The sequence below is a fragment of the Petaurus breviceps genome, unplaced genomic scaffold, assembly GCF_028583685.1.
Source record: "Petaurus breviceps papuanus isolate PSGF00001 unplaced genomic scaffold, PetGlider_PUasm1.0 207, whole genome shotgun sequence".
Lineage (NCBI taxonomy): Eukaryota > Metazoa > Chordata > Mammalia > Diprotodontia > Petauridae > Petaurus > Petaurus breviceps.
Genome location: NW_027185850.1, coordinates 28,057,010 through 28,166,449, shown reverse-complemented (window position 1 = coordinate 28,166,449; position 109,440 = coordinate 28,057,010). Strand labels below are relative to the sequence as shown.

General features: G+C 45.5%; 1 protein-coding gene across 1 annotated transcript; it reads right to left on the bottom strand.

Moving 5' to 3' along the window:
* Positions 1 to 31,521: 31,521 nt before the first annotated feature.
* Positions 31,522 to 81,030, bottom strand: LOC138165002 (SCL-interrupting locus protein-like). Its single transcript, XM_069093048.1, is given in 18 exon segments — positions 31,522 to 33,032; positions 39,014 to 39,267; positions 40,022 to 40,244; positions 47,536 to 47,767; positions 50,142 to 50,304; positions 53,031 to 53,741; positions 53,743 to 54,018; positions 54,674 to 54,788; positions 55,844 to 55,953; positions 60,048 to 60,198; positions 62,486 to 62,572; positions 64,854 to 64,937; positions 67,927 to 68,174; positions 69,962 to 70,149; positions 72,801 to 72,913; positions 74,514 to 74,621; positions 78,568 to 78,625; positions 80,782 to 81,030. Coding segments are annotated over 17 exon segments (3,918 nt in total). The 5' UTR covers positions 78,612 to 78,625; positions 80,782 to 81,030; the 3' UTR covers positions 31,522 to 32,221.
* Between the last annotated feature and the right edge of the window lie 28,410 nt (positions 81,031 to 109,440).

The window sequence follows — 109,440 nt, the reverse complement described above, 5'->3', positions numbered from 1 at the left end:
AGAGAGAGAGAGAGAGAGAGAGAGAGAGAGAGAGAGAGAGAGAGAGAGGAGAGAGAGATATCAGTCTCTGCCGGTTATCCACGTGTCCCCCTCCAAGCCCCAGGGATCTGGACGGATATAGAAAACACGCCCCATTGAGCAAACTCCCGCTTCCAGGGCTAGTGTATATGGGAGGGGGTCCTTTGGGGTTACTAGGCACACGGACCCCACAAAAGTTTCTAGCCCTCACCAATCAGAAACAGAAGTACCTCCCACCCTAGCGACTCCCCAACCTGGATCGACGCAGGCTAGGAGTCCCAGTGCACTCGGAGGCCCAGGTGGCCGCGGGCCTAGCTAGGTCTGACCAGTGCCCTGTGCTGCCCTGGCCCAGCCCGCCTCCCGAGGGGCGGATCCTTCTTTGTGTGTCCGGCTTCGAAAGCTGTCTGCCCAGTCTCAGGCTGTCCAGGGGGTACCAGTTAAGAGGAGGCCCAGGGAACCCCTGCGGTAGTCCCTGAAGTATGGAAGATTGGGGAAGAATTTAGGGACCCCGGGGCAGATAGGAAAAACGAGATCCCCCATACTGGGAAAGGGGGTCGGGGTGTGGGGGGATCTTGCTAGAGGTCCGTGGCAGAGCCGGCACTGGAGGAGAGGTTGGGCTCCTCTCTGCCAGCCTTGTAAGGAGGATGCAAAAGGATCCCCAGAGTAGTGCCCATTTAAAGAAACTAGGGGTGGGTTAGCATGGTTTTGGGGTGGGGTGGGGGACGAGAAACAGTCAGCCCTCCGCAGATTCACTGAAGTGAGGCACCAGCCTAGCATTGGGGCTGGTCTTCTCCCGAAATCAGGCCAACCGGATTTGGGCTCCAAGAGACCCGAGGAAGGCTCCCTTGCCTAGTAGGGCAACCGCTGAGGGAGAGTGGGTCTGAAAATCATTATTGTAATTTATCTTGTCCGCAGTTCCTAGGTGATGGCTTAGGCAGGAATAATAACTCCCTTTTATGGAGTGCCTTTAGATTTGCAAAGCACTTTCCTCACAAAAATAAGGTCAATTCCCCGATATGTCCCTTCTCCCTCCCTCGCTCCTCCACTTCCCCAGTTAGGAAAATTCCCAAACGAAAAAGAAAAGAATCCCCCGAATCTGGCCGCGGAGAACCCCGCTCGGAGACTAGGGCGTCTTCTCCTACAGTGAGAAGCGGAGGGTTGGGCTGGTGGAAGCCATTGTCCGCATTATCTCGGGCAAAAAGGGCGGGGGGGGGGGGGGAGCCTAGCCTTCGGCGGAGAGACAAGAGGGTCTTTTATTTTATAGGAGGCCTAAAGATGGCATTTCTATGAATCAGAATCTTGGGATAATAAAGAGGATCTCCTTCCCTACACCTGTGTATATCTAAATAATTCTTCCGGGGTTTTCCCAAGGACTTTATTCTCTCTGGCTCTGGATTCACACGAAATGCGGCGTAAGCTAGGGAAGAAAGCTCTGCTTTCTCCTTCTGGCCCTCTGACCGCCTCAGGCTCTCTCGGAATCGCCTCCAAACTCCACCACAGACCTCTCTCTAGGCTTGGTGTTGGTCCCGGCTCCAGCCAAAGCCGGCGGCCCTAGAGGAAGAGGAGCCTCCCTTCACTGCGGAAAAGGAATCCGGAGAACGGTCTCGCCTCACAAAGCGCTTTGTTCTTGTCCAGACAGGGGCCCGGGACCCACTTCCCTGCACGCCCCACGAGAGGATTGATAAGGGGAGGGTGGAAACCAAGGCATTCCCAAGCTTTCGTTTTCTTCTATAAATGAAAATCTTCGCCGAAGTGCAGGCAACCTAGACGCCGCTATCTCCTGACAGCCCTTCGAGACATATGCGGATATTTCGAACGCGAGGCTCAGGCTACCCGGGACGCCAAGCTTGGGGCGGTATGGGGTGAGGGTGAGTGGGCAGGAGCGGAGAAAGACACTCTGGCCTAGGGAGCTGGTGCACTGCACTGGACCAGAGATACCCCAAGTCGGAGCTCCAGTCCCTCAGGCAAAAAAGACCAGAAATGGAAAAGCTCTGAAATTGACTAGGCAGAGTAGACTGGCTAGAGCCCAGGAGAGTGGAAGGGTAGACCAGGCCCCACCAGGTCAAGACGGGCGGGGGTACTGCTGGTCTAGGGAAGATTTGCTGTGAAGCTTCTGCCAGGCTCCGAGAATAGAGGGGACGGCAGGAGAGGGAAGAGAAGCAATCCTACCTGGCCCTGGTCCCCTTCTGTCAAATCTGCCCCGCCCCAGACCGAAGCCCAGAGCCCCCACCATTCCCTCCGGAAAAGGACGAATACCAAGGTACTGCCCATCCACTGGGCGTCCGACACTCCGAGCTGCCATCGGTCCCCCAGGAAACCATGGTCGGGAATAAACCAGGAAGCCCCGAGAGGTGCCCTGGACCTCCCTGGCCTGGGCACACTAACGCGCGCGCGCACCACACACACACACACACACACACACACACACACAGAGCACACTGACAGACTGGCTACCTAATTAGGAGAGAACACCCCAGGTTCTAGCCTGGTCAAAACCCCGCACCCACGGTCTCCTTCCAATACCCCAGACCCGCGTCTGAGAATGCACATAGCCCACGCTCACTGCACAGCCACACACGGCCCCACAACCCGATGGTTCAACTACCCCGGCCACAGTACAAGCCCAGGTGGTCACACGCACACACAACCCGGCCTTATGGCGGTGGTTACGAGAGGGCCTGGCCCGGCTGATAACCCGCACACACAATCCCCGAACAGACCCACACTGCCACAATCTGGACGCACGCACACAACTAAGAAGACGAAATAAACACCAACCACCGCCTTGCGCATTTCTGTATATTGCGTAAGAAAAAAAAGGGAAGGAAGGAAGAGGGTCTGGGAGGCGGGAGCCCGGTGGATGGGGGGCGGGGTGGGGGTGAGGGACGCGGCGGTTAAAACACACACTCACACTATAGAAAGGAAGCTGGGAAATTAGCCCGGGTGCAGATTGAGGAAGAGAAGGGGGGGGGGGGGGGGCGGGGGGGGGGTGGGTGGTCGGGACCCCTCATAGGAATAAAGGCACGGGTGGGCTACTCACCGTTCTGCGCGGCGGAGCCATTTTCCGGCCTATTCGAGGGTGCGCCCCCCTCCCTCGCCCGGCCTCCCTCCCTGGCCGCCCCCCCCCCTCCCGCCCCCGCCCCCGCGCGCCGCGGCGCTGGTGGCTTTGCCACATCCACATTCGCTCTAATCCCACCTCACGTCCCCTTCCTACTTAGCATGGCGGGCGGAGCGGGCGGGCGGGCGGCCCATGTGCGCGGCCGAGATAAGGCGCCGCCGCGGGCCCGCCGGCCCCTGATAAGCGCCGCGGCCCATTACGGGGCGAATGATTCATTAGACTTTGGCAATTTCATCCAAGGGGAGCGGAAAATTATTGCAGGGCGGTGTGCGGGGTGGAGGAAAGACTGGGGAGGGGGACCCGTCCTTTCCAGAGGCACCCGCGGCCGGCACTCACTGGACCCCACAGCCCAGGACTTCGTCCTCGACTCCCGCCGTGCTCTGCGTCCGGTGGTGCCCAGGGACCTGGGCCGCCACTAGCAACACCAACTCCCGTAGCCACCCCCGTTATGAGTAAACACAGACCCGTTACGGAGTCCCTGGGCCCCAGTAAATCCCCTGGGACAGGGAGAAGGAGGAGCAGTCAATGGATGGAAGGCTCTCAGGGCTCAGCCGTGCAGTCCCTGGGCTCACTTCCCCTTCTCTGAATGTCAGACCCTGGGCAGGATGTGGCGGGCATCCTGGGTCTAAACCACAACCCAGGAGCCCCAGGGCTTGGGGTAGCCAGGAGGTGCCGAAGCCCTGGCAGCTCAGACACACACGAGACACCGCGACAGACACAAGGGTGCCAGCCGGAGTCGTCTGCAAAGCCTGGGTAGTCAGGGGGAAATGGCGATTCAGGAAGAGACAAGCCCTCTAAGTCCACTCTCCCCAAAAATTCTCGAGACGGTGCCTCTTGTTTTTGCTTGAAGAGGGACCGTTGGAGATGTAGGCCTCCAGGGAGGGGCAAGCTGAGCCCAGGGACAGAATCCTGGGACCTACAGGCAGACTGTCTCAGCCTGACAGGGCTCTCTACAAAAGGCAGATGGTTCAGCACCAGTAGACTTAGGGGAAGCTAGAGTCCACAAGGCTTCGTGTTGTTGTCACTGTTGATCTCTGGATGGATGACTGATTGTCAGATTGATGGGTAGGTGAGTTAGTAGATTGGCGGACTGGTTTATTTTTGCCACAGAAGTACTTGTCTACTGAGTCAAGGTGGGCCTGAATTCTGCACTGGTCCTGAGAGAGCCCACACAGACCAAAGTAGGGTTCCTTGAAGGCCTGAGACACTGAATTAACCTAAGCAATCCATCAGGCTGCATTTGCCCACAAATGCAGTTATAGCGGCTGAGCAGAGCAATCAGACTGGTCAATCCAGTCCAGTCCATTTCAAACTTCATAAAGCCCATTTGGGGTTTTCTTGGCAAATGATTCTCAGATCTATTGTCCTTCCTTGACTTCTCTTCTGACCTCCAATCTCACCCATATGAACTGTGTATTGGACATCTCAAATTCAACATGCCCCAAACAAAACTCATCCACCCCCCCAAAAAATATCTCCCCCTTTTCGGATTTCCCTATGGGTGGTACCATTATCTCCCAGCCATCCAACCTCATGCCCCAAATAGAATCTTTTGCTAAGTCTTATCATTTCTACCTTCACGACAGCTCTTGTATATGTCCCCTTCTCCCCACTTATGGCTGCCAGCCTAGTGCCATGCAGACCCTGACATGCCCTGAGCATATTTCACCTGGATCACTGCAATAACCTACTGGCTGGTCTCCCCACCTCAAGTCTCCCCATTCTAGATCATCCTCCAATCAGCTGTCAAAGTGATCTTACTAAAGAGGTTTGACTGTATCCCTCTCCTACCCAGGGAACTCCAGTTTGAAAAAAGCTATTACCTGGAGGTGCAAATGTAAATTCCTCTAGCTTTCTTTTGAAGTCCTTCATGACAGAAGGGAGGGCAGATTGGGGAAGAGGGTAATTAGAAGTAAACACTTTTGAAAAGGGACAGTGTCAAAGGAGAAAATAGAATAAATGGGGGTCAGAATAGGATGGAGGGAAATATAGTAAGTCTTTCACAACATGACTGCTATGAAAATGTTGTGCATAACTACACATGTATAACCTATATTGAATTGCTTGTCTTCTCAATGGGGGTGGGGGTCGGTGAGGAGGGAAGAAGGGAAAGAATCTGGACCTCAAAGTTTTAAAAAAAGAAATGTTTAATAATTGTTTTGCATGCAACCTGGAAATAAGATATACAGGTAATCGGGTATAGAAGTCCATCTTGCCCTACAAGAAAGTAAGGGGGGAATAAGAGAGGGCAAATTGGGGGGAAGGGGTATTCAGTATGCTTGCCATATTGAGGTGGTAGGAGAGAGAAGGGGAGAAAATTTGTAGCTCAAAATCTTGTGGAAATGAATGTTGAAAACTAAAATTAATTAATTAACTAGAAATAAAAAATAAATTAATAAAAGACGCTAGCATATTTTTTGTATCTCAAAAAAAAAGTCCTTCACAATTTCTCCTATTCTTAACTTTTCAGTCTTCTTACCTTTTATTTTTCTTCATATACTCCTTGTTCCAGCAACACTGGTTTTCTTGTTATTCCTCAAATAATAGTTACATATATACATGTATATGCACACATAGCATAATATCTAGTATACTATAGTATATATGTATATGTGCATATATGTATATGTACATACATATATATATAGTTTTTAAGGTTTGCAAAGCACTCTAAAATGTAATCTCATTTAAGATTCAACAGTCTTGGGAGGTGAGTGCTATTACTATCTCCAATTTATTGTGGAACACACTGAGACAAAATGAGGTTAAGTGACTTGCACAGGGCCACACAGCTAGAAAGTATCTGAGGCAGGATTTATACTCAGGTCTTCCTGACTCCAGGCCTAGTGCTACCTTGATCCCAGCTTCAATCATCTCCATTTTCATTGACAGTATTCCATGGGCCAGATTGCAGGAACAGCATGAATTTAGCAGCTTTGTAAGTCTTGTAAGTTCATGTAAGTCTTTCCAGGTTTTTCTGAAATATTCTTGCTCATCATTTTTGTATAGAACAATAGTATTCCATTACATTCATATACCACAACTTGTTCAACCATTTGCAATTGATGGGCAGCCCCTCAGTTTCCAGTATTTTGCAATCACAAAAAAACTGCTATAAATATTTTTGCACATGTTGGTCTTTTCTCTTTTTTGTGAACTTGTTGGGATACAGACATAATAGTGGTATTTCTGGATCAAAGGATATGCACAGTTTGGTTGCCTTTGGGCATAGTTCCAACATTGGTGTCCCAATTTTCCCACATCCTTTCCAACATTTATTTTCCTTTTTTTTTCTGGTGAGGTGGTACCTCAGAGTTGTTTTTATTTGCGTTTCTCCAATGAAAAGTAATTTAGAGTACTTCTTCATATGGCTATAGATACCTTTGATTTCTCCATCTGAAAACTGCTAGTTCATATCATCTGACCATTTATCAGTTGAGGAATGGCTTGTATTCTTATAAATTTGACTCAGTTCTCTATGTATCTAAGAAATGAGGTCTTTATCAGAGACACTTGCTGCAAAGATTGTTTCCCAGGAAAGTCAAGAATTCTTGATGGATGACCTGGAAAACAGGGAGCACTGTCAGCTTTTTTAAGTGGGGGAGGGAAGAAATTTAGGGTAGGGTTGGTGTAGTCACTGTGGGGCATGAAACAAATAGTCATCAGACAGTATGTAATGAGTGAATCCCATATAAATGGAACAATCAGGACAGTTAAAATTCGGAGAATAGAGGCAACCTGCTGACTTAGTGTGGTCTGAAGAGACTTCCTAAAGGAAACACTTTGATCTGTGCCTTTTGGCACTGGAAAAAAAAAACGTGGCACCTGGTATGGTGGCACACATTCGTAATCTGAGCAAACATGGAGGTTAAGGTTAATGGATTTCATGAGCTGGTGAGTTCTGAGTTGCAATGTCACAATTGAGTGTCTGAAAATTAGAATGAACCAAATAGAAGTCAATGATTCCAAGAGATATCAAGAAATACCAAAACAAAATGAAAAGACTGAAAAAAAAACACAAGAAAATGTAAGGTATTTCACCACAAAAAATGGCTGATATGGAAAATAGATCAAGCAGAGAATATTTAAGGATCATTGGACTACCTGAAAGTCATGACCAAAAAAAAAAATCTAGATACCATATTTCAAGAAATAACAAAACTGTCCATATCACTTAGAACCAGAAGTTAAAGTGGAAATAGAAAAAACCCATTGGTCACTTCTTGAAATAAACCCCCCAAATTAAAACTCTGGGGAATATTATAGCAAAACTACAGAGCCTCAAGATCAAAGAAAAACTGCTACAAGCAAAATAAAAGAAAAATATTGAGGAACCACAATCAAGATCACACACAATTTAGCAGCCACCACTAAAAAGAAATGGCAAGTTTGGAATACAATATTTTAAAAGGCAAAGGATAAAGGCTAGGAACAAAAAATAACTTACCCAGGAAAACTGAGTATAAAGGTACAGGTAAAAAGTGACCCTTTAATAAAATAGAGGACTTCTAAGCATTCCTGATTTAAAAAAAAAAAAAAGGAAAAAAAGACCAAAGCTTCATAGAAATTTTGAAGCACAAACACAGGACTCAAGAGAAACATAAAAAGGTGAAGATAAGAATGATCATAAGAGACTAAACAAGGATAAATTGCTCACATTCTAAGGAGGAGAGATATACATGTGTCTGCTCTGAGGATAGAGAGGGAATCTAATTAGGCAGAAGACCTGGGAGTGGTTCTATTAAGTCTTAATGATCTTAAAACAAAAATGGAAGGCAGAGGAATGTGAAAGAAAATTATCTCACATTTCCAGGATGTACAAATAGAAATCTAAACAAATAAGGATGAGGGGGAGTGGATGATACTTGAACCTCATTCTCATCTAAACTGGTTCAAAGGAGGGAAGAATACACACAGAGCTAAGTACAAGAGGAGAAGAGGGAATTAGAGGGAAAGTAGATTAAAGGAGGGATAACTCCCAAACAAAACAAACCCCATCTAAGGACTTACAAAAACATTTATAGCTCTTTTGCATTGGCAAACAATTGGAAACTGAGGAAGTGCTTATCAGTTGGGGAACGATTAAACAAGTTGCGGTATATAAATTTGATGGAATACTATGGTGTTCTAAGAAATGATGGGAAGTGCTTCAGAGAAACCTTGGACTTTTTAAAGTGATTCAGAATGAAGTGAGCAGAACCAGGAAAACAGTTTAGACAAATACGGCAATATTGTAAAGTAAAACTACTTTGAAAGACTTGGGAACTCTTCTAGTGTAATGACCAGCCATGATTCCAGAGGAATAATGATGAAACATGCTACCCATTGCCTGATAAAGATGAAAGACTCAGTATAGAAAGAGATTTTTTTTACATGATCAAAGTGAAAATTGGTTTTGCTTAAATATATGTGTGTGTATGTATGTATGTATGTATTTCTGCATATTCTGGGTTTTTTTTTCCCTTCTCAAATGGTGAGGGGTTGGAAGAGAAATGAGGCAGTGGAAAAAAGTACTTAAAAAAAGTATGTCTAACCATACTATTCTCTGGATCAAGAACATTCATTCTATGGTTCTCTATTATAGAAATTTTCCTTCCTAAAAGTTAATTAACTCTGGCAGACTATTTGACATCCACTGATAATCATGGAGAAGAGAGAAGAACTCTGGTGGGAGCTGATGAGCTATCAATCACATTAGAAAGACACTTCTCAAATTTAAAAAAGGTGGGGGGCGGGAAGGACTTATTTGAACAAAAATATTATAGCAGCTCTTTTTTGTGATGGCTAAGAATTGGATATCAAGGGGATGCCCATCAATTGGGGAATGGCTGAACAAGTTGTGGTATATGAATGTAGTGGGATACTATTGTTCTATTAAAAAAAATGAGGAGCAGGCAGATTTCAGAAAAACCTGGAAAGACTTACATGAACTGATGCTGAGTGAAGTGAGCAGAATCAAGAGCACATTGAACACAGTAACAGCAACGTTGTGCTATGACCAGCTTTGATAGACTTAGCTCTTTCAGCAGTACAATGATCCAAGATAATTCCCAAAGACTCATGATGGAAAATACTATCCACAACCAGAGAAAGAACTGTGGTGTCTAAATGTAGATCAAAGCAGACTATTTTCTCTCCTTTTTTTGTTTTTTTTTCTTTCTCGTGGTTTTTCCCTTTTGCTCTGATTCTTCTTTCACAACGTGACTAATGTTTCCACATATGTTAAATATGATTGTACATGTATAGCCTATGTCAGATTGCATGCCATCTGGGAGAGGGAGAGGGAGAAAATTTGGAACTTTTTACCTTATAAAAGTGAATGTTGAAAACCAAAAATAAATACATATTTTAAAAAATAAAGTCTAGATCTAATCTCTTCAGAGCTGTTGAACAAAAATTCCCTCACTTATTCTTTGACCAAGGTAAACTGGCCTATTTATTCCTTTCTTACTACCTACCTCTCTACCACCTACAAACACGCCTATGTTCCTCTCTCCTTAAAAAAAAAACCTTCACTTCATTCACCCTTCCCTGCTGCCTATAATTCTGTATCTTTGCTGTCTTTCATGGCCAAACTCCTTAAGAAGACCATCTATTTGCTTTTCTTTCACTCTCTTCTTAGCTCTCTGCATTTTTGCTTTGTCACTCTTTAAAGTTACCAATCATCTATTAACTGCCAAATCTAGTGATCTTTTTTCAATCCTCATTCTTCTTGACCTCTCTGGAAACTTTGATTTCACCTCCTTCTTGTGACACAGCTCTTTCCTTGTTCTCTTCCTACCTGTCTGGCTGCTCTTTCTCAGTCTCCTTTATCAGATATTCATTCAGATCACACCTGCTAATTAAGGCTGTCTTTGGCCAGTTTCTCTTCTCCCTCTATACTATCTCCCTTGTTGGTATCATCAGCTCTTATGAATTCAATTAGCATCTCTTTGCAGATGATTCTCAGATCTAATTATCCAGCCCTACCTTCTCTCCTGCGTTCCATTCTCACATCTCCAACTGCCTATTGGACATCTTAAATTGGATGTCCCAAAGACATTTAAAATTCAACATGTCTAAAAACAAATTTGTGCCTTTTCCTCCAACCCCTTCCTTCTTCCTAACCTCCCATGTAGACCATGTCACTATCCTCTCAGTGACCAGGCTCACACCCTACATATCATTCTCACCCCATCCCATATCCAATCTGTTGCCAAGTTCTGTCATTTCTACCTTTGCAATATCTTCACTTCTTTCCCTCAGTACTGCCCCCAACCTCACACCGGCCCTCATCACCTTATGCCTGGACTATTGCAATAACCTTCTGGTTGGTCATCTCTCTCTTTATTTCATCCTCTCCTCCACTTAGCTGTTAGATCATGTCATCACTCCCTAGTGATAAAACTCCAGTGGCTCCCTATTACCTCAGGGATCAAATATAAATCTTTCTTTTTTGCTTTTAAATCTCCTCCTAATCTGATCCCCTTCTGTATTTCCAGTCTTCTTACACCTTGCTCTCCTCTCCCTTGTGCTCTGATTAAGTGACACTAGCCTCCAAACCCTTCCTCACACAAGACACCGAGTCTCCCATCTCTGTACATTTTCAGAGGCTGTCTCCCAAGCCTGGAATTCTCTCCCTCCTTATCTGTGCTATCCTGGCTTCCCTCAAGTTTCTGCCAAAATCCTGCCTTTTGCACAAAGCCTTTCCCAAACCCTCCCTTAATACTGGGATAATCTCCATTGATTATTTCCAATTTATCCTGTCTATGGGGGTTTTTCTGGAGGGTAATTGGAGTTAAGTGACTTGCCCAAGGTCACACAACTAGTTTTTGTGTTAAGACTTGAACTCAGGTCCTCCTGACTCAGGGCAAGTTCTCTATTCACTGCACCACCTAGCCGCCCCCCTGTTTATGGGTTTTTGTACATAATTGTTTGCATGTTGTGCCTGCCATTAAACTGTGAGCTCCTTCACATCTGGCATTGTTTTTGTCTTTCTTTGTATCTCCATCAGTTAGTACGGTGTTTGGTTAATAGTAGGCACTAAAGGCTCATTGACTTACTGGCTTGACTGTTCCCCTCCCATCTCCATACCTTAGCACAGTCTATTCCCCTTGCCTGTCATGGACTCCCTCCTCCCCTCCAACTCACTGAACCTCTAGTTGATTCTTCAAAGATCAGTTCATGTGTCACCTCCTACGACCATCTTTCCATATCCCCACCACCCTTCTACATATTTATCCATTTCATTCTATATCCTCAGCCCCCAGAGGACTATAATATGTTCCTTGAAGGTAAGGACAGTTTTTCTTTTCATCCTTGTATTCCAAGAGCCTACCTACCGCAGTGCCTGGCACACAGCAACTTTTGCTTAATAAATCTCTGCAGACTTATTTTAAGACAGCCTCTGGCAGTCACCCCCTCTTTCTCCTGTATCTCCAACCTGTCCCTCTGGGCTAGATACCTCCTGTCTGTTTACAAACATTCCCTAGTTTTCCAATTCCTTAAAAACTGGTCCTTTCACCCTTGTAGATTGACAGAATCTTCTCCCATATCTCCTTCCATTAAACTTCTTGGAAAGTTGATAACTCCCAATGTCTCTGCTTCCTCACCACCAACCCCTTTGCAGTCCAGATTCTGACCCCACCACTTCACTGAAATTCCTTTTTCAAAAGTCCCCAGTGACCTCTTGATAGCCTTTTAAAGCCTATTCTCAAGTCTCAGCCTCCTTGATTTCTCTGCAGTAGCTGACAAGGGTTAACCATGCCTGCCTACCAGATATAATCAGTCAGGCAATGAAAATTTATTTTTAAATTTTATTTTGTTAAATATTTCCCAAGTGTATGCAAAAATATTTTAACATTCATTTTTTAAAATCTTGAACTCCAAATTTTCTCCCTTCCTCCTCTCCCCCACCCATTGAGAAGGCAAGCAATATGATATCAATTACATATGTAAGATTGAGCAAAACACTTCTGGATTAGCCACAACAAAGCATTTATTATTCACCTGCTCTGCATCAGGCACTGTGTTAAAAGCTAAGGATATGAAGAAAGGGGTAAAATAGCTTTCAAAGAAGCCTAATATCTAATGGGGGAGACAACATGAAAACTAACAATCATACCCTCAAAATACAGACAGAATAAACAGGAGGTGATCTCAGAGGGAAGGCACTAAGATGAGAGAGAATTTTGCTTCTCTTCCTTAGATTCATTCAATGTTTCCTTATCTCCTTAATAAAGTGGACACTCCTTAAGGATCTGTTCTCATCTCTAGACTAGGCAGTATGCCTAATGAACTGAGTGCTAGATTAGGCATCTTGAAGACCTGAGTTCAAATTCTACCTCAGAAATTTACTAGTAGATGACCCATTTAACACATTAATGCTGTGAGTCTCAGTTTCCTTTTACAAAAACAGACATAATAATACATGTGCGAAACATCCTAATATAGTGGAAAGAGAGCTGCCCTCTTAGTCAGGTGATCCTGGGTTCAAGTCCTAACTCTGATATACACTGTGGGACCCAGGGAATGTGACACTTTAACTTTTCACGGCTCCCAGGCAATTCCTTAAGACTATAATTGGCAGAGCCAGTGCCCATCAGTATTGGTATGGGGAGAGAGAGAGAGAGAGAGAGAGAGAGAGAGAGAGAGAGAGAGAGATGGGAGGAGAGGAGAGGAGATAGGGGAGAAAAGTGGGAGAGAGATAGAGAGAAACAGAGAGAGATGGGGGAGAGAAGGAGGAGAGAGATAGGGATAGGGAGAGGAGGAGAGAAGGGGAAAGGAAAGAGAAGGGAGAGAGACAGGGGAAAAACAGTGGGGAGAAGGGGTAGGAGAAGAGAGAGAGTGACAAAGAGAGAGGGATGGGGAGGGAGAGAAACAGGGAAAGACAGAGTAAATAAACACTTTGCAAACTATGAAGTGCTATATGAATGTCAGTAGTTTTTGTTGTTAATTATACTCCCTCCCATTAGCTGGCATCAAAGAACATGGATTTAAATCCTTTTTACAATTCTTTGTAAACTGTGTGATCTTGAGCAAGACACTTGACTTCCCCAGGCTTCAGTTTTAGCCTTTATAAAATGAGGTAATTGGATCAGATGGATCTGATCTGAAGTCATTCCCAGGTACAGATACATGAAATTCATGTTCACCCTCTGCTTCAAGGAAGCCAAATTTTATGCAAATAGCTATGTGCAGACCAATGTCTCTTCTGAGCTCCAGGTGTGACCCTCCCCACATCTCTAGCTGCCTACCTCAAATGGCCCCTCTACCACCCGTCAAACCACCCACCCTAACCTGAACTTCCTGACTTTCCACAACATTCCACTTCTGACTCCTCATTTTTTGTCTGTGGCCCCATTCAGCTGGTCTCCAATGTCCAGGACCTTGCTCTTATCTTTCACTCTTCCTGTGCCCTCACTTCTCATCTCCCCTCAGTTATATATAGGCTCCTCTACCCATTCCCTCTCACTACTTTGGCACCTGCTGTCCCCTCTCTTAATTACTATCACCATCGCCTAATACAAACCCTCAAACCCTCATTGCCACCTCCCTAGACTCCTCCACTACAATTCAATCTTCACACATGTAGTCCCAGTAATTATATATATATAGTTGTCATGCCCCTACTTAGCTACAAACCTTTCTTCAGCTCCCTCTTTCATTCTGAATAAAGTTCAAGGTCATTAGCATAGCTTTTAAGGCTCTAGAGAATCTGGCACCCTCCTATCTTCTCAGGTTTATCTCCCACCCCTGTGCTCCAGGCACACTGCAGCTTGTCAGACCAGACAAGTCTCGGACCTCAGCAGTGATCCTGCATTCTCTTGCCCCATCCCCAAACTGTTGAATTCCTACTGGCTCCCAGTCCTTAAAATCTAACTGCAGTGGTCACTCATAGTGAAATCTCCCCACAGTTGGTAAGAATCTTTCCCCTCAGATATTGATCAACACCACATTTGGCCCCTTCACGGGTTCAAATCACTTACAATTGTGGATTAAAGCTACTTGAGGCTTTGCCCTATTCACCCCCACCCCACCCCCACTCACTGCCATGGTTTACGATAGGACCAAGCAAGAGGCCAGGGGAAACACTGAAGCTGAGAGGTTAGGCAAGGATCCATCGGGCTACCTCCTCCCTCTGCCTCTGCCCAAGGTCCTCTCAAGGCCCTACACATAGGACATGCCAATGAACGTCTGTAATAATGGCTATTTTGATAACGAAGTCCTCTCTCTATGGCCTTTCATCTTCACAGCGGTTAGAGGGGTGAAGAGTTGGCAGGAATAGGGGGAAAGGCAGGGCTGTGCCCAGTCTAGCACTGCTGGGCTCCTTTGTGGGTTATAAAGTCCTTCCTCGCGAATGATGCTCACTGGCTCTTCCGAGCTTCTCCCCGCACCTCACCACCCCCTCTTCCCCATCCAGTCCTGCCGGTGGCGCCACGGTCTGGACGGCTAAGTTTCTGTCCATCTCTCTCCCTCCCCCATCAGTCATTTCCGGGGCCCGTGACGACACCTAACTCCCTCCTCACTTTCCATCGCCGGTGGAAAAAAGGAAACACCGGCAGATCCCTTGCAGAACAGCTAAAAATAACCTCCGGGAGGCGGGGGGTGGGCCGGGACGTGAGACCCAGGGCACACCAGGAAACGCGGCCCCCTCTCCCTTCTTCGCAGGACCATGGACAGAGGCGAGGGCTGGTGGGGGGGAGTGGGGAGACAAAGGGTGATCGACCTTCTCCCATTCCCCCACCCAAACGTCTCACAGCCACTGTCAAGTCTGGGTCACGGGGCCCCGCCTACCAACACCCTTCAGCTCCTTTAGGCACCCAGAGACGGCTGTCACCAGCCCAGTCCCTCTCCCAGGTGGGCCACAGGAAGACAGACAGAACAGAAACAGACGGAAAGAACGGATGGACCAGTGGGCAGCTTGACCCCGGATGTGACCCAGCAGACGGAAGAGAGTACAAGAAGGGGGGAGGACCAGAGCCCCAATTCTCCCCTATCCTCCTCCCCCCTTCTCCCCTTTATCTTTCAGGCCAGCCGGAAGCTGGAGCTGTTTAGAGAGGGTCAGGGCCCCATCCTGTCAAACCTCCCACACCCAGTGCCCCTCTACACCTCTCCAGCAGCTGTTTTCTTTTCCTAGGAGCTGTTCTCCCAAGGCCAGGACACCCAGGATCTCTACAGGACCACCCCCACCTACCCACCCTCAGTGCAGGATGACCCAGAGCAAGGCAATTGGCCTCTCAGGCCTCAGGCAAAGGCCCTGTGCACAGAGGGTCATCAAACACTTATCATGATCCTGCTCTGTGCCAGACACTGGCATGTCTAGTGAGCGCCTGGGCATTCAGACCAAAACCAGGCAGGCAGTCCTAGCCTTCAATGTTTCTGACTTCCAACAGTCTCCTTAGACTGGCGTCAGTCTCATGGGAGACCCTTTCAGTCTCTGGGCTTCCCATTCTCTGTCTCACGTTCCCCTCTCTCCAGCTGCAACACCCATACCAGCATCAGCCCCTCACAAGAGGGGGTGGAGCTTTCACCCTCACAAAGGGGTGGAATAAGCCTTTATATTGCACCTACTATGGGTCAGGCACTGTGCCAAATGCTTTTGTACAAATACCACTTCATCTGAACCTTACAACAACCCAGCCCAAAGCTGATAACAATCTTTCCCCTCAGATCTTAGAATCATGGAATTTTAAGGTCATAGTGCCTCTCTCTAGAATCAACTTTCAGCAGGTCAAGGACTTGGGATTTCATTGGTGCCAGAACTTTTTTTGGCAAAGATACTGGAGTGGCTTGCCATTTCCTTCTCCAGCTCATTTGACAGATGAGTAAACTGAGACCAACAGGGTTATATAACTTGCCCTGGGACCCCTTAGCTAAGTAAGTGTCTGAGGCCAAATTTGAACTCAGGTCCTCCTGACTTCAGGCCTGGTGCTCTACTCACTGCACCGCCTAGCTGCCTTTCTATATCACTGTAATATCCCCCAGTATTCCCCTTCTCCCTCCCTAAGAGCCATCCCATATAAGAAATAGCATTTTTTTTTAAGGACGGAAAAAAAGGGGAAAGAACAGGAAAAAAAAAAACAGTTAAACTGATCTAAAACAAGATTTAAACTGATCTTGAAAAAAGTCTGAAGATATGTGCAAAATGTAATACTTGTGGACCTCCCGGCTCTGCAAAGGAATAGTCCACCAATATCTCTCTAAGTCCCTATTTTGCGCAGAGCTCTCTAGTGGCAGAAGCAGAAGATGCAAAGTTTAGATATAACTGGGTCCCACCCTCCTCAATCCTTTGCCAATAGAAAACCGAAACATGAAACAAACTGCAGAAGAAGCACAACAGAGCACAAATAAAGTGTCCTTTGAGGTCTTTGGGGCAAAGGGATCAAGGCAGCCTTCCTGGAGGAGGTGGCTTAAATATATGGGTAGGAATGCCACAGGCAAAGAAAGCAGAGAATGGGATCCCAGTCCTAGGACATAGTGTGAGGAGGGGCAAAGAGGAAGGAAAGAAAGAAGGAAAGAAGTAGTTATTAAATATCTAACATGTGCCAGGCACTTTACAAATAGCATAAAAACCCTGGGGGGTAGGTGCTGTTTGTCATCTGCATTTTATAGTTGAGGTAACTAAGGCAGGCAGAGGTTAAGTGACTTACCCAGGGTGACACAGCTAATAAAGGTCAAGCTGAATCTGAACTCAGGACTTCTTGACTCCAGACTCAGCTCTATCCACTGCAACACCTACCTGCCTTGGGAGGGCCCTTGGCATGTTCAGGGCTCTAGTTTGGCTAGAAAATGTAGTGAACAATAGGTAATACCTCCATCTTATCTGGACAGGCAGGCTGATGACCTGTTGGGAAAGACTAGAATGCCAGATGAGGAAGTTTTCAGTTCTCTAGAGAGGCAATGGAAAGTCTTAGCAGAGAAGTGACATGACCAGATCCATAGGTATGAAAGGCCTGGATTGGGGGGAAGGAGAGAATAGAGGCAGGAAGAGCCTCAAGGAAGCCATTGTCATCGTCCAGGCAGATAGTTAGAAGGGGAGGAGCCTTGGGGATGGAGGTCAGGAGGGTGATCTGCCCAGAAGCAGCTCGATTCATCTCTATGGACATTCAGGTTATACTTGTATAGACTCGACAAGCAGTCGGAGAAGGGTAGAGGGGAGCCCAAACCAGCCCAAACCGGCAAGGCCTTGTGCCACAGCTGCATAGATAGGCATGTACTCTGTGCTGTCCTGTCCTGGGTGCCAGAAGAAGAAGGTAGATGATAAGGGTGGTGAGATGCTGGCTTGTCACTGCAAAGCAACAATGGATCTCACTTCCTCTCTCCATAAATTAAAGCTTTTCAGTAGAGTCACTTGGAATACACTTTGACATATTTGGAAAAACATGGGATGTGCTGTCAGAGGTCTAAGTCAAAATCCTAACTTACCACCTACTCTACTTTGGACAAGTCCCTTTTCATTTTTTCCTTTGTTAAATGGAAAATTGAAAAGGATGACCTTTAAAGTCCCTTCTAGCTGTATTCCTGTGACTCTTCAAATGTCTCTTAATAAAGGGAAGGGACCTTTTTTCTACAAAAATATTTACAGCAGCTCTTTTTTTGTGAGGCAAAGAATTGGAAATTGAGGGGATGCCCATCAGCTGGGGAATGGCTGAACAAGTTGTGGTATATGAACATAATGGAATACTATTATGCTATAAAAATGATGGGCAGACAGATTTCAGAAAAACCTGGGAAGACTTACATGAACTAATGCAAAGTGAAATGAGCGGAACCAAGAGAACACTGTATATACAGTAACAGTAACACTGTATGATGATCAATTGTAAATGATTTAGCTATTCTCAGCAATACAATGATCCAAGCCAATCCCAAGGGACTCATGATGAAATGTACTGCCCACCTCCAGAGAAAGAATTGATAGAGTCTGAATGTAGATCAAAGCAGACTATTTTTACTTTATTTTCTGTAGAGGATTTTTTTTTTTTTTGGTTTGTGTCTTCTTTCACAACACGATTAATATGGCAATATGTTTTGGCATGATTGAACATTTATAACTTATATCATTGCTTACTAACTCAGGGAGGGGGAAGGTATAGAGAAAATTTGGAACACAAAAAAGTTAAATGAAAGTTAAAAATAGTTTTTTTGAAACTGGGGGGAAATAAACTATTATTTAAAAAAATAAAATCAAAATTCACTTAACAGTCTGCTCAGCTCCAAGCAGGAGCTATTCCAACATCGATGGAATAAGAAGCCTGGAATGGTATGGGTTACCTTAGACAAATCTTTCCTCCTCAGCTCCTTCATCCGTAAAATAATGGGGTTCAGTCTCTAAAGTCCCTCTCAGGTCTGATGGTCTCTGTCCTAAGTTCTAAGCTCCTTCCGCTTTATACATTTTCTTTTTTCAAAGGCCCTTCCTAGCTCTCACACTGAATATTCTATAATTTTCTAAGTTAATTTTGGGAGACTGATACTTAGAGAAGCCAAGAGATGGAAAAACACCTTGGTGAGAAAATTAAGGCAAAACATTCTTGTCATTTATCTGACTCCATCTCTTTGTGTCTTCCCTGGTTTTCCTGTTTCCATTTCCTGTCTCCAGTTTTTGTCTCCATTTCTTCGTCTTTCTCTCTTTGCCGGGTTTCTGAATGTTTCTCAGTTCCTGTCTGTCTTCACCTCCCTCCACGGTTTTGTCTTTGTGGCCTTCAGTCTCTCCATATCTATGCTTGTTACCTCTCTCCACTTTTCACCTCCAGCTTGTCTCTTTCACTCTGTCTCTCTATGTAGCCCTGTTTCCTATCTCCAGGTTCAGTCTCCGTAAGTCATGTCTTCTCATCTCTCTACCTTTCCTGTCTCTCTCTCTTTCCCTATCTCTTATCTCTTGTCTCTGACTCCATCTCGATTACTTTTTCTCTCCTTGTCTGTCTCTATCTTCCTGATGTCACTTCCTCTCTCTCTCTCTCTCTCTCTCTCTCTCTCTCTCTCTCTCTCTCTCTCTCTCTCTCTCTCTCTCTCTCTCTCTCTCTCCCTCATCTGTTTCCTTGTTCTCTTCCTATCTCAGTCCTGCATTTATTTTTCCTTGTGTTCTTCATTCCTCCAGTCAGTTTAGAAGAACTATGGACACTTCATGAGTGCTGGCAATATTTGCCTTGAAATTATGGGAGGGATTGTTTATGTCATCCATGCACAGTCATGGGGTGGGGGTGGGGGATGCACAGGTACCCTGTGACTAAAGGGATGAAGTTGGGGCCACAGGCCACTTTATGGGTAAGCCTTATACACTCATAGACATTCACACATGTGTGTGATTGTCCCTTCTCCCCTGCACACTCATACAAAGACTGAATGAAAAAGAAATACACATTCAGACACAAAGAAAGTCAGAAAGAGATAGACACACACAAAAGGGAGAAGGGAAAGGGAATAAGCATCTGTGTTGTGTCTCCCATGTATCAGGCACTGTGTTAAGCATGTTTTATAAATATTCCCTAATTTAACCCAAAATGGGAAACAGAGAAGCAGACAAAAACTGAGGGGGAAATGAAAAGATCAGTAGAAGGAGCTAGGGATATGTGGCCTGAAGAAGAGAAAACTAGGAAGGGACATGAGGGTGATTTTTAGGCATTTGAAGGGCTGCGATATAGAGGACAGATTAGCTTTGTTTTGTCCAGCTTCAGGGGGCAGAATCAAGAATGATGTGGAGACATTGCAGAGAGGCAGTGAGGAAGGCCTGAAGTCAGGAGGAAAGAATGCCTCACAATGAGAGCTTTTCAAAAATGAAATGGACTACTTCAGCAAGGAGTGAATTCTCTATCACTGGTGGTCTTCAAGTAGCAGCCTACATGTTGAGACTGCTGAAGAGAGGCTCTAAGCTTAGCTACATGTTAGACTAAATTCCCTCTGAGGTCCCTTCCATCTCTCAGAATGAGTGACTCTGAAAGACACTGCAAGTCAGAGTGAAACAGACAGGTATAGAAGACAGAGATAGAGAGAGAAAAATAAAGACAGAGAAGGGGGAAAAGGAGAGAGACAGAGACAAAGAGAAAGAAAGAAGCAGAGACAGATGAGAGTGAAACGGACAGAAACAAAGAGAGGCAAAGAAGGAAGAGAAAGAAAGGAGAGACAGAAAAAAGGAGACAGAGAAAGGATGGAGAATGAGACAGAGAAGAAGAAAACCAGAGAGGATCGTGCAATATGAGGTTAGAGGAGACCCCCCCTTCCCTCTAAGGCAAGTCTATATAGATGGTGGAGGGCTTTCTTCGAGGCTTTGCTGAAGGGCCGATAAGGGTTTCTTGCACAAGCTGATTACACAACCTTGGAGTCTCTGCAATTTCCTTCAGTAGCCCAGACATTGTACTAGCCAGGTGCTGGGCCAGCCTCCCTCTGGGTTCGTGTCCTGGGGTGGTTGGGGTAGGGAGAGAAGGGAGAGGGATCAGTATTCCAGAAAGAAGCAGCTGAGGCTCCAGGAGTGTTAGCCCTGAAGTGGTGGGATAGAGTCAGTCAACAAACATTTATTAAGCATCTAGATGGGCTCAGACATTGTGCTGAGGACTGGTGGAGGGGGCCTTACGTTGCATGAGCTCACTGCCCTCACTTTCTGCCTAAACCACAGCCATCCAAAGCTCCAACTTCACCACCTCCAGGAAGGCCTCCAGGGTAAGACTGGCCCAGCTATCCTGATCTGGTGGCCCATTCCTCGACCATGCTCTGTGTCCAGCAGCTCTTCCTGCTCTGACATGACCATGACCATAATCACAGTTAGCTCTTACATCGACTTTAAGGTTTGCAAAGCAATTTACAAATATTATCTCATCGGATCCTCCCAACAGCCCTGTGAGGCAGATGCCATTGTTATCCCCATTTTACAGATGCAGAAACAGAGGCTGAGAGAGATTCCAGTGACTTGATTAAGGCCACACAGCTAAATATCTGAGGCAGAATTTGAATTCAGGTCTTCTTGACCCCAAGGCCAGTGGTTCTAACAACCTCCCTCCACCCTCCCCAGTTTTAACATTTCAGGTCCCTAGCATCATCATGCCCTTTGTTTCTCCAATATCCTCCCCCACCTTCCAGAACTTCACCCTCCTGACAAGCTGGGGTGGGGTGGGGGAGGGGATCTAAAACATATTTCTCTTACTTCTAATCCTACCCTCCTACTGTTCTGTTCCTGTCTTCATTTTGGCAGACTTTCCCCCTGGACAGGAAATGGGAAAACAGGATTTCCTCCTCCTCCTCCTTTCACCCTCTTTTTCCTTTCCCTTGGAAGTGGGAGCTCCAGGCTCCTCTGGTGGAGACAGTGGGGGAGGGGCAGGGATGTAGGAACACCACAGAGCCATCATTCTAAGCCAGGAGCCCAGGGTGCCAGGAAATGGGAGTCACATCAGCAGTGACTTTCATCAGTGCCAGGCTGCTCCCTAAAAGCACCCTCCCCTCTTGGCTTATCCAAATGCCACCCATTCTCCTAACCTATTTCTGGTCCTGGTTCCTCCAAGAAGGTCTATAATTTATCTTCCTTAGAGCTCCCAGAGCACTAAATATGGATATATATATTAGGATATTGGTATAGATATGTATATTAGTATACATACTAATATAGTATATTAGTATATATAGTATATTCATATATAGTATATTATTATATAAGGTATATAATATATTCATACATAGGAAATAATACACTAATATACCATATTAGAGTATATATATATATATATATTAGTGTGTATATGTGTGTGCATATATGTGCTTATATATATGTGTGTATATGTGTGTGTATGTATATACTAAGATATATATACACTAGGCTCAGAGATGACTAGAGCTATCTAAAAGGACCCTTGGAGACCATGTTGTCCAATCCCTCAGTCCCCATCTTAAGAAGAAGAAAACAGGGGCAGCTAAGTGGCACCGTGAGTAGAGTACCAGCCCTGGAGTCAGGAGGACCTGAGTTCAAGTCCGGCCTCAGACACTTAGCACACTTACTAGCTCTGTGACCTTGGGCGAATCACTTAACCCCGATTGCCCTACCTTCCCTTCTCCAAAAAGTAAAAAAGAAAGAAAGAAAGAAAAAGAAAACAGAATTAATTTAATCTTTGACTGCCTTCTTTCCATATTACCCCCAGAACACTTCTGAGATCTCTCTCATCCCTGTACTTACCATGAACCCATTTTGGTAAAATCATTTCACCTTTGTCTGCCTCAGTTTCCCCATCTGAAAAATGGGGATAATAATAGCACCTACTTCCCAGGGTTCTTGGGAGGATCAAATGAGATCATATTTGTAAAGTGCCTCACAAACCTTAAAGTACTATAGAAATTATTGTTCGCTCATTTTTAGTCCTTTCCAACTCTCCATGACCCATTTGGGGCTTTTTTAGCAAAGATATGGGAGTGGTTCGTAATTTCCTTCTCCAGCTCATTTTACACATGAGGAAACTGAGGCAAACAGGGCTAAGTGACTTGCCCAGGGTCACACAGTTAGTAAGCATCTGAGGTTAGATTTGAACTCAGGTCTTCCAGACTCCAGGCCCAGCACTGTGCCACCTAGTTGCCCCAGCTATAGAAAGAGTAGCTCTTATGACCATTGCTACTACTGCAATGGGCAGAGAACATACACTCAACATGTGAGAGCTTGCCAAAAGATCTAGGAGCCAAGAGACTTGGGGTCCAGTCACAACCCTAATACCTTCTAGTGCTTTGACAAGGGACAAATCACTTCAGCTCCCTTCATCTCCCTCATCTGTAAAACTGGAAAATAATGTTGAAACAATCTACTTGAATGAATGGTTAGGGATAATTTTGCTAACTAAAAAGCACCACAGAAATGTGTGGCTATGACTATTTGTACAATTAACCTTCAGAACAAAACATTTAAACGTCCATAGCCTTTGGCCCAGAGATCTTGCTGCCAGTATATACCCCAAAGAGGTCAAAGAGAAAGACAAAATATCCAATTTTAAATGTCTAATAGGCGACTGATGATGCCAGGCTAGACCTCAAAACAAAGGCTAGGGCTGGGTATATGGATCTGACATTGAAGAGGTGATCACAGAGTCCATGGAAAACAACAAAGTCAGTAAGAAAGAGTGCATAAAAGGAGAAGAGAAGAGGGTCCAGGCTAGAGGCTTGGGACACCTCCACAGTTAGGAAGCAAGACATGGATCCACTGAAATGCAGAAGAAACTGAGATGTCAGAGCAATCGATCAGAAATCAACAAGCATGAGTGAAGTGAGTGGAACCAGGAGAATACTGTCCATAGTAACAGCAACATTGTGCAATGACCACCTCTGATAGACTTAACTCTTCACAGCACTGCAATGATCCAAGGCAATTCCAAAAGTCTCATGATGGAAAATGCCATCCAATTCCAGGGGAAAACTATGAAATCTGAATGCAGATTGAAGCAGACCATTTTCTTTTTTTTGTTGTTCTTTCTCGTGGTTTTCCCCTTTTGTTCTGAATCTTCCATCACAACATGACTAATGTGAAAATATGTTTAAGATGATTGAACAGGTATAACCCATATAAGATTGCATGCTGTCTTGGGGAGGGGAGAAATTTTAGAACTCAAAATCCTATAAAAGTGAACGTCAAAAACTAAAAATAAATAAATATTTTTTAAAAAAATCAACAAGCATTTAGTAAGCTCTAACAGTGTATCAGCTAATATGAGGAGAACCCACAAAGCTGGCAAAGATGACAAAAGAGATGAATCCTTGTTATTGAAGAGATTGTGGAAGGACAGGCACACGAATCCATTGTGGCTAGAACTGTGAATTGGGGAATGACTAAACAAATTGTAGTCTATGAATGGAATGAAGTATTACTGCCCTGTAAGAAATGATGAATGTGGGGTGGCTAGGTGGCGCAGTGGATAGAGCACTGGCCCTGGAGTCAGGAGGATCTGAATTCAAATCTGACCTCAGACACTTAACACACACACACAAAACTAGCCGTGTGACCTTGGGCAATTAACCCCAATTGCCCTACCTTCCCCCCTCCAAAAATGCAAAAAAAAAAAAAGTAGCAAAATAAACCAAATTATTATTCTTTCAGGGAAGCTAGGTGGCACAGTGAATAGAGCACCAGCCCTGAGTTCAAATCCGCCCTCAGACACTTAACACAAAACTAGCATGTAACCTTGGGCAGGTCACTTAACCCCAAATGCCCTCCAAAAAGCAAAAAAAAAAGGAAATGATGAATGTGAAGAACATAGAGAAGTAGGGGAAGACTTACATGAACTGATACTGAGCGAAGTAAGCAGAACCAGGGAAAATATATACAGCATAAATTTTGAGGCTGAATGCCATAAAATTATCATGACCAGACTTGGCCCCAAAGATGTGAGACTCTACCTCCCTCCCTTCTTTACAGAGGCAAAGAATATGAGTTTGTATCACTGCGCATAAATTCAGACTTGGTCAGTTCTGCTGGATAATTTTTTTCTCTTTTCTATTCTTTGCTACAAGGGATGACTCTCTAGGAAAGGAGAAAGGAGGGATATATTGGGAAGTGAAGGAAAGATATCATAGGGCAACTTTTCATCTTTTAAAGAGATGGTTAAGGCACTAAGAGCTTAAGGGACTGGCTGACAATCACACAGATGGCACCTATCCAAGACAGGACTTGAACCAAGGTCTTCTGGCCCCAAGCTTAGCCTTTTATTCATCACACTATGGGTTTTCATAATGACAAATATAAAAGCCTTACAGCTGGGTTCTAAAAGTCACTATCACAAGTACAAGATGGGAGAGGTTCTTGTTCAATCATTTCAGTCACGTATGACTCTTTGTAACCCCATTTGGGGTTTTTTTCTTTGCAGAGATACTGGGGTGGTTTCCTATTTTTTTCCCCCAGTTTATTTTACAGATGGGGAAACTGAGGCAAATAGGGTGGAGTGACATGCCCAGGGTCACACAGCTAGGAAGTACCTGAGGCCACATTTGAACTCAAATGAGTCTTCCTGACTCCAGGCCCAGAGCTCTGTGCACTATGGCGCCACCTAGCTTCCCCAACATGATCTTAGGTTACATTAAGAGCTACAGTTTTTTAGGAATAAGGTGCTTTAGTCTGCCCTGGCCAGGTCACATCTGAATGACTGACACACTTCAAATTTGAGCACCACAGTTTAGGAGTTTTTTCTCCTTTCTTTTCATCCTGCATAGGCCCCAGACTAATCTTCCTGAAACCCTCCTTCTATATCACTCCAGATCAAGTCCCAAAGTTAGGGTCCAAAGGAGGGTGACCAGTTTGGTAAAGGGCCTTGCGTTCATCTCATACAAGAATAAGTGGAAGGGACTAGAGATGTTCTATGTGGAGAAGACTGGGGAGATGTGATTTCTGCCTTCAACTATCAATTCTGCCTGACATAAAGAAAAATTGAAAAATCAGAGGGGCTCCAAAGTAGAATGGGCTGCTTCAGGAAGTGAGGGGAGGCATCACTGAAAGTCTTCAAGCACAGGCTGCCTGGTCACTTGTAGGCTATGCTGCCAAAGCACTCCAGATCATGGGGAAAGAGCTGGACTCGGAATCAGGAGGACTTGGGTTTGGAACCTGCGTTGGAGACTAATAAGCAGAATGACCCTGAACAAGTCACTTTATCCATTTGAGCTTTGATTTCATCATCTACAAAATGGATATAACACCCATCCCCACCAGGTTTGTTGGGAAACTCAGACAAGATGATTGCAAAGTATTTGGCAAACCTTGAAATGCCACAAACATGAGAGCTGTTATTGGTATTTCAGGGGATTCTCACTCAGGTCTAAGCTGGACACGGTGGCTGAGTTCCTTTCCAGCTCAGATCCTCTTTGGAAGTGCCACGTCCTTAGAAGGCCTTCCCCATTTCCCCTAGCTCTTTGCTAGGTTCTTTTCCTTTTCATCTAATCATCTTGGGAAACACACTTAATAGTGGTGTTGCTGGGTCAAAGGTGGTTCTATAACACTTTGGGCATAATTCAAGATTGCTCTCCAAAATGGTTGAATCAGTTCCACCAACAGTGACTTGTCCAGGGACTTACTTCTAATATTTATCAGAAATAGGACTCAGACCCAGCTCTTCTCTCTGAGGCTGCCTCTCCTGAAGCAATTTTCTCAAAGTAGTTTTGTCCATGTGTCACACTGCCCTAGTAGAGCAAGCACACTATTAAGACAGCTAGTGGGCAGGATGGAAAGAGTGCTGGACTAGAATTCATGTCCTGCTTGGAATACTTTCTAGTTGTGTGTCACTCAAACTCTTTAAGCCTTCTCATCTGCAAATTGGGTTTAATAATAAACATTATAGACAATATAATCCCACCAGGGTTGTTGTAAGGATACAACGAGTTAACATAGACCAGTGCTTTGCAAACTTTAAAGTATTCTAAGTACAGGAAATGCTAGGCATCTAAATTCCCCTTCTCCTGAAGTCTTCTGCGCCCAGCAGGTTCTTAATGTTGGTTGGAATGCTGAATAGGGAAGAGGGAGCCCCTGGCACCATGGAGTTCAGAATCTTTGGGGAGAGATGATTGGCATCCCTGGAAGCAAGTACACGGTCTGAATAAGTTCGAAAGGAGTACAAACAGAATAGAATGATGTGCTCAATGATAATTAAGTACCCAAAGACATGGTACAGAGAGGTCACGAAAGGGGAAAGCTAGCTGACTGTGAGCTGAGGTGGTCAGCCAAGACTTCCTGGACTTGAGGTAAGGATTTGGATGGGGAAGATTAGGTGGAAGGGAAATTCCAAAGAATATTGAAAATTGGGAATGAGTGTGTGTGTGTGTGTGTGTGTGTGTGTGTGTGTTGGTGGGAACCACCAAGGAGGAAATCAGCCTAGGTAGAGGGTCTCTATGTAGGAGAACAATGAGATAAGGTTTGATAAACCAAAACCATAAAGGACTTTGAAAGTCAGAGTGAGGCATTTGGACTTGATTTGGAGTGATACAGCAGGAGGGCTCTAGGAAAATTAGTCTGGGGCCTATGCAGAAGGAAAAAAAGGAGGCTAGGGGACTTGCTGGAGTATCATTGTAATCCAGGCACCAGGTGATAGGTTATGGGAATGGAGAGAAAGAGGTAAGGCATCAATGGAACTGGGAGACAATGTATATGTCAGCAAGATGGCAAGGTGAGCCAAGTGCTGCACTTCGGCATAGGAAGAACAGAATTCTAATCCCATCTCAGCCAACAGCTGTGTGGCCCTGGGGAAGATATCACATCAGCCTCAGTTTCCTCATCTGTAAAATGGGGATAATGACTGCATGACCCCTCCCAGAGTTGTGAGGATCAAATAAGACATTTGCAAAGTACTTTTCCAGCCAGAAAATGCTATGTAAGTGGTAGTTATTTTGTTACAGATGAAGTTAGGGAGGTTTAGAAGATAACACCAAGCTTTCAAGTCTCTGGGAATAAACCTGGTGGTGCCACCAAAAGAGATAGGGAAATCAGAAAGGCAGGGCTTCCCAGGAAGGAAGAGGAGTTTGATTTTAGATACATTGTGTTTGAACTGATAATGGGATATGCAAGTGGAGATATTCTGTAAGTAGTTAAGAGATGGAAGTATCAGATGAGGAAGGCTCACTACTTAAAGGAAAATTGTAGCAGACCCTTTCATAAAGTGAGAAATTGACTACAATGAAATGTTCAGGAATTAATGTAAAGTCTTACACTTAGGTTAAAAAAGTCAATTTCCCAAGTATTCCAAATACAAGGTGGGGGACGTATGCTAGACAGCAGTTCATCTGGAAAAAAAAAAAAGATTGGGTGGGGGGGCTGGAGAAAAGACTAGTGAATGAAAAGACCAAAGTTTCAATATTTTGATACATGGTAGCAAAAAAATAAATACAATCTAATGCAATTTTAGCCTTTGGCGTCTAGTGAACTTTAAGGTCTATAAGTTAATAGTGGAATACAGCAGTGCCCTCCACCCCCCCCAAAAAAAACTAATGTAATTTTAGCCATTAGAAATATATAGTACCCAGTACTGGAGGGCGATAATCTTACTGCCCTAATTTGACCATGTGTTGTTTCATTTTGGGTGCCACATTTTAGGAAGGACAGTGACACACTAAAGAACATGAAGAGAAATATAATCTAGAGTGAATAGGTTGGTGATCGAAAGAGCTAGGGCTGTTTGACCTGGAAAAGCCCTGAGAGACATGAGGGCTGTCTACAAGTATTGCAAGAAACATCAGACTCGCTCTGCCTGTTCATAGGCAGAGCTAAGAAATACAGTACGGCCAATGAAAAGAAACAGGTTTGGTTTGATACAAGGGAACATTTTCTTAACAATTAGCTGCCTCAAAGTGATGTGTGCTATTTGGGAAAAGAATGGGTTCCCCGTTGTAGAAGGTCTCTCAGCAAAAGCTCAGCGACCACTAGGCGGGGCAGTCAATAAACAATTATTAAGCACCTAGCCAGGCACTGTGCTAAGTACTACCGTAGGTATACTGAAGAGTCTAATTCAGGTGCAGATTGGCCTGCATAGCCACCAGGTCCTTTCCAATTCAGATTCTATGAATCATTCATTTACCTGTGTGCACTGTTTTAAGTATTGGATTTTCTTAAATAGCACCTTGGTGGGTTTGCATGACTCTCACCCAGGCTACTTAAATAGGCTGTAGACCATGGTGTCTCCTCGGCCATGGATGTCTGTGCACAGCACCCGTGATGTATCGTGAATTCATCTTAAGAATGCTTTTTAATTCAATGGAGTGAGGAAGGGAGTTAGCAAAGAGCTAAGGAGGAAGGGAACACATCACAATGTTGGACCTGGAGTCAGGAAGACTTAGATTCAGATCTTGCCTCTGACTTAGAACACAGGCAAATACTGTCTCTGAGGCTGTTTTCTCATCTATAAAATGGCCATCACCCCTGGAATATCTACCATGTAGGTTTGTTGTGAGGCTCTAATGAGGTCAAATGTAAAGTGCCTTATGAATCTGAAGTGCTGTATAGACAGATGTCAGCTATTATTAAGAAAGCAATGAAGGAGACAGTTGTGGTCTTTTTTCCTGACTATTTACAAGTATCTGCTAAGGTGTGGGGGGGGGGGGGGAGGGGAGGGATTTGCACTGATGAAGAAGTGCCCACAGTGATGAAACCACATTGAAATACAAACAGAGGTAGAGCTCCATTCACTTTAAGGAAGAAGTTTATGCTGAGTTGTCCAAAAATAGAATGGGATGCCTTGGAAGTGAGTTCCCCCATCGCTGAGTGAGGCCAAGCAGGCAGAATGACTGCCTGTGGGGGAGGGATACTAGAGAAGGAATCCCTGTTTGGATCAGCAGATCTCGTATTTCCCTAAGGTTCCCCCATGCTTAGCCTCTCCTCTCTTCAGCCCATTCTCTGCAGTTTTCTCTGCTCAAGAATCTTCTGTAGCTCACTAGTGCTTCTAGAATGAAACACAAAGTCTCTGGCCTAGCACGGTGATACCACACTCATCTCCACGTACTCCAGGTTCTGGTTGCGCTTTCTCTCCTATCGTCCTGCCCAGAATGGATTCCCCCTCCTCAGCTCTGCTTCTTAGAATTCTTCTGTGCTTGTGTGGCTCAGGAGAGGGGCCACCTCCCCAGGAAGACTGTCAGTTTGGGGTGTTGGCTCCACCCTCAAGATTCTGTACTTTACATCTGTGTAAATGTTAGTCTGCATGCAGGTATTAAGCATCCATAATTAGGCACTGGGAATAAAAAGCAAGGCAAAAAGTAATAATTTCTGTCTTCTGGGAGCTCATAGTCTAATGGGCAAGACAATATAGAATTACATACAAGTTATATGCAGAGTAAAGGGAAGGTGAGACCAGAGGGAAGGCTCTGATGGGCAGACTTGGGAAGGACTCCAGAGGAAGGGCAGGGGGATGAGGGGCTTGTACCTCCCCTCCCCTTAGTATGATACAAGCTCCCTGAGTGCCTTGTCCTTGTGTCTTTGTACAAAGAAGGCACTTAATAAGTGCTTATTGTTTTCATTGACAAGGGCTGGCTATTTAGGGACAATTTAAACCTGGGAAAGTTCCACAACTGAGAATGCACCCAACATCTTGCCACCTCCTCCATGAAGCCTTCCCTGATGTTTCCAGTTGAAGTAATATCTCCCTTTGTTGCCAAAACCTGGCACACAGGGAGCAGGGGGCCCGGCCAGCAGAGGAAAGGTCAGGGAGGACTTCGGAGGTGGCACCTGGGCTGGCCCTTGAAGTAAGGAAAGGACACATTGGTGGGGAAGTTTAAATGCATTTGCTATCTGTGTCAGGTTAGCCTAGTCAAGAAAAAGGCCCATTCCATCTGGCCAGGGCAGCTGCTGGATACAGCTGCTCCCCAGAGGGGGCGGTGGTGCCTCAGAGGGAGCATTTTAACTTCATCCTTTGCCAGTCCCAAAGTGCTCTACCAGGATTCCTCTGAAGGGGCTGAGAAGGAATGGGCGGTGGTGACCCCTCACAAACTGACTTAACGAGTCATTTCCTACAGCACAAACACTCTGATCTAAGACGTAACACACAAGTCCTACTTTCCTGCATGATACCCAGTCAGGGTAGGGCTTTGGGGGACATGCTGATATTTAGGACCCTAAATCTCTTGGACCTGACAGTCACAGGCCAGTGGATGGAGCTGGCCTTGGAACGTCTCTAAGGTTCTTCTGTTTTCACTGGTCAATCTCAGCACAAAAGGACTGCTGGATTGTTTGTTCACCCACTTCTTCTATGGCCTTTTCCAATCCTGCACAGCACACATGGAGCCCACCCTCATGAAACAGGAAACAGGGTTGTTTCAGAGAGTAAGCAGAACATGCTTCAAGAAGCATTCCATTCAAGTATAGAGGGAGATTCCCAGCAACCCTCCTCATGGAGATTTCTAAGTGAACACAGACAAAAGCACTGAGGACACTCGGCTTTAATCAGCCTATGTCTACCTACCTGGACCATGTTCCTTGGAAAGGAGTCTTTACCATGGATTTAATCAACTGAAATCCTACATTGTCAGATCATTGCCAAAACACAGTCCACAAACTGGTAGCTTATGGGGACCCATCACTTAGGCTGTTTACATTTGTTTGTTAATTTATTCATTTTAAGGGGTGAGGAGGTGAGAACTATTCCCTCCAGGACACACTGGTAACCAAACTTCATGAAGACACAGTGACGGTTTCTTTTCCTTTTTTTTTTGGAGGGCAATTGGGGTTAAGTGACTTGCCCAAGGTCACATGGCTAATTTTTGTGTTAAGTGTCTGAGGCTGGATTTGAACTCAGGTACTCCTGACTCCAGGGCCGGTGATCTATTCACTGCACCACCTAGCTGCCCCCTGTGACGGTTTCTTTTTAACTCAAGGGCAGAAAACATCTCACGAGAAAATGGGCTTATTCCACACACCAACTCAAAAATGCCGAATGTTCCATAAACTAATTTGAAGTATGTTATTTACCAACAAAGAGATTTATAAGGTTGTTCTAGCAGGTGATTAAGGCAGACAGCCTGCAGATTTTTATTAAATTCAAACACTTGATAAACTCACTCCCAAGTTTCCAAAGCACACGCACCATAAATGAATTGCTCTGGAATATCAGAGCAACATACTGAAGTGACAACATCACATAAGCCTCAAGCACACACAATCCCAATAGTTTAATTGTCTCAAGATTTTAACAAATAAGCATCTTGATTAAGAGGAAAGACAGAATGAAGGGCATTAAATAAAATGTATTTTCAGAAGAAAAAAGAAGAGGTGGAGTTACTTTTATTTCATGATGCTTTCAAAGTAACTCAGGGCATATGCAGACATGGGAGCCAGTGGAGATGGAATCAACTTTAACACAAGTTGACAGTAAAAAACCTTTACCAGGATATTGGATAAAATTATTTCATCTGATAAAAGAACAAGCCAGGCTGCCCAGACCTCCAGCGGTAAAGATGCACTGTTCTGTTGACTGCAGAGGGGTCCCCCTGGAGAGCCCAGGCTCTGTCCCATATAGCTGGCCACCTCCTGGGCAGTGAGGCCACTGGCTCAGCCCTTGACCACCACAGAGATGTATTTGAGGAGGTTCTGAAATGACCTCAGCTACCTGACTCAGTGGTCTACCTCAATCTCTCCAAGGACCAAGCCTTCGCTCAGCCCTCTGCCCCAGTCCAGGAAAGTTTAAATGCCTAAAATAATTTGGGCAGCTGCCTGAGACGCCTGACATCTAAGAACGTACCCACTGAATTCATGCTATTCATCCCTTGGAGAGTGTCAGAAGGCTGCAAACTTTCAGGAAACACCTGAATGTCCCTTTGATTTTCCTTCTCAGGGTGCTGAGTAAACTCAGCCCTGCCGGGCAGTAACCTGACCATGGGATTTTTCTTCAAGTCTTTCAGGATGAAGGCTGAGGACTCATCCTCAGGCGATGATGCAGCTCTTGGCGGAGCCATCTCATCCGTGATGTCTCTCAGCACAGGCAGCCTAAGCTTTGGCAGCCCGCGTGCACCCCCCAGCTCCGGGCTGTCGCGTTTCAAATCTGTCATTTCACAGCCTCTTCTTGGGTCATCCTTCTGACAGTGAAACTGCTCGGGGCCAGAAGCCATGGCCTGACCCAGGGAATGTTCACTCTCAGTGGCTTCTGTCCTATTCAGAATCTCTTCCTCGTCCTCACTACTGTCACTGCTTGGCATCAGCCCATACCTCTTCATGTATTTTCTCGTTGCAAATGACATGTTTGGTGAGATCAGACTAAGCCCCACCATGTTTTTGTCGGTGTTGATATGGAGAAGGCTGAAGGATGAATCAGGGAGATTTTGGTTTGCTCGACTGAAGGAAAGCTGTGACAGCTGATTTTCATTTAAATACTTGAGAGCGATGGCATTGGCCTCCATGCTCAGATCCACACCGCTGGGGCTTAAGCCACTCATGCCGACATTAGTAAAGGACATATAGTTTAATCCAGAGATGACCGCTTCAGGACTGATGCATGCCAATACACTGAAAGACACACAAAAACAAGCTATTAGTTTGTGCCTCACACCTAACAGTAATGAGAAAAGGGAAGCGCATCACGCCCTCACTCAGTGCAGTGGGCAGGCTGAAATGTCCAGATATTCAACATCTCCTAGACAGACAGGTAGAGTCTCACTCACTTTCTCAGAGATGAGGTCAGATCTCCATTCTGGGGTACAGTTGGAGACTACAGGTTTGGGAACGGATCAGACCCACCATTGGCTCCAGGTAAACTCTCCCCAACTTACTGAGGAAGTTTCTCTCTCCCTGCTAACAGACATCAGCCCAAAGGTAGCAGGGTGGTGGCCAGCCTCATTCTGTCAACAGCAGCCATCTTCTCTCTTCCTTAAAGTCTCCAAGGTAAAGTTGCTTCCACCAGGGGGAGGGGTGATGGACTTTCAAAGCAGCCTCACCTGTACTGCCCACTGGCCAAAGTGCCACCTGAGCTCTGGCCTGGGTCTACACCCCACAACACCTCATTCTTCCTCTTCTATTGACAGTCACTTAGATTATTCAGTGAGGACAGGAAATAAATTTTATGTTAACTGTGTGTGAATTACACAATTCAGGAATCCATGATTTCAACAGGACAGGGACAGCTTCTATCTGACAGTGACCTAACAGACTAGATTTGTGGGCCAAGGGAGGGGAGCTCAGGGTCCAGTATGACATTCAGGCTGCAAACCCGAGTGACTGGATGGTGATACCCTCAACAGAACAGAGTGGTTAGAAAGAGGGAGACCTTGGGACTAAGAAAGGGAGGAGAGGAAGAAGGCTATGATGAGAGGGCAAGCCAGGCAACACCTCGGTCCTGCAGATGAACTACAGTCACCTGGCCTGGAATCTGATCTTTGGTGCAGGGGTGATTGGTAAAAATTATTTTTTTAATAAAAAAACTATTTTTAAAATTAGATTTTTATAACCAAGCACTTTTTCTACAGGGCAGCCAGGAGGCGCAATAGAGAGAGTGCTGGGCTCGGAATCAAGAAGACTCCTCTTCCTGAGTTCAAATCTGGCCTGATACACTTACTGCTTGCCTCAGTTTCCTCATCTGTCACATGAGCTGGAGTAGGAAACCCCTCCAGTATCTTTGCCAAGAAAACCCCAAACGGGGTCACGGAGAGTCAGACACGACCGGAGAGTGGCCTTTGCCTATGTCTGGTTAGGCAGCCTTTTCTCTTGTTAAATTTTTAGTGATGTCTTTATTTCTTCATTTCGGTTCCCAACATGGCCTCTTGCCACCCAATCCAGGAGTGCTGTTTTCAAAAACCCATGATGAAATCCCCACTCCCCATCCTGTGAACTTGATGAAAAAATGCTATCCACCTATGGACAGAACTGCTGGGCTCAAGACTGCAGCCTAAGTGCAAAACCTTGTATTTACTCTGATTAAACTTAATCACTGCATTACTTGAGAGGCCCAGAGTACAGGAAACAGGAAGAATGTTGTTCACTTGCATCTGACTCTCTGTGACCCCATTTGGGGTTTTCTTGGCAGACACTGAAGGGGTTTGCCATTTCTTTCTCCAGTTCATTGTACAGATGAGGAAACTGAGACAAACAGGGTGACGTGATTTGATTTGCCAGGGGTCACACAGGTAGGAAGTGTCTGAGACCACATTTGGACTCAGGACTCCCACCACCACGTTGCTTGCCCCCATAGGAGGCATAAGGCACTCCTTTTAGGATAATCTCAGACTCGCACTGTTTCTTTCTTTTTTTTTTTTTATTAATTTGTTTGTTTCCTTTTAGTTTACAGGATTCAATTCCTTGAGTTTCACATTTTGTCCCCCTCCCTCCCCTCCCCCCCATGGCGGCTTATAGTCAAGTATAGGATCTGTAAATACTTTCACATTATACATTAGTCAGGTTATAAGGACGGATTGTACCAACTGGAATGAAAAATGGTAAAGAGGACATAAAACCAAATAAGAGAAGGAAAAAGTTCAGGTATTTTGCTTCCACCTGGATATAAACTTAGTTCTTTCTAGGTCTTTCTCTGGATGCACATAAATAGCTGCCACAAGAATGAAATAAAAAGATCTCCACACATGACATGTGAGGACAAGTGAAAGGAACTGGGGAAAGAAACTGAAGGAGCCTAAAGGAGGCTGAACGGGGTTCCAAGGACCAAGGGCTGTCCTTAAGTATCTGAGGGACTGAGCGTGGCTGGAGCTCAGGACCTGCCTGTTCCCCCTCACTGAAAAGCTTCCCAAAAGGCTGCTTAAGGACTTGGGGGCCACCGGGGCTTGGATCAAGCAGCCTCTTCTAAGGTGCCCAAGTCCAGAACCCTGCCCCATCACACTACCTTGTCATGAGCCTGGACACTGCAAAAGCGATTGCCAAGAGGGCCGGTTACAGAGCAAACTAATGCATGAAATGGAGGGCAGTGACTCCTAGGGATCCTTCCTCCTCTAATACTCTAAGATAGTCGAGTACATGGAGAAGGTTCTCTCAGCCAAGGCATCTACCCTTTCATACATCATCATGAACGTATGTGCACATGCATGCACGTGACGTGTGTGTGTGTGTGTGTGTGAATAAAAATCTATAAAAGAGGCCTAGACTTCTGTAGCTCTGGTCTCCATCACACCAACTTGGCCTTTCCCTTCTTGTCAACCATCTGCAATTCTTGGCTCCCAAGTGAAAAAAATATTAGCCTATTTCAACATGACACAATAGAGATGGTTCAATGTGTTTTTGGGGGATGTCTCCTTAGTAAGAAGTCCTGGAGATTTATCACCCTTTTCTGTTCTTAAGACTGGATAAAGTAATTGAAAAAAAAAAAAAAACACAGACACACTAAGTCAGCAAATTATCTTGACTATTTCTGCAGATACAGCCATGTTGCCTGTCTCATAGAGATATTCACTTTTAAACACATTTTGCCTGTTTCCTGGTTGACAGTCATGCATACAATCAAAACTTCTAACTCAAAATGTTACAGGAAGAAAACTGAGATTTGAATATTCTAAGTGCTTCCTGTTATGGAATTGTTAAGGGGGGGCCTAAATTAAATTCCAGATCTATATAAAGCTATGAAGGAGTCAATATCACTTTGAAACATTCAACAAGCTTCCCTGTAAACACAGAGTTGTTTTCTGTTGAAGGGGGGAGGGGGGTCATTACTCAGAACACCAAACAAATCAATCCTACTCCTCATCAAAGACGGAGAAAGCCAGGACAATTTCAATGTAAAGCAGTGCCGGAGACCCTCCTCATCTCTCCCTGGAAGCCATGAGCAGATGAATGTGCTAGAACCACCATGTATGTGTGTGCGCACATGTGTGTACACTGTGTGTGAAAGTGTGTATGTGTGTATGCATGTGAGTGTGTTGAGTGTGCGCATGCACACACATACACACATGCACATGTGTGTGCACACACATGCACACGCACACACACAAGCTCTGGATCTCCAGACCATGGAAACCCAAAGGGAGGGGAAGGGCCTTAAGAATAAGAGGCAGCACCTGATGATCAGAGGAAGATGCTCCAGAACAGCTCCCCCACAAGGCAATGATGGAAATGGGCCTTCTCTCACTGGCCATGCCTGACTGGCCCTTGTGGCTATTTGCTGTTCACCTTAACTAGCTACTCTGCCCCTCTTTTTACCAAGTGAGAAGCCTCATAGTAACTAAAGCAAGGCAGAAGCTAAAAGGCACATTTACAAAAAAAAAAAAATTCATATTATGTGTGTACACACACACACACATACATGTACATGCATATGTGCACACACATGCATGCATGCACACATTGGACAGGACTCATGAGGGCTCTGGTTCAACCAGTACTGGACCAAGAACCTCCCTGCAGCTTCCCTGACAAGTGGTCAACAAGCCTGCAGCTAAAGCCCTACAGGGATGGAAATCCTTCTGGGGCAGCCTGCTCCATTCCTGGACAATTCTCCTAGCTAGAAAGCTTTACAACAGGCTGTGTCAGTGTCACAGAGGAGTGCATCCCTGCATGCCTCCGATACGAAATCTGAAAAGAGTTTTCTTCCAAAACGCCCTCTGTGGCTAGTCTCTCAGGCAGCGCTAGAACTAGAGTTCACGGATGTTTTCTTCACCTCCCTCCTTCCCTCTACCCCCTGGACCTCTCCCTTGAAGATGCAGCCCAGGTACCACTGTGTGCACTGAGCCTTTCCCAATCCTCCCTAACTGCTCTGTTTGGCTACTTTGTAGAGATCTGTACTTACTCACTTTAGGTTTATGACAAAGAGATTATTTCATTCTTTATACTTGTATCTCCAGTGGGAGATCCCACACAGTGGGAGCTTAATAAATGCTTACTGATGCATCAATTGGTCAACTGGATTAAAACATTTTAAAAAACATTTGTGAAGCACCTATAATGTAGTAAATTCTAGGAACATAAGACACAAAGACAAAAAAAATCTCAAAATAAGAAAAACCAGACCCTTTCTCCTCTTAATGAAGCTGGAGGGAAGTGGGGAGATGTGGGAATACATCAAATCTGCACTGTTTTTTTTGTTTGTTTGTTTTTTTAAGCAATTGGGGTTAAGTAACTTGCTCAAGGTTACATGGTCAGTTATTTCTGTGTGTGGTGCTAAGTGTCTGAGCCCAGATTTGATCCCCAGGTCATCCCGACACTGGTGCCAGTGCTCTTACTCGCTGAGCCACCTGGCCGCCCCTAAATCTGCACTGTTTTGATAGGGAAGGATGTTCTGAACTACAGAAGGAGATCTGGCATCAGAACTGGCAGGGCTTCAGTAATCACCTAGTCCAGGCCCTTTGACAGGGAAGGAAATGAAAGCCGAGAAAGAGAAAATGATTTGCCAAAGGTAAAAGAGAAGACCCACACAAACCAGCCTGTGGAACAAAGTCTTTCTAAGTTAGGGACAAGTCAAAGTCACAGTTGTTGCTGTGTGCCACACAGTGTTAAGTCTCAGGGATCTGAAGAAAGGCAAACACACACACACAAAACCCCAAAGTCCCTGATCCAGCCCCTGCCCTCAAGGGTCTCCCGTTCTGATGGGAGAAGATGACACACATCACATACAGACAAGGAGAGGGAAGATCTCTGGGAGGAGGTGGGAGCTGAGGGAGGACAGTGCTCCAGGCCCTGAGGGCCAAAGAAAGCTCAAGAGGGAAGGGCTGACTATGCTCTCAAGGCCACTGGGGAAGTTGTCTGGGGGGTGAGGGGCCAGAGCTGAGCCTTGAAGGGAGGAGGGCGTCGCAGAGGATCATGCTGAGAGTACAGACAATTGTAACCAAATGAAAATGGAAGTACTTCCTTAAAAGTAAGATTCTCCTACACTTAAAATCCACTGAATTATTTCTCACCAAGGCTGTTGAAACCACTCTTACACCCAGCTTACCATCTTTCACATATGCTGTGAACTGCCTGCCAGCCTCTATCCCATCACAGGATAATTTACTATCACAAGGTGGAAAATTTCACTTCAAAATACAGGAAACCACACCCTGAGTGTATTCTAACCTCCATTTTCACTTCCTTGAGAAAATAATTAAAGTCATTTTTGATGATACTGAAAGGTTCTCTAGGAATTTCCATCTCTATTTCCTGTTCTGCATTTAGCTCAGAATAAAATGGAAGCAATGAAGAAATGGGATTCTTTTGCCAAGGCATCTGCACCCCAAAAGGCAAGACCACGCCTTCAGGAAATAGAAGGGTGTTAGAAATATTGGTTCATTGCCTATAAATGAAGGGCACGTTCTATTCTGTGTGTCTTATCACAGAACAGTGAATAAGTCAGTCTACAAGATGTTGCTGCTTGGTCTCACAGTCTTCCTTTCCCCAGGTGTGACCAGGCCTGAAAAGAATCAGGCCCACTTCAGTCCTTGGTCAGGGCCCTTGGCTATAAAGTTCTAAAATGATCATTGTATCATGATATCCCCAATAAAAAAGAGGTTGGTTATTTTGTCACAAGATCGTCATACCATAAATACTTATTTATCTCAGAGACACAAAAAGATTACCTGGCTTGGTCCACTTTATGTGAATTTTTCTTCATTTTACTTGGGGAGTCGATTTTTACCCCAAGGTTTCTCAGCTGTTTAACAGTGGCGTGAAGGACGCTGTCCTTGTCCACCTGGCTGGGGTCAGGTCTCTTGGTTTTTCCACCATCCCCATTCTGGGTCCCAGCGCTGCCACGGTTGGGAATCACTGCTACTCTTGTGGATGTGGGCTCACTGTCTTTGGAAGAAGTATTTAATACGTGGTTTACCTGACCCTAATGAAAACAAAAAGATTCAAAGCTCAAAAAAACTAAACTCAAAAGTGTTGTCAGAAAAAAAAACAATGGTGTTCACCCTCTTGCTCACTCACCTGCCCAGGCTGAGAGAACAAGGCAGGGACCCCAAAAAGCTGTAGGGAAGAAGCCCTGAGCAGCCCCCAGTCAGGAGCCAAAGCCTGCACCCTCTCTGCCCATGACGCACAGCACACCCAAACAGCATTTGATGAGTGTGACATGGTAACTGGCCCAGCATTTATCTTCCTCCACTGACAAAGCAAAGGCAACAAATGCATCCTTAGTTTCCAGGAAAGCCAAAACTGTCCATCCCATTTCACGGTTGGAGAAGTAGAGTCACAGAGAGCAGCAAGTTATGGGTGTGTGAGTTCTCCCTGGATCTGAATTTTGTTTAATTGGGTTCAGACTTATAAAAGCCAAACTCACATTTTGGAGACAAGCCTGTGTTTCCAAGTGATGTGTTTATGGGGAAAAAGTCACCAAGACTGGCTGCCAGGTGCATATTTTAGGCAAAGTGTAAATGGCATCTGTGACCCTCATCACCCCCATATGGCCAGAGAAAGGCAGGATGCTGGTGCCAGACAAGCCTCTGAACTGTTGTGATATCCAACATGCAGCCAAAAATCTCAGAAGGCCTCGAGGCCACATGTGGTCCTCTAGGTCCTCAAGTGTGGCCCTCTGACTTCAAACAAGTGCCTTACATCCCAAACAGGACGGCACTCGAGACTGTTCTTACCAATAAGTCCTGGTAAAACTTCTGATCGTCCAGTGGAGAACGTGGCAAGGGCTCCCTCACTTGGGTTGGCTCAGCTTGGGCTTCACCCACTGCTGCCGCTGAGGAGTGGCTGTCGGCCCCCTCTGTGGGTCCTGGAGGCAAGCTCCCACTAACGCCTTCTCCCAACGTGGGATTTGGAAGAAACACTGCAACATCTGGCTGCTTCTTTACTGCTGGGGAAACACTTTGAAAAGAGAGGCACGAGGCATGTAAGTGAGTCAGTGGTCTCCACCCCCTTGAACACAGCCTCAAGTCACATCCCCAGGGAGGCAGGTCTGGAGCTGAAGCTGCTCCCAGTCACGCACAGGGAGGATTCTGAGGGGCTACCTGGCCTGTTACCTTGTTTTGTAGGGATTTGCAAGGAGTCTTTATCTGCTGAGGGCATATGTGCCCCTAGTAAATACTGGACAAAGTCATTAACTGAGGAACATGATTGGAAAAAACACCCCAGGCCATCTAATTGAAGGGAGGTACCCTGTGATAAAAGGTCTTATAAACCTGGACCTAATTCTGCCACCACCTGACCTGACGAAGATTTCCAGAAGGCACCAAGCTTTTTTTTTCCCCACCCCTTACCTAGGAGTCAAAGTCTGCCTGCGTGCTTAGCCAAGAGCTCTGTCCCTCACAATAACATCCATTACTTATAGTGTCCCAGAACCGAAAAAGCACAATGCAGAACTCGGCTCTACCCCAAGTTCTTCAAAACAAAACGGAGCCTGACCATTGCTAAGACTCTGGGATGAATGAATGATGAAGTGGACAAAAGGCAACCATCACAGTCCCAGTTTTCTGTGGGATTTGAAATAGGACAGGGAGGAATCACCAGATGTCAACAGTGTTTGAAGAAAGCCCACTAGACTGGAGATAAGGCCACAAGTTCTGTGAGAAACCTTAGGCAGCTCAATGGTACAGGAGATAAAAGGACAGACTTGGAGTCAGGAAGCCCTGAATTCAAAGTCTGCCTCAGACACTTATTGGCTGAGTGACCCTGGGCAAGTCCCTTCACCTTCAGTTTTCTCACCTGTAAAATGAGGATAACAGTAGTGCCCGCCTTAAAGGATGGCTGTGAGGATCAGATGAGATCATCTATGTAGAGTTCTCCACAAACTAAAGTGCTCCAAGTGCTGCCTCTTCATGACTAGTTGCTGTATTTATTATTACTCGTGATATTATTAGAGTTACTCAGATTACTCTCCCATCTCTGGGCCTCAGTTCACATCTGTAACATACAGATGCTGGCGCAGATGATCAGGACTCCCTAAACATGTCATTTATCTCTAAAAGGCAGAATGTCATGGGGTCAGAATTTTAGGACAGGGGAGGTCTTCAGGAGTCATTTCATTGGGACCTACATGCAGAAAAATACTTAATTTTTTTTTTAAAGCAATTGGGTTTAAGTAACTTGCTCAAGGTTACACGGCCAGTTATTTCTGGGTGTGGTGCTGAGTGTCTGAGCCCGGATTCGATCCCCAGGTCATCCCGACACTGGGGCCAGTGCTCTTACTCGCTGAGCCACCTGGCTGCCCCTAAGCAATTGGGGTTAAGTAACTTGCTCAAGGTTACATGGCCAGGTGTTTCTGGGTGGGTGCTAAGTGTCTGAGCCCGGATTCGGTCCCCAGGTCATCCTGACCCTGGGGCCGGTGCTCTTACTCACTGTGCTACCTGGCCACCCCAATACTTATAGCAGCTCTTTTTCGTGGTGGCAAAAAACTGAAAATTGAGGCGATGCCCATTAATTGGGAAATGGCTGACAAGCTGTAGGATATGAATGTAATGGAATACTACTGTACTATGAGAAATGATGAGCAGGCAGCCTTCAGGAAAACCTGGAAAGACTTACATCAACTGATGCTGAGGGAAGTGAGCAGAACCAGGAGAACACTGTGCCATGACCAACTGTGAAGGCCTTAACTCCTCTCACTAATACGAGGATTCAAGACAAGTCCAGAGGACTCAGGATGGGACCTGCTACACACATCCAGAGAAAGGGCTGAGGGAGTCGGAACGCAGATAGAAGCTGACTCTTCTCACTGTGGTTTTTTGTGTTTTTAGTTTTGCTTGCTCTTTTGGTTTGTTTCTTCTTTCACAACTGACTTAATATGGAAATATGTTTTACATTGATTGCACATATATAGCCCATATCAAAATGCTTACTGTTTTAGGAAAAGGGGAGGGGAGAGAGGAAAGGAGAAAAATCTGGAACTCAAAATCTTGTAACAGCGAATGTTAGAAATGATCTTTACACTTGGCTCTTCTCAGCAATGCAAGGTTCTAGGACAACTCCAAGGGGCTCATCATGGAAAGTGCTATCCACATCCAGAGAAAGAATTACCAAGTCTGAATGCAGATTGAAGCATACGATTTTCTTTCTTTCTTGTTGTTTTGTTTTGTTTCTTCTTTCTCATGGTTCATTCCATTGGTTATAATTCTTCTACACAACATGACTAATGTGAAAATAAGTTTAATATGAATGTATATGTAGAGTCTAAATGTATTAGATTGCACACCACCTTGGAGAGGAGGGAGGAAAGAGAAGGGGAGAAAATTTAAAACTCAAAAGCTTGTGGAACTGAATGTTGTAAACCAAAAATAAATAAATTAATGAATAAATTGTATTTATATATAATTGGAAAAAATAAAATACTATTTAAAAAACAAGAAGTTGTTTTGTAGACTGAGAACTGGGCAGCGAGGTGGCACAGGGGACAGAGCCCTGCCTCAGGCCTGGATTCAAGAAGATTCATCAAATCCAGCCTCAGACACTTACTAGCTGTGTGACCCTGGGGCAGTCACTTAACTGACATCCACATCAGATTCCTCAACTGTACAACGGGGATAATAACAGCACCTCCTTCTCAGGGTGGTCATGAGGGTCAAATGAGGCCTTTATAAAGTGTTTAGCATGGTGCCTGGAACATAGCAGGTACTTCAAACATGTTTGTTCCTTTCTCCTTCCCCCTTGGCATACAGAAGGCACTTAATAACAAACGCTTTTCATTTATTCTTCCATTATCCTAGCCTCTTCTGCCTCTAGCCATTCAATCAAGCCACCCCTTGATTCCTGGAAGAACTCCCCGGACATTTCCACCTACTAAAACCTCAGCTCAGCTGTCGCATATATAGTGAGCCTCCGTCCTCACTGTGGCAGGGCTTCTGGTTCCTGCTTGAGCTCCGGCCGCATGTACAGCAAGGCCTTCTCAGAGCCCTCCCCCAAATGAGCCTCCGTCCTCACTGTGGCAGGGACCTTGGTTCCTGCCTGAGCTCTGGCCATTACGGCCCCCCTTAACCATGAGCTCTCAGAAAGGGCTGTGGTTTCTCATCTCTGTACCTCCAGTGTGGAGCCTGGTGCATGCCCTGGCCTAGGAACTGGGGTGCTGAATTGGCCCAAAGGACCAGGGTGACAGTGAACCACTATGTACAGCAGTAGTTCAAAGAGACTCCAGGGGCTGAAAATGAAAAGAAGGCTCATGAAGGGTTATGCTAAAGTAAGGCTTCACAGACTCTAGAAGGGCAAAGAAAAGGGGAAGTGGCCCTACCCAACAGCCCTGGTGTTGTCTAGCACACTCCCCCTCCCGCAACGGTCAGGCCGCTCAGCAGGCTGGCTGGACACCGGTCGGCCTGAAGTCTCATTATCAAAGGGAGGCAGGCTCAGCACAAGTCACACTTTCCCCACAAGGTGGCAGTGCAGCACAGCAGACACTGGCAGATGTGGAGTTAGACAATGTTGGGTTCAAACCCTGGCTCAGTCAATAAACTTCTTTATAAGGCACCTACTATGTGCGGGCTCCTGCCGCCCCGGAGCTCCCAGCCAGTGCACAACACTAACCAAGGAGCTCCAGACAGGACCGAGGAGGACCTGATGGCTGGAGGACGCCAGGAGGTGGGGATGGGGAGAGAACAGCCAGGACACCCTGTATGTGCTGGAGGGTCAACTGTGAGGAGAGAGGGTGGGTCACAACGGGCTGTGAAGGCCAGCCAGGGCACGTTGTCTGCTCCTGTCATATGGCTTTGGACAAGGCACTTCGCTTCTGAGCCTCAGTTTCCCCATCTGTAAAGTGATGGGATTAGACTAAATGATCATGGTCCTTGCCAGGTCTACCCAGGTCTCCTGTCTACTATCCTCTCATTTACATACTTAGTTTTCCCATAATTCTGTCCTGTGATACAAGTTTCCAACCTGGAGCCATAAGTGCAGAGGAACATGAGGAAATGATAAGCTGGGCAGAGAATATAGCAAGAGAAAAGAGACACAACTTTATACAATAATCAGAGGCACAATTCTCACCAGCAAATCAAAATGCAAGATCCAATAACCCAGATATCAAAGGGGAAGCTCATCTTCACGATCGCTGAAGGCAGTCCCAGGGATACTCCCTGAAGACACTGCTGTCTTTCAATACATGCTAACCTGGAGAGGCTGACTGGGAGCCATGGACCGATGACTGTCACTACGGGCTCTGCCATCAACTTACTACCCCCCTCAAAGTTGTTTTCAGGACAGCAAATGAAGTGAGGGGCAGAAAGGAGCAATCTTGTTGTGCCCCAGCAGACAGTGCAGCTCTAGCTGGGAATTACTTTGGCTGAACAGGCAAGACTCCCTGAGATCTTCAAATTGGGTGGAAAAGGAGGTAACAGTGACAATATCTGAACCCTCAAACAGTCCTGGACACAAGCCCGACCTGAGGACCGGCAGACCCCAGGTGCTTTAATCAGGCACAGGGCACCTAACGCCTCCAAACAGCATAGTAAGGAAACTGCCCCTAGGACCCATCACTTCATCACTGAACACAGGCTGTGCAGGAGAGCATAAGGAATGGGGAGTGGGAAGCTAAGGTGCCACAGCAGTCAGGAACCATGGAGTGTCAGAGGGGCATTTCTGGCTTGTCACCCATACAGACAAGCATATCTGTACACTGTCCAATGGCTTCTCAGAGTGTGGTAACAGAATGCCCTCAACACATACAAAAGGCACGTTTTGCTGCATGCCTTGGCAAGCAAAAGCTGGAGTTTCACAAGAAAGGACGAAAGAGTCAGAAAATGAAAATATTTGAAGCCTCAAGAGAACTTAAGATGAAAAAATTCCAAAGGTGATTCCAGCTACGGCAAACATCAGTCCGCTTGTCAAAGCAAGGCTTCTAAAGGAAAACGAGAGAGTCTATGCAGCAGGCACACTTCTCCACGGGGACCAGGCACGTCTGGAGGCGCTGGGATGGAGAAATTTCTGCTACAGAGTCTGCCTTCACCTGGGGAAGGCAGAGATGGCGCAGTGAGCCAATCGCGGGTCACCACCATCAATGTACACATAGCAGGGACCCCCAAAACAGGTGCGGGCAACACTGGGCACACGGCAAGGACCCCATCAGTGCCCTGATATCAAGTGCACTCCTAGAAATCAATACAGGTGATTAATTGCTACTAAGAAGTAATTAAGTATGTTCTATTAATGAGACTACAGAACAGATTTCTAAAGTTACAAAACACACATATATATAATCCAAATTGAAGAGAGTATGAGTTGACTTAGCTCCTTTTGGAAAAAGGTCCACAGCTTATAGGATCAAATTAGGTAAGATAAATAAGGCCAATGTGAACTCTTTCCTGTCCCTCCACACATACATTATGCCAAGTAAGAAGGCCCCAGGATCTGCCTGAAATTGCCCCTGCCTCTCAGCAGAGGTCCATGACATGATTAAGCTGCATTCCCCAGTTACCCAACGTGATATGTTCATCTAATTGCTACAAGCAAGTATTCTCTAAAAAAGTGGTTTACTTATCTGTAGGGAGTCTATTACAGGGTCATGTGAAAAGAACAAAAGCCCCCAACCCCCATCTCTCAGCCCTGCTCCTGGGTCCCTGTGGGCTGTAGGCTGATGGATGAGGGTGGTGGTGGGAAACAGGGCAGAGGCCCAGGCTTCTGGTCCTGGAGGCTACTGCTGGGTCTCAGTTTTACCATTTGTAAAATGAGGTGGCTGGCCTCTAAGCCTCAGAGTAAGGCAGACCAGCAGAGTTCCTGCCCTTCAGCCGGGCACTAGTTTGAGGGAAGACATGTAAATCTTTTCTTCTGGGTAACCCACCCTATTATCCCATACAAAGACTAAGCCTTGACATAAGAGACAAATGCCAGTGTTTTTGACCTGGAGTCAGAGGGAACTAATGGGGCCTCAGTAGGTTTCCCCTCCCCTTCAGAGTACCACCTTTCACCTCACCTCACCCTCTCTGAGTTTTTAAAACCATCTTGGTTTTTTTCACACAAATACAGTTCCTCCACTAACACTCTCCAAGGCTGTGACTTCAGAACATAAGCCCTTGGGGCAGCCAGGTAGCACAGCGAGTAAGCACCGGCCCCAGTGTTGAGAAGACCTGGAGATCGAATCCCGGGCTCAGACACTTAGCACCCACCCAGAAACACCTGGCCATGTAACTTTGAGCAAGTTACTTAACCCCAATTGCTTAGGGGCAGCCAGGTGGCTCAGCAAGTAAGAGCACTGGTTCCAGTGTGGGGATAACCTAGGGATCAAATCCAGGCTCAGATATTTATCACCACACCCAGAAATAACTGGCTGTGTAACCTTGAGCAAGTTACTTAACCCCGAGTGCTTTAAAAAAAAAAAAAAAGAACATAAGCCCTGGCACATTCCCCTCAACAGGAAAGGCTACAGGCTTCTCAGTGGGGCCTGAGCACCGACGGAACACTCAGAAGAATCTGTGGGAAAAGACCCAATAAGAACCTCACTAGGCAAGAAGCTGTGCTGGAAGTCAAGGCCTCTGTAGGGAGATGGGGCAAAGGTCCTCCAGCACAGGAATTCCTCTTTCCATGAAGCCCACCCCCACCAAAGTGAAGGCTTCCTCCCCATGTGTTGGGCTGGCTGTCCCCATGCACAGCAGTGCAGTGGACAGAGCCTTGGGCTCCAAGTCACAAAGTCCTGGATTGAAATCCTGCCCCCAGGATGTTACTAACCACATGGCCACGGACAACCCAGCTAACCTCATGAGTCTGTTTCTTCATCTACAAAATGGGGATAACAGCTATGGAACCTATCTCACAGAGTGGTTGGATCACGTGAGATGATGCTTGTACAGAGCTCTGCCAACTTTAAAATGCCATCTAAATATTACCATCCCTATACATCTCTGTATCCATCCTACCTCCCCAAGGGCCAAAGATGATTTTGTTTCTCATATTTGTTTTAACAATTCACATTTGGGTCAAGTTATGAGTTTCCTCACAACAATGCTATGAGGCTATCTCACAGATGAGGAAACTGAGGCCCTCAATAGCAAAGTACAGTAACTCAGTCATGGTCATGCGGTGAGTGCCTCTATGGGCTCCTTTCTGCTCCCTCCCCAGACCTCTACCTCGAGGGTCCACCTTGGGATGGCACGGACCGCAGAAGTGTTCTCAGACACCAACCAGTGGCTTAGAAACAGAGGGGTCAAGTAGGAAGGCAAAGGAACATGCTTCATCACAGCCTCACCTGGACAAAGCTGAGGAGGGGCTCGCTTCTTGTCCAACAACATGGCTACTCTCGTCAAAACTCGGAATATCGACTGCTTTCAATGACGATGCCATGCCTGTGGGATCCGTCACCTCATTACCGATATCCACCGACAAATGGATGTCTCCACTTGAAAGCTTGGAGTCGTCCTGTTTCAGCGAAGCCAAAGGCTCTCGATTCTCACCTGGCGAGTCCCAAAACAAGCTGGCCCCTGGGATAAAAAGACATGACTGGCCCTGAGAACCTTCCCTTGGAGCATCATCTTCATAATGCAATTACACCGAGTCCACAGAATGTTTGCCAGGACAAAGTGATACCTTCAACAGTCCACCTGTGGTCGTGAAAGCTAAAGCTTACAAACGGCTGATGTGTTTTAACTTTCTGAACTCATCTACTACTTTGTATTTCTTTTTAACAAATTCTGAACAACTTTCAGAAAAATTCATAGTAATAACTACTCACAAACCTGGGAGGTGGGTGCTATTATCATTTCCATTTTACAGTTGAGGAAATTGAGGCAGACAGACTTGCCCAGTGTCACACAGCCAGTTAGCGTCTGAGGCTGGATTTGAACTCAGGTCTTCCTGGGCTAAGTCCAGGGAGCTCTGTCCACCATGGTGCCTCTAAGTTATCCTTCTAAAGGTATTATTATGGAGGGACAATATCCATGTGCCACCCCAGGTCCTAGGATGTTGAATAAGTAAGTGTGAGGCCCATCGCCAACAGCCCATTTGGCTTAGGACTACATGCCCCCTGGCAGGACAGCCCGGGCCCCTGGGCCTCTCACCAGATCCAGGAAGGAAGGATGGGAAGAAGCCCTATGAGGTCCCCTGCTACTGTGCCCCCCCCCCACCAAGCCTCGGCTATAAAATTCTTCTGGTCCACATGCCACCTTCAGTCACCATATCCACCATGCCAGCTGCTCAGACCGAGTTTCAGCCAGGACCAGAAAAACTTGCCACAAACTAAGCCTGAGCCCTGAGGCCCTCAACCTGCCATACCCATTGTCGAGCCAGACCCTCCTGAGCTGACCAGGAACCAAGAACATAGTCTCCATGGCCCCTGGAGCACACGTGTGCATGTGCATAAGGTCAGGAGGCTGGGCCATCATGGAGTCCTGCTGCAGCCCTGGACAGATCAGCCAACATGAAACAGGCCTTGCCCAACCTCCACTCCTGGGTGTCTATGAGAAGACAGCAACAGTTCCCCCTTCCATCCATCATTTCCGCTGCCCATTAACACTAAGACCTGCTCCCCTCCTCTCTGTGATTTCTCTACTACTGCCTGGGAGCACAGAAGAGCTAGGCGATGAAGCCAGACAGGTGGGAACATGGTCATCTAGTGCAGCCACCTCATTTTATAAGGCCTGAAGAATAGGACTTGCCCAAGGTCACATGTGCAGGAAAGGGCAGATCAGGAAATACAGTTCTGAATCTGAAGACATCATTCTCTCCACTGCCCTTTGGCTTCAGACTGGCAGCCCCAGACGGCAGAAGGCTCAGGATGCCAGGCGGGAGTTGGGCCTCTTATTTGGGAGGCAGAAGGCAAGCCCCTGACCAAGTGGTGTGGCCAGCTCCAGAGGACAGTAAAAACCAGCTCAAGGATGACGAAGACGGAGGACAGGGAAGAAGCCCTGCCGAGGAGACCCCCAGCCTCTCCCAAGCCTCCCAGCTTCTAGTGCCCTCTCCCCCCAAAGTCCCCTCAGTTGGTTTGTCCTGTTTCTTGGAAACTCGACCACACTGTCTCCCTGTGGGAAGGTGAGCTCCTGGAGGACGGGAATTGTTTTGGGGGGTTATTTTTTGTCTCTGACTTAAAGGAGGTACTTGAGGGAGTTCAGCTGACCCAGGCCTGTCTAGGGCAAGGGCACAGAGAGGAGTCTCACATGAGAACAGAGAAGGGGAGAGAAGTGAGGGATGTTGCAGAGGAATCACCAAGCCTCCCTGACTGTCTGACTGGTATGAGAGGGAAGAAGGGAGATCCAAACTGAGCCCAAGGTCCTGGGGGGCTGGGGAGCCCCAAAGAAAAATAAGGAAAAATAAGAAGGAAAGCCACCATCCCTAAAGCATGGCCTCAAATCTAGGAAGTGTGAGATGCCCAGGGGTCAACTAAGCCAAGGAGGAGTTGGAGGCTGCACAGAAGTGGCAGAGTCTGAGCCAGGGCAGAGAAAGAGGGAAAGTGGAATGGAGAGGACCAGCGACAAACCCTTGGAGAACATTCCCATGATGGGGCTAAGAAGAGGATGGTTAACAAATGTTTAATGACTGAGTGACTTGCTGGGGATGTTGGAAGAGGAGATTCTCATAGAGATAGAAGTTGGACATGAGATATTTCTTCTAATGCTGAAATTCTATAATTCCGAGTGAGGGGAGAAGAAGGCATCATCACCAGCCCCTGGGGCTTGGAGTGAGGATAACCCAGGCAGATTCAAGCCAGCTTGCAGTGCTCAGAAGGTTTGCAGCCCTGGATACAAATCCTGACCCTGGCTCTTTCTCATCCTGTTTTTACTCCATACCTGGAAATCTCGGCATGATACATTGTACAGACAACTCAGAATGACTCTTCCAAGCCACAAAATGAGGAGTTACCTGTGCTCACAGCGATGCTCACACTCTTCCTCAGGTGCAGGCCAGAAGGGGCCTGGGCTTCCATGGAAACAAATTCTACCTGCTGCTCGGCCTGCACGGTGCCATCAGCACAGGCTTCCTTGGGGCCGGGCTGAGGAGACTTCGCTTCTAACAAACGCTGAATCTACCAGGTGAAAAGCAGACCAATTAGCCAGGAAGGCGAGCTGAGTCTGAGGGCTGAAAAAGCTGAGGCTCTGAGCACTTCTCAGAGGCGGGCCCAACCAGGAAACACATTCATTCTCCACCAGTTGCTTCTACTCCAGTGAGCTGCCTTTCAGCTTAACACAGCGCCATGAATTTATCCTTATTTTGACTATGACCCCAACTCTTTCCCCCCGGAATAAATTTCAATAACTAGAGAATATAATCATGTTGGGCTTCTACAGAGAGGCTGGAATGACAAAGAATTTAATATCTGTCCTTATTTTACCCGAAAGGGCTGAGTGGAAAGAATCTGCCTCAGAGGCAGGAAGACCCAGGTCACAGTCCTATGTCTGCACCATGCTGACTCTCAGGACCTGGCCTAGTCCCCTAGCTTCTCAATACCACAGCCAATCCAAGTTGGCGAGAAGACGCCCATCTACAATGGAGCAAGTCCTAATGGACAGGTCCCTGATCCTAGGATGGTCCAGGAAAAAAAAAAGATTCACCCACAAAGAAACGTCTCCGATTCCTTGATACCATGAGCCTGTATCCAAACACGCTTACATAGGTGACAGGTTTTAGAGCTAGAAGGAGTCTTAGAGTTTGTTTAGACCAATGCTTGTATTCTAGAGGCAGAAATGGATTGAGAAGCAGCTTGATGAGGATCATCCCCACAAGGAGTTGGGATTAGAACCTGGGGCAACCAGCTCCAAGTCCAATATTCTGTCTCCTACACATATGAATTCAGTTTAACAAACATGTAAGTGCCTACTTATGCTAAGTCATTGTACTCGTGCTAGGAAAACAAATAGGGGCCTGCCCTCAAGGAGCTTACGTTCTGCTGGAGGACTAAGACCACATATACAAATAAATACAAAGTCACTTCACGACAGTGAGTGCTAATAACTGGGGGATCACAGAATTCAGAGACTCAGCAGCCCCACAACATGTCTGACAAATGGTTACCTGGCCCCCCTTTCTCACTCCCTCTTCCCTTGCCCCAGCTGCCTGGCTGCCTCAGCACTGGCTCTCATCTTGATATCTGGCCCAGGTTCCTCTGTGCAATGTCAAGGAAAGCCTGAGGAGGCCGTGGTCCCTGAGCTGTGCTTTCAGCCCAGTTAGGGATCCTACGGGGGCAAGTGAGGACAGAGCACACCCCAGACCTGGGGGGCCCCTTGGGCAAAGAGCTAGAGGCAGAAGGAGGAAGGGCTGGCAGCACCAACACATGCCAAGTCAAGAACATTTCTGTACCAATGAGTATGGTTAATAATACCATCATGAATTTGGTTGCAGAATGAAGACTATCTCATATTAAAGCTTTTTAGATTTGGTAAGACTTTTGCTTTGTTTTAATGACTTTAATGGATTGTGTCAATAATGATGACTCAGCCTATTAAATTTTTTTTTTAAGTTATCACCAGATTTCTCTTCCCCAAGGTCCATTATCACTGTGCACCTTTCTAATATGAGCTGGCACAGGTCAATCTTTAAATTAGCTTTCTTTTATCATTTCTTTCCTCTGGACTCCCACCAAAACCTACCCCAGGAGGAAAATACTATGTGTTTGCTGTAGCAAAATCAAGGAAGCGCAGACTCTCCAGTTTGGGGGAGACTCCACAGGCCATCAAAGCTACCACACCCCTCTCCAAGCAGACTGTCAAGGGGCAATCCAGGAGCTTCTCACCAGAAGGACACAAGCGCCCCATGGCAGAGGGGTCCGGGAGCATTCTACTATCATCGTAAGCAAGATTTTCAGGACGTCAAGCCACATCTACCACTTTGTCAATTCCCATTGAAATGACGTATTCGCAAAGTGCTTAGCACAGCCCCTGGTACAGAGGAGGCCCTTAATAAATGCTTATCCCTTCCTTTCCATCCATTACTCTTGGTGGTGTCCTCAGGGACCAGCAGACCTAACCTAATTCCTCTTCCATATGGCAGCCCTTCAACTGTTAGCCAGGAAAAATACCTTGACATATTCCTTTGCCACTGCCCGACTCCCTACCTGGGTGACCCTCAAGACCTGGACCTTCAGAAATCCTGCCTGCCCATCCCAGGAAACTCAATCCACTCACCAACAGGACCTACCATGGTGCAGAACTGCCCAACCTGGGCTCACCTGAGTGAACTCTGCCTTCTCTCTAGGCAGCCCTAGACCAGGCTCCGATCCATCCAGCTATCCCCCACAAGGGCAGGGCTTGCCCAGCTTGGGAAAAAGACTTGAGCCAAAGCTCCCTTGGATGGCCACCATCCCTCAAGGTGCTTGGTCACCTTAAGGAAATGTAAGCTGCTACAGGGCAGGAACTTGGGCATTTATAGCCCCAGCACCCAATATGGAGCCATTTTAAAAAGGCTGAAATACTTAAAGATAAGTATCACATCTCCAGAGGTCTTCTTTCTCCCTAGGAAACAGTCCCAGTTCTTTCAACCCATCCCCATAAAACATGAGCTCAAGAACCTTGACCACCTCAGCTGACCTCCATGGAATACTCTGCATAACACATGGTACCCAGAATAGGGAGGATATGTGTTTAGTCAGAATATTCAAAATTTGAAACAAATCTTAAACATTTTTCCTTCAGGTCCCCAACTCTTCTAAGTGAAGCCAAAGACATTGGTATCCCTTAAAAACAAAAACACAAGGCCCAAAGGACAACATGCATTCATTTTCTAGAGAAGTTGATTATAAAATAACACCAAACCAACCTGAGCCTGAACTAACTTCAATTGTCGGTCTTGCTCTTTAAGGAACCTGTAGGCATCCGGAGATAATCCCATCATTCCATCATCAGCTTGCATCTTGGGTGTGGACATGCATGTTGGGCAAGGCTGTAGATTACTGGAGTAGGAGGCAAGTCTCCCCACAGGTGATAAGTCTAAAGTGCTACAATTTCCCACGCTCCCTTGCTGTCTCTGCATCATATGGCTGCCTGAAGAATTTACTGGATTATGGCACAGAGCTGGACAGGCATTTGGATGAAATGGATAGGCACCATCCTGAAAAGCATTAGCCTGGCTTTCCTGAAAGGGCCCAGGTTTATGTATCCCTGACCAAACGTTTATGCCACCACACTGCAGATGTCCATGATGTTGACAGCAGCTGCAAACATTAGTGGGGCAGTAAGATGGTGCTGGGGGAGCAGGCCCCTGAAGTTCTGTGGGCCTGCCAAGATTCTGTGGTGAAAGAGCAAAGCCGTGGGGGAGCCACTGTGGTGAAGGAGAAACCTGCCTGGAATGCAGCATGGAGCATGGTACAGGAAGGGCCCTTTGCCATGTGTCCGTATCTGAGTAAGCGTTACAGTTTTCAGAAGACTGTTTTGGTTTCTGCACTGATGCCTCAGGAGACAACAGCTTGGGGAGCCCTGAGGGAGATGGTGGAGATGAGCAAAGTGGCCCTGAAGGACTCCTGGTCGGGGGGGCCAGCTCGGCCTTGGGGAGGAGACTGCTTTTCTCTGGGAGATATAGAAGGGGCTCCTGGGAGCCGCCCCAAACGAGGCTCCTCAGCGTCATGAATGGGGCTCTGTTTCTCATCACAATGCTGAGGAAATGAGCTCATCTGTCCTGGATACCGCAGCAGCGAAGGGGTGGTTTTGCAATCAGCCCTTTTCTTATCACTGGGTGGCAGGCTTGAGTCTATGAAACTACCTTCCAAAACCAGAGAGAGCTCAGGAACTGAAGGATGGATGGTAGATACCTGGAAATAAAAATGGGCAAGGGGGGTGAGTGGAGATAGAACTGATCGTTTTTTTAAGGACAGTCAGTCACTAAGCACAAAACCCCAGCTAGTACATCCTTAAGGGACTAGAGGTTGGCATGGTCTAAGTGAAGGGCCCTCCCTCAGGACGGGGTCACTGGACACCAGGCCTGCCTTCATCAAGGCCAAGAAGTGGCCACCAGAGTGATGCTGCTGAGAAGGTAAAACAGAATCCATTTCTCCCTGGGATAATTTAATCTAAACCTCACGCCAGTGTTGAGGCCCACACCCATTGCATTCTCTAGAGAAAACCTATGCCCCTTCCTTCCATCTCTCTCTGCCTCAGCTTCCATCTTTGTAGCTCTTTTAAGGGTTTTCCTCAAGGAACCACATGACATCGATATTGCCAGTATTACCATTCCCATTTTATAGATGAGGAAACTGAGGACCACGGAGGTGAAATGACCTGTCCAAGGTCACAAAAACCAGAAGCCCTGCTTCCACGGGAGCGGTAGCAATGATGAGATAAGGATGTGGAAGGGACACACCGTGCTTAAAGCTTCTGCCCTTACAAAGCCCTGGACTCTTCTTTATTGCTCTCTGGGCCCTAGCTTTCCAGCTAGGAGGGCTCCAGCCCCACATCCTGCCAGAATACCTTCTGACTCACTGGGTGAGGATTAGGAACTGGTCTTGGGGACAAATCTTCATCTTCCACTCCGGAGTCATGGTCACTTACAGAGAGCTGCTGCCCCGGGGACTTCTGGGAAGCCCTGATGTTGGAAGGAGATTAAAAAGAGCGATCAGCCACACATGGGCATGTTCTGGTCTCCAGAGGCAAGACCAGCAAACAAGCAGCAAGAAATCCTCTCCCACGACCATGCACTGTAAATAGTAGGATTAGTACTAAGAGGCCTAAGGACCAGGTGCAGGTTATAGTCAAAGAACCGGGAAAGAGGCCTTACTAGACCTTCCGGAACCTGCTAAAGAAGGCAAGTCAGCAAGCATTTATTAAGCATCTACTGTGTGCCAAGGACTGCTAAGGACACAACAAGGTAAAAGGCAGTCCCGTAATTTCCTAATCAAACTGAAAGAGTATATTTAACACCAAAAAAAAAAAATGTAGTGGAAAGGGCGGCTAGGTGGCGCAGTGAGCAAAGCGCCCGGCCCCAGAATCAGGAGGACCCGAATTCGGTTCCGGCCTCAGACACTGAACACACACACAAAAAAAAACTAGCCGCATAACCTTGGGCAAGTTACTTAACCCCAACTGCCCTCCAAAAAGGCAAAAAAAAAAAAAACATAGTGGAAAGAACCTGGAACTTAAATTGAGACTGAGATGAGCCTGGGTTTGAATTCCAGCTCTAACTCATACTGACTACATGACCCTGGGCAAGTCGTGTAAACTGTGTGCATGTCTGTAAAAGAGAGGTATGAATTAATACACCCAAGTCTGTGGTGAGGAAAGTGCTTTGTAAACTTAGATGCTAAAGACTTAAGCAAGAACTATCCATCCATGCCTATTCTGATCAGCAAGGCACATTCCAAAGCCTTTTTCTCAGTCAATCCATGCATCTTTCACTGAGCATTTGCTAAGTCTCTGTGGGCCAGGGGTTAAGGACCGGACACAAGTGCCTGCCCTCTAGGAGCTTACACTCTGTCAAGAGAAATCTCCATACAGACAAAGGTATAGAGATGAAATATTCATAAAACAGCTACAAGGGGGGTATTTTCCCCAGAAATATTTATAGGAAAGATGAGAAATTTGAGGTTTTAACTTTTCAATATGAAATCTTAATATCATGGTAACTAAAAAAGCATCCTTTACCTCTTCATAGCATGATTCCTGGAGACTTGGTTAAAGAATATTGCTTCTGCACTTGGGTTTTCTGGGCTCAGTTCAAACTGGAGAGAGCTCTTCTGGGAAGGCTCAACATTCTGAAACGGACAAGTCAGAGGTGTTAGGGGAACAGAAGCGCCATCAGGTCCACATCTCCTGGAATTATCGATTTTCTGGCTGGCATCCAAATGACCAATGGAGTGCCCCCTCCCACAAAAAGGTTACAAGGAGACAAGCATTCCTGCTTCACTGTCACCCTTGAGCCCCAGCCTTGATCTGGCTCTGAGAAATCAAAGCAGTCATGTACCTACCTGCCACCCAGAAATAAGAGAAGAGAGACAGAGACAGAGAGCCAGAGAGAGAGAGAGAGAGAGAGAGAGAGAGCAGAGAGAGAGAGATAGAAAGACAGAGACGGAAAGACACAGACACACAGAGAGAAAAAGAGACAGAGAGAGAGCAGGAGACACAGAGACACTGACAGAGGGAGAAAGAGAGGAGACAGAGAGAAGACAGAGCAAAGGAGGAAAAAGAGGAAGGGGAAGGAACTGACCCGATTTGAGTAAACACAACTATTTTTTCTTGATCCATTTGTTCCAAGAAGGAACACCCCCCCAATATATAATACAATGAATTAAAATGACAATTGATCTGCATAATTCTAAAGCTACATGTCAGCAAGCATGGGGTTAAGCAAAATACATGGAAATGACAAATGGCTTCAAAGTAGAAACAAGTCACTTAAAATGTGACTCAAAATCATTCCCCGTAACTTGACCAACAAGGAACTTCCAAATTTCTTTCTACAAGGTCTATGAGGTGACCCCAGGGATCCCCATAGACAAGTGTCTTCATAGAGATCTCCAGATACTGTGTCAGGCACTAGAGATTCCAGATAAAAAGAGACCCCTGTGCTCTTGGGGAGACAACTATGTAAACAAGTCCATAAAGAGTCATTTCTGGGAGGAGGTTCCACCAGCTTTGGGGCACATGAGGCATCTCCATAGAGAGGGCGGTGCCTGAGATGAGCTCTGCCAGAGACAAGAGATGACTTGTAGGAGGTGAGGAGCGAACACCTTCCAGGCATGGGGGAGGCCAGCCTGGGCAAAGGGCAGGAGAGGCGATGGAAGGGGGCCATTTTGGCAAGATCATAGGGTGCATGTACAGTGTTGGGCCAGAAATAACGTACAAAGGCTGGAAGAGTGAGTGGCAGGGAGCCGGGTTGTGAAGGGCTTTAAATGCTTGGTGAAAAGTTTGCATCTGATCCTAGAGGTAACAGGAGGTCACTGAGGTTCACTAAGTAAGGCAGTGACATGGTCTGACCTGTACTTTGGCAAATGTAGGGAAGACTGGAGATAAGAAGACTAACTGGGAGGTACGTACAAAAGGACAGGCAAGAACACAAGGATCTGAACTTGGATGGAAGCTATCAATATGGGGGGGGGGGGTGTGAGTGTGAGTGTGTGTGTGCGCGTATGTGTGTGAGTGTGTGTGTGAATGCATGTGTGTGCGTGCGTGAGTGCGAGTGTGTGTGTGTGTGCGCGTGTGAGTGTGTGTGAATGCGTGTGTGTGCGTGCGTGAGTGCGAGTGTGTGTGTGAATGCGTGTGTGTGCGTGCGTGCGAGTGTGTGTGTGTGTGTGTGTGAGTGTGTGTGTGTGTGTGTGCACATGCGCGTGTGCGAAGGAGGGGACAGCTATGAGAGGCTGGGGCAAATGTACCTTCAATAACATTGGGCACCCAGCTGGACACATCAGGTGAGGGAGAGTGAGTGAGGACTCCAGGTTGGACGGAGGTTCTGAGCCTCAAAGACAGCAGCAGCCTTGACAGAAATAGGCAGTTCTGTTGAGGAGTGGGTTCTGGAGAACAGATGGTGAGTTTTGTTTTGGACCAGCTGAGTTTCAGGTATCTGTGAAACATTCAGCTTGAAAGTTCCATAAGACAGGTGGTGATAGAGGCCTGGACCTCACAAGAGAGAAGAGGAATGGATACAGGCACCTCGAAGTCATGGGCATGGAGTGGATAATGAGACCCATGACAGCAGATGAGGTCACCAAGAGAGACTGGAGAGAGGGAAGGCCCGGGACAGAATCTTGGGGTAAGGGCTGGGAGAAAGGTGGTGAGCCAGCAAAGAAGCCTGGAAAGGGTTGGTCAAACAGAGATCTCTGTCACACAAATCCAGAGAGGACTTATCTCCAAAGAGAGAACAGTCAACAGCACTGCAGGCTGCAGAAAGGTCAAGGAAAAGGCCTTTAAATCCGGAAATTAAAAGACCATTGGTAACTCTGGAGATGGCAGTTTCAGTCAAGTGATGGATGATGTTAGAAGTGAGATTACAAAGGATTAGAATGTGTGTGTGTGAGCATGCAAGCACATATGTATGTGTGTATACTGTGTGCACTGAGTATGTACATGTATTCTGTGTCTATGTGTGCATTTATAAATATGTGTGTGTGTGTGTGTGTGGGCATAGGAATGCATGCACGTGTACTTGCACGCATGTGTGTTTGACATATTCTGTCTTCACTTTGTCTTCTGGTTCTGTGAGATCTGGACAACTTGAACATGTGAATTCTTGACATATGCTGCCCAGGCTTTTTTAAAACTATAGTTTTCCGGAAGCTCCATGATTTGAAAGTCTTCTCTCCTTGATATGCTTTCCAGGTCATGGTCTTGGCTAACATGTCGCTGGAATTGTCTTTGACTTTTGTGCTCTTTTGATGGTGTTGGAATAGAGCTTGCTGTTTCAGAGATCTCGGGGGGGTCTGGTCTCGTTTTCCAGGAGTCCAGAACATGGATAGAGTTTACTACTTTCTGTTCTAATGCTCACCTTAGGAGTTTCTATTTCAGATATTTCTCTTGCTTCACCTCCTCTAGGGATCCATGTTGTGCTTCCTTCAAGTCTCTACATGCAGTTTTTAGGGAGTTATCCTCTCCTGTTTTGAGGATGCCCAGATTTTCAATAATTCTTTATGCTGAACAGCGTTTGCTTGGATTCATTCCTCTTTCCAGCTTTAGTTCTTGACCTAGAGCTTTGTGCTGTGGCCAGGCTCTGCCCCGCTACACTTTTGGGTGGGACATCAATCCTCCTTGGTCTCACCTGGGGTGTCCTGGGCTCCTGGGCAGACTTTCATCTCCTCAGGCTAGGCCCCACTGTATCTTTGAGATTACAAACCCTGGCCTTTTAGGGCCCTCTAAAGCATCTTAGGACAGAATGCTGGGCCCTCCCCATGCCTGCCATGGTAGCTGCTACTGCTCAGCAGTTCTGTTACTAGTTTACATCCACCCTGAGGCTCTCTCAGCAGAGCCCGCACTCTGGCTGCTTCTGGACCACAGAGCTCTGGGCCTGCCCGTGGGCTTGCTGGCCTGCACTGGCACTGGATTTGCTAGTTATCCCCTTTCCTATTTTCCATGGATTGTTTCACATGGACTTTCTGTGCAGTGTCAGGGCCAAGAAGTCACTTGTTACAGCTTCTTGTTGGTCAGGGGGCCAATTTCGGGTTCTTGCTAAAGGAGGGATGTGGAAGCTGGGCAGCTTTCCTCTGGGCTGGCAGCTGCTGCCACCTTGTCCACCACTCCTAGCTCTTCTTCCATGCGCACTTTAACTAGACACTGCTTTGGTCTGTGAGGGTTTAAGTTACACATGTACCTAAGTGAAAAAAATTTCAATTCCTTCAATTTGATAGAAAATATTCCAACACTGTCAAAGGAGCAGAAGGGTGGGGCAACGAAGGCCTGTCCACAAAACAGAGGCTGCCAGACGTTCGTGTGTCACTGGTCCACTTTCAGATGAGCCAAGTCTAGGGTCTATGGAGCTTGGCCTCAACAATGCCCTTTGTTCTGGCCTCAAGCCATGTACCTGAAGGGCTATTAAAGCTATTACAAATGGACTGGCTTAGCAATAATGCAATGAGTCCTGAATAGACAAGAACACTGATTTAATACCAAAGAGATTTCTAAAAGGTCAAAACATCAGGTTTATGTTGCTAAACTACCATAAATACCAAGTGACACGGTGACCCTGGGTAAGTCACTTCACCCCATTTGCCTCAGTTTCCTCACCTATAAGATGAGCTAGAGAAGGAAATGGTGAACCATTCCAGTGTCTCTGCCAAGAAAACACCACATGGGGTCAGGAAGAGTTGGACATGACTAAAATGACTGGCCAACAACAATGCTGAGTAACCAAAGCACTTACTTTGAAAAGATGCAAGGTTTCCTTGTTGGTTAGTAACTGAAAGCGGAGGTCACTTCCCTGGCCACTCTGAAGAACGCACTCATAAAATTCAGGTTCCTTGTGTGTCAGGGAGTAGAGAATAATGATGAAGCTCCCAGATTCGGAAAAAACTCTACAAATAACAGGCCACGTGATGAGAATTAATTTAGTATGTTGAAAACATACTTTAAAAACTTCCACAGAAGTTACCCAATTGAATAAGACTGACTGAATACAGTCATTAATTAAAGCTTAAGGTGGATTTTTGCATACTTATCACACTCTTCATGACTAATTTATTCGACCAACATTATTCAATAGGTCTTTTAAAATATGCTAAATAACAGCAACTTAAAAGTAAAATATAGGGGCAGCTAGGTGGTGCAGTGAATAGAGCACCAGCCCTGGAGTCAGGAGGACCTGAGTTCAAATCTGATCTCAGACAATGAACACAAAACTAGCTGTGCAACCTTGGGCAAATCACTTAAACCCAACTGCCCTACCTTCCCCTCTCTAAAAAGCAATATATATATAAACAATAAAAAAAAATAAATGCGTAAATAGCAGCAACTTAAAACTGCAGTAAAGGCCCAGTTGGAAGCTTGCCTTTTTAGGCCTGTTGGGCATCCATGTATCCACTCATATTCATACCACACCCAAATCTCATATACCCCAAGAAAACTATATATAATTCTAACATTTTTAAACCTAATAATAAATATGGTCTATGATGATGATGGTGATGATGAAAAAATATCATTCATGTAGCTGATCACAAATTATTTTGAATCTCCTTATTTCAGTAATAAAATGATTAAAAGAACATACAAATTACTTTTAAAGCCTCTTGGAGCCTTAGCTCCTTCATCTGTTCTCTCTAAGGCCTTGCCCAGCTCCCAAATCCCATGACTGGACAAACCACAGGTCCTTCAGGCACATTTGGGGCTAAACGGGTCAGGGAGCTTTTGCTTACACTCACCCTAATTTTGTCTCTCTACAACTGTGCCCAGTGGCCCAATGGTCCCAGTCCAATCTCCCTTCCCCAGACAATGAAGACAGCCATTCCATCCTGGCCTAGTCTGTGCCACTCTAGGCTCAACGTCCCCTGTTGCTCCATCAGGTCTTTGCTACAACTAATGGTTTGCTCTTCTCTCATGGCCTTCTCCTAGCCTGGCCCTGCATACCCCACCCAGTTGGGGCCAGACCAGGGCAGAGGATGAAGGGACTGGCTACCCCTTGTTCTGAGAACTCTGGCCCTCTTCAACTGACCTAAGACCACGCTAGTTTTGGCGGTTGCCTTGGTGGATCAAATACTTATATAATCAATCTCTTAGTCCACTAAATTCCCCAAGTTTTTTCGCACAGTTACAAGTAAAGGAAGCATTTTAACTTCAGGACACTTAGCTTATGGCCCCTGTGCTACAAAACAGATTACATATGAGGCAAATTCAAATAGGTGAAATTGAATCAATGTATGGTCCTGGCAACAGACTAATGGCATTTCAAAGACCATCCTGGCTAAGTCCAGACAGACACATCACTGAAGTCTGGCCTCTTGGTGAGGAATCCTTTGGCCATGGCAAATGGTGGCCTACTCTAGATCAGGGTAGGGAGGGAAGGAGAAAGACAGTGTGGAATTTAAAATGTAACAAAAAAGATTTAATTTAGAAAAAGAAATTAATTCAAGGTGTTGGACGTGGCAAACACTAATATCTCACACACAGAAAAACCCAACACCGATACATTAACAGATAAGGAAACAACTTCTTCCTGACGTGGGATTCATTCCCAACTCACTCATCTATATAGTTACACTGTTAACTGGTTAGAGCAAAGATAAAACCTGAGGGAAAATTAAAACAAAAACAAGAAAAAGATTTTGTGTATAACTAAAACAACTCTATCTGGAACAATTTAAATAACCTGTTGGGGCCAAAAATTAGAAAATGAATGGAAAAAAGGACACGGATGTTGAGAATGATAATTTCACATGGAAGTTTAATCAGTGAAAATCAATGGTCCAGAGACTAAGTATCTAAAAACTGACCAGCCAGTAAACACGGCCCCTCTGCCAAGTGTGCATAAAAGGCAAGCTGGATGAAGGTCTGGGACGGGAAGCGGCAGGCTTCTGCAGCAGGCCCACGGCTTCACCATCCCACAGCTGCACGAACCATGAGGTACCTGGCTCCAATACATAAGCCGAAGCTCCTGTTCTAAGTAGACAAATTAACTTCTCTCCTAACTTTCCTTAACATGTTAGATTGAAGAACACAAGGTGTGACTTCTCCAGACTCTAGAGCACCATTCTGTATGAAGGGAGTGACCTGGGTGGATCAGGCCATTTGAGGTCACTTCCAACACAAATTCTGTCTACAAACATTTGGTAATTAAAGACAGATCACAGGAAAAACCTCACTTACCTTTCCTGAACTGCGGCACTGAACACATAGCGCAGGCAATAGGCCCACACCCGGGGGCTACAGATGTGAGTGACGCCAGAGAGCCAGCTGCAAAAGGGGAAAGGCAAGAAAGAATCCCATGAGACACAACAAAAAACATCACGCCCGAAGGATGTACAAAGCACTGTGCGAGGCACCCAGGGACACACAGCAGCTCCAGTCTGTAGTCTGATGGGGGGGCCCCCACCAAGGATATCTCACTCACTCACACACACACACACACACACACACACACACAGGAATGCCATACATAACAATGATGAGAAGCACCCTGCTCTGGCTTCACCACTGGCCTCCTGGGGATGGATTACTCAGTCACGGTCATTCTCAAACCTCCCCACATACAGATGGGATACCCCAAGCCATGCCACCACAGATCCTGAAGTAGGGAGACCCAACAGGTCCAGGTCCTCAGCACCAGGAAATACTGGAAGCCCATTCTGATAATAAAAGAGAGAGGGAGGGACAGAGGGAGGATTGCAGGGGGCCTATGGATGGAGCCCCTAATGACCACTCCTGCCAGTGGGAAAAAGATCAAGGATCAGAGGAGGAAGAAACTGCTGAACTAGAGAGATGGGACTTGACCAGCCCAGATTTGAGTCTGACATTGTGAATGAGTTTTCCTTTAAACCAGATGAATGCAGGCATCAACAACTTGGGAGCTGTCACAGGGGCCACCAGAGGGCGCAGGTGTACAAAGTCCCCACCCCAAACCTCTTCCAAGGCCTGCCTCAGTGACTCTGCTCATTTCTTTGTGGGCCAACCCCCCCCCCCCCCCCCAATATCTGCTGACTCAATCAACCACCCAAATCCTTCAGGGCTAAGACCAAGGCCAAGCTGTCTTATGACAACCCATAGTAACTGCTCCTTTAGCCCGAGATGCTTGCGGCTAGGCTGAAGTTGGTCCTTCATTACAGGTGGCATGGTAACAGTCATTCATGTCTCTATAGTGCATTAAGTCATACAAAGGTCACATCTCAGCACAGCCCCAGGAGGGCTGTGGTGCCAGGGTTATCCCAACTTGGCTGTGGGCAGATGTGTCCAGGGGGGCACTGGTAATGCAGACACTCTGGAAGGCCCTTGGGAACTGCCCTCCAAGTGTCTAAGCTTTGCACCCCCTCTGGGCCTCTCCCCCAATGAGATCATCTCAGCTCTACTTATTATAAATAAGGGCAGCCCATCTACTCAAGGAAGGCTAAACAAGTTATGGTCTATGAAGGAGATGGAATATTATTGTGCTCCAGAAATGATGAAGGGGATGGTTTCAGAGAAACCAGGGAATTCTTATATGAACTGACACAGAGTGAAGTAAGCAGGAGAACAATTTATACACTGACTACAAGGCTGTGAAAGAACACAACTGTGAAAGACCTAAGAGTTCAATGACCCGCTACAACTGCCCAAGTATGACAGTGATAAACTGGGCTGTCCACCTCTGGGCTGGAAGGTGCAGAAGGACAAAAATACCATCAGACATGGTCAACAGAGGAAGCTGTTTTGCTTGATGATATGTATTTGTTATTCAGGAGGACTTTTTTGGGAGGAGGGGAATTACAGAGAGAAGAAAAAAGAATAGTGATATAGCCCCCCAAAAGAAAAAGAAGAAAAGGGGAGAAAGTTCAGAAGGGGACACTGAGAAGCAGGAGAGTGTCAGAACTACCGCGTGAAGACTTTCAAAAACCCAACATGTCCATAATAGAGATTCATAATATCATGTACGATCCACTTTTTCTGTTCTTCCTTGTCTGGAAATGCTTATGTTTGTTTGTCTAGTAATAATTTTAAAAGAACAGTTTAAAAGAAGAGGGGTATTAGAGACTGCATCTTTGAGAGATAAAGTTTGTGGCTGGGCCAGAATCTGAAGCCACATTTCTTGACTCCAAGCCCTACCCTCTCCTTCCAATGACATCATGGTTGTCCCCTCTATTTTTCTTGCCATTTTCTTCTTGAACTAAATGACAAATCAACTTATGAGCAAAAACTGTGTCTTGCTTACTCCTCTGTGTGCCTCACAAGAGCTGACAACACACCCTGCACCACAAGCACTCAATAAATCTTTCCTCAATGAATATGTTCCTATGAGAATTGCCCCAACCCCACCCTACAGTCTAAAACCCAGGATGATGAAAGTGACCTTAGACAAAATTCTTTCTCTGGGTTTCACAGATGACCCAAATGTTAACTAACTATAACCTTTTGGTAAACTCGTGCCATTTGTTTCCTTTTAAATCAGTCCAGAACACTTCTTAAACTACTATTTACTGCAAGTACATCTGCTTTTTATTTGTGTTTTGGCAAAAATGCTTTCCATAAATAATGCAACACTTACATTCCAACTAATGGTAAAGAATAAACCTTGGGGTCTGATTCTAGCAACAGTAACAGCTTGCGTGTTTCATCCATTGTAAGATACCTGAAAAAGAAGAATAGTGATTTCATGTTTAAATAGGAGCTGTGATGCACATACTTTCATCCATAAAAATGCTTTACCAATTAGAGAAACAAACTGTGGACACGAAAGGACAGTACAGAACAGCCACTATCAGTAAGGAGAGTCTGGACACATATTCCAAGATCTCTGATCCCTTAACATGGTGGTTGTTAAATCCTATGTGATCCTGACTATGGCTCCTTCTTTCTGGCTGCCTCCAGTATTTTTTTCTTTGATCTCTCTCTGCTCTGCTTCCAAAATGACTCATCTGCCTTCTTGCCCTAGAGTATCATTCAGTCTCTACTGCAGAGTTCCTCCTGGGGCCTTCATTCCTCTCCAGGCTCCGCTTCTGACTGTCTGGTCTTTGCCACTATGTCCCCGCCTTTTCCTTCCACTGTTCTTGGGAATTTCTATTTTGGGGTTCCTTTCAGGAGTTGATCAGTGGGCTCTCTCTATTTTTACTTTGCCCTAAGCAATTTTCTCCTATGATGTATTGAAATATGACGTCCAGGTTTTGGTTTTGGTCATGACTTTCAGGCAATCTAATGAATCTTAAATTTTTCTTTCTCCTTGATCTGTTTTCCAGTTTGGGTTTTTTTTTTTTAAATATTAGATACCTATATTTTCCTCAGTTTTTTTCTGTCTTTTGACTTGTTTTTTTAGCTCCTTTTTGTCATTAACTTCTGTTTGGGATTTCCTAATTATCAAGGCAGCTAGGTGGGTCAGTGTATAGAAAACTAGGTCTAGATCAGGAATATCTCAGTTCAAATTCTGCCTCAGACACTTACTAGCTGTGTGACCCTGGGCAAGTCACTTAACCTCTCTTTGCCTCAGTTTCCTCAACTATAAAATGAGGATAATAATAACACATGCCTCACAGATTTGTTGTGAGAATACAATGAGAATATTTTTTAAAAGCTTAAAACAATGCCTGGCACATAATAGGCACTTTATGCTTATTCCCTTCCCTTCCCTTCCCTTCCCTTCAAGGAGTTCATTGCTTGGGTATGGTTTTTTACTTTTTGTGCTAAGCTCTTAATTCTTCCCAGTCTTTCCTTCATAACTCTCATTTCTTTTCCAATTCTTTCTTTTATAGAGTGTTAAAAGAATTTTCAATTCTTTTTTTAAACTCTTGCTTCATTACATACAGAAATTTTAGTTGAACTTGTATCCAAGCTCTGTTTTTCTTTGAGGCTTTGTTTATAGATATCTTGAAGTCACTGTGTCCTTCTAAATTTGTATCACAGACAACACAATCATCACAATAGTGGAATATACGTGGAAAAGTAGGGACACTAACACACTATCAGTGGAGCCGTGAACTGATCCAGCCGTGAACTGATCTAGAACTGTGCCCTAAGGACTGTAAAATTCGGAATGCTCTTTGACCCAGCAATAGCACTACTAGGCCTATATCCCAAAGAGATCAAAGGAAAAAGAAAAGGATCCATTGTTTCACCAACTGGGCTGTTTTCTAGCAGTTTCTCCAACATTTGTCATTTTTTCTTTTTTGCCAACTTTACTGATACAACTGGCATGAAGTTGAACTCCAGAAAGGCTTTAATTTGCATTTCTCTAACTTCCGGGGATTTGGACCAGTTTTTAATATGGCTATTGAGAGCCTGGTTTTCTTCCATAGAAATCTGCCTGTTATCTCTTAGACCATTAAAAACTAGGTAATGGGGGTGGCCAGGTAGCACAGCGAGTAAGAGCACTGGCTCCAGTGTTGAGAAGACCTGGAGATCGAATCCCGGGCTCAGACATTTAGCACCCACCCAGAAACACCTGGCCGTGTAACCTTGAGCAAGTTACTTAACCCCAATTGCTTAGGGGCGGCCAGGTGGCTCAGTGAGTAAGAGCACCGGCTCCAGTGTCGGGATGACCTGGATCAAATCCGGGCTCAGATACTCAGTACCACACCCAGAAATAACTGGCTGTGTAACCTTGAGCAAGTTACTTAACCCCTATTGCTTTAAAAAACAAAACAAAAAAAAAAAACTAGGTAATGGTTCTTATTCCTGTACATTTGAATCAACTCCTTATATATCATGGAAATGAGACCTTATTCTATTTTTCCCATTTCCTTGCTCTATTTGGTTTCCTGACAAATCAGATTCACACGGTTTAGAAATCCAGGTATGATGGATGAGCCAAATTGATGGGAAATAGTAGCAAGAACTCCAGGTTGGTAGTCTGAATGTAATACTGCGTGGGTCAGTCCTGTTCCCTACACTGGGGTAGGCTTCTACCTCTGTCAAGAGTGGGGAGGTTCAGGAAGGAAGAGGAAGGAACAAGATGATCGCCTCCCAATTCCAGTTCTGGATGTCAAGGAGGAGGAGCAGAGACCCAGTGTTTACTCTCATGGCATCTCAATCTCCTATGATTCACTTACCTCCATAAAAAGGTACAAGCAGATGGCATTTTCCTCATCACTATCCTCGGGTGGCTCTCTAGTTCAGCAAAGGCCATTAAAATGGGTGGCCTAAGCAGATTAGGGCCTGGGCTGGTTTTATTCAGAGGCAGGCAAAGAGCCCAGAAACCTTTAGCGCCTCTGAATTCACCAACCAAGAGCAAGGCAGACAGGCCATAAGCAGCAACAGAACTCCCTGGGTGCTAAGGGATACACTAATGAAACTGGGGGGTCCTTCTAGCTCTTTAGTCTATCATCTGACTCCTGACCTCTGGGAGAGAATACTCCAGCATCCACTTCCGAGCTTCCTTTTACCATCAAGTCCTAAGTCTATGATTTCTAGAGTATGAGCAGTATCGACTTGAAAGCAAATGCAATAGACTTACCACTTCCTGACTTTTCTGATATATAGCTGTTAAAAAGCGCCAGACTCAGTACACAAACAAAAGCAATTTTCCTTCGCCTCCTTTCACAGTTGCCTGAACTGCAGGAAAACTGTCTCAGCTATTTGGGTAGCCTGTCACAACACCAACATTTCAGCCAAATAGACTTATTACTCACCCCCACTTACAGGTCCCCTGAATTTGCGCAATATTCAGGTGACTGTTCAAGTTTCTTGCCAGAGCTGTTGGAATAATGGGGAGAGGCTTCACAGGCGTACATCGAAAAGAATTGGCTGGAGTCACTGCTGCCCAGTGGAAGTCAAGCTGCAGGTTGTCCAGGTGCTCCCTGGAGGTGATTCTTGCTCTTACGGGGAGAAGCTTGCAGAAGTCCAAAGAGTCTTTGTTGCATAAATGGTGCTGCAGAGCCTAGGAGAAAGCACACCCCCGTCAAAGTCCGCACAATGGCCCGGCACACTTAGGAGCTGCTCTCCCCTCTGGCTTCCAGCACAATCAAGAAATACCAAGGGATCTGGGCCCACCAGCTCTCAATTCTCCATCATTTCTTCTTCGTAAATAGGAGAGGACAGACAAAAAATACTGCAGTTAATAACACCATCTCCTGTGCTGCCAGCCGCCAGTGGGACATCTTCCCCTAGATATTCCGTCATCACCTAGAAACCAACCTGTCTCCATGGCCTCATTCAACAGAGAATGGGTCCCACTGTGTGTCTCTGGACTAGTCAGGCCACAGCTGGAGAATCCAGTTTAGCCATGGACACTACATCTCAACTAAGACCAACATATTGGGAGACATGAAGGACAAGGACCACCTAGATGGAGAAGGGTCTGGGGATATTGCACCGGGAGCATTTTTAAGTAGCTGAGGGGCATTCAAGTGGAAAATAAGTAAGACTTGTTCTGTGCGGTTCCCAAAGGCAGAAAGAAGGCTCAATAGCTGTAAGTTACAGGAAAGCCAATTTGGGGTCAATATAGTAAATAATTTACTACCTTAAATGTTGGAGCAGGGATATTGCTGGGGGAATCCTTCCTTACCCAGTATGGGAGATGACATTATTCACCACTTCCCAAATGTGCCTTCTCCTCTTTGGATTTTATAATGTTACATGCAATGGAATGTCTCCCTCCTGGACAAAAGAAATCCTATCCCCTTAAAGGATTAGCTTAATTCCAGTCATTAACTGAGTATGTTTATCAAGCTGAGACACAGAGACAAAAACAAAGCTGTCCCCGCCCTCAAGGAGCTTACTTACACTCTTTGGGGGAAGGAGGAATAACACATCAAACACAAATGGAACCAGCAGGCTTATCCAAAGTGATTTCCAGGAGGAAGGAAGGAGTTCATCCTTACTGAGTCACCAAAGATTGAAAAGGCACATTTAAAAGGAAATTCTTCACTCCACTGGAATTCTCCTGAGATGCCGCACAGGGGCAAATCCAACCAAGTCACCAAGGCCTCAGGGATGGGTCAGGGACACTCCATTTGTGTTGTCCCAGGAGGTCGCCATCTCCCTAAAGGCTGAGGATCATCACCAAGACTTGGGCAAAACCACGGATCACAGTAACTCACAAAGACCATACACTAAGTGGGAGAAGGGCTGCCATCTGCACCAAGGAAAGAGAAGCAACGCTAGTGAAATCCTAGGCCCCATCTTGAGTTGAAGATGAAGGTTCCCACTAGGAAGGCCAAGGTCAAGCTACAAAAAGAGCAGCTCTGTGTGCTAGAGGGCACAGGCCCAACTGTAAATGTCTCAGAAACCTCCCTGGCCTCCAGGGTGGGCATGGTGAAGATGGGGACAAGGAAAGCCCTGGTTCTTGTCTGAAATGGGATGCCAGGCACCCTGTTATCAATAACTCCAGTCCTTACCTCAAAGGGTGAAGCTCCCAAGTTATTGTTCAGGGGTCAGAGAACCACACTAAGTACTGGACTTCCTCACCCTTAGTCCCAAGAGTGCTCTGGAAAATGGTTTTTAGAACAGTTTTTCAAAGCTCTGCGAGTATCAGGTATCCCTGTTTCTTTCCCAATGAAAATAGAGAAATTATTTGCTTAGAAAATCACTTAAGAAACCAAATTCAACATCAGTTTCAGTTGAATGAGAGAAGAGTTTGGTAGAGAGCTTGTTTTCGGGCCAGTGTCTCTTCTGGTCCTTTCTCTCTCTTAATTGAAATCAATCATGTCATGAAGGGCAGCTCACCTTGAAGACTGAGCTAAAGTCTTCAGCGTTGTGGACGATCATGTCTGTGGGGCAAAGTCCCTCCGTGTTAACTGTACATGGAATCACAAAGTCTCCAGGCAGAGGAGCAGTGGGGACTTTTCTGAGGCATCCAGGTACTTCTCGACCAGGATCAAAGCGGTCTATTTTCAGCTTTACACCTTCCTCCCCTAAAGAATCCAAATATAAACATGCAAAATATTTGTTCACAGTGCTAGTCTGCAGAGCTGCCACCTCATCAACAAGCATTTATTAAGCCCCTACTATGTACCAGGTACTGTGCTAAGTGTTGAGGAAACAAAGAAATAGCTCCCCAGTCCGATGCAGGAGACACCAGGAGGCCAGTCACACACACACAAGACAGAGCAGGTCTGTGGAAGACATTGTGGGGGGCAGATGCCTAGAGCTGCGGGAAGGGGGGCTTCTAGCAGAAAGTGGGATCTCAGCTGAAACGGGAAGGAAGCCCCAAGACAGAAATGAGGGAGAACATTGCAGGTGGGGGGGCCAGGAGACATGGAGCTGAGACATGAAACGTGTTCAAGCAACAGCAAAAAGGCCAGTGTTGGAGGGTTACAGAATGCTGGGGGGAGGGTGGAAGGTGGAAGAATTCTAGAAAAGCAGGGGGTTGTTATGGAGTCACATCACATGTCAGGTTGTGTCATGTTTTAAATCCAGACAGAGGATTTTCCATTTGATCCTAAAGGTAATAGGGTGTCCCTGGGGTTAAAGCGTGGTGCTTTAGGAAGGTCATGTTGGCAGCTGAATGTGGTGAGAAGCAGGGGAATCAGCAGCCCAGGCAGGAAGCACTTATGAAATAGAAATACTGGGAAGGCAGAAATGAAGGCCCTGGTGACAGGCTGCAGATGTGGTAGGAGTTAAGGCTTAAGACACTGAGGCTGGGGGCCTGGTGATTGAGAGGATGGATGCTCTAAACAGTAAAAGGAAATTCGGGGGAAAAGATAAAGAATTCTGTTTTGGACAGGTTGTTTTAGAGATGTCTATGGGTCATCCAGTTTGACATGTCCAATAGACTAGAGCTGATTTGATAATGGAATTCAGGAGAGAGGTTGGGCCTGCATAAATCAATCTGAGCCTCAAAAGCACTAGGATCATTGAATCTATGAGAGCTGATAAGAAACTCTAGAGTAGGGGGCGGCCAGGTAGCACAGCGAGTAAGAGCACTGGCTCCAGTGTTGAGAAGACCTGGAGATCGAATCCCAGGCTCAGACACTTAGCACCCATCCAGAAACACCTGGCCGTGTAACCTTGAGCAAGTTACTTAACCACAATTGCTTAGGGGCGGCCAGGTGGCTCAGCGAGTAAGAGCACCGGCTCCAGTGTTGGGACGACCTGGAGATCGAATCCTGGGCTCAGACACTCAGCACCACACCCAGAAATAACTGGCCGTGTAACCTTGAGCAAGTTACTTAACCCTGATTGCTTAATAAAAAAAAAAAAAGAAAGAAACTCTAGAGTAAGAAGAGAAGACTCAGGACAGACCTTTGGGGGTTTGTAAGGATGGGTTGGGTAAAGATCCAATAAAGGAGACTGAGAAGAAGAGGTAGGCTGGGAGGAGAAACTGCAAGAGAAGCCTCACAAAAGCCTTGAGGGAAGAAAATATGGAGAATACAGATAGTCAAAAGTTTTAAAGCCTGCAGAGAGCTCAGTAAACAGAGATTGAAAAAGGGCTTTTAGATTTGGCAATTAAGGAATTACGGATAACCGTTGAAAGAGACGTTTCATCTGAAATCTGTCAGAAGCTAGACTGCAGAGGGTTTGGGAGAGGATGAGGAGAGGGGAAGTAGAGTCACCTAGTGCAGAAAGCCTTCTCCGGGAAGGCAAGATATGGGACAATAGCTAGTGGGGCTGATGGAGCAAGTGAGGGCTTTTTGAGGATGGGGAAACATGGGCATGTTTGGAGGCAGCAGGAAAACAGTCCATAGTCAGGGAAAGGCTGAAGCTAAGTGAGAGTACAGATGAGAAAGGGAAGTCTGCCAGATAAATCAGGATGAAATGGATCCTAAGCATCTGGCGAGGAGTTTGCTTTGGCAAGGAGAAGGTCACCTCTTCTGGGATGAAGACAATAGCAAGACAGGCATGTGAGTGCTGAGGGGAGGAGGAGAAAGAAGGGAGCTCACAGCAAAAGGCATCATCTTTTCAGTGAAATAAGAGGCGAGAGAGAGGCTGGGAGGCCGGGGAGGGAAAGCCCTGGGAGGCAAGTCAATGAGGGACGTGTAAAAGGATTCCTCACCACAGTAAGGGCCTATGTAATAGAAACCGTGGTGGACCAGTCAGCCCAGTTTCATGATTTTTTTCCATCCCAGCAGATGGCAAAAGTAATCCACATTTTCTGTGGAATCTTCATTTCTGCCAGCAGAGCTGGACTGTTTTATCCCAAGGTCAAGATGGGGAAGGGAGGAGAGTATACACAGGGCAGAGATGACCTGGGAAAGGCCTGAGGGGTGGAAGGCATACAGCTCTCAGGGAGGTTGAGGACAGGGTTAGGGTCACAAGGCAGAGGAGAAACTAGAATGTTAAAAGATGAGGATCAGAGAGCTCAATCTCAGACTTCATGAACATGGAAATGGAGCACTTGTCCATCACGGTGAATTCAAGGGCACAACCATCTCTGTGGGAGCCGAGGTGGGTGGAAAGTGGGTCATGAGGCATGAGAGTGGAAAAGCTAAGTTAGTGTGTTTGAGGGAGTATCAGCGAGAAAGACTGTGAGTGAGCTGGTGATGAGCTCAGCAGCTCATCAAGCCAAAGCCCACAAAGACACCAGGCACAGCCCCGAATGCAGGATTGTTTTTAAGTGTCTTACCTTTATCTATTAAGAGAGTCCCCAGCAAAAAACAGGCCAAATTTGGGTCATTCTGCTTAGAATGGCGATAAGCAAGCCGCAGGGCCTTCTCAGTCACCACAAGCTTCGGCTTCCTGCAAAATATTGAAATGCACTTGCCATCTTGATCTTTAGGTCTTGAATGAGATCTGCTATGTTAACTGCACAAGCAGAAACGTATTCAGGCATTATTAAGCCTGTTATTATTAGTATCTCCCCAAGGTGGAAGAGCCTTCACTTGGTGACCTGGCTGCCCCCTCTAGCTCTTGTCTCTGTTGCCACCATTACTGAATCTTCTCTCGAAGACCAAAGATGGCCCTGCGGCCAAATCCAACCATTATCTGCACCCGTGTTGACCTTCCTGCTACATCTCATGCAACACAACCTGCAGCACAACAGACATGGCCTTGAGTTTTCTCCTCCTGCTCCTTTTCCTGGCTTTCACTATCCTTTCTCTGCTGATGATTTTCTAGCCTCTATTTCCTGTTCCAAATCTCAAACAGCCTAGTTCGTCCCTCTGCTTGGAAAGCTCACCTCAGGTTCAATGTATCAAACTAAACGTTAAAGAATAAGACCAAAGAAAAGGAGGGGGAAGGGAGCAGGCATAGCTAGGTGGCATAGTGGATAGAGCACTGGCCATGGAGTCAGGAGGACCTGAGTTCAAATCCAGTCTCAGACACTTGACATGTACTAGCTGTGTGACCTTGAGGAAGTCACTTAACCCCAACCACCCTAACAAAAAATAATAATAGTAAGACTCCTCCCCCCTTACTCTGCTCTGGACCACACAGGCTCAAAATCTCAGTGTTATCTCAAGACGCCTCTTGGCTTCGTTCCCCTCTGACACCACTTTTTTGTTTCCTTCTTTGCCACCCCACACTGTCTCAACTCTGGGGCAGGTCTGATCACCTCACGCCTAAATGACTCCAACCAGTTTCCTGCCATCCCCCAGTTCACCCTGTCTACCAATTCCAGACCTGACTAACCTTCCTAAGATTGCTCCCTCATCACACCCCTGCTCAAATCTCCCAGTGTCTCTCCATTTCATAAACTCATTCTCCAAATCTAAGCTCCTCAGCCTAGCACAGCCCTCCAGATCTTAAGGGGATTTCCACCAGGCCTGACCAGACACACTCACCCTCCTTTCCACTTAGGTTGGTCTCCTTACTGCCCCATACTCAGCAAGCTTAGATTGTTCCACTTGCCAGAAAGGCCCTCCCCTTCTTCTTTGCCTATCCCAAAGCCACATGCCCTGGAGATTTCATTAAAATCCTATCAACTCTAAATCTCTCCCCTGAGGTCCTCTCAGATGCTCCCCTTTTCAGAAAGCCCACAGTCTGTTCAACCATGCTGAGCCTGTGACTATGAACTGTCGCCTTCTGGCCAGCTTTCATCTTCTCTTCTTCCCTAGCCTGAGTTCCTTGAGGGCAGGGAGCATGTCTTGTGTTCTGAGGGCCTCCACAATGCCTAACATAGTGCTAAGAGTCTAGCAGGGGCCTGAGAGTCCTGAGCCAAGCAGCAGAGCCATATAGGGGAAGAAGATGGAATTTGTGGAACATGAGCTGAGAACTTTGGAAATAGAGAAGGGGAGGAACGTGAAAGAAGTGGCCCGAGCTTGCACCAGTTTTAGAAGGTGTCTCTATCCTGGTTTACTCCCAATTACATTAAAGAGAACCAAAGGATACTATTTCATACCTGTAATAACTGAGATGCAAATACTTGACATCTCCCATCGGGGTTGGATCCCAAAGCATGCTCTTTGATGGAGGAAAGCTGAAAGGTACCATTTTGCTTGAAGTAATCCTTTTAATCAAAGGACAAATAAATGTAGATTTGGTTAAGGCATGCTTATCTTTTTAAATGCCCTTTTAATCTAAAGCAAAGAATAAATGAATAGAAGAAATGTGCAGAAATTCTTGATCTACAAGCAAGGACTAATTCTCAGACCACTAAGATAATAGCTGATTAAACTACTATTAAGTCCCCCAAAGTACAGCAGATTTGTAGTAGGCAGCTTGGTAGTACAGTGGATAAAACACTAGGCTAGGATTTATGAGTTCAAATCTAGCCTTGGACATTTAAAAGCTGCATAACCTGGGTAAACCATTTAAGCTCTGTCTGCCTCAGTTTTCTCAACTGTGAAAGGCAATAATAACAGCAATACTCTCCCAGGGTTGTTGTGAGGCCTAAATGAGGTAATATTTGTAGGTACCTAGCACATATTGGGCTCCTGGTAAATGCTTATTCCTTTCCTGTCCCATGATTCTCTTCCCTAATAAGTATTTTTAAACAATGACAGTCCTGAATCCCCTGAGAAACTCCGTCTCCCAAGAAGTGCAGAGGAGCATGATGGGAAAAGGCCCACGAGAGCCAATCCCATGATGGGAAGCCCAAGAATTGCTCTCCCAACAGGGCTTCAGATAATACTAAAAATTATGAAAATTATTTAAAAAGGCAAAACCCCCCCAAGGATAGAAACAAAGAAAGCAATTGCTCTGGACCAAGCCAAGTTCACATTTCAGGTTTAACACTTTTTGGTAGAAGTGTCCTTTGCTAGCCCCCATACATGCACTAATGAGGCTCAGCCTGAAGGACATGTTCCCATACAACTTCTAAAAAAGCCTCTTTAACAAAAACCATGCCACTCAGAGTTCAGGTGAGATGAAATGTCAGCTGGTGGGCTGGCATCACAAGACAACAAGAGGTCAATGAGTGAAAACATGGAACACCCATAAGCAAGCTCTTCCATCTCTACTTTCAACACTGGGATATCAAAAGAACGTTCTAGGTTTCCTAATGCTTCCGCATCTCTGGTTCTCCTGCAGGGAGGCTTCCATAGGATTCCTAGATGAAATCAAGGAACACAGCCATGACAGGGCCATCAAAATCTATCCAGTTAAGCCCAAACCCGAATAGGACTCCCTGCTCTAACACACCGAGGAGGCCGTCCTCTATCTAGTCTGTGCTAGACGACCCCTCAAGGGATCATCTGGCCCAATTCCCAGTTCTACAAATTAGCCGCTTATGTTGGGCACAAATTGGGCGGCAAAAGATGCCCTTCCAAGAACATCTAATTGGGGCTTTAATGAGGAAGATGGAGGTTGAGGGAACAGAGGAAAACTGATCGGTCTTCTGGGGTCTTGTTTCAGCAACCTTACACCAAGAACATCTGGCACAAAGAGAATCCAAAGACAGAAACCAGCTGATCAACCTGGTCCCTAACTATTCCCACATTCTGAGAAAATCAAGAGACAGGTGGCATGCTCCTCCCTCCTTTCTTATCCCATTGAAGGCTAACGGCAGAGTCCAGAAGGCCAGGGACATCTGAGGGGTCCAGGGAGCCAAAGCTGGACTCAGGTCAAGAAATTCTCACAAAGAGGAGAGGAAAAAAAATTTCCTATCTACATATGGACTTTATGAACTAGGGGTTGAACTATGCATTACATGACATGATTCAGATTTTCTGAAGTGACAAAAACAATTTGTCTATATTTCCTTGACTTTCTCTTGGTTTAAATGGATAGAGATTGAGGTCACTCCAACCCAAGAAACAAACTCCTACAGAAAAAGAAAGACTGAGCCAATCTCATCCCCACCACCAGAGTGAAAGGTTTACTTTTCCATGAGACAAAGAAAAAAACCCATCCCAGACTTTCTTTTCAAAACCAAACCTTCCTAGACAAAGATAATCTCTTCCTTTTACCACTAACCTAAAGACACAAGTCCCAGAAACATAATGTCCAAGAGTTAGAACTCTCCCTGAGAAAAGATATAACCTATGTCATGCTGCAGTTCCCAAACCTTTATTTACCCAAAACTCCTCCTTAAAATTTCAGGGTCCCTCTAGGATGGGTTCAAAGAGATTTCTTGCCTGGTTCCACAAATTCGACCTTCCCCTTCACATTGCAGTCAGAGGGCATCTCACTTCTCCCAGGATTTCAGTGTCTTTGATTAGTATGTAATGTGGAAGGTCCATGGACAGTGTCAATCACGGGGAATATGAGGCTTGGCAAAGTACACTGTGCCATTCACTCTCCCCCCCCGGCCCCCCCACCGAAAAAGGAATTTCTTTCCTTTAGGAAACCAGTTAGGGATAGTTCCCACAATACCTCCTGCTCTCCTCTCCTCCTAATCTTCAGCCTCTTCCTCCTGGCTCATTTCCCTGCTGTCTACAGAGATGCCCAGGCCTTCCTCGCCTTGACAAAATCCTCACTTGACTCCACCATTCCTTTGAACCATTATTCCATACTTCCCTTTCTGAAACAAATTCCTAGAAAAACTGTGTCCTCCCATTGCCTCCAATTCCACTCCTCTCATTCAATGTCCAACCCCATGCAGTCTGGCTTTCAGCTTCATCAATCAAGTAAAACTGAAGTCACCATTGACCTCTTAAATGGCAAATTCAATGGCCTTTTCTAAACCCCCAGCCTTCTCTATCTTTCTGTAGCATGCCATACTCCTGACCACCCTGTCAGCCCAGAAACTCTCCTCTCTGGTTTTTATGACACAGCTCTCCCTTGGGTTTCCTACCCACTGAACCACTCTTTCTCAGCCTCCTTCCCTAGAGTGCCCCTAACTGTGGAAGTATGGGGTGTTCAGGGAGGAAGAGCCCCTCTGGCTGGAGGGCTGCCAAGTCCTTTGCAGAGCTGTCTACCTTTACCCAACTCTCACCTGTGGCTCCAAAAAGCTGTAGCTCAGGCAGTGGCCACATGCAGTGAAACCATTTTGGCAGACGGGCTAAACCCATTGGTGATTTAGGGGGATGTCTACTCCAAGCATGTGAAGACTTTCCCTGGCAGAATGGATGGATGAGAACAATTTGTTCCAAAGGCCATGAAGGCAGCTGAAATAGGTGCTGTGGAGAGCTTAGAGCTTGGTCAGACACTGAAGACACATCCACTGCATCCCGGGCCATGGACAGCTGCCCTGACTTTTATCCGGCCATCCATCCAGAGTCACTTCTATGACTCTGCCAGAGAGAGTGCGGCTGAAGCATGCGTGCAGCTCTGCCTCACTTAAATCCAGTTCATGATCAAGTCACACATTATGTCACTGGTCCTCTTCTAAACAAAGGATGAACAACAGCTGCGGATAGAACGCCAGGATGCATCCTGGGCCTTCTTCTCTATGGACACTCCCATCAGTTCCCATGGGTTTCATATTCAGATGACTTGAAGATCTACGTATCTGGCCTTGTCTCTGTCCCATAAGCTGGTAAGCATCCCAAGAAGGGCAACCAAGACAGTAACTCCCCAACCAACTTTGCACCCCCCAGTGCAGTGAGCACAAGGATATTCACAGAATGAATTCAGGGGCAAGGTCTAGGGATGCCCCGAGGTATGAGTCAGTCCACACCCCAGCTCCGACTATGACAACAAGACAAAGTCATGCTGTCTACCCCTGGTTACTAGACCTAGTACTAAAAATGCCAGCAACAGTAATAAGACAAGAGGAAAAAAAGGAAAGGCATAAAGATGGGCAGGCAAAGAGAAAACCAAACCACCCTGATTGAAAGAGGGCTCCATGGTTTACTCCTGAAACCCCAGAAATGGTGCAAGTGAATTAACTGACACACTTAATAGGGTTTGTAAAGCAGCAAGATATAAAACAAATCCAAATACCAATGGTTCTTCTATACAGTAATAACTAAATTCAGGAGAATAGAAATGAAAGCATCGCTCAAGATAATGACCCAATGATCCCAACATCTGGGAGTAACATGTACAGGGAGCACTGCACATCCACATACCTGGGATTCATCTGGTGCCCTGGAAGGGCATACACAGCTTCCATGACAGGTCTGACCACTAAGAAAAAAACAAAAATGAGGAAATGGGAGAAGCTATTTGAAATCAGCTTTCACTGGTGCGTCTTAACATATATTCCTCCCTCATCTATGAAACCATTATTTTGTTATATAGCAAAGAATTTTTTTAAAAGAAAAAAATCAGTAGAACCAACCAATGATTCCCCTAAAGACACCAACACACAAGTATTCTACACCCATGGAATAAACCTCTCTGAAGGAGGGGGGAGGGTCCTCCTCACATGGGAGACGCTATCTAAACCCTAACTGCCATGAACTACAGAGAATTAGGAGTCAAGATGTCTGTGCGTGACTGTGATGGCACACTCATGGAAGTTTCATTTCATAGCCATACTTCATAGAATCAGCTCAGAAACAGGAGCTTCCATGTGCTTTACATAGGGCTGTAAGATTTACAAAGCACTTTCCTCACAACAAATCAGTGAGGTGGAGAGTGCATGTGTTGACCCCATTTTATAAGGTGAATCCACAAGACAAGAAGACAGAATCCCCAATCCCCATACTCTAAAAAGGCCATGAACAAACGCCAAGCTAAATGCTTGAATACTAATTAACATAACCCCCAACCAATTCCATATGCCCGGTGCAGTGAGCACAAGGATACTTGATGGCTGAACTCAGGGGCAGGCTCTATGGACACCCCACAGCAAGAGTCGGCCCAAACCCCCCTGCCTCTCAGGATAAACTCCTTTTCATGTTCTTAAGAGACATCAAATGCTTGTTACTGATTGACAGCAGAAGGGCACAAAAGAGTCTGAGCCATTGCTCTGACCACAGAGTGTCCTTAGCTAAAATGGAGATAAGTAATGCTCCTGGAAGGGGGCCTGGGATGTAGATGCTGCCATTACTAATAGCACAAAGCCCGCTCAGGTTGTGAGCTTCCAAAGGGCAACGAGGACTGCTACGGATGATCTGCATTAGGTCCTGGCCCAGCAGGAGAAGGTGATAAACAAGTACCAGTCCCCACTCCCACCCCCAAGGTCAACATGCAATGCTGGAAGAAGTCATCTCCTCAGTGTTTCTTATACTGAGGACATCACAGATTTGGTCCCAGAAACTTCTTGAGCAGAGCAGTGACACCTGGTCAGACATGAGCTTTAGGAATGTCACTGTGGCAGCTCAGGGGAAGATGGGCCCAGGTGAGAGGTGATGAGGGTGATGACAGCATCCCAGGAACTCAGAAGGAGTGTTTGGGGAGAAAGAGAATGAACTGTTTGGGACAGGATGAGTCTGAGATGGATAAAGGAAATCCAGAGGGAAATGTCCACCAGGCAGCTGGTGATGTAGGAGAGAGAAAAGGGCTGGATAGAGAGATGCACAGATGACAGCTGAACTCACAGGAAGTGAGAGAAAGGTTCTGGGGAGAAAAGAGGACCCAGCCTTGGTGGGCAGGAAAGTGAAAACAAGCACTGGCCAGGCTGCTAAGTGGGGCATCACTGATCTGCACTGGTGGAGGGAAGCTGCTCGGAGGGAGTTCCCTTCCCCACAATCGGGGGGAGGATACGGAATCCTGCTTTCCCCCCCCCCCATTTCTCTACAGGTCTTCTATGCCTTGCTCAGACTCACAGATCGCCCCCCACACACAGTGGGCAGACCCCAGAACTCCTCTCCCCCGGTGACTTCAGCTGTCAGAGCAAGCCCCCACTGCAATAACCTGCGGGCTGTTTTCCTCCAAGTCCGTCCCCACTCCAGCCCATCCTCCACTCACAGGTCAAGGCTCAAGTCTGACCACAGGGGCCCCCCTGTCAGTCCCGGATCAAATAAACACGAAACCCTCTCTTTCAAACCTGCCCTCCGCCCCACCTCTCCGGTCCTCGGACACCCCATTCTGCTGCCGGGGCACTTGCTCAATCTCCCAACTCCGCGCGCTTTGCCCCGGCCGTGCCCATGCCGAGTGCTCTCCCTCCCCTCCGCCTGGAGCTTCCCCGGGCTTCCTCCCAGATGACCGCCCACCCACGCCGCACAGACCCGCGGCCGGCCGGCTGTCTCTGCCCCGCCCTGCCCCCTGCTTAGAGGGCCACGGGGGGCAGGAGCCCTAGGTCTGCCTTTCCCGGGATCCCCAGCACCGAACCCAAGGCCCGGGGCGGGGGGAGCCCCACGCGAGCCCCTCCTTTCCCCGGGGCCGTTCTCTCCTACCTCCGAGCTGGGAGTCTCTGGGAAGCCACCAGGGGCTCCGCGCCGTTCCTCGGTTTCCCCCTCGGGATGCAGGGCTCCTCCTCCCGGTTCCCGGCTCCCCCGGCCCGCCCGGCAGCCGCTGGATCACCGGGCGGAGGCGGGGGCCCGGCTTCGACCCGTTGACTCGGCGGGAACCGAAGCGGCAAAGCAAGGCCGAGGAGGGCGGGAGCGGCCACAGTCGGGAGGCCTCCAGACACTGACACGGCGTCGGCGGTGGGGGGCGGGGCCCCGAGCAGGCCGACCAATCAGCGCTAGAGGCCGTCCCGCCCCCGGCCAATCGAGAGCCCTCTCAGTGACCGCTCGCTCCGCGCGCCCAGCCGAGGCCCTTCTCTCCCTCTCCAGCCCCGCCCCCTTGGCTGTCTCTCCGGCGAGGTCCCGCCCCGCGCGCAGAGGTATTTTAAACTCTCTGCTTTTGCCAACGGTCGGGGCTGTCTTGCGCGTGCGCAGAAGCGGGTTAAGGAAGGAAAATCAAAGGAAATCAGAAGTTCAAGCCAGCGTGGGTGTTGCCTGGGAAACGGCGTCTGCGTTCAAACCTAACTTTCCATAGGGGGCGGGCACTCCTCGGCGCAGGCGCAGGCTATTCCCGAGGGCGGGAAGTCCTCATCCCCAGATTTCCTTACAATGAATGACCCCAGTGATTGACGTTGTGTACTGTATCTCGGCTTGACTAACCCAGCCCTTTAAATAGTTTGTCTATTTTGGTCCTCCCTCCACCCGCCCTTTTTAAAGAAAAGTTTAGTATGATGAGCTATGGAAGCCTGGGAGGAATGGGCAAATGGATTCATGCATTCATTCCTCCAACAAGCATGGTGCATGCAAAATAGGAAGCAAGGCTGCGCCGGGGATGGAGCCCTGGGCTTGGAAACACATCTGCTCTCAGACGCTTCCCAACCGTGGGACCCTGAGCAGGAAAACCCTCTGCGGGATCAGGAGGGTCACTTGGGCTTGGGCGAGTCACTTGACTTCTGTATCATCTGTAGAATGACCATTACCTCCGAGGATGAAGTGAAATTATAGATGTTGTTCGAGTCCAGCCCTTCGTGACCTCTCTGGGGCTTCCTCGGCAGATACTGGAAGGGTTTGACCTTTACTTGACAGATGAAGACTGAGAGGAGACGAAGATAGAATCAAGGACAGTCACTGGTCCTGGAGGCATCTGCTCTTTCCTCAACTTCCCCTCCCAGTCAATGCCTTTCTATCCACAGACACTGTATATAATCTACTGTTGCCTAAAGTTTTCCAGTAAACTGGACTTGACCTGGACCATCAAAAGTCCAGTTTAATGAGAGATAGACATGAAGTGAGGCTAGGCAGAGAGCTCACCCTCTCCCTAAGGTTTGGGGAATTTTCCTAGCTGGTAAAGGTTTGCGGTGATCATGAGTTCTCCGCTAGTCAAATCCAATCTGCTGCTTGCTCTCATGTGGGCCATGAGGTAAGAATGAATTTTACATTTTCAATAAAGCTTCATTTTAAAAAGGAAAAAGTAGCTAGCTCTTGGGCAGCACAAAAGTAGGCAGGTGGTAGTTTGTCTACCCCTGAGCAAATAAAAACTCCCTAAAAAAAAAAACAACTCCCTGAATTAGCTGAAGAATAGGGAACCAAATAAATCTTAGGGCCATTATATTTCCCCCAATCTTAAAACAAACTAATTGTAGTAACAGGTTGTTACAAACTGAGGGCTTGTCTGCAATACATTTTTCTTTTCCTCTATTTTGTAGTTTAACTGTTGTGCTAAAATTTTAAATGACTGTAACACAGAGTGTTACACATACATATTTGACTGTAACCAGAAGGCGCTGCTGTTCGCCAAGGTTCAGAGGTTAACAGTGAAAATTGAAAGTAAGAAGTCCTTAGTCATCTGACCAACCCTCCTTTGGAATTTTGTGATGTCAAACTACACTCCCAATGCAACTTGAGCCAGATTAAAATGTAATAAGAAAATATTTGGCAAAATAAATTAGAAAAAATAAAACATAGATAACATTACATTTTAACACTAAGTTAACAGGTGACTAATAGCTAATAGAATCCTCATGGAGGGTTCCCCCTTTCTGTTTGACTTTGATATCACTGATATAGTAGACATTCTTTCTGGACCACACATGTAACAATGCTTGGTGATTGTTCAATTGATGATTCTGCCTGCCCTCCTCCGGACAACCAGATTATCAATGTCCTACCAGAAATGAATACATTATTCTAGATGAGGTCCCACAAGGGTAATGGGTCTCTCCCTTTCCTATTACTGGAAATCGTTTTTTTCTCAGTCGCTACTTTGGATTTCAAATTCTCCACATTGATCCTCTGAAAGGACTTGATTGGAATAGCAGTTGGAGTTCTACCTTATACCCATCAGACTGACAACAAGGAAAAATGCAGCACAGCTTCTAAACTTGCTAGAGGAAGGAGGGATAGCCCTAGGCTGTGCTACGTATGCAGAGGAGATGTGACTCCTAACTGAGAGACTGCTGAGCACAATGCTGTGGACTTGTCTTGTGGAACTTACTTAAACTGGCTCCTCTTAAACTATTTAGGGGAGACACGTGGAGAAAGGAATTTCAGGAGAGCTGTGCGGAGAGAAGGGGAGACTTAGGAATGGCAGACCTGCTTGGGAACCTCACCCCATCATGTCCTTAAACTTGCTTGAAATTCTAGAGAGCTAAAAATGCAACTCTGAATGAGATCAATCCCTCTCCTTGGTTAAGCTGAGATTTTTCTCACTTTCATATGAAAATTCATTCACTCTGATGTATTTTTTTTAGCATATTCTAACATACATAAATTCTCCAATTTCTGTTTGCTGTTTTGCTTGGATAGATGACTTTACATACAATTCATTATTTGAAATGGTCTTTTGTGTAAGCAGCATTTGATAGAAAGGGACTAAACTTGAAAGTGTAAGCTAAGGTCTACCTTCATCCTTACGAATGACCAAGGAAGTGCCTTTTTACTGTTTTTTTTTTCAGTTTTCAAATATTCATTCTTTCCCTTTCCATTTCCCTCTATCTACTGGAAAGAAGGAAGACAGGAAGGAGGGAGGGAGGAAAGAAGGAAGGAAGAAGGAAAGGAAGGAAAAAGTAAAGGAAGAAAGAAAAAGGAAAACACAACTCCAGTATCACATGAGTATAGTCAAACAAAACATATTCCCAGATTGGTCACATCCAAAATTGCTGTTCTTTTTCTTCATATCAGTCCATCATTTCTCTAGCAGCAGCATTCTTCTTCTTCTTTAGCTCTCTAAAAATAATGACTGATCACTCAGTGTTTGGGTCTTTCAAAATTGTTCACATATATTATGTTAGTGTTATAGGATAAATTATTCTTCTTCTTCTGCTTACTTTACTCTGCACAAGTTCATTCAAGTCCTTCCATGTATCTTTCCTCATTTCCTACAGCACAGTAGTATTCCATCATATTCACAGACCACAACTTATTCAGTCATTCTTCAATTGACAGGCATCCTTTTCATTTCCAGGGTTGGTTTTTTTTTTTCTTCCACCACAAAAAGAACTGCTATAAATCTTTATATACATGATCTTTTCCTCTTTAATTTCTTTGGAGTATAGCCCTAATAGTGGTAAAGCCCTGTTGAATAATTTTCTGTGCATGATTCCAAATTACTTTCCAGAGTGGTTGGACTTATTCACAGCTCCAAAAACAGTGGATAATATTCAGGTTTTCCCACAGCCCCTCCAGCACTTTGTCATTTCCTTTCCTCCCTCCCTCCTTCCTGCCTTCCTTCTTCCCTCTCTCTTTTTCTTTCTATCCATCTTTCTCTTTTGCCATCTTTGCCAATCTGATGGATATGAAGCAGAACCTTAGAATTACTTTAATTTAGGGGCGGCCAGGTAGCACAGCAAGTACGAGCACCAGCCCCAGTGTCGGGATGACCTGGGGATCAAATCCAGCCTCAACACTTAGCACCCACCCAGAAACACCTGGCAGTGTTACCTTGAGCAAGTTACTTAACCCCAGATTGCTCATAATAAAAATTACTTTAATTTACATTTCTCTAATTATTAGTCTCTGTATTTTTTTTCATATAGTTTTAGATTGCCTATATTTCTTCCCTTCAGAATTATCTGTTATATCCTTAAACCATTTATCTCCTGGGGAATGGTTCTTATTCTTATGAATTTGAATAGGTTCTTTATCTTAGGAATGAGACCCTTTATCAGAGAAACCTAATGCAAAAAAAATTTTTTCCCATTTGTTTCCTTTCTAATCTTAGCTCTATTGGATTTGTTTGTGCAAAACCTTTAAATTTTACATAACCCAAATTATCCATTTTTATCGTCTTTGATCCTATTTGATTCTATTTCTTGGTTGGTCATTAACTCTTTCCGGATCCATAAATATGGTAGGTAATTTCTTCCTTGTTGCTCTAATTTGCTTATATTTGACTTTTTTGATTTAGGTCATTTATCCCTTTGGAAGTTATCTCAACATAAAGTTTGAGGTGTTGGTCTACTCTAAATCCCCTCCATTTTTGTCAAATAGTGAGCTCTTAACATAGTATCTGGGGTCTTTGTGTTTATCAAAAACCAGGCTAATTTGCTTCTGTATCCTATATACTTAATCTATTCCACTGGCCAATATTTTTTTTTTTAAACAAAAACCAAATTGTTTCGAGAATTGCTGTTTTGTAGTATAATTTGAGATCTGATAATGCTAGGCCCCCTTCATTCCTATTTTTTTCATTATTTCTCTTAAGATTCTTGACCTTTAGGGTCTCTAAAGGAATTTTCTTTCTTATTTTTATAGTTCTATAAAATATCCTTGGTAGTTTAATTGGTATGGTACTGAATTAGCCAACTAGTTTAGGTATTGCTGTCATTTTTCTCATATTAAGCAATTAACATTTCTCCAATTATTGAGGTCTGTCTTTGTGTTGAACCTATTGTACTTTATATGGAAGGGAGTGACCAACAGATGTAATTCTAACCCACTCCTCTTCACTGTAGGAGAGATTGCTTAGCTGTGGCTTTCCTGAAACTTGGCTTTTCCTTTCTCTACTCAGCATGCTGGCAGCTTAGGAATGGTCTTTGGTTCTCCCACTCCACAGAGATGGGCAATCTTTAGATAGTATCTATCTATGCCACCCCTAGGCAACATCTGTTCATTGAGACAATGCACACTTGAGCCTATGTGTGGACCCATATCTTATACAAAAACAGAGTATGATAGTTGTTATAGATAGAAGCTATAAACACATCCATCAATGCACCATTGGTGGAGAGTTACTCCTGCGAGTTGGGAATTTGTTTTCTTTGACTATAAATGTTACAAAGATTGGGGTTTGTTTTCTTTTCTCATTTTGGGTTGAGGAGGGAGAGGTGGGCTTGGGATATGGTCAGGATGTCCAAAACAGGGAAGAGAATGACAAGTGAATACACCATGTGTTTAAGTTACATGTTGAATTTATTGTGCATTTTTAAAAAGCAGGCTCTACAATCATAGCAATTTGCCATTTCATGTACAATTCTCTTCTTCTGTTCCACAATGTATATGGAAACGTTCGTTTTATTTGGCACTTAATTCAGAGTTAAAATTAAATTAAATTCAGCATTTAAAAAAAAAGAAAGAAAAATAATGGGAAGCAATTTGGAACAACTCTGTATCCCCAAATCACTAAATGTCCCGTCCTGCGGGACCAAGTTATTCGTGGGGCTGAGGAGGACCCAGCCTGCAAAGGAATGGGTGGGAAAGAAGGAGAGAGACCAAGAGAGTTTGTTTTAAGGTCTGATGAAAAAGAGAGATTTTTATTGCTGGTAAACAGGACTTATATACTCTTTGAAGAAGTGGGCAGGGAGAGGGATTCTTGTAAACAACTGTTGAAACATTTTGTGGTTAGAACACCTGCTGCAAAAACACTCTGTGGTCAGCAGATTCACGTGGCATGGTACTCCGGGGTGTGGCCTTCCTATAGGGGGAAGGGTACTTGGCCCTAAGGCCTTGGTTGCTAACATGTCCCCCTTTTTTCTTTTAAAAAGGTAGGAAACACTTAAACAAAAGACCAGTGAAAGGCCCATCTTAGGCTATGGGGCTGATGTCCACGGCCAAGACCTATAATGGCAGAGCCCCTGTCTTAGGCTATGCGGGTTGCCCCCGTCTCTAGCATCTAAGTGGCAGACGCCCTGTCTTAGGCTATGCGGGTTGCCCCCGCCCCTGGCATCTTAAAAGAACATTCCAGAGACGGACCCACAATAATCCCGTCATTGGGTGCATCTGCAGCAAGGTCTGATGTTGCTGGCTCGTGGGCCCCTGTATTCCTGTCATGGGCTCTTTCACGGCGTTGGTCAAAACCTTATGATCTACGAAAACATTTCCACACCCTCGAGTACCACGGGTCGGAATCTGCGCCAGCAAGAGTAGAAAATTGAAGGCCTTCGAGGATGGTCGTAGAAGGAAGGTCGTCACAAGACCCGCCGGAATTAAGCCGATGATAGTGAACAGCAATGGGTTTCCTAAGAGCCGAGTCAATCTGTGATTTAACAAAAGTGGTTAATTTGTTGAAGGCCCAGGGCCCAAAGGAAAGGAGCAACAGAATCCCCACGAGGGGTCCCAAAAGAGTGGGGAGCAAGGTAGTCAGCCAGGGGGATGTAGAGAACCAGTTTTGATACCAGGATTCCTTTTGATCTCTTTCCCTCTTTCTGTTTTCTAAACTTTCTTTAACCCTTTTTAAACTATCTTCTACAAGGCCAAGCTTGTTAGTATAGAAACAGCATTCTTCTTTTAAAGCAGCACAAAGGCCGCCTTGCTGTAAAAAAAGGAGATCTAGGCCTCGCCTATTTTGCAAGACCAACTCGGCCAAGGAGGCCACAGAGTCTTTAAGATTTTCAAGGCCTGCTTGGAGTTCCTGGAGGTCCCTATCAATAGTTGCACTAAGCTGAGCATATTGCATATTTGAATTGACCAAAAAGGCAATCCCAGTTCCAGTGCCAATGGACCCAAGACCTATGAGGGCAGTCAAAGTAAGTGTGGTCAGGGGTTCTCTTTTAGTCCTACTATGTGAATTGGAGCCTTGTTCCCAGAACCGGAGGAATTCGTCTGGGTAGTGGACAGTGAGGTGAGAAAGAAGGGAAACCTACACACAGTAATCTTTATTTTTCAGAAAGGAGGTCGTAATCACTAAGGTGGTAAGTCCAGAGGAACAGGCAAGATAGGAATTATTTGGTGCTGCAATATATTGAGATGAGGCATTAACTATAATGGAACGATTGCAAACCGGTTCAAGTTGCCTGGGAGGGAGCATAAGCGGTCCCAAGAGACACAGGCCGAGGCCAGAAATGCGACTGAGGGTAAGGCCATGTTTATCCTTTGTTCCCCAGCACAGGGAAGAGGTGTCATTAGTAAAGAAAGGTAAGGTTCCCAAAATGGGCAACTCCTTCATAAAAGGGGGGAGCTGAGGAATAACAAACCCAACAATCTTCTAGGGAATGGTTAGTCATTTTGCTAATTGCATATACAGAGGCGTTAACCAAAGAAAGAATAAGTTCAGCGGAGGAAGGGGGTCCATTGGGAAGTGTGGGCCGAAAGGGTTCACTTACTGGTGCTCTAGGTGTAGGGGAAATGAGCAGGGGATTAGGCTTGATTCTGTGCCCCTGAGAAGATCCCGAGTGAAGCTCAATATTGGGACCAACAGCCACAGGCTTATTTTGGTTAGGGATGCTCTTACGGAGCTTGATGGTAAAAGTCAAACCATTATCATATTGATCTTGGTAAAGCCGTAGACCCCAAGACACACCCCGGTCCCAGTTAGTATATTTTTTACCGGGTTCTGTAAATTGGATGCGCAGGGGATGGCACCACCCTGAGCACTCCTGGTTATTTCTCCACTCTGCACTATGGAGGAAAGGGTGTGTATAGTTAGCTTTAACCGTAATAAAATCCCAGGAGGAGGAGGGATGCCAGTAGGTGTCCCCAGTGGTTTCGCAGCCCTAGCTGTGGCAATAGTAATCTGCCAAGCCTCCGCACTTGTAGTTCAGGGCGTGATTTCTATGATAACCGGGACAGACATAAAAGGGAAGTGCTCTTAACATACTCCTTTGGCTAACTGAGCCACAGCCCCCCATGGGTCAAGGCCCCACCTCCCAGGAGGGGAGGGAGACAAGGGGGCTTGCTGTTGGTTGCTATACCCTTCCAAATCCCAGTTGGCTGGTGCCCCTAAAGCTAATTTGCAAAGGTCAGGGTATAGGGTAGGCCACCAGCCTTCAGATGTTATTTTTGACTCCCTCCACACTGTATCACCTACTCCATTTACTACCAGCCAGGTATGGTTGAGAAGCTGGTACGAAGGTGCCAGGGATGGCCCCGAAGATGACAAACAGGCAAAGGATCATTGAGATGTCTGGCAGGCTCGTCTGGTTCATGACGTCTCCTGAAACAAAGCACAGTTAGAAGACTTCTCAGGGAGATCCCTGGGCGAGTTGTGAAGTTTTATCAGGAGCTCTGGAAGCCATCTGGCGTTTTGTGCTTGTGTATCATAGACGCAGGCATGTCCTTTGCCCCAGATAAGGACCAGGTCGGGGCCCTGCCATTTATTGGACAGTGGATCTTTCCACATGGCCTGTGCATAAGTGCTTGCCGTGGATGAATGCCAGAGGCGGTCGGCAGCGGTTTTGCCATTAGCGTCATAAGTGAGGAAATTCAAAACAAACATTGCATGGTTTAGGAGGGTCTTAAAATTCCCTGCTCTGGGGTATAACATATCCCCCCTGATTGTAATTTTAAGATCTTATTTTTTAATGTTTGATGAGCTCTTTCAACTATGCCTTGGCCTTGAGGGTTATATGGGATGCCTGTGATGTGCTTAATCCCCATTTGGGCGCAGAACTGTCGGAAAGCAATGCTAGTGTAACCAGGCCCATTATCAGTTTTGATAGTTTGGGGCTGTGGGAGGACCGCTAGGGAGGCAAGAATGTGATAAATCACATGTTTAGAAGCTTCGTCCGTTTGGAAGGACGCAAAGAGGAAGCCGCTAAAGGTATCAATGGAGACATGAACATATTTCAATTTACTAAAAGGTGGATAATGGGTAACATCCATTTGCCATATTCCCCCAGGCATTAACCCCCAAGGATTTACTCCCAAATGAGGTTCAGGTAGGAGGGTCAGGCAGCCCTTGCACTGATGCACTATTTGTCATGCTTGTTCGCGAGTGATGGAGTATCGCAACCTAAAGGTTTGTGCATTAAGGTGGTGCAAGGCATGGGCTTTTTGTGCAGTGGAAAGAGGGGAGTCGGTGAGATCAATGGCCACCAGTTGAGTGGCTTGATTGACTTCATCATTTCCTTCTGCCAATGGACCGGGCAGGCCTGAATGGGCCCGGACGTGACCAATGAAAAAAGGGGCAATTCGGGCAAGAATAAGGCGTTGAAGTTCTGCAAATAAGGGAGAGGCATTAGTTGAAGGGCGAATGAAAGGAACTGTTTCCAGAAGGAGGACAGAGTATGCTATATAAGCACTATCAGTATACAAATTGAAAGGCTCTTGCAAGAGCTCAAAGACCTTAATAATGGCTACAAGCTCAACTAATTGTGCAGATAAAAAAATGGGTATTAAAGCGGGATACCTGACCATCAATGCTAAATGCAGCAACACCCGTGGAGGAGCCGTCGGTAAAAACCAAACGGGCTCCTTGAATTGGTGTTGTTTTTGTTCCTTTGGGGAAAACCACAGGCGTCCTCTGCAGAAAATGAATCAATCTATTTGAAGGAAAATGATTATAAATAGTGCCATGAAAGGAAATAGAACTAATTGCCCAATCATCATCATTCTGAACGAGCCACTGTACTTGTGCAGCAGTATAGGGGGATACAATATGATTGGGGTCTTTACCAAAAAGTTTTAAAGCAGCCCCCCTGCCAAGGCGCAAGAGGGTAGCAACCAAATGGGGATAGGTGGGTAAAATCTTAGAGGGGGATGCGGGCAAATGGATCCAAAAAAGCGGTTCTTGTTGCCAAAGCAATCCCATGGGCGCAAAGGGGGTGGGAAATATGAGGAGCCAAAGGGGTTGAAGGGGTGCATAATACCCTATGTGCTGATCACAAATGGCACGCTCAACCGTAATAAGAGCTTTGCGCGCCTCAGGAGTAAGGTGGCGGGGGGAGGATGGGTCAGAGTCCCCTTTCAAAATGTCAAACAGGGGCCTTAACTCCCCTGTAGTGAGTTTCAAATAAGGTCTCAGCCAGTTGATATCTCCAAGGAGCCTCTGGAAGTCATTAAGTGTGTGAAGGCAGTCTACCCTTAATTGAAGTTTTTGTGAGAAGACATGATTAGTGAGGAGCTCAAAACCCAAAAACAACTGGGGAGGCTGAGTTTGGATTTTTTCAGGGGAAATAAAGAGCCCGCAGGACTGTAGAGCCGCAACGAGCGATTGACAGCGCGGGGCCGGAACGAGACCCAAGGGACCTCTCCGTCCTCCCGCCACAGATTCAGTGCTAAACATGGGTGCATTTTTGGACAAGCCCAAAACTGAGAAACATAATGCTCACAGTGCTGGGAATGGTTTGCGTTATGGCCTCAGCAGCATGCAAGGATGGAGAGTAGAAATGGAAGATGCTCACACAGCAGTTGTAGGAATTCCTCATGGCTTGGAAAACTGGTCATTTTTTTGCTGTTTATGATGGTCATGCTGGATCTCGAGTGGCAAATTATTGCTCAACACACTTATTAGAACATATTACTAATAATGAAGATTTTAGGGCAGCAGAAAAACCTGGATCTGCTCTTGAACCTTCAGTGGAAAATGTTAAGAGCGGAATCAGAACTGGCTTCTTGAAAATTGATGAATACATGCGTAACTTTTCAGATCTCAGAAATGGGATGGACAGGTGCGGCTCATCAGGTCCTGCTAGGAGGATGTCGTCCATATAGTGGATAATATAAATCTCCGGGTGGCGCAACCGGAATGGATCTATAGTCTGGGCCACAAATTTCTGGCAAAGAGTAGGGCTGTTGGCCATGCCTTGGGGGAGGACCCTCCATTGGAAACGGGGAGAAGGGCCCACACAATTAACTATAGGGAGGCTAAAGGCAAAACGTTTGCAATCATCAGGATGTAAGGGGATGGAAAAGAAACAATCCTTTAAATCAATAATGATCTTAGAAAATCCTTTCGGAATGGCTACAGGAGAGGGGAGCCCCAGTTGAAGTGCTCCCATAGGGACCATGGTTTTATTAACTGCCCTAAGATCATGTAGTAAGCGCCATTTTCCTGAACACTTTTGTATAACAAAAATGGGGGTATTCCAAGGTGATGTGGAGGGCTCAATGTGCCCCGCAGCCAGTTGTTCCTTCACTAATTCCACAGCTGCAACTAGCTTTGTTATGGATAAGGGCCACTGGTCGATCCAGACTGGAAGGTCATCCTTCCAGGTGATTTTGTCTGCCTGGTGTGCAGGGGGACCAGTGGCCCTTATGAAAAATGGTTGTGGAAACCCAAGCCTGCACGACCCACCTTAGGGGCAGTCGATATGGGGGTCAAACGTCCCTGTTTGTTTTTTCCCAGGCCTTGTCCTGGAAGGAATCCCTGGGAGAGCATCTGCTGGGCCACAATCGCATTGGGGCTGCACATAATAACTCCCATCTGAGAAAGGATGTCCCTACCCCAGAGATTAACAGGCAGTCCAGGGACCACAAATGGCCGGACAGTACCAGCATTTCCTTCATTATCCTTCCAGGGTAACCATTGGGAGCTTTGGAGGGTGTTCCTGGACTGACCAATGCCTTGTAAGTGGGTTATGGAGGCCTGCAAGGGCCAAGCAGCGGGCCAAGCTTCTTGTGACAAAACGGTAGAGTCGGCCCCAGAATCTAGAATACCTTCAAAAATCCTACCCTGTATTGTGAGTTTAAGAGTAGGGTGTTCCTGAGAGATGGCCTGGACCCAGTACAGGTCGGATGATCTGGGCCGGGATACTCCGGGCCTTTTGACAAGGGCAGGGTAAGCAGTATCCAGGGGGAGCGGCAAGGCCTGAGCCAAGCGTTGTCCCTTATCAATTGAGACGGGGCCATAGGGGGCGGTAGCAAGCAGCTGAATCTCCCCGGTATAGTCATTATCAACCAGGGAGGGGTGAATCATCAGGCCAGCAAGGGTGGAGGACGCACGGCCCATAATAAATAAGAATTTGGTGGGGGAGGGCCAAAGACACCCGTAGGAATGGTCTGCACCCCATCTTCCAGATTCAATATTGTGGGGGAAGCGGCACATAGGTCCACCCCTGCGCTTCCTGTTGTTGCGCGGCAAAGGGGGGGGGGTGCTGGGCAGACCGGCTGTTCCCCGAGGCTCGTACAAAGGGAATGGATTGAGGGGCCCAGGGCTGGCCCCTCTGGCCGTTTCCCAGATGGGAGGGTAAGGGTTGGCCGTCCACATCAGTGACAGACTGACAGGTATTGGCCCAATGTTTCCCCTTACGACAACGAGGGCAAACAGTGGAGGGTTGATTTAGCTGTTTTGGAGGGCCTGCAGAGGGTGGGGTGTCCCCAGGGCATTGGCGAGCAATATGACCGGGCTGGCCGCACCGGAAACAATGTCTAGGAGGCCCGCCTACTTGGAATGCCGCTCCTATAGCTAAATGCATGGCATGTGACATATTGGAAGCAAGGGGGTCTATATCGAGGCAAAAGCGAACCATCTCATCAAGGGATTTATCTCTCCATTTGCCGAGTAGTACAGCTCGGCAGGCATTATTAGCATTCTCATAAGCTAAGCGCTTAACAAGTTGGTCATTAGCAGCCTCCTGCCCCAGGGTCCTCTCAGTGGCTTCTAATAGGCGGCTGACATATTCAGAAAAATCTTCCTGCCCTCCCTGAACGATCTTATTAAGGGGGGCAAAGGGGGAGCCAGTGTTGGGCAGGGATCGCCACGAAGCGAGGGCTGCATTGGCGGTCTGGGCCAAAAGCCCCACAGGGAAATGCCGCTGTAGGTCTTCTGCCGCATATTTCCCTTGTCCACTAAGTTTCTCATAAGTCCAGTTCGCAGAAGGCAAACGTGGAGATTTCAAGTTAGCAGTGGCAGCAGACTGACAGCGATCGAAAAAATCTGCCTTCCAGGTTAGGAATTGCCCGCGTGAAAGGACTGCTTGAACTACACGGACCCATTCTCGGGGGAGCATATGGCCTCAAGGGCTGAGAGTGTGAAAGGCGCATTAGGTCCGTAAGATTTGACTGCAGCGTTCAGATCCTTTAAGGTCTTAAAATCTAATTTACGGAACCCTGCAGGGGGAGCGCCTTGTGCCGCATGAGTCTCATCGTCACTTTCGTTTTCATCCTCATTCTCCCCCTCACTATCCGATTCCTCTTGTGAGTCATCAGTAGCGGAGGGCTTTACGGCAGAAGTGGAGGGGCCATCGGAAGGGGGGGCGGTCTTATCGGAGCAGGTTACTACAGGAAAGGTTACCCTTACATCTTTGGTTTTACGAGAGGGTCCCTTCTGGCGGGGAGGCGGGGGAGGACCAACTGAGGGGCCTGAAGCCGGGAGGAGAACAGAATTATTCAGCGTTTTCTGTAAGGAGGAGAGCTCAGTAGAAAGCTGAACAAACTGCTTCTGGAGGTCAAGGACCTCCCGAAGTTCATTAACCTGGGTGGAAAGCTGATTTCTAGCTTCTATGAGGGTGGCAGGGGATAAGGCAGGCGAAAGAAGGGCAGGTGCACAAGTCTGAACCACATAAGGAGGAGAAATTTGATGGGGGCTTGTGTTGAGGAGAGGTCCAATAACGAGCTGCCTCATCCTCCAAGGTTGCCGCATCCCCAGGGTCTAAAATATCACTGCTGGATTTTTTCGTAAATATTGGAAAGTTAAGGGAGTCGGCCGTAGGTGGCTCCTCCTTGGGAAGGGGGGGATAGAGGGGTTGTCTCGGGGCTACGGGCATGTCTATTACCACCGACGGGGGCCAAGAGGGCTCTTTGCCGGCGGGGGGCAAGGAGGCCGAGGAGGCTGCTCAGGACAGGGGGCGGAGGCAGAACTCCGCGACTGATAGTAATTGTTGGTTATTTGGGTCCTTGTGGGCTGCTTCTACAATATCTCTAATGAGGCCCCAATAAGAGAAGACAGTCACAGGGACCGCCTCCGGACCTTCTGTTTGCAATTTTCTATTTAGATCCCTGCCAACTTTCTGCCACTTGCCAGGGTGAATCTCTGGCCCATTTACAATGAACCAAGGGCAAACATCATCCACAAATAAAAAAAACTTTACTAAATATTTTTTCTTAACTTTTACTCCCCTTTCCCTGAGTAATGATTTAAGGTCCTTTATAAAGACCTGTTCCTTAGATAATTTCTGACCCATGAGTATGAGACGGACGAATTCAACTTACCGAGGACGGGGGCTTCTCACAGCCAGGGGCTCTTACAGCCGGGGGGTTTCTCACCGAAAAAGAAGGGGTCGCGACGACTTCTCTGCTAGGCACTGGTCCGTCTGGCAAGGGTCCGAGCCTCGGGCCCCACGTTGTGCGCCACTTGTCCCGTCCTGCGGGACCAAGTTATTCGTGGGGCCGAGGAGGACCCAGCCTGCAAAGGAATGGGTGGGAAAGAAGGAGAGAGACCAAGAGACTTTGTTTTAAGGTCTGATGAAAAAGAGAGATTTTTATTGCTGGTAAATAGGACTTATATACTCTTTGAAGAAGTGGGTGGGGAGAGGGATTCTTGTAAACAACTGTTGAAACATTTTGTGGTTAGAACACCTGCTGCCGAAACACTTTGTGGTCAGCAGATTCACGTGGCATGGTACTTGGGGGTGTGGCCTTCCTACAGGGGGAAGGGTACTTGGCCCTAAGGCCTTGGTTGCTAACAACTAAAGTGCATATGCTTTAATCCAGGTAACTCTCCATTTTCATCAACAGCTCTGCTGGGTTTAGACTCCATGGAACCTTAGCTGTCCTTCAGAATAAGCTGATCATCTGAAATCTCATCACTATGCTATTTGACTCTTTTTTTTTTTTTACACTCCACGCCCTCAGTTGCCTCTCCTCTGATTGGAGAGCTGGAGGGTGGAGCAATAAACTTCACTCATAGCCTTCCTTTATTGAGGGCTCACAACTTTCCAATAACTCTCCGTTTTCAATCAGCAACTCTGCTTGCTTTTAACCCAGAGAAACATCCTCCAGCCCCACCCCACTTCACCCCTTAACATGAATTATATGATTTACATGAATTAATGTAGAGTAAAGTGAGCAGAACCAGACTTAACAATATGAACAATAACAACATTAAAGTTTTTTTATTATGGACTTTGACACCATATATGTGTCTTCTATGGATATGACAATTCTGCATGCATAGAACAGAAGTGATTGTGCATAAAACAGTGAATCTATATTATGTTTTCCTTCTAAATTTATAATGAATTCAACATGCAAATTTCCTTTTTTTTTTCTTTTTGGAGAGCAATTGGGATTAAGTGAATTGCCCAAGGTCACATGGCTAGTTTTTGTGTTAAGTGTCTGAGACCACATTTGAACTCAGGTACTCCTGACTCCAGGGCTGGTGCTCTATTCACTGTAATGCCTAGCCACTCACCCCCTTTTTTTTAACATGCAAATTTCAAGGCTGTTCTGCTTGTCTGATTCTTTCTGAACTTCTCTAATATGCATTTTAAAACTACTTCAATGATGACTCTATTCCTTTTCTTTTTTTTTTAATTGTCTATCTCTAATTCTTCTCTCCCTCCTACCCCACCTCAAGTTGGGAGGAAAAAAAAGGAATCCTTTGAACAAATATAGTCTAGCAAGACAAATTTCCATAAATATTGGTCATGTAGAATACAGCATATTTTTTGGGTACAGCCAATATAAGAATCTGTTTTACTTGACTCTGCATTTGGGATGAGTTGGGTTTTTTTTTTGGTGGGTTTTTTTTCCATTTGGGGAGGGGATAGATCAGATGGAAAGGTGGACTTATGATAGAGGCCCTACCCTTGCCAAAAAAAAAAAAAAGAGAAAAAAGGTCAGAAGGAATAATAGAAAAGCAGATCAACTCTGAAAGTTAAATGTTGAATTTATTATATACCTTTGTAATGGGAATGTAAATTTAAAGATCTTCCCTGCCCCTAGGCTAAAGTGCACCTGGATCCTGGGGTGGGAGGCTTGTTTTTCAGTAGATACTTCTTGATTGGCCAGTGAGTCAATAAGGTTGTTACATTCTTTGAGCCAGGAGAAGGCTATATAAGCCCTGATGTGTAGCTTTGTTTTTGGGGCTCACTTTGAGAAGTGTTCTGTGATTTGATCTGGATTCCGGGAAGCCGTTGTCCAGAGTCCCCCGGCTTTGAAAAAACCAGATGCTGAAACCCAGATGTTGATTTGGTATGGATGTAATGGTTGGACAGTTTGGAAAGCTGTCTACTTGATCTGTTTCTGTCTTGATAATTCTGCCTGTATACTTTGAAGTTCAGGGTGCTGATCTTTTTCCCCTGAACGAGGTAAACGATATATGTTTGACTGATTAAAGTAAGCTTGTTAACCCATTTTGAGTTGCTTTCCTTTATCAAAGCAGATCCAAAAACCTGTGGTGGCAGCAAACCCTGAGGACTCTTGGGGTGCTTGCTGCTACAACCTTTAAAGAAAATTGAAATCTAATTGGCAATTTAATGTATAATCCTTTCCTGTTTTACGATGTACACAGAAATGCTCATTTCACTTAACATTTGTTAAAGTTCAGAATAAAAAATATTATATGAAAACTTCAGAATGAAGGAAAAGAAAGCAGATGGGGGATGCTTTCTGGATCCCTGTAGGAGTAACTAACAAGAAGGTTTGAGTCCAAGCATTCAGACTGTGTTCCCTAACTTTCTGGGCTTGGGTTAGGATTATGGACTGGCATTGGGGCTGCCTAGGCCAGGCAAGAACCCAGGCGCATGGCCCATATCATTGACCAGTGGATAGAGGCACATGTCATAAAATACTACTTGTATAAACACATTGACCAAACCATGAGATTAATGAACCAAGCCACAAGAGAGACAAGTTAGGAGACAGAGGTTACCAGCTCTCTGGGAACCACAGAGAGCATTTGGGGGCATTTTACCCAAGTTCACCCAGGTATTGGGGAAAGCCTGGTACCTTATCAATAGAAACAGAACAATAATGTCTCCCAGGCATTAAAGAAGTGTCAGATTTTTCCATTTAGCATTAATCACCTTCATCTCAGTTGCGGCCTGAGGTTTGAGGACCTTCCCAGCTTAATGTCAGCTACAATTCTGATAGAAATGCTGGGAAGGTCCTCAAACCTCAGGCCGCGACTGAGATGAAGGTGATTAATGCTAAATGGAAAAATCTGATAGAAATGCCATTTATGCCTTTTCCAAATCATTGATAAATAATGATCAGCAGAGGATGGCACAGGACCCTGTAACAAGGCAAGCCTGCAGAGAATTCCCTGTCTGGGTCTGGTGGGAAACATGGCTCTTCTGGGGTCTCAGCTTTAGTGACAGCTGGAGGCTCATTTACTCACCTAGGTCACTTCTCTTTTTCCTCTTTCAGCTGGTAAGAGTGATTTCTACTTTAGGGAACCCTCAGTTCAGAAGGGTGTGACCATCACCAAGTCACTTAATGCCTCTGAGTCCAACTTCCTCATACATAAAATGATATTTATATGACCTCCAGATTTTGCAAACCTTCCATTGCCATAAAAATAGGACCTCTTATTAATTGTGATTATTAAAGGACTTGGCATCATTTTTAAAAGTATGAAAGTGTGTGTGTGTAATTGTGCCAGTAGGGATCTTTGAGATAGAAGGAATGCCAGTGTGAAAGGTGTGACCATCCCTCTCCTTCCTCAAAAAACTTAGGAATTAGACTTGGTCTTGTTTTGACTCCTAAATAAGGTGCTATCCAGGGTAGTGGGCATTGCAGCTGAAGGCTGATGTGTCCAACCAGACAAGAAAAATATGGAGCCCAGGGCACAAAAACCCAAGTGTCCCCAAAGCCTGGCATTGTGCTTGTGCTGAAGGGAGTGGGTGGAATGACATGTAAACACAAGGAATCATATCCAAACAAAAGCCAGTTTGGTGGCCTTTTGACACACATGACAATGTCCACATTTGTGATGTAGCAAATATAGAATCAGAGGATCTAGAAACAAGTCCCTTCAATGTACTTGTGCCCAGAGTGACCTTAAATAATTTTCTTTCTCAGTTTCCTCATTTAGACTGGGCACTGGAGGAGATTAAAAAAAATTTAGACAGGGCTCTTGGCCTCAGGCATCTGTCATTCTGTCAGGGATATCTAATAAGCATCAATAGCCCCACAATAGAAAAGGGAGTAGGGGCGGTTATTTGGTGTGGTGAATGGAACACCTGCCCTGGAGTCAGGAGGACCTGAGTTCAAATCCAGCATCAGACACTTAACACAAAAAACTAGCCATGTGACCTTGGGCAAGTCACTTAACACCAATTGCCCTCCAAAAGACAAAAAAAAAAAGAAAGAAAGAAAAGGGAACATAGTGGATATATGAGGACAGTACTGGGCACCGAGGCAGCTCGGTTCACTTGTGACAACTCTATATGGAAATTTCCCTATCAAGGTGGCCCCAAGTACAAACAAGTTGCTATTCAGGTTTCAAGGAGGAAAAGATCTGAAAAGCATCCGGGTTCAAGCCATGTCAGCTGGCTGAGGCACCAGATCCCCACTTGGAAAGAGTCCAAGGGCCCTTTGCCTTTAGTGCCATGGCTATCTTCTTGACTAAGTTCTAACCCTGCCCTGAAAGCTGAGTCTGTATCTATCACAGCACTAGATTTTTCAAGAAATTTTCCCTTTCTCCAGGTGCTGGGTCGGTAAGTGGCTGGCCCAGTCCATTATCTTCTTCCTCTTTCTCTTTTCTCCCAGTCCTTACATGTCCTCTAGACCACTAGTCTATTTCTAGGGCATAGTCACAAGAGGAAAGAGGACATGTAAATTAAAAGTTAGGCTATGAGGAAAAGGAGCTTGAAAGAGTGAGTAAAAGAAATTGACCTAGCTCTGGGTGACAGGAGGTGACCTTTAAACTTCCTAAGGAGTTCCATACTATGTACTACCAATACTAGTAATATTTTCACCCATATCTGGAACAGTTTGAGGCTTATGGAACTCTTTTCTCACAACCTTCAGAGGTACTAGTATAAGAATTGCTATAGTCATTTTATAGATGAAGAAACTCAGTTTCTGGAGAGTTGAGGGACTTAGCCATAGCAGCCACCTAATAAATGTACTAAATTGAAATGAATTGCCCAGCTTACATAACTAGTAAATGTTGGAGTTGGGACTGAAACTCAAAGCCTCCTGACTGAGTTCAAAGTGGTTTTCAGGCTCTCTCCAGGTTTATCTACCTCCAGTTGCCTCCTCCCCTCCAGGTCTACCTAACTCATCACAATAAACTCTACTTCTCCCTTGAGGCTCCCTAATAAGAACTGAGCCTCCAAACCTTTCTGAACCATGTGGATTAAATTCATTTACCTGCTCTGAAAATCCCTGGCTGCTTCCAAGACAACCTGAAAACCTGAGTTAAATGGCTATCTTCCCTTTCTCCCAATGTGACTCCTCTGCTGTTGTCTCAGCTGGGCTGGATCCAAAAGGTTGTTCCTTGCTCCTTAGGACATGGATGTTGGGCTGACTGCAAAACCCATCATGCTGGAAATCAAGGGGATGCCCATCAATTGGGGAATGGCTAAACAAGTTGTGGTATATGAATGTAATGGAATACTTTTGTGCTATAAGAAATGAAGAGCAGACAGACTTCATAATAACCTGGAGAGACTTATGTAAACTGATGCTGAGTGAGAAGAGCAGAACCAGGAGAACTTTGTACACAATTACGGACACATCGTATCTGTGACAGCTAACTTTGATAGACCAGGCTCCTCTCAGCAATGCAAGGTCAGAAGACAACTCCAAAAGACTCATGATAGAAAGGGAGATTCACATCCAGAGAAAGAACTAGAGTCTGAATGCACAGTGAAACAAACTACCTGCTCGCTCTCCTTGTGTTTCATCTTGTTTTGTTCCTTTTTTCTCATTGTTCCCTCCATTGGTTATAATTCTTCTTTATAACGTGACTAATGTTTAATGTGAAAGTATTTGTTGAATCTGATTGCAAGCTGCCATGGTGGGGCAAGAGGGGGAAGGAGAGAAAATATGGAACTCAAGGGATTGTGGTATTGAATGTTGTAAACTAAAAATAAATTAATTAATTAAAAAAATTTTTTTAAAAAGCCATCTTGGACCCAACTCTCGGATTCTAGGACATTAGGTGGCTTACTCTTTTGACCTTTAAAACTCCAAAGGTCTTAGTTTCAATCTCACCTAAATGAAAAAACAAATGCTAAGGGCAAAGAATTGAGTCCCATATTCACAGGGCACATATCAACCTCAGAGGGAGAGGGCCAAGGTTTCTCCTTTTCATCATGGTATCTTTTACCAAATGCTGAGAGCTATGGAGGAATTGATGAAGAAAAGATGGGGACATAACTCTAGTTCTGGCTAAGCAGCCACAGCTAATCAAAGAGGCTGCTACTTGCCAGAAGTTTGCCAGACTGGACCCGGTTCCAGGAGGTTTGGGCAGGATCCACATCTCTTTTAGGTGCTTTCACTCCATGTCACCATGTTGTGTCTCCCAGAAGCAGACTTCCAAGCCTCCTCCCATGGGGAACTGCATCAGCAACCCTCTGTGCCTGCTTCCAAGGCCTGGCATCAAGTGGCCAGCCCCCTATTACAGCAGGTCTTGTTCTTTGATTCTTTTCTATCGCTAGAACTTACTTAACTTTGTATATCAGTCTGGAGCATAACAATTTATAATGAAGAGCATAAGTAAATACACAAATAGCAGCAACAACTTCTCATTGGCTCCCTCTTAATCCCTTCCTGGTGATTCTATCTGTGTGTTCCCATATATGACAAAGGAAATGTGGCAGAGTGACTAGATGCAGGAGAAACTGGGTTCAAATCCTGACCACCTTTACTAGCAATGCCATACTGGACACGTCTCGTAATCTCTGTAAGCCTCAGTTTCCCCATTTGAAAAATGGGGATTCTAACCCTTTGGGGACCCATTTCACAGAGCTGTTGTGAAGTTCCAATGAGATCATGTCCACAAAGTGCTCTGCAAACTAGAAGGGGCTATAGAAATGTCCGTAATCACCATGAACTTGTAGTCAGCATGCATCCCACTCATCTAGAGCTAGCTTTTTTTTTTACTTGGCATTATTTTGTGTGTGTGGAGTGGGCTTGGGGTGTCTTTCTTCACTTAAATTGGGATCTTGGGATCCTAGGTCTAGAGCTGGAAGGGACCTCAACCCCTGTATTTTACATCTGAGGAAACCGAGGCCCAGGGAGGTTAAGTGACTTAGGATCTGATAGGATCATAGGTACAGATAGAAAGGACCTCAAAGCCGGTCTAGTCAAATCCCTCCCCACTCCCATTTCACAACTGAGGCCCAGGGAGGTTAAGTTGCCTAAAGTCATAGTGTCAAACTTAGGTCCCCTGTCTCCAGGGCAAGTGGTCTTTCTACTACTTATATTTCTCATTATCTTTAATTATAGTAAAAAAAAAACAACAACAATAACATTCATTTCAAAACCTCCAGGAACCAGAATTTTCCTGGTTTTTCAGTGGGCACTCCCCTCATCAACACAAAGCACTACATCTCCCTGCCTTTGTAGTGGCTATGATAGCAAAAACTCAGCACCTGGTGGCTGTAAAATTTGCAGCTCAGAGACATTAAAAGACTCACCCAAGGTCATACAGCTAGAATGGGAAGCTCCAGGGCAGCGACTCAGTTTTTCTAACTCCAAATGCAATGATCTTTGCAGAGTTCCAATGGGCACTTAGTTTTGTTTCATTTTCCATTTTTACTATTACATGTTTTTGCTATAAACAGGTGCCAGGTTGTTCTGTATTTTTTTTAAACTATAACTCAGCTACAATGGGTAGGAACTGAAATCAGAAAAAGGAAGCCACCAAATAAAGGAAGCTGATGCCTTGCAAAAGTTGGATAAATCAAAGCTGCTTCATGAGGACTGACTGAAATGATTCATGGGATTGTTTTTTATCATTGTGGGGAGATTCCTGTGAGTCCCCTGTGATTTCCTGGCTCCCTGAAAGCTGCTTTGAGGCTTCTGGAAAGAGCCGTATGACATACCTAACAGGGGGCCTCCAATATATGTAACAAAACTCAACAATAAACATCAAACTCCATTAGAATGTGAAATATTCCAGGCAGGTCAGCATGGTTGGTGGCAGGTAGCTCACATCAGTGAGACCACAGATCCACCAAAGCCGATACACTAGCTGGCTAGAGTCATCTCTAAGCAGGAAATGAAGGGACTACTGCCTTTTCCCTCCCACTACCATAGAGAGAGGCACTGAGGAAGTGCTTACTGAGTTAAGAAAGAGGAAGAGTAATTATATAGTTTATCGGTAATTATACAGTTTATCAATTACACAGTTTGTTCATACTAGAACAGACCATTTACCATTCAACAGCGTTCTGCAGAGTTTGTGTTAGTAAAAGAACTTACAAAGCCACTTAAGTATTCTCACAAAGGTTAAGAGATGCTTCTCTGAAGCTGAGGATGGATAGAGATGTAGCTCCCAGCATTAATGAGTTGACAATGTTGGAAATAAGCTGATGAAATTTATGAGAACTTATTAGGGAAGGTAGAGAGAATTTTCAGCTTTCTGGAATCAGACTTGCCTGACAAACATTTATGTACACATAGCAGGGCAGGGTAGACTTGAGGAGAAAAGATCTCATTACCTACCCAAAGCAAACAGAGACGCCCATCAAACCACACGATGTTAATGTCCTGTGTGTGCAGTGTGACCATTTCAGTGATACAGTGGCTATTTCAGGGATATTCTGAAAGGTTATTTTGATTGTTCACCATACGATGTATGCCAAGTGTCTATCTTCCTTTCAAAGCCCCAGATAATGCTCAGTCTTCTCCTAGCAGATAGTATAGTGCTTTTATGGCATTAAGTAAATCCCTAATAACTTTGGTTGTTCTTACCAATAGGGTGACATTAAGGATGAGAGGACTGATTGTTATCACCATGAAAAGAGAAGCTGGAATTCGCTTCTGTAACCCCTATGCCTAATTCTGTGACTTATTTTTTATATGCTTTAGCATCTTGCTACTTAATTTCCTGTAGTTGTTTAAACCTATCCCTCTATCCGGAGTTAGGCTTAATCAGAAAGTTCTGAACTCAAATAAGTACCACTTAATGACCATGTGACTTAGTAGCCCTCCCTTTGTATATTACCAGATCTGTTCCAGGAAAGTAAGGTCACAGTAGCTCTCTTGGCTTCCACGTCATACTTTTGAACCTTCAAATTATTTTTGTTGTTGAGTCGTTTTCAGTCATGTCCAGGTCTCTGTGACCCCATTTGGGGTTTTCTAGGCAGATAATGGAGTGGTTTGTCATTTCCTTTTCCAGCTCACTTTACAGATGAGGAAACTGAGGCAAACAGGGTGAAGTGACTTGCCCAGGATCACACAGTTAGTCAGTGTGTGAAGCTAGATTTGAAATCAGAAAGATGAGTTTTCCTGACTCTAGGCTAGGTGGTCTGTGCACTATGGAGCCATCTAGCTGACTCAAGTTACAGCCCACTAGAAAACTTAGGTCTTTTTCATACCAGAAGCTTCCTAGACACATTTGTCATAGAGCAGTTGTTATTTTGTGCTAAAAAGTTGTCTGAAATTACTTGCCAAGCCGTATTAAAATCTCAGCCTGATTTTATAGGACCAGAAAATTGCAGGAAAGGTCATTTGCCCAAGGAAGTGAGTCAGTGGCAGATTTTTCATAATAATCAATCAACATTAAATCGAAAAGTTTCTGTACAAATAAAGCTAATGTAACCAAGGTTAAGAGGTAAGTGGAAAATTGGGAAAGAATTTTTACAACCAGTGTTTCTGATAAAGGCCTCATTTCTAAAATATACAAAGAATTTAGTCAAATCTATAAGAATACAAGCCACTCCCCAATTAATAAATGGTCAAAGGATATGAACGGGCAGTTCTCAGAAGATGAAATTAAAGATATCTATAAGCATATGAAAAAATGCTCTAAATCACTATTGATTAGAGAAATGCAAATCAAAACAACTCTGAGGTACCACATCTCATCGGCCAGATTGGCTAAGATGACAAAACAGGAAAATGATAAATGCTGGAGAGGATGTGGAAAAATTGGAACACTAATGCATTGTTGGTGGAATTGTGAACTGACCCAACCATTTTGGAGAGCAATCTGGAACTACACCCAAAGCGTTATAAATAAGTTGCATACCCTTTGACCCAGCAATACCACTTCTAGGGTTATATCCCAAAGAGATCAGAGAAGTGGGAGGAGGACCCATATGTACAAAAATATTTATTGCAGCTCCTTTTGTGGTAGCAAAGAATTGGAAATCAAGGAGATGCCCATTAATTAGGGAATGGCTAAACAAGTTGTGGTATATGAATGTAATGGAATATTACTGTGCTATAAGAAATGAGGAGTAGACACACTTCGTAATAACCTGGAGAGACTTATATAAACTGATGCTGAGTGAGAAGAGCAGAACTAGGAGAAATCTGTATGCAATCACAGACAGAAGGTATGTGTGACGACTAACTTTGATAGATTGGGCTTCTCTCAGCAATGCAAGGTTATAAGACAACTCCAAAAGACTCATGATTAAAAGAGATGCCCACACCCTGAGAAAGAGCTGCGGAGTCTGAACGCTGATTGGAGTAAACTACTTGCTCTGTTTCTTTTTCTGGTTTTGTTTTGCTTCTTCTTTCCCACTAATCAGAAATTCCATCCATCATAATCCTTCTTTACAACCTGACTAATGATTAATGTGAAGATATCTGTAGACCCTATATTTGATTGCATGCCGCCATGGGGGAGGGGAGAGGAGAAGAAGGGGGAGAAAATTTGAAACTCAATGGACTGTGGAACTGAATATTATAAACTAAAAGTAAATAAATTAAAAAAAATAATCAATCAACAAGCATATATTAAATGTCTACTATCTGCTACAATGCCTAAATTTCCCTGAGTGTTGTTTCCCCTTCTTCTTCTAAAGAACCATCCCCTAAAATAAAAACTAAAAAGAGAAAAAAGAAAAAAATTCAGCAAAACTGACTGATGAATTAACAAGATCCAATGTCATGTGTAATGCTCCAAACCCATGGACCCTAAGGAGTAGGCAAAGGAGTAGGGAGAAGTGTCCTTTTCTATCTATTCCTTGTGGTCAAGCTTGTTTTCCATAATTTCACAATATTTAGCTTGAATTATTTTGTGGTTGCTCTTCTTTCTCTTTGCATTGTTGTAGTCCTTGTATATACTATTCTCTTAGTCCTGCTTACTTCTATTTGCATCAATTCACATCTTTCCACATTTCTCATATTCATCGTACTTTTCGTTTCCTGCAACGCAGTAATATTCCATCACATTCATGTGCCACAATGCCACAACCTGGTTAGACATCCCCACATGATGGACATATACCTGGTTTCTAGTTCTTTGCTACCACAAAAAATGCTGCTTAAAATATTTTGGTAAACATGGAACTTTTCTATCAACTCTCTTCTATTATTTCCTTCATTATGGCATGAATGGTTTTTGTCCTGTCATGTTTTTCTGGGAGACCTATGATCCTTAGGCTGTCTCTATGCATCCTGTCTTTGTGATTAGTATGTTTTGCCTGGAGCCTATTTCCTTATAATGTTACTGCTTTTGCCTCTCTTCTAGGTTGTCCTTTACTTCTTTTTATTTACATTCCCAGTCTATTGTCCTCTCTTTTGTTTCTTTGGTGAGATTACAGATTCTAGTTTTTCTATTCTGCCCATTATTTTTGCTGTTAAGGCCATTATTCTGCTCTCATAAGTTTTATTTCTCTTTTGAACCATTCAGAAACAGGGTCTTGTGGTTCCATGTTCTCTTCACATTCCACAGGGCCTTCTGTTTTATCAAGTATTCAATCATTTTCCTTTGTTTTGCAGTATTTGTTCACAGATAGGGACACTGGCTTACTGGACCTGTGGGCCCAGATTTCCTTCTGTTGTTACTGTTTTTCCTGTTGACATGCTTGTGTTCAAGGTTGTTGAGTTTTCTTTTTCCTGAAATCTTTGGTAACTTCAGTCTTTCCCTTCCCTTATTTATCCCTATATTACTCACTTCATGATTCCCTCCTGATCCTGGTTTCCATAGGGTTTGGGTCTTAAAGCATATCAGCCTCCTTCCACACTAGGTAATTCAAAGTTTGCCAGCCTAGATCTCTGCCCCAAGTGACTTTTGGTCAGAATTGACCCCACTTGGACAGGGTTGTCTACCAGGCAGTATTGGCAGTTCAGAGCTTTGCATCACTGGTGCTATAGGGTTGTGGCCCCTGGCTCATGTCCTTAGGTCTGTTAGGGCAGCCTCACTGCTGGTAGCTTGGGAGGCAGAGCAGTGACAAGTGAGCTCAAGGTAAGTGTCAATTTGTGGATCTGGATTTTGTTTTCTAGCTTATTTTGGATTCCAGGTGTCTTACACCATGTTGACAGCTGACACTGCTTTATATTTGATTCATTATTTGTTTTGGAGAGGTTTGAGAGGTTGTGGGGATCAGTGACAATGTCTACTCCTCCATCTTGCTGCTCATGTGAATTTCCATTAACTTTCAATCAGAAACATTTACAAAACAAAAGCTGATGCAATAAGAATATTAGCATACCGTTTGACCCATTAACTAGGGAAACATTTTCCCATCTGTGTATACTGGAGAAAAGTGAGTACAAATTTACAGAACTATAGCAGGGAAGCCCAAGGAGGAGGAACACAAATGCCCAGCACAACTGACAACTCCAGACGACTGACATGATATACTTTCCTCCCCTTAGGAATGGCCTGAACAACAATTTACTGATGGGCTCCTCTCCTGAGTGAGAAGGCTGTTTATCTCCTCCACTATGGCCACTCTACAGCTACATTCTTTCAGAAGAAAACATAAGATCAAAATCTGGGAATCTTCAGAGCTTTCCTAGGTCTCTCCTCTTGGTTGGGCTTTCCCTGTGGGAGTAGATAGAAATATGAATCAGTTTTTCCAGAGGCAAAATCTTTTCTTTTCTCTACTCAGTTCATGCAAGCAGTGGGTAAAAGAGACAAAACTTGTTATACTCCAGCCTATTCTTCCAAGCAGATGGCAGTGCAAGTTCTAAGTAGGGTTTCTTCCTTGATTCAAGTGGAGATTTCTCTTGGGATCAGCATTGCTTCTGAATTAGCTCTTCTGTGAGTTGCTCTATTAGTCCAAAGCAAGGTCCCCTCAGTGAAATGATTTACTTTTATCTTATGGTTATAAGCCCAAATTCAAATTTCTACCAACTAAGCCATAACTTGGCAATATACATTTGTCTCATAGTCACCAAATAGTCCTAGGGACCAGAGTTTCCCAGCTATTAACTCAAAGTCCTGATAGCAGGAATTTGTAAATTATATGCTTAGAAAGAGGACACTTGGGACATTTTTACCTGAAGTAAGTGAATTTTCTCCAGGGTTTTTTTTTTTTAATAAAGCATTTCTCTCACAACTGTCTTTGTTTTCTCCCCTATAAATGAAAATAAACAAAAAATAAAAACTACCCACCTCTGAAAGAGACAGTGCCTTACATCAAACTATGCAAAAAATTACAAGGTAATAGTAGGTTAAGGTACTGGAAGTCTTCATGTGGAAGGTTGGGATCTGAGGTGAACTTTGAAGGAAACTTCCAAAAATTGAAAGTGAGGACGAAGTGCCTTCCAAGCACTGGCACAGCCAGTCAGAGATGGGAAATGGAGCGATAAGTATGAAGCTCAGTAAGGCTAATTTGCCTGGAGTGGAGTAACCTGTACTAACATTGCAGAGGCAGGTTGGAACTGCACTGCTCTAGCATTTGATTGCTAAACAGAAAAGATTCTAGTGATAATAATGGCCAGTGGAGTTTTTGTTGGGAAGTGGCATGGTCAGACTTGTGTTTTAGGAAGATTAGATTAGCAGCTATGCAGCAGATGGATTGCAGTGGGGAAAGGCAAGGACTTCCATTGGAAAGATACAGGCAAGAGATGATAAGGTCTATGCCAGGGTGGTGGCTGTGAGTGGAAAGGAGGAGACAGATGAGGAGATGATATTAATGTTAGAGAGAAGAATCAAGGTCCCTGGCCCACTCTGTGGCTTCCTTTACTTTGGCTGTTCTGGGGCCAGCGTTGGCCAGTTACATTGGCACAATCAGGATGATTCCTAAGTGTATCTGTGCCCGTGATTCCTTTAATTGATCATATCTGAACCCTTAACAAAGGTTCTTCTTCGAAAACCTATGATGGGAATGATCATGAAAGCTCTTGTGAAAAGGCCTTTATTCTAAACGGTACATTAAGAACAGATTGGTGATGACATGGGCTGGGCATCCATCCAATGTCAAGAGACTGCCACAGACATGGACCTGCCTCCGAGCAGGGGAGAGAGCTGGACTCAGAGCTAGGAAGCCCTGGGCTCCCCCTGGCCCCTACTGGCTGGGTGACCCTGGGCAAATCACTTAACCTCTGAATGTTTCAGGCAACTCTACAACTCAAAAGGGACAGAGTAGCTGAGCTTTCCTCATTTAGGAATTCTCTACATCAATTCAATGCATTAAAAAAAAATTGAGCTCC